The sequence below is a fragment of the Pantherophis guttatus genome, chromosome 2 (assembly GCF_059756535.1).
Source record: "Pantherophis guttatus breed Tessera chromosome 2, ASM5975653v1, whole genome shotgun sequence".
NCBI classification, from domain to species: domain Eukaryota; kingdom Metazoa; phylum Chordata; class Lepidosauria; order Squamata; family Colubridae; genus Pantherophis; species Pantherophis guttatus.
Window position 1 is genome coordinate 255,300,310 of NC_142064.1, and position 114,553 is coordinate 255,414,862.

A 114,553-nucleotide genomic window follows, 5' to 3' on the forward strand; every position below is an offset into this window, starting at 1 on the left:
GCAAAAAATTATGAAACTGTAAACATACCTACGTGCAGGATTGATCTAGAATAGTGTTTCTCAATTTTGGCACCTTCAAGATGTGTGAGTTTCAACTCCCAGAATTCCCCAGCCAACACGCTGGGTTGAAATCCATTCATCTTAAAAACTGCCAAGTGTTAAAAAATACTGATCTAGAAGCATTTGGATTCTAGAAACAATATTCCAAAATATGGAAAGGAAATACAGGCTGTAGGCCATGCTTCATAGTCCTCTTTTTTAAGCCATAAATATCTCTTGGTTTCATTTTCCTTAGCTACAGGAAAGTAATACTGTAGTCACTCACTCCGCCCCACTCCGGTATTAAATACAAAACTGAAGAACAGAACTATGGCTAGATATTGGCAAGTTATATCAAAGGAGAGATTGCAAAATGTGTAAACCAAGATCATCAACATATTTGGTCTCTGAATGAAAAGGCCTTTGATGAGTACTGTATGTGCTCTTTTTCTGGGTTGGAAAAAAATAATAATACAGCGGGAAGTTACTTCAGCACAGGTATCCTAGGGAAAAATGTACTGCCATGACGTGAATTCTGGGCTCCTGAACCTCTGATCCAGAGCTACAGAGTTCAAAGTCCTGAAGCTGTTGTAAGAGAAGGTTTTCAACCTCATAGCTGAAGTAAGAATCTGAAACATATCGGAACACAGGAGAGCAAGAAACCAAGCAGTTGTGAGCTTTGTCTTGGTTGCACCTTTAGTTCATCTCCTGATCCATTCCCTTCCACTGACTATTTTTCATGAACCTCAAGAGCCTCGTGTTTACCTTTCCCGTTCTAACAATCGCCAACCATCTCAAGATGTTTCTTCAACAAACCTGGTCCTCTGCAGATAGAGGACAAACAGGAACAAGAATGCTGTTGGTCTTTTTCCTAACAAAAGACTTGACATGATCCATTGTTTGGAGTCCCAAAAGAAAGTGATGTCCCAAGCACGGCCAACTGAAGCAGAAGCGTCATAGAGTTTATAGTCACCCATCCTTGAGTTTCTTGTCAGATGAAGGTGAACTCCTTGTGGCTGGGGAGTTTATAACCCCAGCTCTCCTTCAGCTGCTTGCAAAGGGATGCTTTTTCTTCTTCCAGTTGCGCAATGCGGTGGCATTTTTGGGACACTTCCTGTTAACCAAGTAGACATCAATGATTATGACACGAGTAGCATGATTTCTTCTTTCATCTGACATATTTAGATCCTTCCTGCTCTTGGAAGGAGCTTGTGGTTGCTTACTTCCCAATTCAAGAGGTCCCCTCGACTTTCTTTGGGGCCATGTTACTGAACAACAGTGGTGGGATTCAGTCAGTTCAGGAGAACCAGTAGTTAAATTTTGGTTCCCAGGTAAGTGCAGGGAGGCCTACTAGGCCCAAAACGGGGCATGGGAGGGTTAGGGTTAGGGTAGAGCTCCCCCTCCCCCGGTGGCCCGTTTTCACTCCCAGGAGGCTTCAGGGAGGCCGCCTAGGCCCAAAATGGGGCATGGGGGGAGCGGTGCACACACACATACGTGGCCCGTTTTCGCTCCCAGGAGGCTGCAGGGAGGCCTACTAGGCCCAAAATGGGGCACAGGGGGGCACGTCCCCTCTGTGGCCCATTTTTGCTCCCAGGGGGGTGCAGGAGGCCGAGTACTGTCTGTCACACATCCCTGGCCACGCCCACCATGGCCACGCCCACCCAGCTGGTCATTAGGGCAGAGAACTGGTTGTTAAATTATTTGAACCCCACCACAGCTGAGCAACCAAAGATGGAGAAACATTGGTCCTTCCAGAATTGATGTACTCCAACTCCCATCAATCTTACACAGCTGGTAAAATTGGAGGAGGAGGATGGGAACGACAGTTTAGGAGCATCTGGAGGGCCACAAATCTTCCCCCCTCTACTATGTTTTCATACCACGATGTGTGAGAGGGGAAAGAGAATGGAGTGCAATCTTTGTTGCATGTTGGTAGCATAGTGGTTAGAATGCAGCTCTGCAGGCTAATTCTGCCGACTGCCGGCTGACTGCAATTTGGCAGATCGATTCTCACCAGGCTCAAGCCTTCCATCCTTCCGAGGTGTGTAAAATGAGGACCCAGATTGTTGGGAGGCAATATGCTGACTCTATAAACTGCTTAGAGAGTGCTGTAAAGCCCTGTGAAGCAGTATATAAGTCTAAGTGCTATTGATATTGCTATTTATCTTTTCAACTACATCAGAAGGCCCCACTGAGGCTCATGCAATTATTTGTGTTTTTGTATAAAGATTATATTTTTTAAAAAATGAATCTTGCCAGAGGACCTCACAAAACAATCTCACATAATAGATGCAAGCTGAATTTTTAAATACTGCAAACAATCAGAATCTATTTGTTTATTATGGACTATAGGTAGTCCTTGACTTACAGCTATTAATTTTACAGCAAATTAATTGTTACCCATGAACTACCCATGTTCAAACACACACACACACCTACCTATCATGGATTCCAATACAAAATGCAGGATAGCCAGTTGAGTGGTTCAAACTTAATCAGTTTGAACCACTCAACTGTTTATCGTTTATAAACGGTTTATAAAAATTGATATAGAGTAGAATAGAATAACAGAGTTGGAAGGGACCTTGGAGGTCTTCTAGTCCAACCCCCTGCCCAGGCAGGAAACCCTACACCACTTCAGACAAATGGTTATCCAACATCTTCTTAAAAAATTCCAGTGTTGGGGCATTCACAATTTCTGCAGGCAAGTTGTTCCATTTATTAATTGTTCTAACTGTCAGGAAATTTCTACTTAGTTCTAAATTGCTTCTCTCCTTGATTAGTTTCCACACATTGCTTCTTGTTCTGCCCTCAGGTGCTTTGAAGAATAATTTGACTCCCTCTTCTTTGTGGCAACCCCTGAGATATTGGAACATTGCTATCATGTCTCCCCTAGTCCTTCTCTTCATTAAAGTAGACATACCCAGTTCCTGCAACCGTTCTTCATATGTTTTAGCCTCCAGTCCCCTAATCATCTTTGTTGCTCTTCTCTGCACTCTTTCTAGAGTCTCCACATCTTTTTTACATCGTGGTGACCAAAACTGCATGCAATATCCCAAGTGTGGCCTTACCAAGGCATTATAAAGTGGTATAAACACTTCACGTGATCTTGATTCTATCCCTCTGTTTATGCAGCCCAGAACTGTGTTGGCTTTTTTGGCAGCTGCTGCACACTGCTGGCTCATATCTAAATGGTTGTCCACTAAGATCCCTCTCACAGTTACTACTATTGAGCAAGGTACCATATTTCAAAGGCAAATCATATTACAGGGGAAGAATAGATTGTCTGAACTGAACCTATAAATGGTTTTCAAGGAACAGTTATGATAAGGGGAGATATTAAATTCTACCTGCTATTGACAGATTATTTAATATTACAGTCCATCAAAGATTTCTCAATAGGTTAAAATTTGCTTTCTCCTAACTGTTCCAGATGGTGGAAAAGTTCTATTTTCTCTTAGGGGAAAATAAGCAACAACCAAAAATTCAAATAAAAAATAAAATAAAATAAAATAAAAAATAAAATAAAATAATAATAAAATAAAATTAAAATAAAAATAATAATAAAATTAAAATAAAATAATAAAATTAAAATAAAATAATAAAATAAAATAAAATAATAATGATCCATAACAGTTCTTCCATTGTTAGATTTATTCACAGCATGCCAAAAAGTCCTTGTTCATTTACCAAAGAAGAACTATCCTTAATTCTCAAACCCTTAGAAGTGAATTACTGAGTCAGGTAATTAATACTGTACAATAATAATACCCTTTAATACTGGACGAAGTGTTTGTCCTAAAACCCACAAGCACACTTTCTTTGTGGGACAGTCCTGGATCCCTGGATACCACTTCTAGTAGATCAATCTGGCACCTTAGAAATGTCCCAAAGGAGCTTCTTCCAAAAGGCAATTGGACTTCCTTGGTTTTTTTTTTTCCTTGAAAACAGTTCACTTCTCATCCAAAAAGCTTCTTCAGTAACTGAGCTGAAGAAGCTTGTTGAAAGAGAAGTGAAACATTTTCAAAGAAAAAAAACCAAGGAAGTCCAGTAGCCTTTTGAAAAAAGCATCTTTGGGACAACCATGACGTGGATGATTGAGAATCTCCATAGACAAATACAATTTGTACAATTTAACTCAAAAGGAGATCAGTCAGCCTTGGTAGTTTACCTTCGTCAACAGGTGATTCTGCTCCTTTAGCACAACGATGGCTTGCTGGTGAAATGGATTTTCCGGAGAGGAACAGGGAACCTCCCAATTTTTGAGTGGCACTTCAGTCTGCAAAGAAGAGGGGTGCAAAAAAAATATTTATTTATTTATTTATTCAACTTATATACCGCTCTTCTCCCCAGGGGGACTCAGGGCGGTGGACAGCCAAACTTAAAACACATATAGTACAAAAGTTAAGAAAAAACTAAAATAAATTAAAATCATCGGCATTTCCAATTTAAAATCCCAGATCTGCAAAATCGAAAAGTTCCCAATTTAAAACCCAGAATCAATAAAATTGAAAATTTAAAAACCCCATTAAAACCATTTAAGCTAGGCCAGCTTGTTGGAATAAATAAGTCTTCAGGGCCTTTCAGAAAGTGCAGAGGTCTGGGATCAGTCGTATTCCAGGAGGTAGCTCATTCCACAGGTTGGGTGCCCCCACAGAGAAGGCTCTCCCCCTGGGGGCCGCCAGCCGACATTGCTTGGCCAACGGCACCCTGAGGAGTCCCTCTCTGTGCAAGCGTACTGGCCGGTGGGAGGTTATCGGTAGCAGCAGGTGGTCTCGCAGGTATCCCGGCCCTATGCCATGGAGCGCTTTAAAGGTGAGAACCAACAACTTGAAGCGCAAAAAATATCACAATTTATGTGTGACTCATCACCACACTTGTATCTAGCATGAGCAACTGCTGTTTTGCTGGCCAAATTCTTACTGCAAATATCTATTCAGGAGAAACCACGACCCTATTCATATGTTTGCAAAAAGTTCTAAGAACATGGTATAATTAAAATGTCATTGGGAGCCATCCAGAGTTGGCTGGAAAGATAGGCAGCTGGGGACATTGTGCAGGTCATAAATGAGAAGACCAGTCATAAAGTTACTTATTCAGCGCCATCGTAACTTCAAACGGTCACTAAAAAGATGCTTGGTAAGTGAGTATTTGACATCTGGCATATACTATAGGTCTGCCTTGACTACCAATCACTAAAATTCTGAACCGTATGATGAACAGTTGTGTAAACTAGATAAGTCTAGTCTAATGAAGAGAAGGACTTGGGATGACATGATATTATTCTCCCAATATTTGAGAGGCTGTCACAGAAAAGAGGGAATCAAGTTATTCTCCTCATCCCCTGAGGGCAGGACAAAAAGTAATGGATGAAAACTTACCAAGGAGAGAAGCAACCTAGAATTAAGGAGAAATTTCCTGATAGTGAGAACAATTAACCAGTGTAATGGTTTACCTCCAGAAGTTGTAAGTGCTCCATCACTGGAATTTTCCAAAGATAGATCAAACAACCATTTGGCCTGGATAGTATAAGGTCTCCTGCCTTGAGCAGTGGGTTGGACTAGAAGACCTCCAAGGTCCTTCAAAATCTGTAACAGGTATTCCTAGATTCCGAGACATTTGTCAAGTGAGTTTTGCCTCATTTTATGACCTTTCTTGCCACGGTTGTTAAGTGAATCACTAACATTCTTAAGTGTGTAACGTGGTTGTTAAATGAATCTGGCTCCTCCATTGACTTTGCTGGTCAGATGGTCGCAAAAGATGATTGATTGATTGATTGATTGATTGATTGATTGATTGATTGATTGATTGATTTATAAATTTGTATACCGCCTTTCTCCCTGAGGACTCAGGGCGGTGAACAGCTGAGTAAAAGCATAAACTACAAACATTAAAATAAAATTAAAAAGATATATATAAATTTGGCCCCATGATTAAAAACAATAACAAACAATTAAAAACATTTTAAAAAGTGTTAGGCCAGCCCGGCTTGCTGGAAAAAGAAGGTTTTAAGGGCACGGCGGAAGGCACCGAGATCACATGACCCCAGGACTCTGCAACTGTCATAAATATGAAGCCAAGCATCTGAATTTTGATCACATGACTGTAGAGATGCTGCAGTGGTAATAAGTGTGAAAAATGGTCGTAGGTCTCTTTTTTTAGTGCCGTTGTAACTTTGAATGATCGCTAAGCAAATGGTTGTAAATTGAGGACTACCTGTATTCTGTATTCGCTAATCCCACCCCCTTCAGGCCTACTGACCTTTCCAGAAGAAGTGAGTAAATTTTTCAAGCACAGGTTGACTTCCTGGATCTTGGCCAGCAGCAGGCAGCTCTGCTTAGAGTAAGAATCTCGACAATCATTCTGCAAAACAGAGCAATTAAGTCTCAAAACTGGAAATCCAATGTGTGTCCCAAACATTCCAGTTCAAGAAATAAGGAACAAGAGAATTTCTTGCATTTTAAGGCATCAACCACTACAGGTAGTCCTCGATTTACGATAGCAATTGAGCCCAAAATCTATGTTGTTGAGTGAGACATTTGTTCAGTGAGTTTTGCCCCATTATACGACCTTTCTTGCCATAGTTGTTAAGTGAATCGTTGCAGTTGATAAATTACTTGGTGCTGCTTTCTAAAACCCTAGTAAGACCACACCTGCAACCAATTTTGGTCACCATACTAGAAAAAAAGACGTTGAGACTTTGGAAAAAGTTCAGAGAAGAGCAGCTAAGATGATCAAAGGCCTGGAGATTAAAACATATGAAGATCAGTTGCAGGATTTGGGTTTGGCTAGTCTAGAGAAAAGAAGAAGAAATTAATCCCAGAGAGAAGCAACCTGGAATTAAGGAGAAACTTCCTAACAGTGAGAACAATTAACCAGTGGAACAGCTTTGCCTTCAAAAATCATGGGCACTTCATCACTGGAGGTTTTTAAGAAGAGACTGAACAATCACTTGTCTCAAATGGCATAGGTTCTCCTCCTTGAGCCGGGGGCTGGACTAGAAGATCTCCAAGGTCCCTTCCAGCTTTATTCCATTCCATTTTAGTGACACAGTTGTTACGTGAATCTGGCTTCCCTATTGACTTTGCTTGTCAGAAGGTTGCAAAAGGTGATCACATGACTTTGGGACACAGCAATGGTCATAAATTGCCAAGCATCTGAATTTTGATCACATGATCACGGGGATGCTACAAAGGTCATTCAGTGCGAAAAATGGTCATAAGTCACTTTTTGCAGTGACTTTGTAACTTTGAATGGACACTAAATGAACTGTTGTAAGTCAAGGACTCCCTGTACTCTCTCCATGAAAGTCTGAAGATTTAGTTACAGATAATTACTTTTAATTTAATTGCATATTCCCTTCCTGCTTTAATTTCTGATTCCCCTTTGGCACAGTTGCTTTCCACGCAATAATAAGCGCCAGTAAGATTAGGTATTCAGTAAAGGACTGTAGCATAAATAACACTGACAATACTTTAGTATAATAGTTTGCTTTAGGCAAATCTCATTAATGGTTTTCTACTTTTCTTAAAATTGCAAATATAGAGCAGAATTGTGAATGCACCTGCACTACAAGGTGATTTAGCTATTGCAGCCCTTTCCAACTACTTTTATTTTTTTATTTGGATTTATTAGCCACCCAATATTGTCCAGATGTCTTAAAACACTTCATTTATTCATTTATGTATTCATTTTATTCAACAGTATTCATAGATTGCCCCAAAATGAATGACTCTTACACAGTGCAAATTTAGAAAATGAGTGAAAACATAGTCATTTAAACAAGCCTTCAGGGTCTGAGCTATAGAGATATACTATAAAAATATAGAGAGAGAATATATATATGTAGAATATACATATGCATGTAGAATATATGTATGTAAAATGCAGGTAGTTTGCAACTTTACTCTTACTGTGATTTTGTTAGAAAGTTGATTTAGTAATATTAGATATATTTATAGGCATTTTTTTCACCATAGATTGTTTTCGTAAGATGATTAGAGTTATTGTTAACTGAAATAAAACTAAAAACATCTGTCAGTAAATAAATGAATAAATTTGAAGGAAAGAAAGGAACTCAACAAGGGCGACGAATCATGCTTAGGTCTGAGGTCTGTGGAACTCATATGAAGTCTTTTCAAATATTATTGTTGCTGTTTTGTGGGAGGGGGTCTGTTTTTAACTGCTGTACAATTATGTATTTGAAATATAGGTAGTCCTCGACTTATGACCATAAAAGGAACATGTCCATTACGGTCATTAGTCGTGACAGTAGTAAAACAGGTCAGTCACATGACCGACTGGATTTTAGCACCTTTTTTTGTGGCAGTCATTAAGTGAATCACCACAGTTGTTAAGCAAATGCCACGGTCGTTAAATGAACCCATTGTTCACCAAGGGTGCAGGTTTTGCTGAAAACCAGAAGTAAGTGCTGAGTTTTGGCAAAACCATTGTGGCCTTGTTGGAGAGCGCCCATTAAATCACATGACTGGGAGAGGGGCAGTGGACTGTCGGAACTTTGAATCCAGGTCATAAGTATCCGCCATAACTTTGAATAATCGGTCATAAATCGGTCGTAAATGATCGGTCGTAAATCAAGAACTACTTGTACTGTAATCTAATAAATAAATGAACTCCCTTAGACAAACGGAGTTGCCCAGAGTTGTTTGACTACAAAAAGATACAAAAGGAAGGAAGGAAATTAGTTTAATAATGTTGCCGCACCTTGAGTTATTTTACAAATACCCCCCATTTCCCTGAAAATAAGACCTATCCAAAAATAAGCCCTAGCATGTTTTTATGCGCGCATCTAATATAAGCCCTACCCTCCCCCAAATAAGCCCTACTTAAGAGCCTGCGCAGCTGGCCGCACTCCCATTTTGTCTGATTGTTCACAGTGCCATGGCCCCAAGGCAAGGCGGGAGTAGTGGAGCTGCCCCACGCGCCCTGCACCAGTTTACCTCAGGCCATCCACACCTCAACACTTGCCTCGTGGTGGCAGCCCGGCCTCCTGCCCTGCTGCAAGCAAGCAGCAGTGGGCCTCCCGTACATGGGGGGGAAAATAAGACACCCCCAAAAATAAACCCTAGTGCATATTTTGAGGCCCAAAACACGGGTAACTCAAAATGGCGAACACACCTACTATACTCTTTCCTCCTCCTATTTTCCTCATAACAATAACCCTCTGAATTGGGTTGGGTTGAGAGAGGGGGACTGGTCCAAGGTTATCCAGCTGGCTTTCATGGCTAAAGTGGAATTTGAACTCACTGCCTCCCGGTTTCTAGCTCTGTTTTGGCAAACGTATGGTATGCGTGTCACAGGTGGCATGCAGAGCCCTCTCTGCCGGTACGCGAGCCATCACCCCAGCTCAGCTCCACCGCGCATGGGTGCGCGCCTCCTGCTGGCCAGCTGATTTTTGGGTCTCTGCCGCGCATGTGTGGGTGGGTGGGGTGCGCAAGGGGGGGGTCGCTCGCATATTGCATTATGGGTTATAAGTGCAGGGAGGCCTACTACGCTCAAAAAGGGGCCCAGAGGAAGTGTGGGGGAAGTGCAGGGGGTTGCATATGCATGCGTGGGTTGAGCACGGGGGGGGGTTGTCATGCGCGCATTGCATTATGGGTACGGGTGCACTTTTGCACGCATTTTCAGCACGTGACAACAAAAAGGTTAGCCAGCACTGTTCTAACCTGTTGCCTTAACGACAGGCAAGTCCTCGACTTACAACAGTTTGTTTAGTTTGCGTAGTTTATTATTATTATGAAAAAAACCAAAAAGTTGTGATTTGATGTTAATGCCTTGCTTTACTGCAACAGAGAGGGTCAGAAGTCAATGTTCCTTTTTCTTTCTCTTAATCCTTCCTCACTTTTCTTTCCCTCCCCCCACTTCCTCCTCATTGTTTTTCTATTTTCTTTTGTATTTTGTATCTTATTTTATCTTATAACTCAATAAAAATGTTAACAGAAAACAAAAAAAAAGTGATTTAGGAGTGTTTTTTCACACTTACGATCATTGCGACATCCCAATGGTCACACAATCAAAATTCAGACGCTTGGCATCCAACTCAGACCAATGACGGTTGCAGGATCCCGGGGACATGTCACATGATCCTCTTTTAGCGACCTTCTGACAAGCAAAAGTCAACGGGGAACCCAGATTCACTTAACAACCAGGTCACTAACTTAACTGCAGCGATTCACTTAACAATTGTGGCAAGAAAGGCTGTAAAATGAGGCCAAACTCATTTAACAAGTGTCTCGCTTAGCAACAGAAATTTGAGGCTCGATTGTGGTCGTAAATCGAGGACTACCTGTACTAGACCGTATGAGATATTGCAGTCAGTCAGGAGTTTGCCGCCTCCACAAGTAAACAAACAGATATGCTTTTAGGAAGTGCAAAACCAGCAATGTTTAGGGTGTGTTTGTACAAAACCAATTTCTGTGTGTTTTTGTTATTACTCACAGGGGGGGGGGGTTGGTAATCATCCACCTTAGAGCTGCATCAGGCCACACTTGGCCCAGCAACCACGTCTTCTTTATTGGAGTCCTGCTTGCCATGCAACTCCCTCGGATTGTGCCTGAACACCCACCACAGTCGTGACAGACAAAAAGGCTGCCCCGCCCTGACTTACCGCCTGGGCTCCCATCTGCTTCTGGCGTTTTTGAGCTTCCAGCAGGTGGCACTGTAACCAGTCGCGTACCTGGTTAACCATTTCCAGGCCTTGCAACAAGGCATCGCGTTCTCGTTCCAGCTGCTGCATCTGCTTCAGCTACACAGAGAGAGAGGGAGGGAGGGAGGGAGGGAGGGAGGGAAGAAAGAAATAAAGGAAGGAAGGAAGGAAGGAAGGAAAAGAGAGAGAGAGAGAGGAAGGAAGGAAAAGGAAGGAAGAAAAATGAGAGAGAGAAAGGAAGGGAGAAAGGAAAGAAGGAAAAAGAGAGAGAGAAGAAGGAAGGAAGAAAGAAGAGAGAGAAAGGAGGGAAGGAAAAAGAAGAAAGAAAAATAAGAAAGGAAAGAAGGAAGGAAGGAAAGGAAAGAGAAAGAAAGAAAGGGAAAGAAAGAAGGAAGGAAGGAAAAGAGAGAGGGACAAAGGAAAGAAAAAGAGAAAAAGAGAGTAAGGAAGTATAGAGGGAGGGAGAAAGAAAGGAGGGAGGGACGGAGGGATGGAGGGAGGAAGGGAGGGAGGGAGGAAGGAAGGAAGGAAGGAAGGAAGGAAGGAAGGAAGGAAGGAAGGAAGGAAGGAAGGAAGGAAGGAAAAGAAAGAAAAACTGTAATTAGTACAGCTTGTTGCTTATTTGACTCCCAGGAGAATTTCTTTACAATGACCCCGAGCACTTTTAACTAGGCACAAGATACCCTGAAAAGAGATCTACAGTATGAAGTCATCTCCCCCAAGATCCATAATTTAGGAGCAGATGGATTTGTATTCAGAAGAGTTAATGCTCAGCCCTCTCTTCCACGGACTGAAAGCACCAAGGGGGTGGACATAATCTGAGACACGAAGGGTGCTGATAGCCACAACAACAGAATTGGAAAGGATCCTTGGAGGTCTTCTAGTCCAACCCCCAACTCAAGCAGGAGACCCTATATGACTCTGGGCAAACGCTGTTCAATCTCTTCTTGAAAACCTCCACAACTTCTGAAGGCAAGCCCTTCCGCTGATCAATTGTCCTCACTGACAGGAAATTTCTCCTTAATTCTAGATTGGATCTCTCTTTGATAAGCTTCCATCTGTTACCGAAGAGACTCAAACTCATAACCTCATTCTGTCTACCAATTACAACAAAAATGATGTTTTCTCCTCTTCATACCCAGAAGGAGATTCGCAGCATTTTGGCTCTTCAGAAGAAGCTCAGTTGTTGAACAGCTAATTTGAACCTCTGATATTTTTTTTATTTTAAAATAAAATTCTACAGCATGGTAAAAACTGCACGTGGAGTTCTATCCAAATCAGTTTTTAGGGCGGCTTGCAATGGCCTCAAAATTCACACCCAGTTATAACAAACAGCGGAGAACCATAATTATGAAACTAAACAATTGTTGGCGATGCTAGCAGTATTGAAGAAACTAATAATTAGGTCTACATGAGCATGTACACATACACACACACAGAGAGAGACACACACAAACACACATCCCTATATCAAAAGAGGAGTCAGCCCAGCCTATCTCCAGAAGATCGAGAAAACACAACTCTTGATGAGACTTCCAAGAAAGACTTTGGTGACTGGTGAGCATAAGCACAATATAAATTAAGATGCTTCCAGCACTTAAGGACTTCTATGGGGAAAAAGCAATGTCCTCATTTGCAGGATTTTACCTGCCATTCCAGAACTTCGGACCAAATAAATATTGTTTAAGGTGCGTGCAGGATGGATGAGTGCATCAATCCCTGGTCCTCACAAGGACTTACCCAGATAAAGAATCGCAAGGCGTGGAGATTGCTGAGAGCCGTTCCCAGCGGGATGATGAGGATGGTGTAGCCTCCTTGAACCGCCATGGTGGACCTGCGGTGGTGGGCAGCGGAAGCACTGAGGACCCTACTTTGCTCTCCCTCACCAAGTTTTGGACTTCAAACTAGACCTCAGAAGGAAGATCCTGACTGCACCAGCTGCCAGCCAAAGCAACTGGCTGACCTATGAAGTGGTTGAGCTTCAACCTTCGCTTGAAGGTCTTTCAACTGGCTGGCTGGGTGGGTCAGCTGTCATAGATATTCTGGTAGATCTTCTGCTGAGCTGGAATGTTGGGCTAAATCATTCCTGAGGTCCCTCCCAATTCTAGGATTCTGTAAACCACTTCTTTCGGCCTGCTTAGACTTCCAGACGTCAACGCTGCAACCACCGCACTACTTAGGGGTGTAAAACCCACATGGACAACTCCTCCTCCTGTTTCTCCTCATCAGCTCTCTTTGGACCACTCTACCGTCTCCCTTTTCCTTCTTAAATCCTGCTGGCCCTCCTTCCTTCAACACCTCCTTCCTGCCCACTTTTGAAATATCCTCCCTCCCAGCCTCCCCCTCGACTTTCTCCCTTCTAAACCCCCTTTTTCCTTCCATCTGTCTATCCCTTTCCTTCTTTAGCAGCCCCCGACTTCAACCCCTGCTGCCTCTTCATCTGTAGCCACACCTTCACGCCCTTCTCCTGGAGGCTTTCTCTCTAGCTTTCAGGCCCTTCTCCATCTGCGGTCTTCTTCTCCGTTGCTTTGTGCTGCCTGTTCTTTTTTTCCTTTTGTTTTTCATAGCCCTCTGCTTTATTCTGTGTTTCTTTCTCTCCCTCGTGACCCTTCCCCGGCCCCAGTAGAGGGTATATACTCAGTGTCTGGAAAATTCGGGTTTGCCCCACTCTGCTGAACTCAGCAGTTCTCAAAGCAGGCCGGCTTAGACTTCAGGCTTCAGTTGCCCGGGATAATGGGACCTCTAAGCCCAGTCTTTTCAGCTGCCCACGTGAGCTCGGAAATGGAAGAGGTGAGCAGCGGGGTGAGGATTAACTTCTTTGAATGTCTAAAAACTTTGCCACCAGACTTCTGATACTGAATCAGCAAGCGCTGATGGAGGATTTATTCAGAGCATTTTATCCCGTATTTTTTCCCCGACCCAAGTGGGACAGGGAAAATGGCTCACGAGAACAGGATGGAAAAAGTCAGGAGAAAGATGCAATAGAAGAAAACTGCACTTAAGACCAGCCCAAATGACACAATTCTTTCCTTTCCCTGTCCTTATGGCTTGTTTCAGTATTAACTTAGAAACCTTTAAGAGAGCAGAGCATACAGGGGTGTACGAGTGTGTATGATTTTGTTCCACAATGCATGAAACTGATCTGTATTTCTTAAGTGAGGAGAGGACAGGAGAGGAGGGGAGGGGAGGGGAGGAAGGGAGAGGAGAGGAGAGAAGAGGAAGAAAAGAAGGGAAGGGAAGGGGGAGGGGAAGGGAAAGGAAAGGAGAGGGGGAGAAGAGGGGAGGGAGAGGAGGGGAGGGGAGGAGAGGAGAGGAGGAAGGGAAAGGAGAGGAAGAAAAGAAGGGAAGGAGAAAGGGGGAAGGGAAGGAAAAGGAAAGGAGGACAGGAGGGGGGAGAGGAGGGAGGGAGGGGTGGGGAGGAGGAAGGGAAGGGAGAGGAGAGGAAGAAAAGAAGGGTAAGGGAAGGGGGAAAGGAAGGAAAAGGAAAGGAGGACAGGATGGGGAGAGAAGGGAGGGAGGGGAGGAGAAGAGGAAGGGAAGGGAGAGGAGAGGAAGAAAAGAAGGGGAGGGAAGGGGGAAGGGAAGGGAAAGGAAAGGAGAGGAGGACAGGAAGGGGAGGGGAGAGGAGGGAGGGAGGGAGGGGAGGAGGGAGAGAAGGGAGAGGAGAGGAAGAAAAGAAGGGAAGGGAAGGGGAAAGGGAAGGGAAGGAGAGGAGAGGAAGAAAAAGGGAAGGGGAAGGGAAGGGAAGGGAAGGGGAAAGAGAAGGAAAGGAGAGAAGAGGAGAGGAAGAAAAGAAGGGGAGGGAAGGGGAAGGGAAGGGAAAGGAAAGGAAAGGAAAGGAGAGGAGGACAGGAAGGGGAGGTGAAGAGGAGGAAGGAAGGGAGGGAGTGGAGGAGGGAGAGAAGGGAGAGGAGAGGAAGAAAAGAAGGGAAGGGAAGGGGAAAGGGAAGGGAAGGAGAGGAGAGGAAGAAAAGAAGGGAAGGGGGAAGGGAAGGGGGAAAGGGAAGAGAGAGGAGCGGAGAGTAAACTTTTAGTTAACCCCATGGAATCATTCTCTGGATCCCCCTACCATTTCATATTCCACGGCACCGGAAATGGTGTGTCTACGCGATTCCTTTGGAATCATCCTGCACCGCCCACTTTGGGACAAGAAGCTGTTTGTGCTCCTGGATCGAGTGACTCCTTTCCCATCAGATTCTCCTGGAGAAAGAGACAGAAAAGGTTACTGGAGGGTTTTTTTTGAGATTCCCTCCCCCTTTAACTATGAACTATTTGGTTATATTTTTGCCAGATGATTTTACAAAAATAAAGGTTCTTGTACAGGTTTGAAGGCATCAAAAACACAGATTCTAAGACGCCACAGACTTATTCTGAATCAATTTTCTTAATATGTTGTTTTGTTCTTGTTGACATGATCCTACGTATATCTGATACGTTTCATTCAATAAAACTAACACAGGGACTGTTTTCTTCCTGAAAGCTGCAACCTCCGATAACGGTCATTTCTGGAGATTCTAGGTGGCACCTTGAGATGGTTCATTTGGACCAAGCCAGCCTTCTTCACTCCTCTCATCTTTCTTGACAGGAAACCAAAATCTTGAGCAGACCTCAGCTGAGTCGATCCTTTCATTTTTCATCCTGCCCAAACACCCTTAAGTGGGATTTTTCCAAACCCAACCATCTTTCTTTTTCTCAATATCCAGTTGAGGAAACCTGGTGAGATGAATAGAATAGAATAACAGAGTTGGAAGGGACCTTGGAGGTCTTCTAGTCCAACCCCCTGCTTAGGCAGGAAACCCTATACAATTTGAGACAAATGATTGCCCAATCTCTTCTTAAAAACTTCCAGTGTTGGAGCTTTTACAACTTCTGGAGGCAAGTTGTTCCACTGATCAATCATTCTAACTGTTAGGAAATTTCTCCTTAGTTCTAGGTTGCTTCTCTCCTTGATTAATTTCCACCCATTGCCTCTTGTCCTGCCCTCAGGTGCTTTGGAGAATAGCTTGACTCCCTCTTCTTTGTGGCAGCCCCTGAGATATTGGAACACTGCTATCATGTCTCCCCTAGTCCTTCTTTTCATCAAACTAGACATTCCCAGTTCCTGCAACCGTTCTTCATATATTTTAGCCTCCAGTTCCCTAATAATCTTTGTTGCTCTTCTCTGCACTCTTTCTAGAGTCTCCACATCTTTTTTACATCATGGCAACCAAAACTGGATGCAGTGTTCCAAGTGTGGCCTTACCAAGGCATTATAAAGTGGTATTAACACTTATAAAGTGAATTAGCCCCATCACACAGAGATTACCTAATACTGCAGATATTGAGTATCTATAGAGATTCTCAATCATCCACGCAATGGTTGTCTCAAAGATGTTTTTTCCCCAAAAAAGTCAATTGGATGTTCTTGGGGTTTTTTGCCTTTAAAAATGTTTTTCTTCTCATCCAAGAAATTTCTTTAGAATCACATAACACTACATGTTCTCATAACAAAATAAGAAATATTTCACAAAATTAATTTTAAAAGCAAATATACTTTCATGAAATAGATGAGAATGGGTATGAAAAAAATAGAAGGGAATCCCCATTTCTCCCACCAACCTAAACTAGTATTAATGTGCCTTTAACAGCACAACCACAGAGATAGTAAAAAGGGTGATGAGGTCCTTTTTGATATCTAATTAGCTCTTTAATTAAAGCTGCTATTTACAAGGGCTAATAATTGATTAACTGAGCCAGAGGTGGCTTGGGCCTGATGAGATTCATTGCTGATTTCCTAAAGGCAGAATTAATGAATAAAAAGCTGTTCATCGCATACATGAAGATTCTTCATTCCTTCGTGATATCCTGTTTATTCTCTTATTTAAGATAGATAGATTGATTACTTGTCATCAAGCCAGTGCCATTTCCTAGCAACCACATCAATTTTCTCCATGATAATCTGTCCCTAACCTGGTCCTTCAAGACTTCCAACAGTCTCCCTACCGCTACTTGATAGTAGTCATCCTCTTCTCTTTCTATCCATCTTTCCCATCATTAGAGACTTAGAGGGGGTCAAGCTATTCTGCAAAGCACCCGAGGGTAGGACAAGAAGCGATGGGTGGAAACTAATCAAGGAGAGAAGTAATTTAGGACTAAGGAGAAATTTCCTGTCAGTTAGAACAATTAATCAGTGGAACAACTTGCCTCCAGAAGTTGTGAATGCTCCAACACTGGAAATTTTTAAGAAGATGTTAGATAACCATTTGTCTGAAGTGGTGTAGGGTTTCCTGCCTGGGCAGGGGGTTGGACTAGAAGACCTCCAAGGTCCCTTCTAACTCTGTTATTCTATTCTACTTCTCTAGAGAGCTGGGCCTTCACATAATGTATCCAAAGTGGGATAATTTGAGCTTGGCTGTTTATCATTTGTAATTTGAGCTTGGTCATTTTGTGCCTCTAATGAGAATTCTGGTTTGTTTTGTTTGATGATCCATTTGCTATGACCCAGTAGTAAAGGAAAGGAGAACCTACCCCTGGTGCTGAAGCTTCTGCAAGATCATAGTTTGTCCTAAATGGGCTGCCGTTGGTTTGTGCAGCCCTAAAGTTGGCACTATTGAATCTGGGAAGCTGATTTAATCCAATATAGGTACTCCTCAAGTTATGACGGTAACGGAACCTACCCTTCATGGTTATAACCTGTGACAGCCATAAATTGGGTCACCCATGTAACTGGGCCAATTTTATGACCTTTTTTTTTTTGGTGGCAGCCATAAAGCCACCATAGCGGTCATTAAATAAACCAAGTAAATCACCATGAACAAGTCCGGTTTTCAGCAAAAATCTTTGTTAAAAATACAATCACATGACTGCGAGGACACAGCAAAACAGCCATAAATGCAACCTGGCTGCAAAGCGCCAGAAGTTCAGTGACATGGGGATCCAGCTGTCAGAACGTCGAATCCAGATCACAAGCACTCCCGGGGGGCAGCCTGTCATAACTTCAAACCAGGGGTGAAATACAACAGGTTCTGACAGGTTCTGGAGAACCGGTAGCGGAAATTTTGAGCAGTTCGGAGAACTGGCAAATACCACCTCTGTCTCGCTCCAGACTGGGGAGGGAATGGAGATTTTGCTGTATCCTTCACTCAGGAGTATGGAGGGAATGGGGATTTTGCAATATCTTTCTCCCAGGAGTGTGGAGGGAATGGGGATTTTGCAGTATCGTTCCCCTGGATTGGGGTGGGAGTGGAGATCTTGCAGTATCGTTCCCCTGGAGTGGGGTGGGAATGGAGATTTTGCAGTATCATTCCCCTGGAGTGGGGTGGGAATGGAGATTTTGCAGTATCGTTCCGCTGGAGTGGGATGGGAATGGAGATTTTGCAGTATCCTACCCCTGGAGTTGGGTGGGAATGGAGATTTTGCAGTACCCTTCTCCTGCCACACCCACCAAGCCACACCATACCCACCAAGCCACGTCCACAGAACAAGTAGTAAAAAAATTTGGATTTCACCACTGCTTTAAACAGTCGCTGAGTCGAGGACCACCAATTTCACACAGCCCTTGTCTGCACCTATATCAGGAAATTCTGGAAGAAATGGTCCAAAATCCAAGTCGGTTAGTGACGTGATGGTGCAAAGGCCCATGACATGAAGGGGCACAGGTGCGCGAAACCGGGAAGGCTGCCCGGGTCACCCCCTCGATACATGAGGTCCCCTGGGCATGGGACGAGGGGTGCCAGACATCAGACACGGATCGTGGGGCAGCTGCTCAGCGAAACAGGTCTGGGTCAGCTCGACAGATGGAAGGACGTCTGAGGCTCGTTGCCAAATGCTTGAAGTCGCCGCCACTGTCTCCCCACGGCACAGACCGCAGCTGAGGGATCAGCTGTCGGCAGGAAGGCCTAGCGAAGCGCTTCCATCGCCAACGGGATATTCTCCACACGATGTTTAACTGGCCTCTTAAATCCCTCGCCCAATCAGAAGCGTGCTCTGTTTATTTTTGCTTCCCGCTCTTGACTTAATTCATTGTGGCAGGCGTTTGGGCAAATCTTCTTTTGGATCAAAGTCGTGCGGAGCAAAACGGCTCCTTTCCTCCACAAATTCAATTAAGGGAAAACTGTCGGTTGGCAAAGTAAATGCAAATCGGCTTTCTGGCTAGAAAAGGCCGGGGGCAATGAGACTGCTAGGAGGAAAGCATAGGTAGCCCTCGACTTACAATGGTTCGTTTAGCGACTGTTCGAAGTTGCAACTTGTGATCGTTTTTCACACTTACGACCATTGCACCCCCAAGGTTACATGATCAAAATTCGGATTTTTGGCAACTGGTTCCTATTTATGACAGTTGTAGTGTCCTGGGGTCACGTCATCCCCCTTTTGTGACCTTCTGACAAGCAAACTCAGGGAAGCTGGATTCACTTAACAACCATGTTACTAGCTTAACAACTGCAATGATTCATTTAACAACCGTGGCTAGAAAGATCGTAAAATGGGGCAAAACTCACGTAACAAATGTCTCACTGAACAACATAAATTTTGGGCTCAATTAAGTTTAGGACTACCTATGCTAACTTTGTCCATTTCTCTGTCCACTTTAATAATATTCTTTCCTGAATCTAGTGAACCCCAGAAAGGTAAGTAAAATTTTTTTACTACCAGTTCTGTGGGCATGGCTTGGTGGGCGTGGCTTGGTAGGCATGGCAGGCGAAGGATACTGCAAAATCCCCATTTCCTCCCAATCAGCTTGGGATTTGGGAGGCAGAGAATAGATGGGGGCGCAGTGAGTCAGAATTTTTACTATCGGTTCTCCAAACTACTCAAAATTTCCACTACCGGTTCTCCAGAACTGGTCAGAACCTGCTGAAACCCACCTCTGTTCTCAATCCACCCAAAATATCCTGGTAAACTCTTCTTATGAGCCCTCCAATCTAATGTCTTGCAGATGCATCAAAAGTACAAGCTCCATTACTCCCAAGCAAATAATTGGCATAGATCAAATTCCTTCTTGGATGTTTGAAAGCCCTACCCAGGGATCACATTCCCAAAAGTGAGTGAGGCAAGGACAAATCCAGCAATAGATATAATAATTTAAATTAAAATTCTAATCAGTTCAAAATAGGATGGCTCCCTATGCATTCAGTGATTTACCTCCTCTCATCTTAAAAGGATAAATCAGCAAAAATAGTTGATTTAACTGTGCCTTTCAATTATCCAAGGATTGCCCATAACACAAGGAAAAGCAGATTTAGATACAGCTCCTAAACCGCAAATGAGAAGTCCAAAGGAATGGAATTGGAGCTGAACTTCAAAACAATAATATTTATCAGACAGATAAATTAGACTTCCAGAAACAGTATAGGTCAATTTTTCATATCATCAGCTACTTTCAACCCACCCCCATGTGTTGCTGATATTGTCTCCATCCTGCTTAGCTAAAGGCTGGCTGGGAAGATAGGAATTGCATTTTAACCAATTGGAGAAATTAATGTGGTTTTTTTTTCCGCTTGCAAAAAAGCTCAGGCGCAGATAGTTCCGATCGGAATCTCTTTGACGGTTTTATGATGTCTGTTTCTTTTCTGTGTTCTTTTTATTTTATTTTTCTTTCTGTTTCCTCTGTAGCTACATTACTCACAAATCATTCTGGGATATACGAACACAACTAATAAAGAGAAAAGGAAGGAAGGAAGGAAGGAAGGAAGGAAGGAAGGAAGGAAGGAAGGAAGGAAGGAAGGAAGGAAGTAATGAATTACGGTGTTGATCTTTAACAAATCCAATTCCTGGATAAGGAAAGGAGTAATTGAGAAGGAAGGAAGGAAGGAAGGGAGGGAGGGAGGGAGGGAGGAAGGAAGGAAGGAAGGAAGGAAGGAAGGAAGGAATGAATGAATTATGGTGTTGATCTTTAACAAATCCAATTCCTGGATAAGGAAAGGAGTAATTGAGAAGGAAGGGAGGGAGGGAGGGAGGGAGGGAGGGAGGGAGGGAGGAAGGAAGGAAGGAAGGAAGGAAGGAAGGAAGGAAGGAATTATGGTGTTGATCTTTAACAAATCCAATTCCTGGATAAGGAAAGGAGTAATTGAGAAGGAAGGAAGGAAGGAAGGAAGGAAGGAAGGAAGGAAGGAAGGAAGGAAGGAAGGAAGGAAGGAAGGAAGGAATTATGGTGTTGATCTTTAACAAATCCAATTCCTGGATAAGGAAAGGAGTTATTGAGAAGGAAGGGAGGGAGGGAGGGAGGGAGGGAGGGAGAGAGGGAGGGAGGGAGGGAAGGAAGGAAGGAAGGAAGGAAGGAAGGAAGGAAGGAAGGAAGGAAGGAAGGAATGAATGAATGAATTACGGTGTTGATCTTTGACTACTCCATTCCTGGATAAGGAAAGGAGTAATTGGGAAGGAAGGAAGGGAGGGAGGGAGGGAGGTAGATTACAGTGTTGATCTTTAACTACTCCATTCCTGGATAAGGAAAGGATTAATTGGGAAGGAAGGAAGGGAGGGAGGGAGGGAGGTAGATTACAGTGTTGATCTTTAACTACTCCATTCCTGGATAAGGAAAGGATTAATTGGGAAGGAAGGAAGGAAGGGAGGGAGGGAGGTAGATTACAGTGTTGATCTTTAGCAAATCCATTCCTGGATAAGGAAAGGAGTAATTGGGAAGGAAGGAAGGGAGGGAGGGAGGGAGGTAGATTACAGTGTTGATCTTTAACTACTCCATTCCTGGATAAGGAAAGGAGTAATTGGGAAGGAAGGAAGGAAGGGAGGGAGGGAGGTAGATTACAGTGTTGATCTTTAGCAAATCCATTCCTGGATAAGGAAAGGATTAATTGGGAAGGAAGGAAGGGAGGGAGGGAGGGAGGTAGATTACAGTGTTGATCTTTAACTACTCCATTCCTGGATAAGGAAAGGAGTAATTGGGAAGGAAGGAAGGAAGGGAGGGAGGGAGGTAGATTACAGTGTTGATCTTTAGCAAATCCATTCCTGGATAAGGAAAGGAGTAATTGGGAAGGAAGGAAGGGAGGGAGGGAGGGAGGTAGATTACAGTGTTGATCTTTAACTACTCCATTCCTGGATAAGGAAAGGAGTAATTGGGAAGGAAGGAAGGAAGGGAGGGAGGGAGGTAGATTACAGTGTTGATCTTTAGCAAATCCATTCCTGGATAAGGAAAGGAGTAATTGGGAAGGAAGGAAGGGAGGGAGGGAGGGAGGTAGATTACAGTGTTGATCTTTAACTACTCCATTCCTGGATAAGGAAAGGATTAATTGGGAAGGAAGGAAGGAAGGGAGGGAGGGAGGTAGATTACAGTGTTGATCTTTAGCAAATCCATTCCTGGATAAGGAAAGGAGTAATTGGGAAGGAAGGAAGGGAGGGAGGGAGGGAGGTAGATTACAGTGTTGATCTTTAACTACTCCATTCCTGGATAAGGAAAGGAGTAATTGGGAAGGAAGGAAGGAAGGGAGGGAGGGAGGTAGATTACAGTGTTGATCTTTAGCAAATCCATTCCTGGATAAGGAAAGGATTAATTGGGAAGGAAGGAAGGGAGGGAGGGAGGGAGGTAGATTACAGTGTTGATCTTTAACTACTCCATTCCTGGATAAGGAAAGGAGTAATTGGGAAGGAAGGAAGGAAGGGAGGGAGGGAGGTAGATTACAGTGTTGATCTTTAGCAAATCCATTCCTGGATAAGGAAAGGAGTAATTGGGAAGGAAGGAAGGGAGGGAGGGAGGGAGGTAGATTACAGTGTTGATCTTTAACTACTCCATTCCTGGATAAGGAAAGGAGTAATTGGGAAGGAAGGAAGGAAGGGAGGGAGGGAGGTAGATTACAGTGTTGATCTTTAGCAAATCCATTCCTGGATAAGGAAAGGATTAATTGGGAAGGAAGGAAGGGAGGGAGGGAGGGAGGTAGATTACAGTGTTGATCTTTAGCAAATCCATTCCTGGATAAGGAAAGGAGTAATTGGGAAGGAAGGAAGGAAGGGAGGGAGGGAGGTAGATTACAGTGTTGATCTTTAGCAAATCCATTCCTGGATAAGGAAAGGAGTAATTGGGAAGGAAGGAAGGGAGGGAGGGAGGGAGGTAGATTACAGTGTTGATCTTTAGCAAATCCATTCCTGGATAAGGAAAGGAGTAATTGGGAAGGAAGGAAGGAAGGGAGGGAGGGAGGTAGATTACAGTGTTGATCTTTAACTACTCCATTCCTGGATAAGGAAAGGATTAATTGGGAAGGAAGGAAGGAAGGGAGGGAGGGAGGTAGATTACAGTGTTGATCTTTAACTACTCCATTCCTGGATAAGGAAAGGAGTAATTGGGAAGGAAGGAAGGAAGGGAGGGAGGGAGGTAGATTACAGTGTTGATCTTTAGCAAATCCATTCCTGGATAAGGAAAGGATTAATTGGGAAGGAAGGAAGGGAGGGAGGGAGGGAGGTAGATTACAGTGTTGATCTTTAGCAAATCCATTCCTGGATAAGGAAAGGAGTAATTGGGAAGGAAGGAAGGAAGGGAGGGAGGGAGGTAGATTACAGTGTTGATCTTTAGCAAATCCATTCCTGGATAAGGAAAGGAGTAATTGGGAAGGAAGGAAGGAAGGGAGGGAGGGAGGTAGATTACAGTGTTGATCTTTAACTACTCCATTCCTGGATAAGGAAAGGATTAATTGGGAAGGAAGGAAGGGAGGGAGGGAGGGAGGTAGATTACAGTGTTGATCTTTAACTACTCCATTCCTGGATAAGGAAAGGATTAATTGGGAAGGAAGGAAGGAAGGGAGGGAGGGAGGTAGATTACAGTGTTGATCTTTGACTACTCCATTCCTGGATAAGGAAAGGATTAATTGGGAAGGAAGGAAGGAAGGGAGGGAGGGAGGTAGATTACAGTGTTGATCTTTAACTACTCCATTCCTGGATAAGGAAAGGAGTAATTGGGAAGGAAGGAAGGGAGGGAGGGAGGGAGGTAGATTACAGTGTTGATCTTTAACTACTCCATTCCTGGATAAGGAAAGGAGTAATTGGGAAGGAAGGAAGGAAGGAAGGAAGGAAGGAAGGAAGGAAGGAAGGAAGGAAGGAAGGAAGGAAGGAAGGAAGGAAGGAAGATAGAGTACAGTGTTGATCTTTCTTTCACAAATCCAGTCCAGGATAAGGAAGTGGCAAAGAGGGTGCCCAATGGAGAAAGTGCAGAATAAAGGAAGCCCATCTGCTTACCAGAAGGAATGGAGAATTGGGAGAGAAAGGAGAGCCCCCCTCCCTATTGTTAATTCTGCAGTTTTCTAATCCCACTCCCACCCTGCCAGCCTCTGGTCTCTGCACGGCCCATTAAGGAAAGCTCCTTATCATTGGGGGGGGGAGTTGGATCAGAGCAGCTGGTAAGAGGATTGGTTATCTCTACAGCCTGGGGAGCCCGGCTTAGGTGCACTCAATCCCTGGCCGTATGTTGTCGGCTTGTTGGGGTCATGTTGATGCCGGGTGGGGGAGAGAAGGCTTTTGTAGCAAGAGAAGGAGTTAGTCTATCACATCCCTAGCTAGTATTTGTCTTAACAAAAGGAGAATATTTGTAGCTCAGAGTTAGAATGAGGGGTCCTTGGTGTTCTCTGAGCTTCCTTGTTTTCTTACAGACCTCTCATTACCAAACTAGGTAACATTATCAGGGCTAGTAAGGAGTGGGATTTGCTATCAGTTTATATTCTAATGGGTTCCCCTGTCAGGGTTGATGAGGATAGCCTTACAAATTCTTTGGTTGGACTGTTTACTGTTGGCTTGTTTGGCCAACAGTTCCTTGACTGGGGTATTTTTTTAGTTTTGGATTGTTGTCCTGATGTTTGTTTGTTTGTTTGTTTATTTATTTTATTTTATTTTATTTTATTTTATTTTATTTTATTATTTTATTTTATTATTTTATTTTATTTTATTTTATTTTATTTTATTTTATTTTATTTTATTTTATTTTATTATTTTATTTTATTTTATTTTATTTTATTTATTTTATTTTATTATATTTTATTTTATTTTATTTTATTTTATTTTATTTTATTTATTTTATTTTATTTTATTTTATTTTATTTTATTTTATTTTATTTTATTTTATTCAATTTGTATACCGCCCTTCTCCTAGTGGACTCAGGGCGGTGCACAGCCAAAACTAAAACACATACCAATACAAAATTTAAAATCTTTAAAAGAATTTCATGACTTTGGCCCCCAAATTTAAAACATTCAAACTAAAACCCATTGACAATTTAAAAAACTAAAAAAGGTAGAAAAGGAGGGGGGGGTTCACGCCAGCCCTGCTTGATGAAAAAGAAAAGTTTTTAGGGCACGGCGAAAGCCCCGGAGATCCAATATCCTTCGTATGTCCGGGGGCAAATCGTTCCAGAGGGCAGGAGCTGCCACAGAGAAGGCCCTCCCCCTGGGGGTCGCCAGCCGACATTGCCTGGCTGACGGCACCCTGAGGAGTCCCCCTCTGTGGGAGCGTACTGGTCGGTGGGAGGCTATCGGCGGCAGAAGGCGGTCCCGCAAATACCCAGTTAATCTTGGAGTTAATCTATGCTGATTGCTGGTGGTCTTTTTTGCTTGTTGATTTATTCTTTGTACTATTTATCTTTTCCTTCTTATCTCTCCAACTGCAAAGTCTTCCCTTCTCTTATCCTATCACGGGTCTTTTTCCCAATTTCCACCTCATCGTGGCCCAAGTAGGCCCTTCTTTCTGACATGTCCCCACGACACTGACTTCATCTGGTCCAGGGGCCTCCAGCCTTGGCAATTTTAAGACTTGTAGACTTCAACTCCCAGAATTCTTCAGCCAGTCTTCTCCCTCACTCTTCTGAACCTGGAGACAACCTGAAGGCATGTGAAATCTGCTAGTTCAGGGCAGTGTGGGATTCAACATTTTTTGCTACCGGTTCTGTGGGTGTGGCTTGGTGGGCATGGCACGGCTTGGTGGGTATAGCTTGGTGGGTGTGGCAGGGGAAGGATACTGTAAAATCTCCATTCCCACCCCACTCCAGGGGAAGGATACTATAAAATCTCTATTCTCTCCCCACTCCAGGGGAAGGTTACTGCAAAATTCCTCTTCACCTGGGACTCAGGAGGCAGAGAATAGATGGGGGCGGGGCCAGTCAGAGGTGGTATTTACTGGTTCTCCGAACTACTCAAAATTTCCACTACCGGTTCTCCAGAACTGGTCAGAACCTGCTGAATGCCACCTCTGGTTCAGGGGTGTCAAACTCAATCCCATTGTGGGCCACGTTGGGGTTTTGTTTGCCCTTGGGGGGCTGAGGTGGGCGTGGCCTAATCAATGCAGCTGACTGGGGGGCCGTGGCCAGGCCCAGGATGGCAGGGGCTGGTCCCTCGCCGTCTCTGGGACAACTCCGTGGCCTCTTCTGGGCCGGATTCAGCCCATGGGCCGCATGTTTGACACATCTGTACTAGTTTTATTCCTTTTAATTTGGAGGAAAGTCAAGGAAAATAATTTGAAGCAGAGGCCACAGAGGGAGGAGTTGTGACAGCAACTGTTTTGTGCCTGTGTTATGCCCTGCTAGCCCACTCAGAGATGTTGTTTTCCATGAAGATTTAAATATAAAAATGTCCTCAACATTCATTCAGTGACCATTCAAAGTGACAATGGCAGTGTCTTACGGCCAATTTTCACACTTGCGACCATTACAACATCCCCATGATCACAGGATCAAAACTGGGGCGCTTGGCAACTGATGTGTACTTATGACTGCTTGATTCACTTAACAACTGCAGTGATTTGCGTAACAAGCATAGCAAACAAAAAGTCGTAAAATGGGGCAAAACTCACTTAAAAACTGCATTGCTTAGCAAAGGAAATTTGGGGGTCAAGGGTGGTTGTAAGTCAAGGACTACCTGTAATGATGGTCACACTTTCTGACTTTTAAATCTTCTGATTTATTTAAAGAGTACTTTTATGGTTTAAAGAAAGATTAAAATCAGAGAAGTCATTGTACACTGATTGGCCTTATTGCATGAATGAATCTGGCTCATTTTAAATGGTTCCTTACTATGGTTTGGGTGCGAAGATAGGTGGTCCTTGACTTATGACCACAACTGAGCCCAAAATTTCTGTCACTAAGTGAGATTTGTTAAATGAGTTTTGCCCATTCTTTTGACCTTTCTTGCTACCATTTTTAAGTGAATCGCTGCAATTGCTAAGTTAGTAACCCGGTTGTTAAGTGAGTCTGGTTTCTCCATTGACTTTGCTTGTCAGAAGGATGCAAATTTATATGATTATATGACCCAGGACACTGCAACGGTCATAAGTATGAACTAGTTGCCAAGCGTCTGAATTTTGATCACATGAGAGCTGGGAAGCTGCAATGGTTGTAAGTGTGAAAAAGTCATTAAGTGAATTTTGCCCCATTTTTACAACCTTTCTTGCTGCTGTCGTTAAGTGAATCCCTGCAGTTGTTAAGTTGGCAAGATGGTTGTTAAGTGAATCTGGCTTCCCCATTGACTTTGCTTGTCGGAAAAGTGATTATATGACCCCGGGATACTCCAACCGTCATAAATATGAACCAACTGCCAAGCACCTGCATTTTAATCACATGACTACATGGGGAAACTGGAATGGTCATAAGTGTGAAACGCAGTCATAAGTCACTTTTTTCAGGGGCATTGTAACTTGGAACGGTCACTACATGCACTGTTGTAAATTGAGGACTACCTGTATTATATTTGTCCATTTTCAAGGGACCCCAGTAGGATATTATTTCCCTTGCCGTGAAAAAACCTCAGCTGCTGGATTTCCTGCAATCCAGATTTTCGCAAAACTGCTTTTTCAAAACACAACTGTTTTTCCTTGAAGACATTTTGCTTCTTATCCAAGAAGCTTCTTCAGATCAAGAAAATCCAGTTGCCTTTTGAAAAAGCACCTTTGGGACAACCATGACCTGGATGACTGAGAATCTCCATAGACAGGCAGTCCAAATTGCTATGTATTCTTTTTTTTTTTTTTTTTTGCCTGATTTGATGGCACTCCACAAAATAAACTCTTCCAGCTCAAGGCTTTTTGTTTTAATTAGCCATTTTTTTCTGGCCTACTTTCCTGTTATTTAAAGGCATGGCACTCATCCATTCTGCCAGTCCCTAATCTCAGATGTCAGCTTCCCAATTTTCAACTGCAGGCTTATTGATCCAGCAAGTTGGAAAGGAACAGAAGGCAATCTAAATTAATTTCCCGCAGAGAAAACAGGAACACTTTCCCTCTTAAACTCTTCCAGTAGAAATCCTTCTGTGCAATCTGGGTTAGAGCATTTTCCCAGGCTGGATGGCCAAAAAAAAACACAACCCAGCACAATTTTCGAAATGAGATTTGCAAAGATCCAAAGACAAAACAGGAGAGCCTGTAAATCAAATATTTAAGGAACAGTGTAAGAAACAGGGTGCATCTAGACTTCTTATCTCACTTTGTTTCTAGATTTAATCTAGAACTCAAGAGTTCTAAAGCTGCAGGATGACCTTAAACATTACATACTAATAGGCCTTGATGTATGACCATATTTCTGTTGCTAAGCAAGATCATTTTTAAGTGAGTTTTGCCCCATTTTATAACCTTTCTTGCCACAGTTGTTAAGGGAATCACTGCCATTGTTAAATTTAGAATTTAGACTAACAGAGTTGGAAGGGACCTTGGAGGTCTTCCAGTCCAACCCCCTGCCCAGGCAGGAAATCCTACACACGTCAGACAAATGGTTATCCAAAATCTTCTTAAAAACTTCCATTGTTGGAGCATTCACAACTTTTGGAGGCAAGTTGTTCCACTGATTAATTGTTCTAACTGTCAGGAAATTTATCCTTAGTGCTAGGTTGCTTCTCTCCTTGATTAGTTTCCACCCATTGCTTCTTGTTCTACCCTCAGGTGCTTTGGAGAATAGCTTGACTCCCTCTTCTTTGTGGCAACCCCTGAGATATCGGAACACGGCTATCATGTCTCCCCTAGTCCTTCTTTTCATTAAACTAGACATACCCAGTTCCTGCAACCGTTCTTCATATGTTTTAGCCTCCAGTCCCCTAATCATCTTTGTTGCTCTTCTCTGCACTCATTCTAGAGTCTCAACATCTTTTTTACATCGAGGTGACCTAAACTGAATGCAGTATTCCAAGTGTGGCCTTACCAAGGCATTATAAAGTGGTATTAACACTTCACGTGATCTCGATTCTATCCCTCTGTTTAACATGGTCAACATGGTTACTTAACCATGTTAATTAACATGGTAATTAACATGGTTGTTATGGTAAATCTGGCTTCCCATTGTCAGAAGGTCGCAAAAGATGATCCCGGAACACTGCAACCGTCATAAATATGAGTCAGTTGCCAAGCATCCTAATTTTGATCGCATGACCATGGGGGGGGGGTGTGCTTCAACAATCATAAGTATAAAAAATGATCTAAATAAAGTCACTTTTTCCAGTGCCTTTGTAACTTCATACGGTCACTAAAGGAAGGGTTGTAAGTCAAGAACTACCTGTAGTCCAGTCCTCCTTTGATCTCTTGCCACTCCATCTCTGGATGTTGGTGGCCACCTCGAAGATGTTCTCATTTCTCTTGCTTGTCCCAAAGGTGCTTTTTCTGGAGGCAACTGAACTTTCTTGTTTTTTCTTTGAAGATGTTTCACTTCTCATCCAAGAAGCTTCTTCAGCTCTCAATGGATGGAGGGGGAATGGAAGGATTTATATTCCTTGCAGGCAGCTGGTCATTTGCATCCTTTTAGTGGATCGTTGAAGCACTTGGAGGTTTATCTATGTCCTCAGGGTCACCTGAGTAGTACAAATAGTTCCTGTGTAGTCTGCAATTTTTTATTTATTTATTTATTTTGGAAATCCATTCCTACTCTCACGCCATTCATTCAAAGAGTGTTCATCCCAAACTGTATAGCTAAAAGTCCCGAGGACACAGATAATGTGCTTCAAGGACCCTCTAAAAGGAAGCAAATGACCAGCTGTCTGCAAGGAATATAAATCCTTCCATTCCCCACTATCCTGTCAGAGCTGAAGAAGCTTCTTGGATGAGAAGCGAAACGTCTTCAAAACAAAAAAAAAAACCAAGAAAGTCCAGTTGCCTCTTGAAAAAAAAAAAAAGCACCTTTGGTCACCTGGAATCTCTACAGAATTTCTTTTGCTTGGTTTTGCTTCTCCTCCAAAAAAAAACGAAGCCCCCCCCACCCACCCCGATTCTCAAACCCCATTATTCCAATCCTGGCCCCCTCCTCCTCCTCTCCTCCTCCTCCCGCCCCACTTACGTGTCCGACTCGTCTTCTTCACCTGGGCAGCTCCGCGTCCCTTTTCCGCCTCCTCCTCCTCCTCCGCTGCTCCGCCGTCTTCGGTTTGGAGGAGGGCAATTCTCAACCCGGCCACTAGGCGGGGGAAACTTAAAAAGCCCCCGCACGGCTCTGCCACTCGCTGAAGAGCTTGCAGGACCCCGGCTGGGATCTCTTGGTCCACTTGGGGGGCCACCCCAGAGCCGCCCCGACCCCAGCGGCTCTCGATTTCCGAGATGTGGACGATCCCCTTGCCTTGATCGTCCAAGATTTCGAAGAGGATCCGGAGACTGTGGAGGAAGGGGCGAGGCAGGCGGGGGCCACTAGGAGGAGGGTCTTCTGCGATGGGGGGAAGAGAAGGGGTCGCCAGCCCCCCAGAATTCATCGGAATGGCGGGGGGGGGCGAAAGTCGTGGGGGGGCTTAGATTTGGGGAGAGGGGGTTGTTCAGGGGCGAAGAAAGTTGGAAGTTCTTGGAATGGGGCTGAAAAGCTCTTTTTTTGGGGACAGATGCAATAATTCTGCCAGGGATCGGAGTTAAACGGGGCTCCGTGGGAAGAACGCCGGCGAACCGGTTGAATCAGGGCAAAAGAACCGGGCAACCAAAGCTTTCTCCCTCTCTTTTTTATCTCTGCTCGCCCCGGCAGTCAGACGTGAAGATCTCTGGTTTGACCCAGTCGAAAGATCCGATGGGATTGGGTCATGTGACCCTGTCGGATAATCACCCTGGATGCCAGACGATTAGCAGCTCTGCTAATGAGGTGGATTCCTCTCTCTGCCGAGTGACCGGGGAAGGGAGGGGAGGGAAGGGGAGAGGTGGGGGAGAGTTTTCACCTTCTGTGGTTGAAAGTTGTTAACCGAAGTGTCAGCTCAGTAGCCTCTTTCTTCTCATCCTCTTCTTCTCCCCTTCTCTGATTTACAGACTGCAGAATAATAGAGGTGGAAGGGACCTTGGAGGTCTTCTAGTCCAACCCCCTGCTCAATACAGGAGAGCCTGTATCATTTTAGACAACTAGCTGTCCAGTCTCTTCTTAAAAGCCTCCAGTGATGAAGCACCCACAACTTCTGAAGGCAAAGATGTTGATTGTTCTCACTGTTAGGAAATTTCTCCTTAGTTCTAGGTTGGTTCTTTCCTTGGTTAGTTTCCATCCATTGATTCTTGTCTTCCGATGCTTTGGAAAATAGGTTGGCCCCCTCTTCTTTGTGGCAGCCCCTTAGATATTGGAACATGGCTATCATGTCACCCCTTAGTCCAGGGGTCCCCAAACTTGCCAGCTTTAAGACTTGTGGACTTCAACTCCCAGAATTTTCCAGCCAGCATTCTGGGTGTTGAAGTCCACAAGTCTTAAAGCTGCCAAGTTTGAAGACTTCTTCCCTAGTCCTTCTTTTCATCAGATTGATCTAATCTAATCAGAATAGAGCTGGAAGGGACCTTGGAGGTCTTATCTAGTCTAAGCTCCTGCTCAAGCAGGAGACCCTAAATATATCATTTGAGACAAATGGCTGTCCAGTCTCTTCTTAAAAGTCTCCAGTGATGAAGCATCCACAACTTCTGAAGGCAAACCATCCCATTGGTTGATTGTCCTCACTGTTAGGAAATTTCTCCTTAGTTTTAGATTGCTTCTCTCTTTGATTAGTTTCCCTCCATTGTTTCTTGTCCTGCCTTCTGATGCTTTGGAAAATAGGCTGACACCCCTCTTTGTGGTAGCCCCTCAAATATTGGAACACTGCTGTCCCTTCCCAAACCTTCATCTCCATCTACATCAGGAAATTCCTTATCAGGCCCAGCCATGTTCACAAAATCATCTGCAGAGTTTCCTGTTTCCAGAATACTTCCTCAGCCTACTGTAGATAGTTTCAATTTTTTTTAAATGTAGAAGGCAAGGGAGAAGATGACTAGAAGTGCTGAGTTGTAGAGTCTGTGGTTGGTCCCTGGCATCTTTGTCACATTTGGGGGGCTTTGCCCAAAGCAATGCCTTCATTTGAACCACAATGACCAAGTTCACACAACATACCAAACCCAAACTGAGCAAGCTATAGTCCATAGGATGAAATGAGGGAGAAGGTTGAGAGAACCCAGTTTGTCTCTGCTGGATGCTACTATGGCTTCAAAGAAGGAAGAAGCCTTGAGTCACCAGGAGATAGGTTGCACGTAAATTTAAATGACGATAGTAATGATGATGATGATACAATGATGCAAACATGAATCACCCAGCTCTGAAAATGCAATATTCTGCTTTAACGTGAATCTCTCCTTCTTTAAATAAAACTGACAACTCCCTTGGGAGGTGGAGAGTGCATGCAGAAAGAAAGCAAATAGTTTTATACTGTATTAATATAAGAAGAGTGAGTTTTAATCTTCTCATCGTTCCCACCACCCATCTCCTTCCACTTATGACTGTAACTTTGTTGCTTGTATCCTTACAATTTATATTGATATTGTTTCCTGATTGCTTATTTGTACCCTATGACTATCATTAAGTGTTGTACCTTATAATTCTTGATGAACGTATCTTTTCTTTTATGTACACTGAGAGCGTATGCACCAAGACAAATTCCTTGTGTGTCCAATCACATTTGGCCAATAAAAAATTCTATTCTATTCTATTTTCAAGGTTAAAAAGAATCAAGAGAAGTCCAATTTTTACTCTCTTTGAAAGTCAATAAAATTAGCCAAGTTCTCTCAGAAGGTGGCAGTGTCCAGCCAAATTTGATGGGTTCCATCATCACCTTTCAGGAAAGTTCAACTCAGAGAAGCAGTTTGATCTAGTGGTTAAGATACCAGACTAGAATCCAGGAGACAGTGAGTTCTAGTCCCATTTTAGGAATGAGAGCCCGCCAGTCATTCTCCCTTAGCCTAACCCACATCACAGGATTGTAGTTGTGGGGAAAATAGGAGGAGGAAGGGATATTAGATATGCTCACTGCCACGAGTTATTTTTAAAAAGTAATAAAAGTGGGATTAATAAAAAATCTCTTAAAAAATTCAGAATTGCTTCATTCTTGGATAAGAGACCCCCCGCACCCCCATAAGATGGAAGATGGAAATAGCAAATCACATTTTGACACATTCTGTCTTTTGTCTATTTAACCATTTAGTATGGCTGTATTACTTTTATCCTTCTCATCTCTTCCACTACCTTCTCTATTGGTATCATTATTAGAATTATTATCCTTTATTATTCTAATTATTATTATTTTGTTGTTTTGCATGCACACTGAAAATTTATGCACCAGAGACAAATTCCTTGTGTGTCTAATCACACTTGGCCAATAAAGTATTCTATTTATATCTCTGCAGAAAAGTCTAAAGAGGCATCTCCAAAGATGCCTTTACTTATTTAAGCTGTAATTTAGCAGGATGTTGAAAGCCAGTGTAGAAAGTTAGCACCAGGAGTGAAATCCAGGAGGTTCTGACAGGTTATGGAGAACCAGTAGCAGAAATTTTGAATAGTTCAGAAAACTGGCAAATACCACTTCTGGCTGGCCGCAAAGTGGGGTGGGAATGGGGATTTTGCAGTATCCTTCCCCTGGAGTGGGGTGGGAATGGAGTTTTTGCAGTATTCTTCCCCTGCCACGCCCACCAAGCCACACCTACCAAGCCACTCCCACCAAGCCATGCCCACAGAACCAGTAGTAAAAAAATTTGGATTTCCCCACTGGTTAGCACCCATCCCTCTCCTAGAAGAATGAAATATTTTGAGAAATATTAAAGCAGGATAAAATATTTCCCCTAAAAGAGAAATAAAAATCTTAAGGGAGACAGAAACTCAGAGCCCCAGCTCCCTGCCCCCAAACAGATATTAAGCAGAGGCCAGTTCTTAGAAATGCAGATTTGGAAATCCATTACTCCCTGCAGCAAGGTCTGAACCTTGGTAGGATTAGCCCTCAGCCACAATAGGAATTGCCCATAAAGCCCCTTCGTTGCATCATCCAAACTTCAACCAAGCTTAGCTCAGACAACCTACAGAGCTGGCTATGACCCCTACAACAGCCAATAGAATACATGTTTTTGCACAGGAACAGGAAGCTCAAGTGCAAAGCCCAAGAGAAGATATAAAAACCCCTGACTCTCAACTCCATGTGGTCAGCTGCCCAGAATCACGTGTGCTTGGTGGTTCTGCTTCACCATTAAACCCTCTTTCCAATCAGCCTCTATGTGTTCCAGTGTCTCCCTTCTGGCTTGGAACTGAACGCAGATGGATATTTCTTCCAACACCAGCTAGTGTCTTTATCTAACTCAAGCTGGTGATCTAACTGTTCCTGTTTATTTCCGTATTTATTGACTTATCAAATTTATATAGCCATCCATCTCACATGATTCTGGGCAGGGAGCAACAAAATCAACAATTAGAACAGTCTCGAATAAACAGTTAAAACAAACAAATGTAAATACAGAGAAAATTGTGGGAGAATCCATCAGAATCTCAGACGTACAGGTAGTCCTCAGGTTATTTCACTCAAGGGAACTCAACATAGGATTCTACGTTTCTATAATACAACCATTCCACAGGGACTGCTCCTAGAGGTTTGGCCTCCATGCTAGAGAATTGCTCCCCGAGAACTATAGTGATTTGCTTTTGAAAGCAACATCTGGTCTGAAGCACGCTAAAGCTGTGAAAAGGAGCCAGTCACAGAGGAAGCACATGACTTCCTCCTCGAGAGACCTATGGAGTGCGTTTTGTGTTAAAAACGGCTTCTGATAATGGTTATGGCCTTTTATGGTTTGGAACCAGAAGGGCTGCTGGGGTTTTTTTGGTTTTTTGTTTTGATCTGCATCAGATCTCAGAATTTTTTTATCCCCTCTCCAGTACTCTGGCGTTCACAGGCTGAGCAAAAGGCAACGGGTGAAGGCTATTTCTGGTTTGTCAGTCCTCCTGGTAACAACCACATTATTTTGGGCACTGCCTGCTTAGGATGGGCTTGTTTTCTTGAGCTTTATATGGGCAAACTGCTTTGCCCATATAAAGATGACTTTATCTGCTGCCTAAGAACTGTGGAAATTACAGCCCAGCACATCTGCAGGGAACTAGGTTGCAGATGTTTCCTGCCAGGTATTACAAGGCTGGTGGCTGCAATTTCTGCCAATGTACATTTTTTAAAATGATACTGTAGATAGATAGATAGATTTTATTGATTAATTAATTTATTAATTTTATTTCTATACCGCCCTTCTCCCGAAGGACTCAGGGTGGTGTACAGCCTAATTAAAAACACAAAGACAGACAAAATTTTAAAATAATTAATAGATAGATAGATAGATAGATAGATAGATAGATAGATAGATAGATAGAGATAGAGATAGAGATAGAGATAGAGATAGAGATAGAGATAGAGATATATAGATATATGCATCCCTGAAAGGAAAGAGACAACTCACTCAACATGCTTTTTACGACAAACATTTATGAGTCTCCCCCAGTGGTGGGATTCAAATAATTTAACAACTGGTTCTCTGCCTTAATGACCGGCTGGGTGGGTGTGGCTATGGTGGGCGTGGCCAGGGGGTGTGACAGTCAGCACTCTGCCTCCTTCACCCCCCTGGGAGCAAAAACGGGTTGCGGGCGGGTGCAACCTGTTTTGGGCCTAGTAGGCCTCCCTGCAGCCTCCTGGGAGCAAAAACAGGCCGGGGTGGGCAGCGCCACATCCCCTCACGCCCCATTTTGGGCCTAGTAGGCCTCCCTGCACTTACCTGGGAGCCAAAACAGGGCACATGGGGACTTCTGGAAGGGACGGGATGGGGAGGGGCAGGGCCAGCCAGAAATTTAAGAACCGGTTCGGCCAAAGTGGTACGAACTGGTTGAATCCCACCACTGGTCTCGCCCACTCTATCAACTGTTTTTCAGACAGGTCACTCAAATTTAACTCCATTCAGGATGTGATTGGTCTCCCTCTGTTCGTACCATGTTGGTTCTTCTGTTTCTCCTGATTTTTTTTCATTTTTGCTTGATTGGGGAGTCAGGATGGGGTGGTGGCGTGGGTAACAGAAAGCACAGCAACTGTGGAATGGCATCATAAATACGTGAGGGGGAAAAACTTAATTTTTCCCAGAGCAGGAAGAGTTGAAGTCCACCAGTCTTAAAATTGCCAAGGTTGGACAATCCTGCTTTAAAGCATCTAGTTTATGGGTCCTCAGAGCAAGAGTGTTGCAACAACTTCTGTTTCCTCTTTTTTGTCTTGCTTGTCACCCTGATTAAGACTGATCAGATACAATGTAGTATATAAATGTAAGTGCTTTATAAGCGTAAATGTTTCAACCTTGAGACAATGGTTGTGCCCAGAAAAGAAATATGAGGGATTATTTGATAGGAGAAAATGCCAGAAAAGGTTTAATTCAAATGATATTATTCCTTCCACATCTGGCACCTGTCACTGGACTAGAATTCAAAATCCTTTATATGCACATCAAGCCGTGCACTATAACAATAGAAGCCTGAGACAACCTTTTAATGGAGTCGAACAAATAAAGACGGGAGCTGTGACTATGTGATCAAAAGCCCAATGCTTTTTAATGTGCATTGTGATGCACATATAGGTAAGCCCTCAATTTTAAGACCACAACAGAGCCCTGAATACTGATCGTAAGTCATTGCAGTCTTAAAACAAATCACCATGGTCATTGAGGAAATTGGCTGGCTGGGGAATTCTGGGAGTTGAAGTCCACACGCCTTAAAGTTGCCAAGTTTGGAGACCTGAGGACAATTAACCTGTGGAACAGCTTGCCTTCAGAAATTGTGGGTGCTTCATCACCGGAGGTTTTTAAGAAGAGACTGGACAGTCGCTTGTCTGAAATGGTATAGGGCAGTGATGGCTAACCTTTTTGCCATCACATGCCAAAAGAGGGGGGAGTGCAGGGGGGGCCACCCACACCCATAATTCTATGCGCCCCACCCCCCCATGCATGTGTATGCGACCCCCCTGCTTTTGACATGTGATGGCATGGTGGGCCCAGTAGGCCCGTTTTTTGCCCTTCCCAGGCTCCAGAGGCTTTCTAGGAAGTTGGCAGATGGGCCATTTCCGGCCTTTGGAAGGCCTCCAGGTGGGTGGGGAAGGCCATTTTTGCCCTCCCCAGGCTCCTAGAAAACCTCTGGAGCCTGGGGAGACAGAAAAATGGGCCTTCCCCCCACAAACCCAGGCCCTCTGGAGGCAGGAAACAGCCTGTTTCCCTACTTCCGGTGGGCCCAGAAGGCCCAAAAATCAGTTGGCCAGTGTGTGCATGCACGCTGGGTCTGAGCTCGCATGCCCACAGGTATGGCTCTGCGTGCCACCTGTGGCATGCGTGCCATAGGTTCGCCATCACGGGTGTAGGGTCTTCCTGCTTGAGCAGGCGGCTGGACTAGAAGACCTCCAAGGTCCTTTCCAGCTCTAATCTTATGACGATGAAAGAGTAGAGGATGAAGGAAACTGCACAGCATCCTGTTAAACAAAGCAACCCACACAGGTTTCAGAGAAGAAGAAGAGGGAGGACAAAACAGGACACCCCAAAATTGATACTTTAGTGTCACCCTCTAATCCCACCTCTCCCAACTTTCTCTTAGTTGAAACCATAGAGTAAACAGGGGAAATATAGGCGAAAACCTCTCAGCTCCTCAGAAAACCTGGCCTGGATTGTTTTTATGTTGCTCTTCCTTTCTGCTTGCTAGTGCCTCGTTGTCTGATACTGGGGTACTGTAGGTCCTCGACATACGACCAAAATTGAGCTCAATGTTTCTGTTGTTGAGTGAGACATTTGTTAAGTGAGTTTTGCCCCATTGTACGACTTTTCTTGCCACCGTTGTTAAGTGGTAAGTTGATAAGTTAGTAATCCGGTTGTTAAATGAACCTGGCTTCCCTCATTGACTTGGCTTGTGAGAAGGTCGCAAAAGGGGATCCTGTGACCTTGGGACACAGCAATGGTCATAAATGTGAACCAGTTGCCAAGCATTTGAATTTTGATCACAGGATCATGGGGATGCTGCAAAGGTCATAACTGTGAAAAATGGTCATAAGCAGTGGTGGGATTCAGCCGGTTTGGACCAGTTCAGGTGAACCAGTTATCAAATTGCTGGCTGGCCACGCCCCTCTCCACCCCTTCCCGGAGTCCCCCTCCCGTGCCCCGTTTTGACTCCCCGAGTCCCAGGTAAGTGCAGGGAGGCCTACTAGGCCCATTTTTGCTCCCAGGGGGTGCAGGAAGCCAAGTGCTGCCTGTCACACCCCTGGCCACACCCACCATGGCCACGCCCACCCAGCTGGTCATTAGGGCAGAGAACCGTTTGTTAAGTTATTTGAATCCCACCACTGGTCGTAAGTCACATTCTTCAGTGCCATTGTAACTTTTGAATGGTCACTAAATGATCTGTTGTAAGTCAAGGACTACCTGTAGCAGGACGTTTTGAGAGAGCTGCACCATGTTCAATACCTCTGGCCAGAATTGCTTGGCTATTTTTGTTGTTGTTCTTCCACTCTATGTTTTTCCTTTTCCCCTGCAAAAGCCTAGAAATGAATGATGGGTTGTTTTTAAAAGGCTGTGGCAGCTGGCCATGAGTCTTCCATTCATCGGATGGCATAGAGGGGTTTTTGTGTTCCCAGTCCAGACCTGGCTCCTACTGAGAGTTTCTGACTTTGATCAGGGCATCAAGAAGGTTATTTAACTGAGAACAGAATCTGCTGGAGTTTAGACTTTTTTTCTATGTGACCTTATATAATGCATGTATGTATTATATATATTAATGTAGATGGGACCATAATTAATTGACCCTACCTTTCCCCTGTGCTTCCTGCTCCCCTTCCACTCATGTTTTTAATTTTAAATTATAGTACTTCCATTTTTTATTGTTTTAAGATAAAGGTAAAGGTTCCTCTCGTGCATATGTGCTAGTCGTTCTCCACTCTAGGGGGCAGTGCTCATCTCTGTTTCAAAGCCGAAGAGCCAGCGCTGTCTGAAGACGTCTCCGTGGTCATGTGGCCGGCATGACTAAATGCCAAAGGCGCACGGAACGCTGTTACCTTCCCACCAAAGGTGGTCCCTATTTTTCTACTTCCATTTTTTTAATGTGCTTTCAAACTGCTAGGTTGGCAGAAGCTGGGACAAGTAACGGGAGCTCACCCCGTTACGCGGCACTAGGGATTCGAACCGCTGAACTGCCAACCTTCTGATTGACAAGCTCAGCATCTTAGCCACTGATCCACCGTGTCCTACCTTCCCCCTGTGCTTCCTGCTCCCCTTCCAGTCAGGTTTTTAATTTTACATGATTGTACTTCCATTTTTTTTTATTGTTTTATTCCTTTACTATTTTACATTTCTATCACCATTCATTCATTCATTTATTATTTAACTTTTTTTTTTTTTTGGTAAATCATTCAGAGTAGCCCCATGGCAAGATGGGGATAATAGGATATTTTCAAATAAATTTAACAAATAAATAAATAACATATATTTTACTACCCTAATGAATCTTTGAAGATTTGTTAACTTTTAAAAGATCATTCACATCTGTCTCCACATTAGTATGTGGAGAAAGGCTAACTCTACAAGGAGGAAAATACACTCAGTACATGTTCGTTGGCACTCTCAACTGTGCCTAGAGTTTTTGTGTGTGTGTGTGTGTGTTTGTTTGCATCAGTACTGACTCCCTACAATTACCTGGACTAGTCCCTGCACTTTTCTTGACAACTTTTGGGAAAGTGTTCTGCCCTTGCCTTCTTCTGGAGCTGAAAGAAAGAGACTGGCCCAAGATCACCCAGCTGCTTTTGTGCCTAAGGCAGAACTGGAACTCACTGTCACCCAGTTTCTAGCTTGGTGCCTCAGCCATAATCCCAAGTGGCTCCTAGAAGCTGCAAGAGACCCATTTCAGGAATGGTAAAGACATTAATTAGAACCTGTTCAGTGTAGTGGTTTAAATGCATCAGGTTAAAAAAAAAAAAAGAAGTGAATTCTGATCCCGCCTTAGGCACGAAGCTAGCTGGGTGACTTTGGACCTGTCACTCCTTAGCTCTAGCGAGAAATCAATAGCAAATCACTTCTGAAAAATGTTGCCAAAACAACTGCTTGGAGTTGCAGTCAGCAGGAATCAACATAGTAGAGATCAAGACTGGGCTAATTAACCTTTAATTACCATATTTTTCAGACTATAAGACGCGCCTAAATTTAAAAGAGGAAAACAACAAAAAAAAAGTTTTTGGCCTCTGCACACCCTATTTTCTGCCCTTTTCCAGCCCTTTTCCAGCCGTTTTTAGGGCTTTTTTGACCTGTTTTTGAGGCTTTTTTCAGTCTGTTTTCAAGGCTTTTTTCAGGCCAAAAAAAGCCTCAAAAACAGGCCCAAAAAGCCTCAAAAAACGGGCTGAAAAAAGCCTCAAAAACAGGCTGAAGGAGCCTCAAAAATGGGCCAAGAGTAGCCTTGAAAATGGGCTCAAAAAAGGCTCAAAACGGGCCAGAAAAAGGCCCGAAAAAGGCCAAAAAAAGGCCCGAAAACGGGGCATGCTGAAGCCAAAAAACAGCTGGTGGGTGGGTGGGGCTTCAGCAATATTTGGTCTATAATTCGCACGGACATTTTCACCCCCTTTTGGGAGACAAAAAAATGCATCTTATAGTCCGAAAAATATGGTAAAACTCTAATTCTCTCAGAGACATGTGGATCTCTGAGGAAGAGAGACATCCATATCAGGAGCAAGCATAAAGAGCTCTTTCTCTTGGTCCAAGACTTGGCTGGTCCAAGTCAAATGTACATGTTTTGTGTAGGAAAAGCATTAAAAGTTTATTTATACAAATGATTTATGGCGTAGTGTAGGGTTAGGTTATAGATGCCAATGTGCCTCCAGACAGGTCCCTGGTTCTACCCAGACTGGATGACCCATGTGAGTTTTAAAAGTTTTCTTTTAATAAAATACATTTAGGAAGCATAATTTCACGTTTTGGCAGCTTAATTTCAAAGTTTGTGTTCTACAAAGTAGCATTCAGGATGACTAAGTTAGATTTCTGACAAACGGCCATTCTAAACAATAACATCTTCCATGGCAACTATTCTGTCTGAAGCCACCAAGCTGTTCAAATTCTTGGTGGGCCCCTTGCCTGAAAACTGACCTCTTCCTGTCCTAACACACTCAGCTAATTCAGTAGCAAGAAAACCACATTTTTTTCCCCTAGAGGGCTAAGCTTTTGTGCAGTAAAGCAGCACAGAATCTTATCTTGTCTCTTAAAACCTAACAATCCTATAAGCTTTTGTTAAACCTCAGTCCATTTTATCAACTGCATTCAGTGTAGCCTTCTGAGGGGCACCTGTCATGGATTTTGTAATTTGTGAGCTAACACAAGTTATTTTGTATTTTAATTTGACTTATTTTCTCTCCTTTAAAATAATGTTCGGGTTTGTTACAGATTGGAATCAGTGGTGGGTTTCAATTTTTTTTACTACTGGTTCAGTGGGCGTGGCTTGGTGGGCGTGGTGTGTCTTGGTGGGCGTTGCAGGGAAAGGATACTGCAAAATCTCCATTTCCCCCGATCAGCCGGACTATAAAGTGCGCTTGGAGACAAGAACTCCCAGCGCTGACTTTGCACGGAACTATGTTTTATATTCAACGTGTACCAAGGCTCCGGCCTACAGTTGAGGATTAAAGCCTGGATTCCTGAATTGCTCGGTTTCCTGTGTGTTTGCTTTGATCCTCCCTGGTCTGGGCCTGGACCTTTGAGACATAAATCTAACAGCAACAGAGTTGGAAGGGACCTTGGAGGTCATCTAGTCCAACCCCCTGCTCACACAGACCTGTACTAGGGATTCGAACCGCCGAACTGCCGACCTTTCTGATCGACAAGCTCAGTGTCTTAGCCACTGAGCCACCTAGTCAGCTTTTCTGCTCTTCCTGCCTTCATAGTTGTATTCACCTTAATGAGTAGATTCCTTACCTTTTTTTAAAAAAACAGACAGGTAGAAACCCTAAAAAAAGACCCAATTAACTTGAATTAACAGCACAGGGAGGGCTACAATGAAGTGAGGTCCAGAACACCTCTTCCAAATAATTTCTGAAGTATGAACAGCCCAACTAAAGGGAGTTAACAGGTGTACGTAGTACAGAATAATCATAATTCAGCATTGAATAGAACATTTACTCAGTAGTTGGGACAAACCTAGTCTTTTTATTCCTTTGCTCCAGGTTCCCACCTTGAAAGCAACAAAATTTTGTAGAGAATTGGAATGTCCCCCATTGCATTCCAAGTGTTAGCTTTGCGGCATTGATCTATTTGTCTGTCATGTCCAGGTTATTGTGGGTCATTCTTGAGAAATGATGGCAGATTTCACCTTGGTGTGTAAACAGGTAGATCTTCAGATGCTGCGGGTTTAAAGCACAAGGCTAACACCTCATGGTTTAAACCAGGGGGTATCCAACCTTGGCAACTTTAAGACCTGTGGACTTCAGCTCTGTAAAGTTAAAGATCCACAACTCTTAAAGTTGTCAAGGTTGGACACCCCTGGTTTAAACTTTCCGGGATTGAAATGAAATTCAACAGGGGTGAAATCTACTTACCTCCCCTACCGGTTAAGAAGTGCAAGTGCCGTGCGCTGGCTCAGACCCTCTGCGCATGCACAAACCCTTCTGCACATATGCAGAGGGTAAAAAAACAGGTTACTTCCTGGTTAAAACCAGGAAGTAACGACAACCAGGCGGGTGGGCGGAGCCTCGTGCTGCCATCGCTACCGGTTCAGCCGAATCGGTCTGAACCGGTAGCATTTCACCCCTGAAGTTCAACCCACAAAATGCCTTGTCCCACAAATGACTGTATTGGAATTCAAATTTTTTTACTACCGGTTCTGTGGACGTGGCTTGGTGGGCATGGCAGGGGAAGGATACTGCAAAATCTCCATTCCCACCCCACTCCAGGGGAAGGATACTGCAAAATCTCCATTCCCACCACACTCCAGGGGAAGGATACTGCAAAATCCCCATTCCCACCCCACTCTGGAGCCAGCCAGAGGTGGTATTTGCCAGTTCTCCAAACTATTCAAAATGTCCGCTACCGGTTCTTCAGAACCTGTCAGAACCTGATGAATTTCACCCCTGCTGTATGTGTAATCCTTAGGCTGATCTAAGTTGGGTGATGTGTATCTGTGTTGTCACATTGTTACCATTCTGGAAATAACATTGTTGTCATTCTGGAAATAAACGGAAGTTTGCTTACCTTTCCTTATAGTGTTTGTCCATTACTGTATCTTGATAAAGGTCTTATCTCAGGTTATTTTCCTGGGAATTGTCCTATGGCAATTCCTAGCAGGCCTGATAAGAACTTTTAATAGTTGCCTCAGACAGAGGAGAAAACAATTAAACTAGTTTGCTAACACAGCAATGATAGCCTAAGACACCCAACATGATTGGCTGTTCTTGAAGAAACACAATTATTTATGTTTTATCAAAGAGCTTGGGGTGGCATATGCAGCATCATTCCTTCAGCCCTCATCACAACTTGTAAAATAGATTTCAGCTGGATGAAACAGACTTCATCCAAGCCCACGTAGGCCTATATCGACTGTAGAGGGTGAAAGTTGTATGAGTGTTAAAATAGTAAAAGCTGGATTAAAAAAAAGTTGATTTGGAATTACTTATAAAATAGAATAGAGCTGGAAGGGACCTTGGAGGCCTTCTAGTCCAGCCCCCTGCTCAAGCAGGAGAACCTATACAATCTCAGACAAGTAACTGTCCAGTCTTTTCTTAAAAATATCCAGCGATGGAGCTCCCATGATTTCTGAAGGCAAAGCTGTCCCACTGGTTAATTGTCCTCACTGTTAGGAAATTTCTCCTTAATTCCAGGTTGCTACTCTGTTTGATCAGTTTCCAACCATTGTTTCTTGTCCTGTCCTCTGGTGCTTTGGAGAATAAACTGAACCCCTCTTCTTTGTGGCAGCCCCTCAAATACCGAAATACTTATAGGAAGCTCATATGTCTGGATGAAGCTGGAATGTAAGTCTTCCTTAAGTCTAGAGTTGACTTCAACTTACTTCACACACTGTGCACATAGATGAGAGCAGGGGTGGGATTCAGACATTTTAGCAACCAGTTCTCTGCCCAGTTGATGGGTGGGTGTGACCACAGTGGGTGTGGCCTACTCGGCTTCCTGCACCACCAGGGGGGGGGGGGCGTTTTTGTCCTCCCTAGACTCCGGAGGCTTTCCTCGAGCCTCTGGGAAGGCGAAAATGGCCTCCCCTGGGCTCCAGCGGCCCTTAGGAGACCGAAACGGGCCTGTTTTCGGATTTCTGGTATGCCCATTTTTCACCCACCGAGAGCCTCCGCACGGGCCCTGCACTTACCTGGCATCCAAAACGGGCTGTGTGGAGACTCCTGGGAGGGGCGGGGCGGGATGGGTGGGGTCAGCCAGTCCTTGCAACAACCGGTTTGGTGAACCAGATTAAAATTAACATACAGTTCTCCCGAACTGGTCCGAACTGGCTGAATCCAACCCCTGGATGGGAGTAGAGGAAGCCACACGGTTATATAATTTGTGGTATTTGTGCAGTGATGTCATAATGCACATGTCCCACCATCGTAGCTTGTTTGCGTTTGGTTTAGACTGTTCTGACAACCCAGCTAATGGCAGTGGAGCCAGACAAAACAACTTTGTCTGTTTGCGGGAAGCTGCCTTTTAAGATTCAAGCACATTGTGAAGTAATATGACCAAAATAAGGATTTTTGGAGAGTCATGCTTGCTTCTGAATGATTCCTGCGGTAAGAAATGAGATTCCACACAAGCCCTCATTGGCTTAATGTTGAGCTGAATTTAAAATACTACCCTCCCTCACTGCACTATTTGACTGGGAGATGGGAGTTATAGTCCAACACATATTATAAGCCACAGTCTAGGGAAGGCTTTGCAAGGTGTTTTCCATTCAGATATACAGGCAGTCTTCAATTTACGACCGTTTGTTTAACAATGATTCAAACTTATGATGGATTCGGAAAAAGGACTTACAACTCGCCCTCACAGTTACAACTATTGCACCACTTTTGCAATCATGTGATCACAATTCAAGTGCATGGCGACCAGCTCATATTTACAATGGTGATTTGCAACCTTCTCAGATGGCTTCCAACAAGCAAAGTCAATTGGGAAGCCGGATTTGCTCATGGCCATACCATTCCCTTAACAATGATGGTGATTCACTTAATAGTGAATCACCACTATTAAGTGGTGATTTACTGAGCCGAGGTGGCGCAGTGGTTAGAGTGCAGTACTGCAGCTACTTCAGCTGACTGCTAGTTCAGCAGATCAGCGGATCAAATCTCACCGGCTCAAGGTTGACTCAGCCTTCCATCCTTCCGAGGTGGGTAAAATGAGGACCCAGATTGTTGGGGGCAATATGCTATTTAGTATACTGTCTTTGGTGTAAGCCGCCCAGAGTCCTCGGAGAGTGGGCAGCATAGAAATATGACTAATAAAATAATAAATAATAATAATAATAGCCATGGTAAAAATGGTTGTAAAATTTGGTAGTCATACAATTCACTTAATGACATCACTTGGCAATCAAAATTATGGTTGCAACTGTGTGTCATAATTGGAGAACTACCTATATGTTCCTGCAATAAATAATCTCTTCCTTCTTACAAATACATAATTATTAATGTTTTGGTAAGGTGGTTCCACAATGTAACCAACCAGGAGCTAATTTTCCAGAGACTAACTTCCTTTTTACGACCCTGTCATAATCCCTTAATTCAAGATAGGGTCGGGATGACTGGATGGAACTGAGCACTTACTGGCTGGATGCCCTTCCTGATGCCACGTGGAGTTCACAGCAGATATTTTTTCTTTGTGCCCTAGCAGAGAAATATTTGCCACTACCTAGGATTGAACTCTCAAACCTTCTGAGTAGGAGGCGTGCATCTTCACTATTACGGTACCTTAAATAAGCCCTTCTGGGAACTAAATCTTTATTGTACTGCTGGTACAGCATCATAACCAAGTGATGGTAGCCTCTGAGTAGGGTGGAAAGCGGGTACAGAATTTCTACCCAGCTTTAGTTCAAATCCTGCACATGTGTGAAGCCTTATTTCCTTTGAACTCAAGTCTTCTGTTTCCTTCCGTTTGCACTTCCTTATTCTGCTGAATGCAACTGCATGTTTACATTTTCTCCATTCTTGTCCTGCAGACAGACTGAAGTCATAATAACTTTGACAATAATGATGCAATGGAATAGAATAATAGAAGACATTCCTCCCCCCAAAGATGAGTGGGAGAAAAGGAAAATTGGTATAAAAGACCAATAGAAAACCTGGCTAGACAGCACAGAAAATTCATAAATAAATATGCTTGTTTTTTTATGGTCCATGGGATTTTTAAAAATAAAAAGTAGATGGCTTTTGAAGGTTAATGTTTCATTTAACGGAGACTAGTTAACTATTCAGAAATAGGCCCTCAATGACAATGCAATGTTTGGTCAAACTGGATTCTGTAAACTGGAGTATATGTTCAAGATACGATATTTTATTGTATTCTGAGTTTAGTATCATATCAAGCTCATTTGAGGGAGGGGGCATTTGGGAAAATACCACCTTGCCATCTGATACAGATCATTACAAAATCCTCTCATGTAGGTAAAGGTACCGTATTTTTCAGACTATAAAACGCACCGGAGTATAAGACGCATCTTAGTTTTTGGGGAGGAAAATAAGAAAAAAGCTGATTGCGGTAGATCGGCCTCCCGGAATACCCACAATCAGCTGTTCCCAGAAGTGAACTTTAGCACCAGGTTTGTTGGTTGTGAGCTCTGTGCTTTGCTTTTTTTTTTCAACCTCTGAAACCTCCGTTTCAGAGGCTTTTTTCCCAGCCTCTCAAATGGAGGTTTCAGATGCTTTTTTTCAGCCTCTCAAACCTCCGTTTCAGAGGCTTTTTCCAGCCGCTCAAACGGAGGTTTCAGAGGCTTTCTTCAGCCTCTCAAATCTCTGTTTCAGAGGCTTTTTTCCAGTCTCTCAAACCTCCGTTTCAGAGGCTTTTTTCAGCCTCTGAAATGGACTATAAGACGCACCCAGATTTTCATCCTCTTTTGGGGAAAAAATACAGTATATAAATCTGCTTTTTAAAGCATATTTCTAAAATGGTTAATGGACGTTATGGACGGATGATGATAACTACAAGGTTTTCTAAGGTAAGTACAACCTCAGCTGTATTGGAATTGGGACTGTGGCCCATGGCTGTACAGGTAGTCCTTGGCCTACGACCATACTGGAGGTTGCTCATTATGGTCATAAGCTGTGAGAGTTGTAAAGCAGTTCATCATGTGACTGATTCGATTTTATGACACTTTGCAGAATTCATTAAGCAAATGCTACTGTCGTTAAGTAAACAGGTTGTTTGCCACGGGGTGGTTTTTGCCAAAAAAAAAGGAAGTAAATGCTGGTTTTCAGCAATGTCATAAATCTTAGTCATGTGACCAGGGGATGCTGCAAATGCCCGTAAATGCAAACCAATTGGTGAGTTTCCTAAATGCAATGGGGGGGGGAGGGCTCTTTCAGAACAAGGTCATAAGTATCTTTAGGGGGAGGGCATTATAACTTTGAATGGTCACTTAATCAACCAGTTGTACGTTGAGAAGTATATGCGTGTGGATCAGGACCCCCCCAAAAATCAAGTTTCTAGTCCTGTGTGCTAGGTGAAATGGCCTACTAGCTTCGATTTACAATTAGCAAGGGATCCTTTGAGTTCAAGCTAGACAACCCTTCCAGAATTGGAAACAGGATTCTTGGCTCTCTGCTTTTAAAGGCATATCCATCATCACCAGTAGCCATACAGGTCTGGTAGGTTTGAGTCTTGTTGCCAGTGTTTAAGAAACCTGTTTGATGGGAAAGATTTGGCATTGCCTACCATGGAGCATTGGTTGGGGAAATTGACAGAACGTGCCAGGTGGACAAAATGATTTTCCTGGTTAGAAAAAGGATAATATCTATATATATATACATATACATTTTTGTTTTTAGTCACTAAAGCCCCTTACAGACTCTTGCACAAAAATGGGGAAAAAATGAATTTGTGGTTTCTGGTTTGGATGATTAGACAGGATAGATTATAGAAAAAAGAAAGCCAGAATGTAACTTTAAAGAGAGAGGGGAGGGGAGGTTAAAGTATAATTCTATTTATAATTACTGTGAAGTATATCGGAAGCCACTTCTTTATACTGTTCTCATTTTTACTCTCTTCTATTCTTTTTCTTATTGCACTTCCGAGCTTTTTCTTTTCCTTGTTCTACTGTAGATTGTATTAGTTCTTATTGTTGCTGCTAAAATACTTCATAAAAATAGATGCAAGAAAGGAGAAAGAGAGAGAAGAGTAAAAGAGAAAGAGGAAAAAGAGAGAGAAAAGAAAGAGTGAAGGAAAAAGAAAGAAAGAGAGGAAAGACAAAGAGAGAGAAAGATGAGAGAAAGAAAAAGAAAGAAAAACAGAGGGAGAAAGAAAGGAAAGAGGGAAAGAAAAAAAGGGAAAGAAAGAGGAAAGGGAGAAAGAGAAAAGGGGAGAAAGAGGAAAGAGAGGAGAGAGAGAAAAAGAAGCAGAAAGAAACAAACAAACAAAGAGAGAGAAATAGGAATGAGAAAGAGGGAAAAAAGAGAACACTAAAGAGAGAGAGAGGAAAAGGAGAAAGAGAGGGAGAAAGAAAGAAAGAAAAAAGAGAAAGAGGAATGAGAAAGAGGGAAAAAAGAGAACACTAAAGAGAGAGAGAGGAAAAGGAGAAAGAGAGGGAGAAAGAAAGAAAAAAGAAAGAGGAATGAGAAAGAGGGGAAAAGAGAGAACGCTAAAGAGGGAAAGAAAGGGGAAAGGGAGAAAGAGAGGGAAAAAGAGAGAGGGGAAAAAAGAGAACACTAAAGAGAGAGAGAGAGGAAAAGGAGAAAGAGAGGGAGAAAGAAAGAAAGAAAAAAGAGAAAGAGGAATGAGAAAGAGGGGAAAAAAGAGAACACTAAAGAGAGGAAAAGGAGAAAGAGTGGGAGAAAGAAAGAAAAAAAAGAGAGAAAAAGGAATGAGAAAGAGGAAAAAGAGAGAACGCTAAAGAGAGAAAGAAAGGGGAAAGGGAGAAAGGGGGAAAGAGAGAATAAGAAAAGAAAAAAGAGAGAAATAGAAAGAAAAAGGAAGGAAAGAAAGAAAGAAGGAAGGAAGGAAGGAAGGACAGAGAGAGAGAGAGAGAGAGAGAGAGAGAGAAACCTGATTGACCACAAGAACCATCATCCTGGGACAAAAGCCCAGGAGGTCCTCTGCGGCCCCTTACAAAGGCTCGCAAAGAATTGCTCGGCCACCTTCTCGCCTCGTCCAAGAAAACCCGAGAGAGAGAGAGAGAGAGAAAGAGAGTGGCGGCTCCGGAGCCGAGGGACTGCGGCTCAACCTCCAGCCCCGGCAACCCCGACCCGGAGCAGCGCGGCCGTCTTCTTCCTCGGAGAGGGGGGGCCGAGCCTGGGCCCGCTGGCTGGCTGGCTGGCTGGCTCGCTCGCTGGACTCAGTTCCTGGGCGGGGCCCGGAGCAGCGGAGGGAAGTTGAGGCGAAGTTGCGAGAGGCCCCCGCCCGCCCGCCTTGCCTTGCCTTTCCCTTCCCTCGCCGCCCCTTTGGGTCCCCGCGAGCCTCCCTCGCCGCAATCCCGCGCCGTCCGTCGAAGCCTCCTCCTCCTCCTCCATGGCTGAAGAGAAGCCGCAGGTCGAGCTGTTCGTCAAGGTAAGCCGGCGGAGAGGGAACCGGGGTGGGTGGGTGGATGGGGGGGGGGAGACGGGGGAAGGGGCTCCCTTGCGCTTTCTTGCGGGAGGCGAGCGGGCGTGCTCCCTTCCCACCAAGGGATCGGGGCCGCCGTAAGCGTAGAAAGTGGCAGTGGGGTCTCTCTAGCACCCCCAGCCCCTTTTCTTTAAATAAAACAAACCGCGATTAACTGGCTTCTTTTATCTTGAGATTGGGGGGGGGGGCTGTTGAGAAGCGGGAAACCTTGCCTCGCTCCCCCTCCCGCCCATTTCCTCCCCGCTTGAGCAAAGGGGGAGCCAAAAACCGAAAAAAGAGGAAAGTAGCGTTCGCCTGCCTATGTTTTTTTATTATTTTTATTATTTTTATTATTTTTATTATTTTTTTTATTATTATTATTATTATTATTATTATTATTATTATTATTATTATTATTATTATTATTAGTATTATTAGTATTATTAGTATTATTAGTATTAATATTAGTATTTATTAGTACTATTAGTAGTAGTAGTATTAGTATTATTATTAAAACTTTCTTTAGCAGACTTGGAGGAAGAGTGTTGGCTTTTATCTTGCTTGCGATGGTTCGGGGGTCGCGATTCGGGTTTAAGGGGCGGATGGCTGGGGGAATGGGAGTGGAGTGGGGTGAGGGGGGGGATCGATGGGAAGTCTCGAGGGAAGGCAAGGGGGAGACCCTTTCGACTGGCCTTGATCCCGGGGATCCCTGGCTAGGCGTGATCGGCTCGGAATTCGACCCGACGCTCCTTTGGACTCCACTTCCGATCTGTCAAGTCTTGGCACGGGCGATCGGCGTTGGAAGGGGGTGGAGTGGGTGGGGAATGTTGCGGAATCCCGGAAAGACAAAAGTGAAACAAAAGATTCGCGTGGGGCATCTTAAGAAACGGATCGCTTCAATTCAATTCGAAATAGAGCTGGAAGGGACCTTGGAGATCTTCTAGACCGACCCCCCGCTCAAGCAGGAGATCCGTCCTGCTGCCCTAGACCATTGCAGACAAGTGGCTGTCCGGTCTCTTCTTAAAAGCCTCCAGTGATGAAGCAGCCACAACTTCTGGAGGCAAAGCTGCTCCATTGGGGGATTGTCCTTCACTGTTAGGAAGTTTCTCCTTAATTCCAGGTTGCTTCTCTCCTTGGTTAGTTTCCATCCATTCTTTCTTGTCTTCTGGTGCTTTGGAAAATAAATGGACCCCCATCTTCTTTGTGGCAGCCCCTCAAATACTGGAATACTGCTATCATGTCCCCCTTAGTCCTTCTTTTCTCTAGATTGGCCATACCCATTTCCCGCAATCGCATGTTTTTGTCTCCAGACCCTTAATCATCTTAGTTGTTGTTCTCTGCATTTTTTCCAAAGTCTTAATATATATATATAGATAGAGATAGATAGATAGAGAGAGAGAGAGAGAGAGAGAGAGAGAGAGAGAGACTTTGGAAAAAATGCAGAGAACAACAACTAAGATGATTAAGGGTCTGGAGACAAAAACATGCGATATATATATATTAATGTGATGACCAAAACTGGATGCTGTATTTCCTCAGCCCCCTGCTTCTCAGTCCTTTGCTGGTGATAAAAATCCTTCTTTTAGCTCACGTGGGCTATTCCACAGTGGGTGTTTCAATGAGCTAGCTCAGTTGAGAGCATAACTTTGGGAAGTAAAGTGTGATCTTTTTTAAAAAATTCCTTTTCTAAATCCCTGGTTCACAGCTTGCTCCAGAAGGATGTCTCCCAGATGTTGCGGACTACAACTCCCATCATCTTAAGCCATTAATGGATGCTGATGAGATTTTTGTAATCTTAACACATCTTTCCTAAACCTGGGTAGGGCGTGATGGTGGGTGGGTGGGGTGGGGTAGGTACTTTTGACATTTACTTGCTGGATTTGGACTTGATTTGAGTTGAGGTTATCCCAAGTCTCTTTCTATTGAAATAAAAGGAGTTAAGTTTTAGGATTCAGCAAGACTCATTGTGGCTTGTTAAAACAACTTCTGGAGACTTGGGGAAGTAAACACCGCCCTCCAAAAAGTGGAAGGAGACAGGATGAAAATGGTGGAGACTAGACAAACGTTCCAACTTTATTTGAAACCTCACTAAACTTAAATAAATTAAGTACAGTTAAGACAGTTTTCCCTTTGTTTTTTAACAATTTCCTTCTGCCAAATAATTATTGGCAACTTGGCTTCTGGAGGCCGAATTGAAGGCTTGGCAGGCAGCCACCTATAACTTAGCCTTCTGCATTTCTGTTCTACCATACTGTCAATTTAGGAAAAAGTCTTAAGTTCGAATGAATCATCGGCTCTTAAGCCTTGACATTTTTTTCTCTCTCTCTCATACTTCATTTCCTTCCTCTTGAAGTGCATACCGATGAACTAAGAAAGGAGAATTTAAAATCTCTCGCATGGTTTCAATGTGACTGGGAGGGTGGGGTGCTCGGATTTGGCTGGTACCCTTTGAGACTACTGTATAGGCTGCTGGTGGTGTCTTTAAGAAAGGTTTTAAAGGTTTAAAAAAGTTGCTTTCAATGAACTGGGTGGCTATATAAATTCGATAAATCAATAAAATAAATAGATAACCCCTCTGTGTCTCTTTCTAAAATGTACTGTAGGTTCTCTTCAGTCTTTCAAATTACAGATTTTCTGAATGTGACTTTTAAAAGGTTTCTACCCTCCCTTTTCATCTGGCGAGGATGCTTCAAGTGCCTACTTATCTAAACAAATGCATGATTAACAAAAACACTTAAAACACCGTTAAAATAATAAATACCTGCACAATCAAACCCTTGGCAAAATAAAACACTGTGTCACCTCAAGCCATTCATCCATTCCTTCTATTCATTCATTTTCATTCATTCAAAACATATATAAACATATATTATGTAAAGCCATCAACATTAAAAACCTGGCATCAAAGTTATTTAAAAATATTTATATCGCAACTAATTGACTACTTTCTTTTCAATCTTAAAAAGGGTAAAATGGGTGGAGTAGAAAGTTGACACTGACATAATGCCCGGTCCTGCCATTGCTGCCAGGGTAAGTCACCGTACTTTGTGCAAAGGCTGATTTGGGCGTTTCCACCCTAGCATTTCCTTAATTGTTACCAATCATGATTGCTTTCTGAAGCGCGATCATAATTCAGCACTCCGATAATAGTTCTTTTTCCTTTGCAAACCGCATGGTGATTAAGAGCGGCAGTAGTTTCTCCTCCCTCCTTATCATAGATGTTTCAGGCCCTGAGTGACAATTTTGAATAATTGCTGAAGCCTTGAGTTTGTTTTGCTGGGGGAGACTACGGATAGTCCTTGATTTACGACCACAATTGAGCCCCAAATTTCTGTCACTAAGCAAGACACTATAGTGGGTTTTGCTCCATTTTAAAACCTTTCTTGCCACAGTTGTTAAGTGAATCACTGTGGTTGTTAAGTTAGTAACACGGTTGTTAAGTGAATCTGGCTTCCCCCATTGACTTTGTTTCTCAGACGATCGCAAAAGGGGATCACATGATCCCGGGGTCACCTTTTGGGATCTTCTGACAAGCAAAGTCAATGGGGAAACCAGACCCACTCAACGATCGTGTTACTAACTTAACAACTGCAATGATTCACTTAACAACGGTGGCAAGAAAGATCGTAAAATGGGGCAAAACTCATTTAACAAATGTCTCGCTTTAGCAACATAAATTTTGGGCTCAATTGTGGTTGTAAGTTAAGGCTGAGCAACCTCCAGTATGGTCGTAGGCCAAGGACTACCTGTACAGAGTACCTGTAGTCTGCTGAGGTTTTTCTACTCTTCTTTGGAACATCTTGGTATTATTTTTAGGCCTCCTGCCAGAGGCTGAATATTAATTCTGTTTACTTTCGATGTTAAAGATTAATTTAGAACCAGATTTTTTAAATGGGTGTGAACCTGCCTACTTTTCCCTTGTCACATTCATTTTTTTCAGCATGGATCTTATTCAGGGTTGAATGTTGCCCATGGTGTAAATTTAAACTTCAGCTGGTCTTCCAACTTCTACATAGAAACCATTCTCTAGTGTGGGGTTTCCCAAGCTTTGGCAGCATGACTGGCTAGGGAATTCTGGAAGTTGAAGTCCAATTGTCTTAAAATTGCCAAGTTTTGGGAACCACTCTCTAGTGCCAGTGTCAGCAATCTGTGGCTCCGGAGCCGCATGCAGCTCTTTGGGCCCTCTGCTGAGGCTCCCTGTCCCATCACTGGCTGGCCCCGCCCCTTGCCCTTCTCTCCCAGTCACTCCTCATCTGTCGTTGGAAATCTGAGAGATACAGAGAGGGGGGAGAGAGGGGGGAGATAGAGAGGGAGAGGGGGGGAGAGAGAGAGAGATACTGAGAGAGGGGAAGAGAAGGTAAGATAGAGAGGGGGAGAGGGATACAGAGTGGGTGGGGAGAGAGAGAGATACAGAGAGAGGGGAGGGAAAGAGGGAGAGATACAGAGAGAGAGAAAGAAAGAAAAAGAAAGAAAGAAAGAAAGAAAGAAAGAAAGAAAGAAAGAAAGAAAGAAAGAAAGAAAGAAAGAAAGAAAGAGAAAAAAGGGTTTTGTGGTTCCCGATGTTTTTTAACAACCAGCTCTCTGCCCTAATGAATGGGTAGGCGTGGCTAGGGGGGTCATGTTACTGGGTGGGTGAACAGAGTTGGCCATGCCCACCCAGGTTTTGTGGCTTCTGGTGGGTTTTTTTCTGTGGGAAACAGGTCCAAATGGTTCTTTGAGTGTTTAAGGTTGCAGACCCCTGCTCTAGTGGAAGAGAGCCTGCTCAAGTCCATTAGCTCCAGTGTAGCCCAGAAAGCTTCCATAACGATGTTATTTCTGGTGTAGGTTCCTTGTTGCATGAACATCTCTAACCCTCTGATCAAACTAGATAGAAGACCGATCCTCTGTTATTAATAAATTTGTAGTGAGGCATTTATCATTCAAACCTTGTGCTTTCAACATTGCTCTCTGGAAAACCCCCATCCATCCTCTTTTCCTCAGGAACCATATTGTAGTTCTCATCCAAATGGACACTCTTTATATTAGAAAAAAAGATGAACAAGGACATGAGCAAATTGTATAAAATTGTGCACGGTATGAAGATTTTTTTCCTCTCTTCCCCTAAGCACTAGGACAGATGAAGCTGATTAGAAAGCACTTCTCCACCCAGTACACAATTAGTCCTTGGAATTCATTGCCACAAGACATGGTGATGATCATTAACCTGAAAGCTCTTAAAGGGGGTTGGATGAATTCATGGAAGGCAGATCTATCAAAGGCTGTTGGTCTTGAAGACTAGATGGTATCTCTTGTTAGGGGATTGTGTGTCTTCAAATTCCTGTTCTTGGAGAATAGTGGTGAAAGAGGGCTTATGACTTAGTCTTGAGTCTGTAATGGCATCTAGTTGGCCATGAATTGAGGTTGGCCACTCTAGGTCCTTCAAAGGCTTCTAGTTGGCCATGAATGGAGGTTGGCCGCTCTAGGTCCTCCAAAGGCATCTAGTTGGCCATTCGTGGTCTTCCAACTTGTTGGCCATGAATGGAACTCACTTCTCAAAGCACAGCTCTGGACTTATTCTTATGTTATCTGGTTAAGGCCAAATTTGCATTTTACATACAATTTGGTATCTGTAGTAGCTCACCAGGAGCTTATGGAAACAGTTCCATTCACCCTAGGAGACTTGGGTTTTTTCCATATTACAGTAGTTTCTGTCCTATGGGCAGATAAACGAAATGTTAATCACAAGACAAAATAACTAAAGAATGGCCCTTCTTCCTTGACCATTACTGAAAATGAACTAGTTGACAGAGGGGAGATTAATTGTCCATCTGGCCTCCAATTCAGCAAAAGAGGCCACTTTTTTCTTCGCTGTCTTTGAAGGAAAGATGCTTCTTTTGTAGAGTGGAAAACATATGCTGCTTCTTAGCAGATAAATAAGATCTTTTCTCGGCTTCAGCAGTTGGCGTACTTTATTTATAGGGTTGCCCAAGGCTGTTTTATGAATTATCTTTCTGATAAACTCTTATTCACCTTTTGCTAATTTGCCTTCGGACTTCCCAGGGGAGAGTGCTATGGCGATTAAGGTAGTGAATCCTTTTCCACTTAAATTCCCAAAGCGCATGTAAATTTTGCTGCTTTCATTTAGTTCTGGAAGCAGAAAAGTGACTTAGGAACTAGAAGAGTTCCTTAAATCAGAATCTGTCACCCTCCAGGAATCATAGCTAATGACAAGGGCAGTCTTAACAAGTTTCTCATCTCTGCTCACTACATTGGGATGAGTTTTGCTTGTGAACATACAGCATTAAGCTGTAATAATGGTTCATTTTAATAAAAGCCGTTTATTTGAACCTAGCCAAATTGTGGCTGTTTTAATACCAGGTTATATATATAAATAAAGTGTTCTGATGCTCTTTCTTAGTTAAAACCAGTGGTGAAATGTAAATTTTTTCACTACCAGTTCTGTGGGCGTGGCTTGGTGGGTGGTGGTGGTAATGTGACTGGGTGGGCGTGGCCAACTTTTTTTTTACTTTTAAAAGCATTTTTTCTACAACCTCTTCGGCCGAAGAGGTTGTAGAAAAAATGCTTTTAAAAGGCTCTGATGATCCCAGTTGAGCTGCATGATCATCAGAGGCTTTTTTTTTTTTTACTTTTAAAAGCATTTATAGAAAAAATGCTTTTAAAAAAAAAAAAAAAAACCCTCTGATGATCGTGCAGCTCAGCTGGGCATGGAGGGGTGTGTGTGCAGGGATTTCTGCTACCGGTTCTCCGAATCACCCACTGCCATCGCTACCAGTTCAGGCGATCCGGTCTGAACCGGGAGCATTTCACCCCTGGTTAAATCTAAGCAGGCGTCCAACATGGCTTGCCTTGGGAAGGTCGCTTAAAACCCCCTTTTAAATGTTATAGCATGGCAGTATATATTTTAGAATGGACCCAACAATAAAATAAAATACTAATTTAGTGTTCTAGAAAGAATGTTGCTCTTGCTTCCTTCCTGCTTTTGGCTTATAGTCTAGGCCAGGGGTTTCCAATCTTGGCAACTTTAAGACTTGTGGACTTCAACTCCCAGAATTCTGGCTAGCTGGCTAGGGAATTCTGAGAATTGAAGTCCACATGTCTTAAAGTTGCCAAGATTGGGAACCCCTGATCTAGGCCAGGGTTTCTCAACACTCAGTACCCAGAACATTCCAGCCTTCCTACCTACCTTCCTTCTTTCCTTCCTTCCTTCCTTCCTTCCTTCCTTCCTTCCTTCCTTCCTTCCTTCCTTCCTTCCTTTCATCCATCCTTCTTATCTTCCTTCCTCCCTCCCTCCCTCCCTTCCGTAGTGGCACAGTGGTTAGAGTGCAGTATTGCAGGATGATTCTGCCCACTGTTAGGAGTTCGATCCTGACTTATTTCAAGGTTGACTTTCATCCATCTGAGGTCGTTAAAATGAGGACCCACATTGTTGGGGGCAATATGCTGGCTCTGTAAACTGATTAGAGAGGGCTTTAAAAGCACTGTGAAGCAGTATATAAGTCTAAGTGCTAAGTGCTAAATCACCACAGTGACTTTGCATGTTGGAAACTGCTGGGAATATTGTAAATTGTAATCAAATAACCATAGGACACTCTATACAAGCTAGTTGCCAAGTGCCCAAATTACAAACGTATGACCACTGTAGTGGCATTATAGTTGATAGTCATCATAACTTTGAAGGTGGCTTGTAAGTTACCTTTTTTTTTTAGCATTGTTGGAGCTCCAAATTATCATTAATCAAACGGTCGCAAGTCAACGACTACCTGAGGACTACTTGTAATTTAACAGACTTTAATGGGAGAGATTAATTTTCAGCCAGATCTTTGATTCATTCCAGGTCTATTAGAGCCTGGTGGCGTAGTGGTTAGAATGCAGCATTGCAGGCTGACTCTGCCAACTGCCAGGAGTTCGATCCCGAAAAGGCTCAAGGTTGTGTCAGCCTTCCATCCTTCCGAGATTGGTAAAATGAGGATCCAGATTGTTGGGGGGCAATATGCTGACTCTGTAAAACGCTTAGAGAGGTCTGCAAAGCACTGTGAAGCGGTATATACCGTATTTTCCGGCGTATAAGACGACTTTTTAACACATGAAAATCTTCTCAAAAGTCGGGGGTCGTCTTATACGCCGGGTGTCGTTCTCCTGTAACCAGGCAGACCAGCCCGAAAGGCTCTGACGAGCCTTAAATGGCTCTGGCGATCCCAGCTCTGACGATCCCAGCTCTGACGATCCCAGCTGAGTTCCCTGCAACTCAGCTGGGATCGCCAGTAACCACGTAAAAGGAAAAAAGTTTTTTCCCTTTTACTCTGAGGATCCCAGCTCTGACGATCCCAGCTGAGTTCCCTGCAACTCAGCTGGGATCGCTAGAAACCACGTAAAAGAAAAAAAGTTTTTTACCTTTTACTCTGAGGATCCCAGCTCTGACGATCCCAGCTGAGTTCCCTGCAACTCAGCTGGGATCGCCAGAACCATGGCTCTGACGGTCCCAGTTCTGACGGTCGATCCCATCCCAGCTGAGTTCCCTGCAACTCAGCTGGGATGGCCAGAGCCATGTAAAAGGGAAAAAGTTTCCCCCCTCCAGCTTGCTTACCTCAGCTGCTAGTCGCAACGCTTGCCTTGCTTTGCTTGCCTGAATCTATTCAGGCAAGCAAGCAACTCCCTGCCTGCAATCAAGCAAGGAGTTAGTTGTGGACTTCAACTCCCAGAATTCCTCAGCCAGCAAAGCAAAGCTGGCTGAGGAATTCTGGGAGTTGAAGTCTACAAGTCTTAAAGTTGCCAAGGTTGGAGACCCCTGTTCTATTGGGTAAGTTTTTTTCCCCTTTGGGAGCTTTAAAAAAAATAGTCAATTGGGGTTTTTTTAGTTGTTCTTTTTTAGACCTAGCCATTTAAAGTTTAGGAAGTTTTAAATTTAGCTTTCATATAAAAATAAAAATAAAATAAAATAAAACAATATTTGGGCAGCTTTCTGAGATTTAGTGTGTTTCTGTAGTGTTTCACTCCAACTACACAAACACACAAAATCTCACAAAGCTGTATGTGGAATTTTGTGTGTGTAAAGTGTGAAAGTTGGTTTTTTGGACTTTTTATGGCTGTGTGAGGTTCCTGCTTGTTTCAGGGGCCATTTTGGGTCTAGCACAGCTGCTTTTACATTGTGGGTGAGCCAGTTGTGTTGTGTTGTGTGTGTTTAGAGTGTGAAAGTTTTTTGGGGGGGCTTTTTGTGGCTGTGTGAGGTTCCTGCTTGTTACAGGGACCATTTTGGGTCTAGCACAGCTGCTTTTACATTGTAGGTGAGCCAGTTGATGTTTTTTAATTTTTATTTGGTGTGCGTTGGAAGAGGGGCAGTCTTATATGGCGAGTATAGCCCAAACCCTATATTTTAACAGGAAAAGTTGGGGGTCGTCTTAAACGCCCAGTCGTCTTATACGCCGGAAAATACGGTAAGTCTATTGCTTATTGCTACATTCTATACAAATTTATATACAAAATAATATACAAATAATAAAATAAAATAATAATAATAAAATAATATGCAAAGGGACATGGTGGCTCAGTGGCTAAGACGCTGAGCTTGTTGATCGGCAGTTCAGCGGTTTGAATCCCTAGTACTGCGTAACGGGCTGAGGTCCCGTTACTTGTCCCAGCTTCTGCCAACCTAGCAGTTCGAAAGCACGTTAAAAAAATGCAAGTAGAAAAATAGGGACTACCTTTGGTGGGAAGGTAACAGCGTTCCGTGCGCCTTTTGTGTTGAGTCATGCCGGCCACATGACCACGGAGACGTCTTCGGACAGCGCTGGCTCTTCGGCTTTGAAATGGAGATGAGCACCGCCCCCTAGAGTCGGGAACGACTAGCACATATGTGCGAGGGGAACCTTTACCTTTTATACAAATTTATCTTCCAGATGAGATATGTCTTATTGACAGCTGACCTGGTGTTAAACAGTAAGCCAGAAGGGCTGATTTTTATTCCACTTTGACGTAAAGTTTTGTGGTTTGTTCCACTCCAGTGATGAAATGGCAAGCTTAAATTTGCGTTCAAAATTGGGAGCTTTAAAACTCACCCAGTAATTAGCTTGAAGTGCTGCAGCCCACAGTGTTTGTAAACATTCAAATTGCTCTGTGGAAAGTTTCTTTTCAAGTAATATCGAGAAATGATGACATTTCTGAGAAATTAACTGTTGGGTTAAGCAATAAAATCATCACAAGATTAAGAAACAGATTCTTGGTGACATGCTGTTGACAGAAAGATGGCAGGTAGTGAAAGTGGAATACCTTCAAAAGGTATCTATCATATGTAGGCCAGACTAAAATTTGCCTGTCTTTTTCTTGTTCAGATCTGAAAGCTGAGAAGCAAGTAAAAGACCTCTGCACCAACTTAAAACTGTTAAATGCAAATGGGTAATAGTATTAATTATTTGCATTCCTCAGAGGGTGTGAAGAGGAGCTGAAAAGGAGTGGTGTGATGAGCTGGAGGGCATCTCTGGGTTGTGTTACATACTGCAGTTTTAACAAATTGTTACTGCCAGTGACTCTCCTTAAAGAGGAAATTGTGTTTTTCCTGTGACGTTTTTGGAAATGTATGTCCTTACAGTACTTAAGGGCTTCATTAAGTACCGGGAAGGGGGGGGCATTCAGTATGGCAGGATGTGTGGGATTTGGCTATTTGTTAAAGCTAATTAGGCATGTTTGCTCAATGAAATTAGTATATATGTATAAATATATGGGGTTCACATATTTGGAAACGTGCATAAATTTGGTGAGTCCCAGCAAGCAGGCGTTCTCTGCTGAGGTGTCTGGAATATTCTCTCCATTATTTTATTTATTTAATTAAATTTATATGACGCCCCTCTCTTTGGGTCTTAATGGGCCTTAAGAGCCATGGTGGCGCAGTGGTTAGAATGCAGCATTGTAGGCTGACTGCCGACTGCCAGGAGTTCGATCCCTAAAGGGCTTAAGGTTGTGTCTGCCGTCCATCCTTCTGAGATTGGTAAAATGAGGATCCAGATTGTTTGAGGGCAAATATGCTGACTCTGTAAACCGCTTAGCGAGGGCTGTAAAGTATTGTGAAGCGATATACAAGTCTAAGTGCTATTGCTATTGATATATTCACTCTCTCTATACCTCTATATTTTACTTTTTAATATATTTTAATTTTAATCATGATTGCATTGATTGTTTTTATTTGATTGTTGTATACGTCTCGTGAAATTTGATAAATAATAAATAAATCATACTGCCTAGGAGCAGAAAATCTTTCAACCTCAGGTTTTGGAGGGTCTCCATCTGTCCTGTTCTTCACTCATATCGCTTGTCTGGTCTGATCAGCATTTTACCCCTGAGGTAAAATTCTTTGTTATGAGGATGCAGATTAATTTGCATTATATCTTTGTACTTGAGAGATCTGCAGCTGAGCGGGGAAAAATCTTCCGTGGTGCTTGATAGAAGTTTGTAGTTAATAGTGTCTCCATTTTCATATACACAGTGCTAGGGGAGCCCTTCTAATCTATGATAGTTTAAAAAAAATCAAATGCAAGAGGGTTTTATAATAATAATAACTTTATTGTCATTGTACGTGTATACACAGTATACCCATACAACGAAATTCACTTAACACCCAAAGACCAGGTCCAACACACATAACAATCCCCAAACACACTCCCACCCACCACAAATTCCCCACCCCTAAACCACCCAAACATCCACACAACAGACCAAGTAATGCTGTCCAAGAGCTTACTGATGGTGGCTCTTTAAACATTATAGTTGTGAATTGATAACATGCAGGTAGATCTCGACTCACAATAGCTCATTTAGTGACCATTTAAAGTCACTGAAAAAAGTGACTTATGACTGTTTTTCACACGTCCATTGAGGCATCCCCGTGATCATGTGATCAAAATTCAGACGCTCGGCAACTGACTCATATTTATGATGGCTGCAATATCCTGCGGTCATGTGATCACCTTTTGCCATCTTCTGACAAAGTCAGTGGGGAAGCCAGATTCGCTTAACAACCGTATTACTACGTTAAGCTCTGCATGTGATTCACCTAAGAAATGTCTCAAGAAAAGTCGTGAAATGAGGTGAAACTCACTTAAATTCTTTCACTGAAGAGATTCACATAACAACTGTGGCAAGAAAGGACGTAAAGTGGGGCAAAACTCATTTAACAACGTCTCACTTAGCAACAGAAATTTTGGGTTCAGTGGTGGCTGTAAGTGGAGGACTACCTGTACCTGTACTCTGTCTCACAGGTAAATTGCACCTGTATAGCTAGCCCGCCTTCCTCTTTTTTTTCTTCCATCACCACCCTAATGACAGTTGTAACTTGATATATTTGAGGGCACCAGGTTGAGGAATGTATACAGTTGAGGACTAGGTGTATGGCCGTTAAAAAAAAAAAATCTGCCTTGCGTGTGTAGAAAGATGTTATCATTTTCATAAGTCAGCCCTGACCCATCCTGACAAAAGCTATGGACCTTCTCAGTGTTTTTTTCAAGAGGCAACTGGACTTTCTGGTTTTTCTTTGAAGACGTTTCGCTTCTCATCCAAGAAGCTTCTTCAGCTCTGACTGGATGGTGGGGAACACAGTGAGCCACAGTGTGCAGTTCTGGGGGAAACAAAACAACCACTTCATAAATGCATGGCACAACATAGGAGAACAAACCCATTCAGGACAAGTTTCAACAGTCCATCTGCATTTAAAAGACAAAGGCCGCTCTTTTGAAGACCACAAAGTCCATATTTTGGACAGAGAAGACTGCTGGTTTGAAAGAGGGGTCAAAGAGGCCATCTATGTGGAAATTGAATAGCCCTCTCTCAACAGAGAGGGAGGGATACAACATCCAGTCTGTAACACAGTTTATTTATTTATTTATTTATTTATTTATTTATTTATTTATTTATTTATTTATTTATTTATTTATTTATTTATTTATTTATTTATTTATTTATTTATTTATTTATTGGTTCGATTTATATGCCGCCCTTCTCTGGATAGTCAGGGCAGCTTACAATGCGTTAAGCAATAGCCTTCATACTTTTGTATATACCTGCTTAGTAGGGCTTTTGGCCCCCCCAAGCGGTGTTCTTTTTTATACAAAGTCAGCTTATTGCCCCCACAATCCGGGTCCTCATTTTACCTACCTCGGAAGGATGGAAGGCTGAGTCAGCCTTGAGCCTGGTGAGATTTGAACTTGCAGTAATTGCAGGCAGATAGCAGCTAAGTGCTACTTAACAGCACTTTAGTCCGCTGCACCACCAAGGCTCTTTTAGCAGTTCCAAGAAGGCTCCACATCCATTTGCACCACCCAGGTGACCCTGAGGACACAGATAAACCTCCAACGACTCTCTAAAAAGAATGCAAATGACCAGCTGTATAAATCCTTCCATTCCCCACCATCCAGTCAGAGCTGAAGAAGCTTCTTGGATGAGAAGCGAAACGTCTTCAAAGAAAAAACAAGTAAGTCCAGTCGCCTCTTGAAAAAGCACCTTTGGGGACATCCCGACAAAGGTATTCAAGGGTGAAAAAAAAAAAGGGATGTGATTTCCCCTGATCATGTTTACTGAAATAACATGTGTTTCCTGTGAGTCTGTGAGTATTTGTTGGGAATATCCTCATGACCCCAGAAGGACATTGTGCCATCTACCATTACACACACACACACACACACACACACACACACACACACACACACACACACACACACACACACAAAAACTGAAAATAGAATCAAGGATCTCCTTGCTTTGCCTGCCCCGTGCCATATGTTTCTTTGTTTTCAACGAAATCCTCCCATCCTCCACTGAACACAGCTTCCTGTATGGGGTGGGATAATGTAAAAGAAGGCAAATATTTACAGGTGTTAAGTAGTTTAATGCTATGAGGGTTTCAGCAAAGGACCCTGATCAGTGGTCCATGTTATGTGCAAATGTTTACCAGGCCAATCCAGTGTCATCAATAGCACGCAAGGATTCAGGTTCTCCAGAGCTGCTCGGCCAACCAGGTGACCTTCTAGCTCAGTGTTTCCCAAAGTGTGGTACGCATACCCCCAGGGGTACGGGAAGAGTTTGGTGGGGGTACGCATTGCACTGGAGTTTGGTGGGGATCATGTGGGAATATCCACTGCACCGTGCTTAGCTGCGCCCACAGAACAAGGAAAGAAATAGGCGCGTATCGCAGTTTTTACACGGGAACTGGGGCCATCGTACATCGTATTGCAACTCATTATGGCGGGAACTTCTGCGCATCCTTCGCGCAGCTCGGGTTCGGCCATTTTTAAACTGTGGGAACATTAACAGTTGACGTGAGCCGCGGAGCTGTTTAAACGCCGGAGAATTGCAGTGTTATCTAAGTGTTTCCCAAAGTGTGGTACGCGTACCCCCAGGGGTACCATATGTTTTTTATGAGGGGTACTCAGCATTACGAAAATTATAGAAGGGGTACATATATGTCAAAAGTTTGGGAAACACTGTTCTAGCTGATGGTGTTGGGATCTGGAAACCAAAACATGTGGAAGGCACCAAGGCGCCTGAAGGATGGCTGAGATCTCAGGGTGGGACCTCGCACCTGGCACGAGAAGCTTCTATAAGTCATTAGTCATTGGCATCTTCAGCGACCACTCAATGGAGACGGCCTTCAATCCCAAAGATCTCCAGTTTTAAAGAATAATACGGATGGGTATGCTTTGGTAATGAAGAGTTGTTGCCATTAGAAAGTTCAGGTTGTCCTCGATTTACGACAGTTCACTGAGTGACCGTTCAAAGTTACAGTGGCATTGGAAAAAGTGACTTATGACCATTTTTCACAGTTACAACCTTTGCAGCATTCCCATGATCATGTAATCAAAAATTCAGATGCTTGGTAGCTGGTTCATACTTATGACCATTGCAGCATCCCAAGGTCACGTGATCGCCTTTTGCGACCTTCTGACAAGCAAAGTCAATGGGGAAGCCAGGTTCGCTTAACAACCGTGTTACTCACTGCAGTGATCCATTTAACCAATGTGACAAGCAAAGTCATAAAATGGGACAAAAACTCACCTAACAAATTTCTCAGCAATATAAATTTTGGGCTCAGCTCTGGTCATAAGTTTGAAGACAACCTGTACAGAACTGCACTAAATGCACTTAACAGTTGTCTTGTTTAGCAATAGAAATTTTGAGCTGGATTGTGGTCACAACTCGAGGACTATCTGTATTTCATTTGGAGACACCATGCACTGATACCACCTTTTTATGGAGCCTCTGTCTGTTACTCTCATCCATTCACTGCCATTCTGAACCACCTTCTCTGCTGATTGCTAAAACTCTAGTGGAAACATTGTAAGATTAATAGTGTTATTAATAATCACTTCCGCTTTTTAAAGCAGATGGACAGTTACCTACTAAGCAGGTAAAGGTAGATCATAAAGTGCTCCTGCATAATTTCAGTGTTGGGGCCCTTTTATCACAGTGTGCATATTTCTTTTTCAATCAGGCTGAAGTCACTTGTATCATTGCATTAATTAATTTTAAAGCAGTCTTTTAATTACCACTGAATTACCTCCGCCAATAGTTTTGCGAAATGTGTATTAGAATAAATGCCACCTAAATTGAAACGTCGCAGTGATAAAACAGTTATTTTATAACGTCACAGTCGTAGTGGAATATTTACAGTATTTCAGTGGTATTTCATTAATATTCCTATTTTTAAAAGAAATCATAGCTGGAAAAAATATACTTACAGGTATTGAGCCCAAAATTTATGTTGTTACGTGAGAAATTGGTTAAGTGAGTTTGCCCCATTTTACAATTTTTCTCACCACATTTGTTAAGTGAATCACTGCAGTTCTTAAATTAGCAACATGGTTGTTAAGTGAATCTGGTTTCCCCATTGACTTTGCTTGTCGAACGGTCGCAAAAGTGGATCACTTGACTCCAGGACACTGCAACCGTCATAAGTGTGAATCAGTTATCAAAAGCATCCGAATGTCAATCACGTGACCCTGGGGAAGCTGAAAAGTTCGTTAAGTGTGAAAAAGAGTCCTAAGTCACTTTTTTCATTGCCGTTGTAACTTTGAATGGTCACTAAATGAATTGTTGTAAGTCGAGGATGACCTGTAATTACATCAATAACAAACTGATCCTACCTCAAAAGATAAGAGTCCATCTGTTTTATAACATCAAATTTCTTTTAGCCATCTATACAGTAGCAACTAAATCCTTCCCGCTGACATGGTTAGAAGTTAAAAAGATGACTATATGGGGAAAAATGCAGTTTTTCCTCCTCGGCATAGTAAATCAATTGTAATTCTATTTGTCAAACAGCAAAGGAAGAAGCATCAGTGGTAGGAACAACCGGGTGTGGTCCTAGTCAAAGGAAAACACGCATGCGATTCTTAAGATTTAGCCTGTCATTTTCTTATAGACGTGAATTCCAGAGTGATGTACCACTGTAAAAACAAACCGACACTGTCACAAAATCACACACACACACACAAAAGAAGAAGCATAAAATCAAAAGGAGTTGAGACCAATGAAGTACATTTCCAACCAGCTGGAAACCTAATATACAGGTAGTCCTTGACTTAACAACAGTTCACTGTTCACTGTTAGCAGGGTGGATAAAAATCAATGATTTTTTTAAAAAAATCAGATTTTTTTAATTTAAATCGGATTTTTTTGATTTTTTTCGAATTTATTTTAATAAAAAACTTTTGGGGTAAAAATCTATCGTAAGATAGTTTTCTATTTAAGATACATAAATAATTTAGTTTATTCAGCATGAAATGGAGCTTAGTTATGTAGCATGAGGCTGTATATTCTGCAACACTGGGACTATTGGTGAGTCAACAATGGGTCAAAGGAGTAGCAGAGATGACAGTTGCTCTTTAAAAATTATGATTTAAATCGAGTTGATTTAAATCAAGCCTTTTTACTAGTGATTTAAATCATGATTTAAATTGTGATTTAAATCAACTCGATTTAAAACAAATCCACCCTGACTGTTAGTGTAGAGTAGAGTAGAGTAGAGTAGAGTAGAGTAGAATAGAATAGAATAGAATAGAATAGAATAGAATAGAATAGAATAGAATAGAATAGAATAGAATAGAATAGAATAGAATAGAATAGAATAACAGAGTTGGAAAGGACCTTGGAGGTCTTCTAGTCCAACCTCCTGCCCAGGCAGGAAACCCTACACCACTTCAGACAAATGGTTATCCAACATCTTCTTTAAAACCTCCAGTGTTGGAGCATTCACAACTTCTGCAGGCAGGTTGTTCCACTGATTCATTGTTCTAACTGTCAGGAAATTTCTCCTTAGTTCTAAGATGCTTCTCTCCATTCAAAGTTCCGTGTTTGTTCAAAGTTACAAGGGCACTGAAAAAAGCAACTTATGATCCTTTTCACACTTACGACTGTTGCAGCATCCCCATGGTCATGTGATTTGCATTCGGATACTTGACAAGCGGTTCATATTTATGACAGCTGCAGTGTCCTGAGAGCATGCGATTCCACTTTTGCGACCTTCTGACAAACAAAGTCAATGGGGAAGCCAGATTCCCTTAACAACCGAGTTACTACTTTAACCACGGCACTTAACAAACGTGGCAAGAAAAGTCGTAAAAATGGGGGCGAAACTCACTTAACAAATGACTCACTTAGCAACATAAATTTTGGGCTCATTTGTGGTCGTAAGTCAAGGGCTATCTGTACCGTCTGTATTCCCCAACCTGGTGCCCTCAAATATATCAAATTACAACTATCATCAGGGTGGTGATGGAAGACGAAAAGAGGACGGAGTTGTAGGCCGACATGGCTTGGGAGACCTCACAGTTGGGAAGAGTTGAGAGAAAGCGCTCCAGTAAATGTCTCATAGTACCTTAAGTGTCTGAACTTCACTCAAATTCCTTCAGTCTATCAGCAAAATCTGCTTTGAGACCCAAAGGTGCTTTTTCAAGAGGCAACTAGACTTTCTAGTTTGTCTTTGAAGACATTTCGCTTCTGATCCAAGAAGTTTCTTCAGCTCTTCCGTTGATTAATTGTTCTCACTGTCAAGAAATTTTCCTGATTTCTAGGTTGGATCTCTCTTTAACAAGCTTCCACCCATTACCCAAAGGTGCTTTTTCAAGAGGCAAGTGAACTTTCTGCTTTTTCTTTGAAGACGTTTCACTTCTCATCCAAGAAGTTTCAGAGCTGACTGAAGAAATGTCTTGGATGAAAAGCGAAACGTCTTCAAAGAAAAAGCAGAAAGTTCAGTTGCCTCTTGAAAAAACACTTTTGGGACAACCATAACCTGGATGACTGAGAATCTCCATAGACATCTGCTTTGAGAGAGAGGTTTTGAGCTTTTCTATAAGGGTCCTCCTAGATAACTTTCCATCCTCTTTCACAGAAGTCTACCTCTTTAAATTAGAGATGATCTTCTCTACAATAGAAGAAGATCTTTGATGAGCATCTAGGACACAAAAGAGATTTTGAGGACTAGAGATACCAGCTTGTTACAAATGGGTTTATTTGTCTCTGGAAATGAAGTGTAGAGACTTGTTTCTTGAGAGAGAGGACTAGAAATCGGTAGTCCGTCTCCTCCTTAAGAGGGTCTCCCTGAATCCAGAGTGTTGGATAATTATTGTTCAATCTCCCATCTTTCCACCTGAACAAAGATTGGTCAGACAGTAGCAGAGACCAAGCACAGAGTTCCCTACATCAGGTTCTCAATTCCTGGTTCTGTGGCCCTGGAAGAAATAAATAATTTGGAGCTTTATCAGGTTCCAATGTGGGCATGGGATGGAATGTAACGTCCCAGGAACCATGAATCACAGGTGGAGTTACTCCCAAGTAGTTTCTTTATTGTTCCCCTGTTGACAGAAATCTTGCCAGACTGAAGCAAGAATCTGCATTATCTACTAGATATGCTGGATATGCTCTTGTAAATTGCTAGGGAGGGTCTGCCTTTGCCCTTTTCCTGCATACCAAAGACTCTAAAGTTCATTATCTCTTTGCTCTCTGGGAAAGGGCCCCTCCCTCCTGGGACTTCAGATTGCATTCCACCACAGTTAGTCATCTTTTGTCATGCTAGTTGATGTCCTTTGTCAGGATTTAGATCGGGGCAGTGCACCTATCCCTCCCTGTCTTGCTAAATCTCTTGGAAGCTTTTGACTCCGTTGACCATGGTGTCCTCCTGGACCAGCTTTGGAATCGGGGACATTATTTTACAGTGATTCTTCCCCTTCCTTAATGGACAATGCCAGTTGGTGTTGACAGGAGAGAATTTGACTTGGTGGATGCCGCCTTCTGGGATGTCACAGGAGGTGATTCCCCTCTGTTTTGATATCTCCATAAACTTAACTGGTTGAGATCATCTATCAGTTTGGGGTACAGCATCATCAGTATGCTAAATCATACTCAGTTCTAAATTTCTACAATAATTGTATTAGTGAGGCGATTGAGGTCCTGTTCTACTGTCCGAAGACTGTGAGCGTCTCTAAATGGGAGAGAACAGGCTTAAACGGAAACCTAGCAAGGCAGAATTACAACTTGTCCATTGGGATACTCACATGGTTTCTGTGGTGAATCTTGGTGGGGAAAAAAAACTATCCCCGAAGGAAGAAGTCTCTGATTTGAGGGTGTTCCTGGACTTGCAGCTCTTGCTTGATCAGCAGATGTGAACAAAGATAGCTTCTGGCCAAGCTTTTCTCGGGTGCCCCTTGCAGCACTATCTGGAGTGAGAGGAGTAGACTACAGTGGTTCATGTTCTTTTTTCTACCTTGTTTTAGACTATTGCAATGTGCTCTGCCTCTAAAGACAATTCAGAAGCTTCAAATCATTCAACATAACCTGGCCTATGTGTTAAAACATTTATGTTCCAAATTACAATATTTTTTTGGACTATAAGGCCAGTGGGGAAATCCAAATTTTTTTACTACCAGTTCTGTGGGCATGGCTTGGTGGGCGTGGCAGGGGAAGGATACTGCAAAATCTCCATTCCCACCCGACTCCAGGGGAAGGATACTGCAAAATCCCCATTTCTTCCCCACTCCTGGGGGTAGGATATTGCAAAATCTCCATTCCCACACCACTCTGGGGCCAGCCAGAGGTGGTATTTGCCGGTTCTCCAAACTACTCAAAATTTCCGCTACCGGTTCTCCAGAACTTGTCAGAACCTGCTGGATTTCACCTTTGTATAAGACGCTCCAGACTATAAGACGCACATTAGTTTAGAGGAGGAAAATCAATGGCAAACAGATGGCGGCAAACGGGCGGCGGCGGCAGTGATAGGCAGCAGCGCCGGCAATCCCCGCCACCTAGAACAGTTGATTGGTGCCCCACCAACCCCCTCGCCCCCGCCACAAAATTCGCTCTATAAGACACACAGACATTTCCACCCACTTATAGTCTGAAAAATACGGTATCTTAAGCTGAGGAAAAAAAACTCCTGTATTTTGTGATGTAGTCATGCTTTATTTTATTTATTTATTTATATTTTTATTTATTATTTTATTATTTTATTATTTTATTATTTTATTATTTTATTATTTTATTATTTTATTATTTTATTTTATTTTATTTTATTTTATTTTAGTTTAGTTTAGTTTAGTTTAGTTTAGTTTAGTTTAGTTTAGTTTATTTTATTTTATTTTATTTTATTTTATTTTATTTTATTTTATTTTATTTTATTTTATTTTATTTTATTTTATTTTATTTTATTTTATTTTATTTTTGCTTTCTGTTGTCTCTTAATGTTATTTTTCCGCTCAGATAAGCCTTAATGGGTTGCGTATCCTCTTGAATAATAGTTTTTCAACAGGGAAGCGATTAGCATATTTTTTAAATAAATGGAGAGATACGTTGGCAAACATGGACTTTTTTTAAAAAAAAATTTTTAACTGCGCATTGCTTGTCGTCTTGGATTTCTCTTGCCACAGAGCATCTGCTGTTTGTCTGTTATCTCTGTTAGACGCCACAATACAGGCTGTTGTTTCAGCTGCTCTTCCCATTATGGGATTCAAGGGGGGGAAGGGCTGGACGGGGAACCAGAGAAGAAGAAAAAAGGGCAGCAAAACAATATGCTTGCTGAAATCTAGATCAGATGACAAGCTAAAACCTGCATATTTTTTGTGGGATATGCCACCCTGCAGAAAGGAATCCTGGGCGGGTGCATTTTGGCCTTACCTGTTAACACCTGAGAATCAGAAAACGTGTAATGATCGGGGAGCTGGGTCTTTTAAGAATCATGCATGTGGTGATGATGATGATGATGTATGTGACCCAGTTTCTGCCAACCTATACCAGGAAGGGAGGGACGCAGTGGCTCAGTGGCTAAGACACTGAGTTTGTCGATCGTTCAGCGGTTCGAATCCCTAGTGCCGCGTAACGGGGTGAGCTCCCGTTACTTGTCCCAGCTTCTGTCAACCTAGCAGTTCGAAAGCACATAAAAAATGCAAGTAGAAAAATAGGGACCACCTTTGGTGGGAAGGTTACAGTGTTCCGTGCGCCTTTGGCGTTGAGTCATACTGGCCACATGACCACATGTCTTCGGACAGTACTGGCTCTTCGGCTTTGAAACGGAGATGAGCACCGCCCCCTAGAGTCGGGAACGACTAGCATATATGTGCAAGGGGAACCTTTACCTTATTTAAATAGACTACAGGTAGTCCTTGACTTACAGCCACAATAGAGACCCCAAATTTCTGTTGCTAAGCGAGACAGTCAATTGAGTTTTGCCCCATTTTTTTATGCCCTTCCTTGCCACTGTTGTTAAAATGGATCGCTGGAGCTGTCAGGTTAGTAACCCGGTTGTTAAGTGAATCTGGCTTTCTCATTGAGTTTGCTTGTCAGAAGGTCGCAAAAGGGGACCACGTGGTTACTGGATACTCGCTGCAATCGTCGTAAAAACGAGTTGGTTGCCAAACATCTGGATTTGGATCAATGACCATGGGGATGCTGCAATGGTCATAAGTGTGAAAAGCTGTCATAAGTCACTTTTTTCAGTGCAATTGTAATTTTGAGTGGTCACTGAATGAATGGTTGTAAGTCAAGGACTATTTGTATTTCCTGAAGCTTGGGGAACTCTCTGTAGCTTAGCTGGATGGCGAGATGAAGCAGGGACCTTCTGATTACAGGTAGTCCTTGACTTGCGTCTAACAACTGGAACCAGAATTTCCATTGCTAAGCAATACGGCCATTGACCAAATCATGCCCGATTTTATGACTTTTCTTGTGGTTGTTAAGCAACGCGTGGAGTTGTTAAACGAACCCAGCTTGCCCCCTTGACTTTGCTTGTTGGAAGCTGGCTGGGAAAGTCATAACTGGCGACTTGACCCCAGGACTCTGTGACCACTGTAAATGTCTGTAGAGATTCTCAGTCGTCCAGGACATGGTTGTCCCAAAGGTGCTTTTTCAGGAGGCAACTGGACTTCCTTGTTTTTTCTTTTGAAGACGTTTCGCTTCTCATCCAAGAAGCTTCTTCAGTTCTGACAGCTCTTCTATTCCCCACTATCCTGTCAGAGCTGAAGAAGCTTCTTGGATGCTGTTATAATTGCAAGTGCGAGGATCAGTCTAAGTCACTTTTTTCAGTGACATCATAACTTCAAGCGGTCGTAAATTAAGGACTACCTGTCTTAGCTTCCCCTCTTGGTATGTTTGGATCTGCCTTTTTAAAAATATAGCTCAGTAACAAACCACACGCTTTGCATAAAGAGTTTCAACTTTGGTATCTCCAGTTAAAAGGCGATTATAAATGTGGCCTTTTCCTTACCATGATCATCTTGCTTCATGTAATTAGTCCTGTCGCGTGTTTGTAGATGTTCTTTGTCTTTTTAGAAGTTTAGATTTTAGTTTACAAATCAAGAACTTGGCCCGCAGCTAATGAGTTGTGTGGTACTGCAGGGTGTCAGTTAAAACACAGATTTCCAACTTTGGTTGATTATCTGTTTGGGCTTCATGTGATTTCACAATCATCTTTCTTATCTGATTATTATTTTTTTTTTTTATTTGATTTATATGCCGCCCTTCTCCGGAGACTCAGGGCGGCTTACAATGTGCTCAGCAATAGCCTTCATCCTTTTTGTATATTTATACAAAGTCAGCTTATTGCCCCCACAACTGGATCCTCAATTTACCTACCTTAGAAAGGATGGAAGGCTGAGTCAACCTTGAGCCTTGGCGAGATTCTAACCTGCAGTAATTGCAGGCAGCTGGTCTTAATAACCAGCTTAATAACAGGGTGCCTTAGACCACTATACTACCAAGGCTCTTGAGGCAGGCTTTAAAAATTCTCCTGAAATAAGAACCATTTCTCCTGAAATTCAGATGGGTGTGTCAGGAATAATCCATCATTCAAGTTTTTCTTGCATCAAAGTTGGCCTATGGAGCTGTTTGCTATCTGGAAAATAAATTCAATTTGTCCTCCAAGCAGAAGGGAAAAATTGTCAATCCATATTAGGGACAGTGTTTATTCCTTCCTAAGGTCTGAAGATGTGTCCTTAAGAGTTTGAACAGCGGATCTTAGTTAGGTTTTGCCTTCCTTCCTTCCTTCCTTCCTTCCTTCCTTCCTTCCTTCCTTCCTTCCTTCCTTCCTTCCTTCCTTCCTTCCTTCCTTCCTTCCTTCCTTTCCTGGCTTTCTTCTCAAGGTGGCTAAGAATATTTAAAAATAAAATGATAAAGTTTAAGCATAAGAGTAACATACATTCACTGGAGAAAGCAATTATGTTTGGAAGAATTAGCGGAAAAAGGAAACCAGGCTGACAAAGAAAACGGTGACTGGACACTATCAAAGCTGACCCCAGCCAGAGCACAGAAAAACTCAAAGAAATAGTTCAAGATTAAAAGATGTAGACAGACCTGGCCCATAGAATCGCCAAGAATCAGACACAGCTGAATGGATATCATCATCATCATCATCAACATCATACGAATTAAAAGCTCAGTGAAAGAGAGGTGTCTTTTATTTTCCTGAATAGTGGGAAAGTGAAGGTCAAAGCCATCTCCTAGATTGAACAGGCAAGAAGCAGATGCAGACAGAGATAAAGGTCCAAGAGAGGAATATGGGGAGGCAAGCTAAAAAAAAAGCATATCAATTAAAGTATTGAAGCGGGCAAGAGACGATGGATAGATGATTTCTCTTTTTTTGTTGTTATGATTTGCTTTTCCTTTTCTCTCTCTTTTCTTTTTTTTAGATAGGTGACATGACTAGAAGTTAGGCAGGATAGAAAGAAAACGTCTTTTAATAAAGGGTGACATGATTAAAAGTTAGAATAAGAAATAGAAATAAGAGAAGGGGGAATATTAGTGTATACACTTTTATATAATAAAATAAAAGCAATAACAAGAGAAAGCATGGAATAATTGAATAATGACAGACTGCAACTTAATATAAATGTGTATCATTATTAGAAATATGTAAGTTGATTGAATGTAATAACTGTGATTAATTCTACTAGTTTTATTTGTATTAGAATGTATGACACCCGGGTGCCACACTATTCATGCACTGATATATTTGTTAAAAAAATAAAATAAAAAAATAAAAAACTTTTTAAAAAAGCCATCCAGGGAAGCACATCCCATAGCTGGAGAAGACCCTGAAAATAACTGAGCTTCTGGCAATGGAGTCATCTTCAGAAGGGCTTTTCCTGATCATGGAAGTGTCCCTGCTGCTTCACTGTGGGAGAGGTGCATATGTTCAGTCCTTAAGCTATTTAAGTTATTAAAAGTCAACACAACAGCTTAAACTGTTGTATAGACTTGTTACGAGCCTAGATCTTTTAGTAATCCTGCTTAAAAGCACATTGCAACAGCCAAGAAGGGATACAGCTAGTGTCGATAAAGAGCCTGACCCATTCAGGAGGGGTTGCAATGGACGCACTAGTCATACATCTGCAGTTGTTCCTTGGCCTGCAAAGAGGTGACAATTTGAGGAGCATTTGATGGCATCCCACTTATTTTGATCATGTCATGCAGGGGAATTCACTGGAAAAATCAAATATGCTTGGAACAGTTAGCGATAAAAGGAAACCAGGTTGTTAAAGAACACAGTGGCCGGACACCATCCATAAATGCTGACACCAGCCAGAACATAGAACAACTCAAAAGAAGTTTGCAAGACGTGGAGAGACCTGACCTATAGAATTGCCAATGGTAAGACACAACTTTTTGGGTTGAAGATGGACTCAAATTCAGCTCCCAAGCCTACTGCCAGTTTTTAGAAGACACTTTCTTCAAGCAGTGGTACAGGAAAAAAGTCTGCATCTTTCAAGAAGACCATGATTTTTATGCAGGACAATGCTCCATCGCATTCATCGAAGTAGTCCACTGCGTGGCTAGCCAGTAAAGGCCTTAAAGATGAAAGAAGAATGATCTGACCTGATCTGACCTAAACCCTATTGAGAACTTGTGGGCCCTTCTTAAATGGGAGATTTACACTGAAAGAAAACAGTACATCTCTCTGAACAGTGTCTGGGAGGCTGTGGTTGCTTCTGCACAAAAAGTTGATCATCAACAGATCAAGAAACTGACTGACTCCCTGAATGGAAGGCGTATGACTGTTATTGAAAAGCAGGGCGGCTATATTGGTCACTGATTTTTTTCTGCTGAACCGTCAGAAATGTTTATTTGTAAATTTTGAGTTGTTTGTTTATTATTCTCACTTTAGCAGACGAAAATAAACGAGTGAGATGGGAAAATTTTCATTTTTCATTTAGTTGCATAATAATTCTGCACACTGAGAGTTGCCCAGCAATTGTGCACACATAGATGTTCTCCTAAGAAAGCCATAACCTCGCTTTTACTTTTTTAAATATTCAGGTTTGAGGTTTATTAACATTTTGGATTGACCGAGAGCACTGTAGTTGTTCAATAATAAAATTAATCCTCCAAAATACAGCTTGCCTAATAATTGTGCGCGCAGTGTGTGTCCAAAGGAACATTGATTACCTTCTTAACGGATCAGTCTCGTCTTGACCAATTCAATCAACCAGGAGAAGGCAAGTACAGTATCTGGGGGTAAAGATAATACGGGTAGACCACAATTGAGCCCAACGTTTCTGTTGTGAAGTGAGTCGCTTTTAATTGAATTTTGCCCCATTTTATGACCTTTCTTGCCACGGTTGTTAAGTGAATCACCACAGTTGATAAGTTAGCAACCCAGTTGTTAAGTGAATCGGGCTTCCCCACTGATTTTGCTTGCGAAAGGTGATCACATGACCTTAGGAGACAGCAGTGGTCTCATAAATATGAGCCAGTTGACAATCTTCTGGATTTGGATCACGTGACCATGGGGGTGCTACCAAGGTCGTAAGTGTGAAAAACGTTCACAAGTCACTCTTTTCCAGTGCAGTTGTGACTTTGGACGGTCACTAAATGAACTGTTTTAAGTCTGTAATTGGTAGGCCTCATCCTTCCGCTGGGTGAAGGTGGGGTGTCCATTACTTAGATAACTATGTGTTGAAAATAATTCATAAGAACAGAATAAATGGTTGCCAGATTGCCTCCTGGTGACATGCCAAACACTAAATAAAAGCCAAAATGAATCCGATCCACTTTGTCTATAAAGAACAATGAGAATTGCTCACTGTGAACCATCTGCTTCAGCTATCCATCTCCCAATTCTTAACGGTCACACTAAATGAACAAACATTTGGATGCAGTGGCGCAGAGAAGCCAACAGCCTCTACCTTTCCCACCCAATAGGATGTTATTAAGTAAATAAGGAAAACACTGGAAGGTGTATATTTAAGTGTTGGGAATTCAACTCTTTAACAGAGCTGTTTGAGGACCTGCCAGCCATATGTTAAGGCAGGGGTGTCAAACTCAAGGCCCGTGGGCCGGGTATGGCCCACCAGGTGCTTAGATCTGGCCAGGGGGGCCAGGGATGGGCTTCAAAAATTTTAGCAAGTGGTTCTCTGCCTGGTTGCTGGGTGGGTGTGGCCATCAACCTCCTGCACCATGGCCGGGGGGGGGGCGTTTTTGCCCTCCCCGGGCTCCAGAGGGTTTTTTTAAGCCTCCGGGAGGGTGAAAATGGCCTCTCCAGGCTCCGGAGGCCAGAAACAGGATGGAAACTTCCCAAAATTTCAGTAGGCTCGTTTTTCACCCTCCCTTAGCCTCCATGCGCACCCTGCATTTACCTGCATCCAAAACGGGCCGCGTGGGGACTCCGGGGAGGGGAGGGGAGGGGAAGGGTGGGCAGGGCCAGCCAGGAATGGGATTTGTGGGTTCTCCGAACTGCACAGAATCTTAGCTAGAGGTTCTCCCGAACCCCTGCGAACTCCCAGCAGCCCATCCCTGTGCGGGGCTGTCCTGGAAACAGAGAAAGGACTGGCCTGCGGTGCCTCTGCCAGCAAAAACGGAGCTTGACTCAGCTGGAAACAGAGCTCGGGAGCCCGTTTTTGCTGGCAGAACGCTCAGGCCACCACAGGCGCCCCTGACACGAGTGACATCAAGCTGGCCACGCCCCCCTGAGGTCAAACATAACCCTGATTCAGCCCTCAGTGAAATTGAGTTTGACCAAGGCCTCTTTCTTAGGAATTCACTGGTATCTGTGATTCGCAGAAATTTACAGATAGTCCTCGATTTAACAACTATAATTGGGACAAGAATTTTGATCGCTAAGTGAAACGGTCAATAAACGAGTCATCACAAGACCAGACCTGATTTTACGACCTTTTTTACTGTGGTCATTAAGTGAATCTTGCACCAGTTAAATGAATCGTGGTCATTAAACAAATCCAGTTTCCTCTTGTTAACTTTGCTTGTCAGAAACCGGCTGGGGATATCTCAAACTGCAATCAGGTAACGGCAGGAGGCTGCAACCGGTCATAAGTATGATCCGGTTGCCAAGCATCCAAATCACAGCCACTGGGGTGGGTGACAGTTGTATCTTTTAAAGGACAGGTTGAGTACCATTTTTAGTGCCACTGTAACTCCAAAGTTGTAATTCCAAACCATCTTTAAAACGAATGACCAGATGGTTTGAAATTACCTGCATTACAGAAGTTGGTTTTTGTTGGTTTTATAGATTTATTGCATACTATAAAACAACTTTATCTCTCTTTTTTTCGCCCACAGTTCAAACTGTTTATTAGAATCATTCTCACACTTATACTTGGATCCCATCAATCACATTCCTGGTTAAATGTCCCAAGCATGTTTGATCCAAGCCCTGATTATTTTGTAGGTGTGGCCCTGAATGAGGAACTAGTAGTATGAACTGGGCCTTTTATGGAATAGGCCAAAGGCTAAAACATACATGGGGTGTAGTCAGCCAGATGAATTCTTATTCCTGTGTAGCAGACATAGAGCTATTATACCAACTATGGAACAATAATAGGGAATCTTCCCTCAATCCCAATTAACCAGGATGGTGTTACGAAGCTTTAACAGAGACAGAATTTACTCAAAAGCAAGTGTTTAGAGTAGACCGACAGTACATTGGTTGGGGATAAGCATGTTGCAGATATAAATTTAAAAGAAATTATTCTTTTTCTCCAAAGTACCAGAGGGCAGGACAAGAAGCAATGGGTGGAAGTTCGTTAAAGAGAGATCCAACCTGGAAGTAAAGAGAAATTTTCTCACAGTGAGAATAATTAATAACGGAATAGCTTGCCTCCAGGAGTTGCGTGTGCCCCAACATGGGAGATTTTCAAAAATGGACTGGACAACTGGGATGGTATAAGGCAGGGGTATCAAACTCAAGGCCCGCGGGTCGGACTCAAACAGATAATAAACGTCATTATTTAAAAAATTAAATTCACAAGGCCTAGGGGAAAGTACCGTAGATGTCAACAGCACCAATGGACCCACATCACAATCTCACTGATTCCCTAAAACAGGGGTGTCAAACTGAAGGCCCTGGATCCAGATTTAGCCTGAGGGATGCTTAGATCTGTCCCATGAGGCTGCCCTAGAAACAGTGAAGGACTGGCCCGCGGTGCCTCTGCCAGTGAAAACGGAGCTCCATTTTTGTTGGCAGAGGGTTGCAAGAGGCCGTCGCAGCCGAAAATGGAGCTCGGGACCCCGTTTTCATTGGCATAGTGCTTGGGCCCCCCAAATGAGTGACATCGAGCTGGTCATGCCCACCCTGGCCAGCCCCCCCCCCGGCGCCTGAGGTCAAACACAACCCTGATGCGGCCCTCAACGAAATCGAGTTTGGCATCTCTGGTATAAGGCCTCAGAAGTCCCTTTCAGCCCTGTGACACTTATGTTTTACGAAATACAAAATATTCACTGGTTCTATATAAAGAAGACAGCTGTATAGCTGGAGCTATTCCAGTAGAAACTTCTTTGTTAACATAATGAAAAAAATGTAGCCCGCATGTGAATAAAACAGTATTCCAATAAGGATTATCTTTGTTTTTTTATACTTGTTCTTCATCTGGTGCTATTTTTCAACCACATTAAGTTGCTAATTCTTAAGTCAGAGTGCAAGAGGAATTATTCAGGCATAATACTAATCTCGATGCAAGATCAGTGGCGTTTTAAATCATTTAAAGCCATTGGAGCAAAACCGATCCAGATAGAATGACTCACTGTTTGTATTTGTGCAAATAAATAAATAGTTACTTGTTCCATGTCCTAATTTTGAATTCCTTTTTATTATTTTTGTACTGTATGCTGCCAAGGGTGGAACTTCTACTGGTGACAAATAAAAGGAGTATGTAATGAAAGAAAAACAAAGGCCTCATATTTGCTAAGACGCGATTAACTTCGGAAGTACGAAAATACAGAGTCAACTGAAGCTTAATAGGATAGAATTAAATTGCTGGGCTTGTATGTCAGACTTCCTGAATCTGACCTCGGATCCTATTAAAACGCATCTAAGAACAATTCTACATTTTTGGCAACGTATCCGTCAGTAGTCCCGTTCCTATATAATCATTTCTTTAGTTACACTAATCTGGGAGTGCCCATTTCCACAATGTCTGGGAGGATTGCAGGAAATTAAAATCATATCCGGCTGCTAAGCCTAGTTCAAGGCCAGACAAAGAAATTGGTTGAGGCTCTCACAAGCACATGAAGGCCAGAAAGACTGATGTTTGATGTCTGGCGCACCCTTTTCATTGCAGCTGTCACAGCCAGCAAAGTTTCACTTGGTCATGTCCAGTCCCCTGCCCACATTTTTACCTTTGACGTCAAGGATTCACCCTTTTCCTTCTGACAACCCTCTGAGGTGGGTTAGTTTAAGGACACGCATCTGTCTGATGCAAAAATCCAGACAACCACTAGGTGGCAGGAGAGGATCAGCTTCTCCTGTTCCTCTTTGCTGCCACCTAGAGGTCGTGATCCAGATTTTTGCAGCTTAAAAATGGTAGAAACTTTTTTTTTTATAAGTACCCTGAAGCGGTTGGGGGGAGGGGAGATTCAAAAATTTTAGCAACCGGTTCTCTGCCTGATTGCTGGGTGGACATGGCCATGGTGGTCGTGGCCTACTCGGCCTCCTGCACCACGGTGCTCTGGACACTTTTGCTTGAGCCACCAGGAGGATGAAAACGCCCTCCTCTGGGCTCTGGAGGCCCTTTGGAGGCCAGAAACAGGCCTGTTTTCGGACTTCTGGAACTTCCAGGAAGCCTGTTTTTTGGCCTCCCAGAGCCTTAGCGCAGGTGCTGCACTTACCAGGCATCCAAAACAGGCCGCATGGAGACTCCTGGGAAGGGAGGGGAGGGGTGGGCGGGGCCAGCCAGTCCTTGCAACTACTGATTCAGCAAACCAGATGTAAAATTAGCATCCGATTCGCATGAACCGGTCCAAACCGGCTGAATCCCATCCTTGCCCTGAAAGTAGTAGCAGCTTAGCTTCAGGATAGAGATGGATGATAAGAGAATAATTCTAGATTAAGAGGAATTTGATTGCAGTCAGATACTGTGCAGAGAGAGGATCTTAAGTGATTGAGGAATAAGCTGTAGGGGTTTGATTCATACACAATAGGAAGTCACAGTGGTAGGTTTCACCCATTGTAGTATCACCCATTGTAGTAAGCTGAAAAGAAACAAACCATGGTCTGACATTTGCACCCAGACAACAAGAATTCCCATTGCCTTCTCCCTCCCATTTGGGGCATCCATCTTGAGGGTGGATATTGCATTCAGGATAAGGGATACAAAAACTAAAGGCAAGCAGAGTGTGAGATCAGGTTAATAAGATCTACATATAGCAGAGGTGTCAAACTCAATTTCATTGAGGGCCGCATCAGGGTTGTGTTTGACCTCGGGGGGGGGGATGGGTGGGTGTGGCCAGAGTAGGCGTGGCCAGCTCGATGTTACTTATGTCAGGGGCACCTGTGACAGCCCGAGTGCTCTGCCAGCAAAAACAGAGCTCGGGAGGGCTGTGCATGACTCCCCCCCCAAGCTCCGTTTTCCCTGGCAAAGGGTTGCAGGAGGCCGTCACAGCCGAAAATGGAACTGGCAGAGATACCACGGGACAGTCCTTTGCTGTTTCCAGGGCAGCCCCGCGGGCCAGATTTAAGCACCTCATGGGTCAGATCCGGCTCGCAGGCCTTGAGTTTGACACTCCTGACAAATAGACTTCAGGTTCTGCTGTTCCAAGATTTCATCCTAGTTTGAAATGTAAATACATAAATATTAGATTAGAGACAAGCAATGGGCCAATCCCCTTCAGCTTGCAAAAGAGACCCAGGCGAGTTTCAAGGGGATGGAGGCTGAGAATAAAACCTCCGTACATTTTTCTTCTCAGTTTGCACAGATGTAAATGCACGCACGCATACATGCACATGCAGAGAATTGGAAAAAAAAAATGGGGCTCCTGGTTCCTTGTTTATGTTCTATTTAGCAACGTTGAAGTGACACACCTCCAGAATTGGCTTTGTCTTCGAGGCTTTTGTCATGCCACATTCTTGGAACAGGCTCCTTCTTTTAAGCATAGGTTAAGCCTAGTAGGGCTGCGATCCAAGTATTTGTGTACAAGTCCTGCCAGTTGGGGCTCTCTTGGTTGCCAAACAGAGATTAGCTCTGCTTGCAGTGTCTCCTGAGCAAATAAGAAACCTGCTGAAGATCTGCCACTTTCAATTATGGACCTTCTCCACCCACTGTAGCTTAAGCAAAGTCTTTGGCAGTCAGATTGACTAGGCTTCCCTTATGAGAGAGAAGCAGGATTAAGAAGTTCAAAGTTTAGAAGGAATCCGCAAAAGGTTATAAGGGTATAAGGCAGTGTTTCTCAACCTTGGTAGCAGCGCTGGCTGGGGGATTCTGGGAGTTGAAGTCCACCCATCTTCAAGCTACCAAGGTTGAGAAACACCTGGTATAAGGCAAAAAGAAGTAACCTGGAGGCCTAGAATTGTAGGGTCTGTGGCCAAACATTCAGCGTGATTTCTAAAGTCCAGTCTGAACATTGAGTTCAAAAGATACCCATTGTGGGTGAACGGGCTGTTTCTTCTTGCTGCTTGCTGCAAGGAGGAAAACTGCTGGGAGGCAGAGGCCAAAGGGTGGGGGCCAGTGGGTGGGCGGGGCTACATTCGGTGTATAAGACGCACCTAAATTTTCACCCCCTTTTAGGGGGGAAAAGGTACGTCTTATACTCCGAAAAATACGGTAGTTGTCCAGTTTCTTTTTAAAAACTTCCATTGTTGGAGCATTCACAACTTCTGGAGGCAAGTTGTTCCACTGATTAATTGTTCTCACTGTCAGGAAATTTCTCCTTAATTCTAAGTTGCTTCTCTCCTTGATTAGTTTCCACCCATTGCTTCTTGTCCTGCCTTCAGGTGCTTTGAAGAATAGCTTGAGTCCCTCTTCTTTGTGGCAGCCCATGAGATATTGGAACACTGCTATCACGTCACCCCTAGTCCTTCTTTTCATTAAACTAGACATATCCAAGGAAGGTATTTATGAAAGAATAAATTTTGTTTCTCTCTGGTGTAAGGCAGAGGGGTTGAGATAAAGAAAATATCTGCCGGATTCCAGAAAGAACTCTTGACGTCTAAGTCTTTCACAATCTGAATGGACGTTGCTTTTTAGTCTATGGAATACTATTGAACTCCTGTAGGTAGAGCACTGTTTTTTCAAAAATGGCAACTTTAAAATCTGTGGATTTCAACTCCCCAAATTCCCCAGTTTTGGGAGTTGAAATCCATACATTTTTAAAATAGCCATGTTTGAAAAACACTGTTGGACAGGTAGTTCTTGACTTATAACCACATTTCTGGGACCAGAATTTCCTTTGTTAAGTAAAGAGATCGATAAGTGAGCCTCATCCAATTTTATGACCTTTTTTGTTAAACGAATCACTGCAGTTGTTAAGTGATCACCTGGTCGCTAAGCCAATGCAGCTTCCCCCATGACTTTGCTTGTCCAAAGCCAGTTGCGAAGGTCACAAACGGTAACCACATGTTGCAACCATTGTAAATACGCGCTGGTTACCAAGCGCCTGGATTTTGATCATGCGACTGTGGGGATGCTGCCGCGGTTGTAAGTGCGAAGACTGGTTGTAAGTGACTTTTTTCAATGCCGTTGTAACGTTGAGCGGTTCCTAAATGAACGGTTGTAAGTAAAAGGCTACCTGTCAAACTCAATTTCTTTGAGGGCCGCATCGGGGTTGTGTTTGACCTCAGGGGTTCAGGGTAGGCGTGGCCAGCTCGATGTCACTCGTGCTGGGGGCACTTGTAGCCCAAGCGCTCTGTTAGTGAGAAGGGGCTCCCGAGCTCCGTTTTCGGCTGTGACAGCCTCCTGTTACCCTCTTCCAATGAAAACGGAGCTTGGGAGTGCCACATGTGGCCCTCACGAGCTCTGTTTTTGGCTGCGACGGCCTCCTACAACCCTCTGCCAACAAAAATGGAGCTCTGTTTTCATTGGCAGAGGCACCTCGGGCCAGTTCTTTGCTCTTTCCAGGGCAGCCCCGCGGGCCAGATCTAAGCTTCCCGTGTTCTGGCTCCAGCTTCTGGGCCTTGAGTTTGACACCCCTGCTCAGTGGTGAACAGGGTGGGTAAAAATCAATGATTTTTAAAAAAAAATCAAAAAAATCAGATTTTTTTGTTTAAATTGGATTTTTTTTTATTTTTATCGAATTTATTTTAATAAAAAACTTTTGGGGTAAAAATCTATCGTAAGATAGTTTTCTATTTAAGATACATAAATAATTTAGTTTATTCAGCTTGAAATGGAGCTTAGTTATGTAGCATGAGGCTGTATATTCTGCAACACTGGGACTATCGGTGAGTCAACAGTGGGTCAAAGGAGTAGCAGAGATGACAGTTGCTCTTTAAAAATTATGATTTAAATCGAGTTGATTTAAATCAAGCCTTTTTACTAGTGATTTAAATCATGATTTAAATTGTAATTTAAATCAACTCGATTTAAATCAAATCCACCCTGATGGTGAAATCTAAATTTTTTTTACTACCGGTTCTGTGGGCATGGCTTGGTCGGCGTGGTGTGGCTTGGTGGCCGTGGTTTGGTGGGTGTGGCAGGAGAAGGATATTGCAAAATCTCCATTCCCTCCCCACTCCAGGGGAAGGATACTGCAAAATCCCCATTCCCTCTCCACTCCTGGGCGAAGGATATTGCAAAATCCCCATTCCCACCCTACTCTGGGGCCAGCCAGAGATGGTATTTGCCAGTTCTCCGAACTGCTCAAAATTTCCGCTACCGGTTCTTCAGAACCTGTCAGAACCTGCTGGATTTCACCCCTGCCCCTCTGTAGAGTGTTAGATAATTCTGGTACACCAATTTGGATGGCATCCTTCATCTTCCAGCCTTTCTTTAGCAAAACCAAGGGCAGTTTCAGGGAATGTGGTTTGATGATAAGATAAATTAAAGGCTAGGACTTTTTGGTGAGGTTGGGAGGAACCTGATAAATTAGAGGGCAGGATTGAGCCTTTTTAACTGTTTTTAACTGGTTTAAATAGTGGAAGGTTTTGATTCTTGGTATAACAGGGCCAGAGTCACATGCAAGGGAGATGGATAGCCATATACACTAATCAAATAAACAAATATCATAGAATGAGGAAGTTGTTAAATACAAAACAGAGAGCAATACTGTTACTTGTTTTAGATTATACCATGAATTTTTGTCTTGGCTCTGTCCAGTTTCCGCTGCAGGACCTGCTTATTTTCTTGGGCTGTAGCCTCTGATTTGTCACTTTTTTGTGATTTGCACCCCTAATTTCAGCCAGGGCAGTGGAATGGTTACAGGCTGATGGAGTTGTCTTGCTTGTGAAAATGGAGTGAAATGGAGCGAAATGAATAAAGATAAGTCTAGGGTTGGGCACATAAGGAGCTTCTGGCGGCTTAAGTGTAGAATTTCCTGTCTATAAGGCTGAATAGAAATTCTCCTTTTTGGCAATCCTTCTCAAGTCTGGGGATGAGATCAGCTAGGGAAGCCCCCGTCTTACCCCTGATGAGATGAGACAGGCAATGAATACAGTAATTCAGTTTTAGTTCAAACATCTCCCCTGCCTTTCGTGAAATATTCACGCAGCCCTTTACCCCAGTAGTTGATTGAAATCGTATTTTTATGGCTCATTCTTGCTTGATCAAGTTCCTAGGGAAGGCATATTTTCTCCATATAAAGATTTGCAGTTTGGAGTTGGGTTCCCCACCCTGCCCCTCTTCCTGAGCCACTGGAAGAGTCAGTTTTAAATTAAAAATGAGTCGTTCCTGACAAAGACAGATGATGATTTATAACTGGTGAACCATAAGGGAGAAGAATGCCCATTTAAAGTTCCTTGCAGTGGTTTTTGGCAGAAAAGGCTGTAGAGAAGGGATCTGGGGGAACATTGGTTCCCCCTCCCTTACTGGTAAATTCATTCTTCTAAGAAATCCCAAATTAAAAAATAATCATCCTAAACTGTGTCCAGTCATTCTGATACATAATCCTCCAGGGAGGGGCATTCTGTAAGCGTCTGCTTCTTCCTTCCTTCCTTCCTTCCTTCCTTCCTTCCTTCCTTCCTTCCTTCCTTCCTTCCTTCCTTCCTTCCTTCCTTCCTTCCTTCCTTTCTTTCTTTCTTTCTTTCTTTCTTTCTTTTTCTCTCTCTTTCCTCCCTCCCTCCCTCCTTCCCTTCCATCCATCCATCCATCCATCAATTTATTCATGTTATACCACATTTATTACTTTAGAAAGAACTCAAGGCAATGAACATATCTAATACTCCTCCTATTTTCTGCACCACAACAACCCTGTGAAGTGGGCAGAGAAGAGAGACTGGGCAAAGATCACCTAGCAGGCTTTCATGCCTTAGGCAGGACTAGAACTCACCATCTCCTGGTGCCTTAGCCACTAGACCAGACTGGGTCTCTATATAGTTCCCAAAACCCCTTAAGGTGGGCAGGATCTGAAATTTTGATTGTGGGATTTTCTTTTCTTTTCTTTTCTTTTCTTTTCTTTTCTTTTCTTTTCTTTTCTTTTCTTTTCTTTTCTTTTCCTTTCCTCTTTCTTTCCTTTCTTTCTTTCTTTCTTTCTTTCTTTCTTTCTTTCTTTCTTTCTTTCTTTCTTTCTTTCTTTCTTTCTTTCTTTCTTTCTTTCTTTCTTTCTTTCTTTCATTTTGGAGAGGGTGGGGCCTTTAAGGAGTGAAATGGGTTTAAAGGATTTAAAGACAGCACTTCATCCCTTAACATCCATCCTCCCTGAAGTCATTTTGGAAGAGGCATTCTGAGTGTTTTAATTCTCTGGGCTCATCCAAACTGCTGAGCTGCAGATGCCGGGAGCGGACAGCTGCTTAAAGTTACAAATAAGCCATCTGCTCCTGCAGCATCTTAATCCAGCCAGTAGCATCTCAGAGATTTTCATGTTCGCATTTACTTTCTTCATCCCCACAGTATCAGTGTGGGAAGGGCTAAAATAACCACGACTCTTCTAAATCTCGCCTGGAGCACCTCTTCCTCCTCCACAATTCTGCCATTTGTTAAAGAAACGGCCAACTCCCTTATTCTTTGCACAGGCTGGAGGGCCCATTCATCCAAATGGCATGGGTGGCAGCTGTAAGGCGGCCATTTTGCCTCCCAGATTTGTTCCTTGTTTCGCTCTGTTTGGGTGTCTCCGTGGCAACCCTGCAAGCCCACAGATGCAAATGCTGTCCAGATGCAAATGTTCGCTGGGCGCAAACGCTCTCTGTGGGCTCCAGATTAGCTAATGGATTTGAGGGGAACCAGTCTGTTCCCATAGCAGCGGATTGACGGCTGTAGACCTTTGGGGGGAGTGTCATTTGCGTGGCCGATTGCCTCCAGTCCTTGGCAACTGTTGCTAAGAGAGTTCCCCATGGTCTTGGCATCCTCCGACTGTTCCCATGAGGGCTGTCTTGTGGATCAAGCAGTAGGAGGATCTGGAAGCAACGCCTTTTTCTTTGCTCCTGTTGTTGTTCTGAGTTATCAGTTGTTGCCAGCCCGGCTATAAATCAAGTCTTAAGTAGCACATTTCATGCACATTAGCACAAAGTGCCCAACTCAATCCGAGAAGGATTTATTTATTCTAGCCAGCACAAAGCAGCTGAAAGAGACGGGATGCAAATCTTGACGTGCCTAAAAAACTTGAATTCTTCTCCCTGAACCTCCCCTTCTTCATGAATCTCCTCAAATGTTATTCCCAAATTGTCATTTTTTTAATGTGAGTTAAACATTAATTATTTTATTGAATGATTGATTCGATTTATATGGCCTCCACCCACATCACATAATGACCCCTGGTGGCGCACAACATTAAATAAAAAATGTACATAATTAACAAACTTTTAAAAATGCCATAAATAAAAACACACAGCAGCCGGAGAATCATAAAATGGCCTTCAACATAGTTAGGAAGTGGGCTCCACAAACACCTGTCTCTCTCTCACACATACATACTTCTTTTGTTTGTCACATTAAAAAAAAATCCAAATAATTCACTAATAAATAATCCAGTAGAAATTGAGCAAATGTGGAAAAAGGAAATAGCAGTGGAATCAATAATAATTGCTGCACTTGATACAAGAATAGAGTAACAGAGTTGGAAGGGACCTTGGAGGTCTTCTAGTCCAACCTTCTGCCCAGGCAGGAACCCCTACACCACTTCAGACAAATGGTTATCCAACTTCTTCTTAAAAATTTCCAGTGTTGGAGCATTCACAACTTCTGCAGGAAAGTTGTTCCACTTATTAATTGTTCTAACTGTCAGGAAATTTCTCCTTAGTTCTAAGTTGCTTCTCTCCTTGATTAGTTTCCACCCATTGCTTCTTGTTACTTGGTGCTGTGCCAAAGATTTGGAAAAGCTCTTGGATACAGTCAGAACGGAAGGAATCTCAATTTGTCAGTTACAAAAAGTCACAGTATTTGGAACAGTGCATATATTATGACAATGTTCTCTAGCTAACCTAGATCCGATTGTCCAAAAATACCAAATCCAATCAGAACTATCATAGAAAATTAAGAAGTTAAAGTGCTCTGGGATTTTAGAATTCAAACAGACAGACACCTGCCATATAACATGCCAGACTTAATTGTCGGGTAGAAAAAAAAAAAGTCTGAATAGTGGACGTGGCAGTACCTGGAGACTGCAGAATAGAAGAGAAAGAACTGGAGAAGATAACAAAATACAAAACCTGCAAATAGAAATAGAATGACTGTGGCAAAAGAAAGCAAAGGTACTACCGATAGTAATAGGTGCCTTGGGTGCAATCCCAAAACAACTGGAGCACCACTTGAACACCATCGCCATTGACAAATTCACCACCAGTCAATTGCAAAAGGCAACTTTACTAGGAACAGTTTACATCCTGTGACGATACCTCTAACACCATCAAACATCAACATCTGTCTATCCCCTGGTCCTTAGGAGGAACTCGATAGGTGGATAAAAAAATGCCAAATCCAGTCTGAACATCTGGCTGACTGTGCAATGAGCAACAATAATAATTTTTTGTTCTGGTCCCTCTAGGTCAGGAGTGTCAAACTGGATTGCTTGGGGGGCCAGATCAGCATTGTAGTTGTCCTCTGTGGGCCAGCTGGGGAGAGGAGACAAGATAAACGGCCTCCTGCAGCACCCTGCCGGCCAAAACAAGGCACAGGGAATCCACCCGGAGCCCCCCGTGCCCCGTTTTGGCAGGCAGGGTGCTGCAGGAGGCCATCCAGGCTGAAAATGGGGTATGTGGGTGCCACCTGCAGCCCCCCCCCCCCCCCCCGCCATGCCCTATTTTCACTAGCAGAGGCATTGCAGGCCAGTCCTTTGCTATTTCCAGACTGGCCCAAAGCATCAAACCAAGTTAGAGAATTACATGCATCTGAAACACAAGCATATTCAGCTACAGTAGATGAACAAGAAACAAAATTCTGTTTACACACTTGCCAATAAACAGGACATCCATTTAAGAACATCATATAACCTGAAGTACTTTTACGTGATTTCTTATCACTTGCCCAATCAGAATCTGCATAACAACATAATTCTGCATAATCAGTATGTGTTGGTTCTAACAATAACTTCATGTGTTTAGTGTGTTTTAGGTATCTCAATAATTTCTTAATACATGTCCAATGAAACTGTTTTGCCTTACCTACGTGTCGAGATAAGAGATTAACACTAAGTGCAATGTCGGGTCTGGTCCAACTACTAATGTACAACAGTGACCCAATAACTGAACGATAAAGTGTTTGATCCTCGAACTCAGGACTTGCTTCATGTGTCAAGTTGTGAAAATCTGTTTGCATGGGTGTCTTTGTTGTGTTAGCACCCTTCATGTTGCAATGATGCAAAATTTGTTCAATTTTATCCTCTTGTGAAAGACTAAACCCCTTCTGTGTTTTGTCAATCTGAACACCTAAATAAGTACAGTGGTACTTATTAATAAGAGCCTTGATAGTACAGTGGTTTAGTGCACCCTGTTATTAACACAGCTGCCTGCAATTTCTGCTGGTTCGAATCTCTCCAAGGCTCAAGGTTGACTCAGCCTTCCATCCTTTCTAAGGTAGGTGAAATGAGGACCCAGTTTGTGGGGGCAATAAGCTGACTTTGTATAAAATATACAAAAGAATGAAGGCTATTGCTTAACGCATTGTAAGCCGCCCTGAGTCTCCGGAGAAGGGCGGCATATAAATCAAATTAAAAAAAAAAAAAGTGCTAATATGACCCAATGATTTCAATGTGAAGTATCTCTGCAAAGCTTTGGCAAAAATTTCACTCATTTGCTTATTTGGGCCAATATAAACAATATCATCAACATAAACAAGAACTATCTCGTATGCATTGTTAGATCTTTTTGTGAACACGCACTCTGCGGGCCGGATCTAAGCACCCCCCAGGCCGCATCCAGCCCATGGGCCTTGTGTTTGATACCCCTGCTCTAGGTTTTCAAAATAAAACTCCTGGGATTCCAAATGCCATGGCTGGAAACATTTTTTGTAAGCTCCTAGTAAAAGAAACTAAAACAGCTGCAGGTCTGTCGTTAAAAGTTTATGCTAGCAAGCTTGGGGTTAATAAGGCTACTTGTCAGAAAAGTGAAACTTCAGTGGTGGTTACACTGTGTTTTACTGGAAGGGACTGTGCTACCATGAAAATCATATCACCTGGTGACTAATGCTGAATTTGTATTATAAGAAAGAGCTCAGTATATTTATGGGGAGGTGTTTGTAACCTTTGTGACTGCAAAGATGCAATTTTTCATGGTCACAGAAAAAAAAGTACCTAGCAGTTCCATTTTCGGGAAGTGCAATAGTTGTAGTGAAACTATGTTTTGGTAGACTTTTCTTTTTAAAGGCTGAGTGACATTTGTTAAACATTGCCAGTAATTCAGACTCGTGGAAAATGCTGCCTTCTTTAACTCACAGGAGGGTTAACTTCAGTTTCCTCTTGCATCTTGAGGGTTAGCTGATACACAAAGTACGGTAGCTGCATCTCAAACCCGTTGGGATATTTTAGGCTCTGAAAAGGGTTTTAGATTCTACACTTTTAGAAGGATAATTCATGGATGAGAAGAAGCTGGTATATTTGGTCTTCCGCTCCCTTTGCTGTACCTGTTCTCATCTCCTAAATTTGAGCATCTTTCTTTCTTTATTGGCCTGGTTGGTGTTGGCCCTCATGGAGAAGCGTAGGTAGAACCTGTTCTTTTCTGTGACATGTTTGTGGTTGTGTACATTGCCTGGGGCTATAGTTCTCCATCTCCAGTATGATCAAAGAATAGAATTGCACACATATAAATCGCATTATGCTTTGGTTTACTTTTAAGGGACCCCTTTTTTTGCTCTCTAAGTTGAACAATCACCTCAGTTCAGGTAGCCCTCGACTTATGGTCGTAATGGAGCCTGGCATTACAGTCACAAGTCATTTAGCAGGTCACTTGACCTGATTTTTTGTCTTTTTTTTTTTTTTGCAGCAATTGTTAAGTGAATATGGAGGTTGTTAAATGAATCCATTTTACTCAGTGGGTTGTTTGTTTGTTTTTTAATCACAAACCAGAAGTGCCAGAAACTGGCAAAAACCAATTGTGGGCATGTGATTGTTGGATGCTAAAGATGAGCTGATTGTGATTGTGGCCATAAAGATGTGTTGGTTGCCATCTCTCTCTCTCTCTCTCTCTATTTCTCTCTCTCTCTCTCTCCCTCCCTCTCTCCCTCTCTCTCTCTCTCCCTCTTTCTCCCGCTCTCTCCATTGTATCTTCAAAATCAGATCATAAATAGTTTTTTTTCGGGTGTGTATGTCTCCTGTAACTTTGAACAGTTGCTAAGTCCAACACACCTCTTTCTATGTTCTCCACAACAGAAACTTGGTGAGGTGAGTTTGGCTAGGAGACACTCACCCAGATGGCTTTCGTGGCTAAAGAGGGACTAGAACTCACAATCTCTTGGTTTCTAGCCTGGTGTCTTAACCACTAGACCAAACTAGCTCTCATGTAGTGCTTTATGGTACTGCATATGCAGAGAACAAGAAAACTTGTTTTGTCCAAGGCATTTATAGTATATTTGGAAATGGATAGGCCCCCACTGTCTCCCCAAGTTGTGGCCCCAATTTGAGTTCCAGTTGATCAAAGGAGTTAAGAAGGATTTCACCCAATAGGTGGGTTTGAGGCAAGATTTTAAAATGGCCGACCAAGTTTTCTGTATGGTCGGAGGATGCATTAAAGTGGTATGTGGGGATAAATGGCAGTAATGTAAAAAATGGGTAGTGCCACGTCTATGGAGATTCTCAGTTATCCAGGTCATGGTTGTTCCAGAGGTGCTTTTTCAAAAGGCAACTAGACTTTCTTGGTTTTTCCTTGAAGACGTTTCGCTTCTCATCCAAGAAGCTTCTTCAGTTCATGGTAGAACTGAAGAAGCTTCTTGAATGAGAAGTGAAACGTCTTCAAGGAAAAACAAAAGAAGTCCAGTTGCCTTTTGAAAAAGCACCTTTGGGACTGGGTAGTGCCATGTTATGTCTTTGAGCCAATAGATGACTTCTATTCTTCTGAGGTTCCGTGGAGGAATTTTGGAAAGTCTTAGGTCAGAAATAACATTAACATTGGGGCTTAAACTCTAATTTTGATGAATTTCCTGCCTCTGAAAGATGGGAGACTTTGCTGCTGTTTTTCTGCACTTGTGGTTGGAAACCTCAATGGTCTGGAGGAAGAAAAAAAGTAGAAGAAGTGATGTCAGCCTTTCCTGGTAAACCAGATAGGAACCACGACCAGATGAGCTAATTCCGCTTTATTCTAGCGCTACATTGACAGAATCTTGAAAATCTGAAATAATTCTCTCATCTCCTTTATAATCTGAGAAATTAAGGGGATGTGTGCGTCTCTTCTCATTCTCGTGCCACATCCACGATCCACTTATGGGCTAGGCCAGTGATGGCTAACCTATTTGCCATCGCGTGCCAAAAGCGGGGGTCGCGCGGGGGGGGGTCGCATGCATGCCCATATCCATAATCCATTGCGCACCACCCCCTGTGCTCCTCCCGCTTTTGGCACACAGTGGGCCTGGTAGGCCTGTTTTTCGCCCTCCCCAGGCTCCAGAGGCTTTCTTGGAGCCTGGGGAGGGCAAACACAGCCTTCTATATCCCCATGGAGGCCCTCTGGAGGCCGGAAACGGCCCGTTTACCGACTTCCAGTGGGACTGGAAGTCCCGTTTTTCGTTCTCCGCAGGCTCCAGAGCCTTTCTAGGAGCTTGGGGAGGGCGAAAACAGCCTTCCCCCTCCCCCCGGAGGCCCTCCAGAGGCTGGAAAAGGCCCATTTGCTGACTTCCGGTGGGCCCGGAAGGCCCGAAAATCAAGTGGCCGGTGCGCACATGCACGCCGGAGCTGAGCTAAGGCAATGCTCACGTGACCACCAATATGGCTCCGCGTGCATAGGTTTGCCATCACGGGGCTAGGCTGTCTCTTTATCTGACTGATCCTTCGGCAGACTCTCTTCGCCATGTCTTTCCCATATGCCTTTATAAATTAGGCCTGCATGAATATAGATTACCCACCCCTGATGAGAAGGGAAAAGGACCTTAGGAGGAGCAATTTGGTATCTAATGAGAAAGCCAGTGACAAGCAGCCAAGATATTTTTTTTAGAAGGAAAAAGGTGATGGTGGAGATAGGTATTTTGGGAGAAGCAAGAGGGGGTGGGATAAAAGAAAGAAAAGAAAAGAAAGAAAGAAAGAAGGAAGGAAGGAAGGAAGGAAGGAAGGAAGGAAGGAAGGAAGGAAGGAAGGAAGGAAGGAAGGAAGGAAGGAAGGAGAAAGACAGACAAGCTATTTGGCTGTTCCTGTTATAAAGCAATTCTAGGAAGATTGTCTCCATATTTCTGTGAAATGGCAGCACCTAGTGGTATTCACAGGGATTGCTGACTTTTTCCAGCCATCAAGTGAGGCACTGCCGTTCTCGTACCCGGATAAATGAAACTCTTGTTACTCCTTTTGCTACCAATTCCAGGCCAATGTGAGCTATAGACCCAGTGTGATTTCTGCTGAACTGTGAGTTACATTTTGATGCTTGTATCTAACCCTCGCTTTTTGGATTGGGCTTTTGCAGGCTGGCAGCGATGGAGCCAAAATTGGGAATTGTCCCTTCTCCCAAAGACTTTTTATGGTTCTCTGGCTCAAGGGAGTGACCTTCAATGTCACCACGGTGGACACCAAAAGGTAGGTGAGACAACACTAATCCTGTCCTACTCCCCTGATGCTACTGGTCAGTGGAGACTAAAACATATGAAGAACGGTTACAGGAACTGGGCATGGCTAGTCTAGTGAAGAAAAGGACCAGGGGAGACATGATAGCAGTGTTCCAATATTTGAGGGGCTGGCATAGAGAGGAGGAAGGGGTCAAGCTGTTTTCCAAAGCATCTAAAGGCCAGACAAGGAATAATGGATGGAAACTGACCAAGGAGAGATTCAACCTAGAAATAAGGAGAAATTTTCTGACAGTGAGAACAATCAACCAATGGAACAGCTTTGCCTTCAGATATAGTGGGAGCTTCATCACTGGAGGCTTTCAAGAAGAGATAGGTCTACCATTTGTCAGAAATAGGGTCTCCTGCTTGGGCAGGGGATTGGACTAGATGACCTACAAGGTCCCTTCCAACTGTAATGTAATCTAATCTCTCAACATTCCCACTTAGATCCCATTCAGTTCTGGGAACTGAAGTCCCAAACATATGGAAAGAAGTTGGTTGGGAGTTCTGGTCAAATTTATGACATATCCAATTTAGGTTACAGGTAGTCCTCAACTTACAACCATTTGTTTAGTGATCTTTTAAAGTTATAATAGCCCTGAAAAAAAGTGATCTATAACCCAGTATTGACAGGTAAACAACCATTGCAGCACCTCCAGGTAGTTGGCAGGTATTTAGGAAACCATTGCGCTATTCCTGCTGATCACCAATTGTAACCTTTCCCAGTTGGCTTCTGACAAGCAAAGGCAATGGGGGAAGTCATATTGGCTTAATGACTGCATGATCCACTTAACAGCTGCAGTGATTCACTGAACAACATGGCAAAAAAAGATCACAAAACAGGGCAAAATTCATTGCCTTGTTTAGCAATTGAAATTTTGGGCTCAATTGTTGTCGTAAGTCGAGGACTATCTGTAAACTAGCTGTCTCAAAGGTGCTTTTTCAAAAAGGCAACTGGACTGCTTTTTTTCCTTCAGGAAGAAGATGAAGACGTTTCACTTCTTATCCAAGAAGCTTCATCTGTTCTGATGGCGGGGGGGGGGAGGGGATGGAAGGATAGGTTCTGATAGGATGTGTGTGTGTGTGTGTGTGTAAGGATTGTATTTCTTTGCAGTCATCTGGATATTAGCCCCTCTCTCTGAGAGCTGTTGAGGCCACTTGGGGCTCCATATCCATTTTTCATTCCTTGCTTACATTTCCCTCTTGTTTTGTAGGCGAACCGAGGCTGTGCAGAAGCTCTGTCCTGGAGGCCAGCTCCCATTCCTGATGTACGGGACCGAGGTCCATACGGACACTAACAAGATTGAAGAATTCCTGGAAGAAGTTCTGTGCCCTCCTAAGTATGAACTAAACAAAGTATCAACTTTGAACCAAACCTGTCAGCAGCCATTTTTTTCTGTCCTTCAGTTGCCACACAGAGGGGGAAGGGGGGAAGGAGCCATAGAGCTGATTGCAGGGGTGTGATTCGACCGGTTCGGGCAAACCGGTACCTCCGATGATCAGCTGGGAGTGAACTGGTTTTCCTCGACGATCAGATGGGCCCACCTGCCCTATTTTCCTACCTTTATCTTCTCAGCTGATTCACACGGCAGAGCAGATTGCCATGCCTCAGCTTTGTTTCTCCTCCGAAAAAACGCAGAAGTGAAGATTTCTTCAAACTGTGCACACACACGCAGCAAAGCACACGATCTCAGAACCGGTTGTTAAACTGGGAGGATCCTATCACCGGCTGATCGCCAAAGTGGATTTGGGGATATAGAAAGAATTACTATACTAAAGACTAAATGTGATAAAAAACAGGATATTTAATCATACACATATTCACAGCAGCGAGAATAACATATGCACAATATTGGACAGGAAACAATATACCACCAGAGGAATCTATTATTCAGAAAATATTTGAGTGTGCCAAAATGAATAAATTAACATTAGAACTAAATGAAAAAGAGGATTCAGAATACTATATGGTGTGGGATAATTGGTACAGGTGGATTGATAACTGAATTAAAAATGAATGAAAATTAGTATAAAGTTTAAGATATATATATATATATATATATATATATATATATATATATATATATATATATATATATATATTAAATATATATATACTTGGAATATATATATATATATATATACTTGGAGTTATAGAATATATAGGAAAAATTAATCTAACCCGTGGGAAAAGTAACACTGTCTGATCGATTATGTATTGGAATTATGGAAAATGGAAAAAACTACAATAAAAATATTTTTAAAAAATAAATTTAAAAAAAAAGCCCAAATCTGAGATTTGGAAATGTCGTGAAAGAATTTCATATGATTATTATCAAATTCCATGGATTTTTTAACATTTTTTTGCTTCTTTCCTAGGTATCCAAAGCTGGCTGCTAATAACCCTGAATCTAACACAGCTGGCCTTGATGTCTTTGCCAAATTCTCTGCCTATATCAAGAACTCAAACCCATCCCTCAACGCCAGTGAGTATCTTGGACCACAAGTCCTGATTGCTGTTCTTACCTGATGACTTAACTCTTGGAATTCATTTTCCTTGCTTCGTGGTTGGGTTGTGTTCCTCAACCTTGCTTTTTCACTTTCTTCTTTCTCTTTCCGTTTCTCTTCTCCAATCCAAAATTCTTCGGCTCATTTCCCACAAAGTGTCACTTGTACAATATATGGATAACCAACAGGAGAAAGTAAGTACGTTTGTGGGAAACCTTAACATTTGTGAAAGAGTCCGCGTGGCTGTATAAGGTTAAGAAAACACTCTCATTGGGGGAAAGAAAGCGTCAGGAGCCAATAAGGAACTGCCTATTTAAAAAAAGGGGAGGGGGAAAAGGAATGAATAGAAGGCATAATGGAATAGATTGATGTGAAAATGGGGGTGACTGGCCAGCTGAAGTCTAAGAAAACAGCAGTCAACCATACAATTTTTGGTATTGGCTCCCAAGTGGAGCTTCTCATTGGTTGTTTATTTATTTTTATTTATATGAATTTATAAGCCACCCAGCTCCCAAGTGGAACTTCTCATTGGGTGTTTGCTTATTTATTTTTATTGATATGAAATTATAAGCCACCCAACTCTCAACATTTCTAACTTTCAACTCCATTCTCATTGGTGTGTAACGTAACATCCTTTGTGCTTGCAAATCGCTTCGACCTGTGAATTCACCTGTCAATTACTTCCATTACCTGTTGTCTTTAATCTTTACTAGCTAAATCTTTTTCTTTGACATTCTTTGTTTTTTTTTTTTTTTACATGTATAAATTAAGAGGCTACCCGACTCCAAATGACTCTGGGCAGCTTCCATTAAAAACAATAAGAACAATTTTAAAAATGAAACAAAAAAAATCATTATTGTCCACCATTTAGTTGTCCCTCATTTCCCACCGGTTGCTATGATGCCTCATTTTGTATTCATCCCAAAAATCCTAGAGGTGGAATCGATCCTGTTCCTGCCCTCTCACTAATGTTCTTCTTTTTTTCTAGTTCCATATCTTGAATCTCACTGGCCCTATTTACTTTCTTCTTGGATACTGTCAAGCTTGCAAAGTAATCCAGACCAGAAGTAGATCCAGGATTACTAGCTCCATCTTTATTGTAAGGTTACATTAACAGAATCTTTCGAGTCTGAAAGTACCCCTCCCTTCACTCCCTTTTTCCCTTCTTTTTATGACCCTGTAGTCCCTTAATTCGGGGTAGAGTCGGGGCGACTGGATGGAGCTGAGCATTTACTGGCCAGATGCCCTTCCTGATACCTACAGGGTGTTCACAGCAGATATTTTTTTCTTTGCGCTGTAGGAGAAAAACATCTGCTGTTACCTAGGATTGAACTCTCAACCTTCTGAGTGGGAGGCGAGTGTCTTTATCCCAAGGCCACCACGCTGCTCACTCTCTTCCCTCACTTATTTCCCCCAAAACTAGGGAGGGTCCCTTCTGAGCTGCTTTTGCCACCCCTCCTGTTTTGAACTCAAATTTTGTTTGTCAGGCTATTATCTAGGCTGCGGCTCTACCTTCTGTCACCTATTACTGTTGGTTTCCTCTCTGTATCTCCCTTGTTCGTCTTGTTCTAAACCTCCTGAGCTTTTTCCTAATTTGGTAACCAATTGAATCCTTCCAGCTGTGTTGACTTTTCCTTTGGATTTTTCATTAGTACCTCTTATCCCTCTTCCTTCCCACCCCGCTCTTCAATTCCTAGACCTTGAGAAAGGTTTAATGAAAGCACTGAAAGTGCTGGACGTTTATTTGATGACGCCTCAACCCGAAGAGGTGGACGAGAACAGCGCGGAAGATGAGGGCCAGTCCAACCGCAAATTTCTTGACGGAAATGAACTCACGTTGGCAGACTGCAATTTGCTGCCCAAACTCCATATTGTCAAGGTGAAAAATTTTTCAGAGACAGGGTGTCTGTAAATTATTTATGGGGAACAGGAGATAAGGGAGTGATTTCCTTTACACCAGGGGTGAAATGTAAAATTCGTTACTACTGGTTCTGTGGGCGTGGCTTGGTGGGGGGGGTGGTATAATGTGACTGGGTGGGCGTGGCCAACTTTTTTTTTTTTTAACTTTTCAGAGCATTTTTTCTAATGCTTTGAAAAGCCTCTGCCGATCAGGCAACTCAGCTGGGATCGTCAGAGAGGCTTTTTTAAAAATGCTTTGAAAAACCTCTCTGCCGATCAGGCAAGTCAGCTGGGATCGTCAGAGACATTTCAAAGCATTTTTTTTACCACCACTTCAGCCAAGAGGTTGCAGGAAAAAAATGCTTTGAAAAGCCTCTGACGATCCCACCTGAGCTGCACGATCATCAGAGGCTTTTTTTTTTTTAACTTTTAAAAGCATTTTTTTGTCGGAAGAGGTTGTAGAAAAAATGCTTTTAAAAGTAAAAAAAAAAAAGCCTCTGATGATTGTGCGGCTCAGCTGGGCATGGTGTGGGGGGCACAGGGATTTTTGCTACCGGTTCTCCGAACCACCCGCCACCATCACTACTGGATCGGGCGATCCGGTCTGAACCGGGAGCATTTCACCCCTGCTTTACACCCTATTTGTAACCTTCCCAGAAGCCTACAGTTGGGGGGAAGATGCTTGGAAGAATGACAGTTTCGTCTCCTGGTTTTATACAGGTAGTCCTTGACTTACAACAATGCACTTAGTGACCATTGAAAGTTACAGTGGCACTGAAAAAAGTGACTTACAACCATTTTTCACCCTTATGACCATTACAGCATCCCCAGGGGGCGACAACTTCCATGCGTCGCCCCTGACCTCCGTTTCACTCTCAGACGCCTTCAGGAAAAGCCTCTGCAGCTGAGAAACAAGATCCAGATTGACGCACGCAGCATCTCCTGGCCTCCATTTCGCCATTCAGAGGCGCCGTCAGAGCTCGTTTCTCGGCTGCAGAGGCCTTTCCTCAAGGCTTCTGATGGTGAAACAGAGGCCAGGGGCACCGTGCGTGAGTGGTGGCAAGCAGCCACAGAAAAAGTGGGCTGGCAGCAGCTACACGGACTCCTGCTGGGTGGGACTGTAGATGCCGCCGCCGTGAGGTGAGACAATGGGAGATATCTTCCGAAAATAAGACCTAATGCTTCTTTTGGAGTTTAAAAAAAAGACTGGGTCTTATTTTCGGGGAAACACGGTAGTATTAGCTATAGTTCTTAGACTTTGCAGCACTCTCTGGGTGGTTTCCAATGTTAGCATATTGCCCCCGACTATCCAGGTCCTTACTTTACTGACCTCGGAAAGATGGAAGGCTGAGTCAATTGTGAGTCCCGTCAGGATCGAACTCCAGGCTGTGGGCAGAGTTTGCCTGCAATACTGCATTCCAACCACTGAGCGACCAGGGCTCCTTCCTTACAGAATTCTTCCTTAAAGAATGTCCCGATTGATCAGAAGGTTGAAAACGGCAAAATAATTTGTGGTTGTACACCTCCCAACAGGTTGTTTGCAAGAAATACCGTGACTTTACCATTCCTGAAGAATTCCGCGGCATCCATCGCTATCTCAAGAATGCCTACGCTCGTGAGGAGTTTTCCAGCACCTGCCCAGACGATGAAGAAATTGAATTAGCTTATGAGCTGGTTGCCAAAGCTTTGAAGTAGTAAACTTCTAAAATGTGGAGAAGGGACACAGGGCTTCGCTGGCAGGGATTCTTGGATTTGGGCACCTCTGAGGGTATTTTAACATATGTATTTCTGTCTGGCCACCAGAGGGGGAAATGTCTGTTTTCTGTGGGGACAAAATGATTCAAATTTAAATATGAGCAAATATGAAATAAAAAAATTACATGTTTTTAAAAATAGGAAGTTTCTTGTTGTACTTGTTCCCTGCCCAAAGGAGGGGCAGATAATTACAAGGTGTTGCATCATACAATGATGGCTAGAGGAATATTGGCTTACTTCGATAGTTATGAGACACAACACTGGATAATTCTGCAAACCAGATGGAGCGAGCTATGTATGAATCCTGACTTTTAGGTTATTCAACATTTCATGTTGGTTGGTCAGAAAAAAGGGCAATGTTGCTTTGACAGTTAAGTTAAGCAAGGTTGGGCCTGTTGAGTATGCAGAACAACAGAGTTGGAAGAGACTTGAAAGTCCTCTAGTCCAACCCCCTGTTCAGGCAGGAAACAGTATATCATTTCAGGTAAATGGTTGTCCAATCTCTTCTTAAAAACCTCCAGTGATGGAACATCCACAACTTCTGGAAGCAAGTCGTTCCACTAATTAATTGTTCCTTAGTTTCTCCTTAGTTCTAGGTTGCTTCTCTCCTTGATTAGTTTCCATTCATTGCTTCTTGTCCTACCCTCAGGTGCTTTGGAGAATAGTTTGACTCCCTGTTCTTTGTGGCAACCCCTTTGATATTGGAACACTGCTATCATGTCTCCCCTAGTCCTTCTTTTCATTAAACTTGACGGACCCAATTTCTGCAATGGTTCTTCATATTTTTTAGTCTCACTAATCATCTTTGCAGATGTGAGACTACCAGCCAACACCAAATCTGTAGGATAAGCCAGGAAGACAAAATACAAATCTCTTGGAAGAAAGCAAGACCAAGCCACTTTCAAGCTGTTGCAGAAAACACATGCAAATGTAGCCATGAAGTCACAAGCTGATCCTGATTCTCCTCAACCCAAACTTTACAGTTGAAGAGAACATTAAACATGTGTGACCCAGGTCAGAACTGATCTGTTGTTGTTAGTTGCAAAATTGTGTCTGACCCATCGTGACCCCATGGACAACATTCCTCCAGGCCTTCCTCTCCTCTACCATCTTCCAGAGTCCATTTAAGCTCACGTCTACTGCTTCAGTGACTCCATCCAGCCACCTCGTTCTCTGCTGTCCCCCTTCTACTTTTGCCCTCAATCTTTCCCAGCATTAGGCTCTTCTCCAGTGAGTCCTTCCTTCTCATTAGGTGGCCAAAGTATTTGAGTTTCATCTTCAGGATCTGGCCTTTTAAAGAGCAGTCAGGGTTGATCTCCTCTAGGACTGACCGATTGATCGCCTTGCAGTCCAAGGGACTTGCAGGAGTCTTCTCCAGCACCATAGTTCAAAGGCCCCAATTCTTTGGCCCTCAGCCTTCCTTATGGTCTAACTTTCACAGCCATACATTGCAACTGGGGAACTGATCTGTAGTGCTTCCCAATGAATCCTTTGGCTATATGGGGGAAAAAAACCCAATTACAGGCTTTAATATATATTCTAGTTAAAGTTTAAAGAATATGGATTCCTTAAAATGGCCCCTAGGAACTATTCTTGTTGTCAGTTTAGGAGATGATGTTCATTACCCATCAAACAAGTTTTCTCTGCCTTACAAAGACTATTGTGGTCATTAATACTATTAAATTATCGCATTTTAGCTTGAGGGTAACCAATAACTCTCAGAGATTGCAATATCATTTGTAAGCAGATTCCACAGCTGTAATCTATGGATTCTTGAATAATAGTAAGAATACTTCCTAGCTGATGTTGACTTTAGCTCCAAGATCTTGAGAATGTTGAGAATTGCCTAAAAAAAAAAAAAAGAGGCTGAGAAAGTTTGATTTTGGGCAGTTATTTTTGCAAAGTCAAGTATATCTTTTGAGAGATTGCCCTGTGCGTAAAATAAGATAACACCCATGCTTGTTAATCTAAAAGAATATTTCTTTTGAGTTCTGTTTTCCACCAGTCAAGGGATCTGTGTATCTTTCAAAGGGTGGGACACATTTTCTTAAAATTTATGTTTCCTGAACTTGTTTTCTCTTCTTGGCAAGCTTGGGAAAGCCTTAGTATGAACTAATTTTATTTTTCTTGATGTGCATGTCTGAAGATTCTTGACCAGTCTCATCCCTTTTGGTTTTTTCTAACCCTTTTGTCTAATGAAACATTCCTGAAACATGACGCCTTGCAGTGATTTTTTTTTTAATCTAATAAAGGTGTTGCATGCTGTGGATTTTGGATTCCCTTCCTACACAGTTCTATCGCCTCTCTATGGGATGCTAGATCACTGACTTGATCACTGTTCTCAGATGTCATAATTTCTCTAACTACTTCTCAATTGGTATTACTTAGCAATAGCAACAGGGATGGGCTGCTGGGGGTTCACAGGGGTTCAGGAGAACCTCTAGCTAAGATTCTGTGCAGTTCGGAGGACCCCCAAATCCCACTCCTGGCTGGCCCCGCCCACCCCTCCCCTCCCCTCCCAGGAGTCCCCACACAGCCCATTTTGGATGCAAGTAAGTGCTTGGGGATGGTGAAAAACAAGCCTACCAGAAGTTAGTGAACTTCGTTTTCGCCCTCCTGGAGGCTCAAGAAAAGCCTTCGGAGCCCGGGGAGGGCAAAAACGCTCCCCCACCATGGTGCAGGAGGCCAACTAGGCCACGCCCACCATGGCCACACCCACCCAGCAACAGGAAAGAGAACCCTTTGCTAAAAATTTTGAAGCCCACCCCTGAATAGCAATAGCACTTAAAATTATATACTGCTTTACAGTGCTTTACAGCCCTCTCTAAGCGGTTTACAGAGTCAGCATATGGCCCCCAACAATTTGGGTCCTCATTTTACCCACCTCAGAAGGATGGAAGGCTGAGTCAAACTTGAGCCTGGTGAGATTCGAACTGCCAAATTGCAGGCAGCCGGCAGTCAGCAGAAGTAGCCTGCAGTACTGCACTCTAACCACTGCACCACCGAGGCTCATGGTTTTACTTAGCAGTTAAATCATCAATCCATTATGTTGAAATGTGTTACCCTGTAAATAAAGACTTAAACACACACAGGAAAGAGGCCTTGCCCCTCCCAGAATTGTTGAGAGTTGGGTGGCATGCAAATTTGATGAGCAAATAAATACATTTACGTTTCAGATTTAGGCAGTTAAATGACGATAAGGATAATGAAATAAACAAAAGGCAGAGTGAAGTCTTTCGATTCCTTTATTGTCTTAGAAAGCTTTTCTCTCTCCTTTTTAATGAAATGTTGATAGAATCAAGCAGATTATAAATTCTTTATTTTCTTTCAGCAAAATTGAGACATTATCCCAAGGCAGGGAAGGAAGAGGACAGGATGTGTCTGAGTTCCTCCTATGTAGCATTTTGGGGCTGCGAGGTCTATTGGGTTAAATAGGTGATAATTATAGATAACAATGATAACTGTAGTGCCATCCTTTAACATTATACAATGACTCAACAGAGATAGACCAGCATGAACAAAAATGGGGTGAAAACCAGCAGCCTCCAGAAGGTACTGAACTCTCCAGCAGCCCCATTGCACAGGTCAGTGGAGCAGCAGAAAGTGCTGTAGGTGAAATTGATCCCCAATATATTTCGAATGCCCCGAACTCCACACATGGAAGGATCCCCACAGGTCTTCTCATGGATCACCAGTTCAAGGGCACCTGGGAGAGAAACGAGAGTCAAGGCCAGATGGAAGGTCAATCACAAATACCACACTTTTTTTTTTTTTTAAATTTGATTTATATGCCGCCCTTCTCCGAAGACTCAGGGCGGCTTACAGTGCGTTAAGCAATAGCCTTCATACTTTTGTATATTTATACAAAGTCAGCTTATTGCCCCCACAATCTGGGTCCTCATTTCACCTACCTTTGAAAGGATGGAAGGCTGAGTCAACCTTGACCCTGGCGAGATTCGAACTTACTTTAATTGCAGACAGCTGATGTTAAATTACAGAGCTCTGTCTGTTGTATTTGTCCAATCATCGACTTTCCATTTCATTGGCTATTGAGTTTAACCCAGTGGTGGGTTGCTCCTGGTTTGGCCCCGGTTCGGCCGAGCCGGTAGCGGTGACAATGACGTCACCGAACCGGTTCTCTGTGATTGGTAGCTGGGCCCTCCCGCCCGCCCCCGCTTTATTCCTACCTTTATTTCTTGGTTTTTAGCCCAGCTGATAGGCGCGGCAGAGTGGATAGCCGCACCTCAGCTGGGCAGAAACCCAATGCGCTTGCGCATAGCATAAATTTGCCGCATGTGCGAGCGAAGCAAGTTTGCACACAGTGATCATGCGCAAAGCGCATGCACGAAGAGAACCGGTTGGAACCCACCACTGGTTTAACCCAATTTTTCTGGTAGGACCACATGGGAGATTTCCCTCAAGCATTTGATGATGTGCCTCACATTTCTCGGGTATCTTTCTGGTGCCCATTTGCATTGACCCAATCGAGATGCTCAAGCAGAAGAACCAAAGGGGCAGCGGTGGGTTTCACATATTCTTACCACTGGATCGCCGTGCGTGCCTTCCATGCATGCACCCAGCCTTCTGCACCCTCGCTTTGGGCGTGCACTTGTGCATGCTCCCAGGCTTCCACGCATGTGCTTTGTTCGTGCATGCGCCTTCCTTAAACGTTTCCTTGAAAACGTGGCTAATAGGACTGCATTACGTCCAGGCGAGTGGGTGGCAGTCATTGCTACCGATTCGCCCGAACCGTTCCCAACCAGCTGAATACCACCTCTGCAAAGCGGTGAGGTTAGTATTGGGGTTCCTATCTAAGCTGCCCCACATTTTCTTTCCTGGCTTTTGAAGGAATAGGATCCCAACGTGAAACGTTTCGCATAAGCAACGAGAAACATGGCAGCCTCACCTTTATGACCTTTCGCCACGGAAGTGAGACACTTCTGCGATGGGCCACACGGTGTGGAAAATTTCAAGCAATCCAGCGGGGAGATGGTGGGGAAGAGGCAAGTGTAGCATCGCAGAGGGGATCCTGCAAACACAGCAATAGAGTTTTGTCTTGACCAAAGTTTGTAACATCACGAGATAGAATGAAAATAGTTTCATCTGAAGCATCAGATTTTGTCAGGAGAGAAATAAAATCACATGAAGCACTCTAGAGCAGAGGTCTCCAACCTTGGCAACTTTACGACTTGTGGACTTCAACTCCCAGCATGCACTGGCTGAGGAATTCTGGGAGTTGAAGTCCACAAGTCATAAAGTTGCCAAGGTTGGAGACCTCTGCTCGAGAGCACACTGGCATCAATCCTTTTTCTGGAAACCTGACCTGTTTAAAAAAAAAAAAATCCGAGTTTAAAATGTTCATCGTTCATCTCAAAGAAAAGGACAGAAGTTTGTTCTTCATTACTTTAAAGTCTGTCTTTGTAGCTCAAACTTGGGTACTTACTTAATAATACGTAAAGATGGTGACCGACCCAAGTTTATCCAATAAATGGAAAGTAGAGCTGACCCTTCTCTGATCACTTTCACCATTACACTAAATGCCTGCTCAACAAATTATGAGCAGAATCGAGAATGGAGAAATGCTTCCAGAGAAGTACCAAAGAATTTGTGCCGGTAATCCTCGACTTACGACCGGTTAATGACCCCAGCAGTTGCTTAATGACTGCGCCATTCACTTAACAATCAGGACATAAAATTGGGCATGGTCATGTGGTGACCTGCTTAACGACCATATGACTTGTCGTGGTTGTAAGTTAAGGACTACTTCTGAAGAATTAAGAACCTGGTCCAATGAGACATTAAAGCAGACATGGGTCCTAGACCTGCCACCACAGCATTAGTGAGGTACCCCCAGAAACTAGCCCTACCTGGCTCAAATGCCTGACTCCCCAACATTTCACTGGCAAAACAAGAGACAATTTTTAAAAATCTTAAGTGCTCAGGCCATACCCCAGTCTGTTTGAGCTATACCTCTGTTTGAGGTATTTTTCTTTTTCTTATGCAAGTGTTGGAAGAAATATCCTTCTGGGTTCAGTTCCAAGTGGGGAAAAAGACACTGGATTCATGGAAGTTGCTTGGAAAGAAGGTTTATTGATGAACAGGATCACATGGCTTGAGATCCTGGGCAAAAAGGGCAGAGATGCTGAGAGTGCCTGGGTTTTATGCCCTCTGTTGGGCTTGTGTTTTGATTGGTTGTCAGAACTCCTATGGGGCCATGCAGGGGTAACTTTGTAGGTTGTCTTTTGAGTCCCAAGCTTGGTTGACTCCTGCTGGGTGATGACGTAATGAAAGGGCTTCGGGCAATTCCTACTATGGCTCTGCCTGAAAGAGGTAAATATTTGTTATGTAGAATAGACTGGCTCAGGCCTTAATGGCCCATTAACAAAGGTGGGGGTGGGGGTGGTGCTGAGTCTCTGCCTCCCTTTTAGGGGAAATATTCTGCCCTTTTAATATCTCCTAAAATATCTCATTTTCCTAGGAGAGGGGTGGGTGCTAACTTCCTATACAAGTTTGTTTTTCAAAAGTGAAGATATTCTTTAGGTAAAAGAGATTTAAATGTTATACGATATCTTATCACCCAGTTGACATGAAGAAGAGCTTCTGAACACTTCGCAAACCCTCTGGTTTAATCTGCTTGTTTGACGCAAAGAGCTGCCATCTCCTTGAGATGGCTATCTAATTCCTGCTTGAAGACTTTCTTGAAAGAGCCTTTTCTTTCTAGTTCTCTTCCCACGTTTTCTCACTTTCAAAGAAGTTGCTTCTACAAACAACGAAGTTTCTTCAAAGAGATTTCTGGCACTGATCTTGTTATCGAATTGGGTAATGAAATGTCTATAAGCAAACAACTGAGATCAGAAAGCCCCAATAACTCCACTTTCTTCTAATCTTCACCTCTTGAATTTAAAATGAATAAGGTTTCATCTACTCCTACCCGAGAGTTTTGCACAAATGCCACCAAATCACCAATTTTTTGTCTCCAATATTTTATTTGTTACTAGCTGATAACCCGGCGTTGCCAGTGTATTTATGTATCCCAATCCTCACAGGCTTTTAAAAGTATACGTACAGTATACACATTATAACATAAAATCATACACAAAAATCACTATAAGTCTTTGGGCCCCACCCATCCGGCTGCCCATGTCCACCAGTAACCACCATCTGGCAGCGTTGGGGCTGTGCATGGCCGGCTGCTGCAGTAACCGCCTGGGCCAACACCCATCTGCCAGCAATGGTCCTCCTCGCTGTCCGGTATGGCAGGTGGTGCGTGGCCACTGCAGAAGGCCACCGGGACCAATCAGCTGGTCAGCATGGCCACTATATTTACCTGAGGAGTGTTAAGGGTGTCTTACCCCCATAGTATTTGTTTCCAGAAAGTAAGTCATCTGTGTACCAAGTTTGGTTGAAATTGCTCGATGCGTTCCAGAGTTATGCTGGAACATACACACATACTCACATACACACAGCCATTTATATATAGAGATAGATAGATAGTCACATATAGCAATCAGCATGAAACAGAACAGACTTCTTTTTTGCAAACAATTTTGGGGATGTTCAAGGAAGGGAAAAGTGGAGCCCGAGGGCTCCACCCCAGTTCTGTTTCAAAAATGTCTTCGTGTCCCATCTTTATTCTTCTTGGCCTTTTCTGGTCAAATTTAAACCTATCTTAAGTTTTCCCACTGCAACTGTTTTTCCATTTTCCATTCCCTATCTCAACTCTTAAGTCCAAATGAATCCAAGGCCCATTAAGAGATTGAGGTTTTAGTAACTACAAGGGAAAAATCTGAACCCTGTGTTATGAAATCCTACATTTAGGGCCAGGGGTGTCAAACTCGATTTCATTGAGGGCCACATCAGGGTTGTGTTTGGCCTTGAGGGGGGATGGGCGTGGCCAGGGTGGGCGTGGCCATCTTGACATCACTCATGTCGGGGGTGCCTGTGGTGGCCCGAGTACTCTGCCAGCGAAAATGGGCTCCCGAGCTGCATTTTTGGCTGCGACGGCCTCCTGCAACCCTCTGCCAGCAAAAATGGAGTTTGCAAGGGCCACATGCAATCCTCCCAAGCTCTGTTTTCGCTGGCAGAGGCACTGTGAGCCCACCTCGGCCCTTCCAAGGTCAAACACAACCCTGATGTGGCCCTCAATGAAATCAAGTTTGACGCCCCTGATTCTAAAGAACAAAAAGCAGGGAAGAGGCACAGAGTAAAACGTGAGGAGCTGTCACAGAGAAGAGGGTGGGTTGCCCCCGGTTCGGACCGGTTCGCATGAACCGGTAGTAAAACCAGTGGGAGGAGCTGCCCACCGCCCCAGATGTCATCATCGGCGATCTGCACATGCGCAGAAGCAAGGCACGTGTGTGATTCCATTGCAAACCGGTAGTAAAGGTAAGTAGAACCCAGCCCTGGCAAGGATCTATTTCCCTAACTCTCAAAGAGAAAAGATTCAACAACTATTTGTCTGCAATGGTATAGGGTTTCTTGCCTGAGCAGGGGGTTGGACTAGAAGACTTCCAGGGTCCTTTCCAATAATCTGTTATTCTGTTCTGCCAGTCTACATTTTGAACTGCTTCTACTTTAATAGTTTGTTAGCCACTTTGAAAATAGTCTGGATTATAAATCAAATAGATCAGTAGGCACACCAAGAAATCAAACTCTCTTTTTTTCCTGAAATCTACATCACCCTGGATATTTCCACTTACCTGGGGGAAGAAAGAGGAGCAGTATCGCATAGCCGGCTAAGAAGTCGATTTTCATGTTTCTCCTTCCTTGCGGGTCTGGGCTAGGCAAACGATCCTCCCTTTTAAACTTTCTGCTCCGGTGATTAGCAGCAGCCTTCTTTCAATTACCTTTAATTTCATAATCGTTTTCTTTCTTTCTTTTTTTTTTTTAAGGAAGAAAATAAACTGATTTGGACATGTTTTTCTTGCAAAAATATGTACTAAAGAACCTCAGATTCTGAAAAAAGAGGGCAATAAATTCAGTAGCACTACTAAACACCAGGCCTCTGCTTGTTTACTCAGAACACACCTCACTGGATACTACACTACTTAGCATGGATTTGATGCAGTGGTGGGTTGCTACCGGTTCTATCTGGATCGGCGAACTGGTAGCGGCAGCAGCAGGATGCTCTGCCCACCCATGCCGGACGCTTCTGTGCATGCATGCGGGCACGAGCGAAACGGTAGCGACAGGTTTTGCACCCCACTACTGATTTGATGTTTTTATTTATTAAATAAATTAAATTTATATGCTGCCCCTCTCACTATTGATTGATTCCTGGCGGCTGATGCTTAAGATCATAACCTTGTGCATGTTTATAATTTCAGTTTTATAAATCTCTGCAGGTTTTCTTGGTAAGATCTACGAAATGATTTCCCATTGCTAGGGCTGAGAGAGAGTGACTGGCTCAAGGTTATCCAGTTGACTTTGTGTTAAAGGTGGGACTAGAACTCACAGCCTCCCAGTTTCTTGCCTGGTGCAAATATGTGAGAGAAAAATTCCCTCATAGTTGCTGTGCCTATTAATGGCCTTTGGCTTAGACAATTAAATAAGCCAATTAGAGAACAGCTCCTGGCTTTGAATCTCCCGGGCTTTTCTATGCCCTCCCCTAACTGCCACTGTGACGGTATAAAAGGAGATGCTTGCCAGCAGGCATTTTGGCTTTGGGATCAGAGGCAGAGCTGAAGTCACTAAAGCCTCTTCCTTCTGAGGAAGAAAAGCCCGAAATCCAATCGCATAGAGCGATTGCACCAGAGAGCTGACAGGACACTTAAGAAAGAGAATGACATCTAATATTCTTTTTGAATAGACCTTGTTTTATTTTATGTAAATAAAAAACAGTTTAGTGTAAACTGCTTGTGAGGCTCATTTGTTCTAGTACATTGTAAAAGAGATAAGGTTACGGTCCATTGAGGCCCCCTCCATCACAGAATAGAAGTGAATTCTATTGAGCACTTAATGCTGGGGTGTTCAAGGGCAACAAATAGGCTCGTGATGGCGAACCTATGGCACATGTGCCACAGGTGGCACACGGAGCCATATCTGTGGGCATGCAAGTGTTGCCCTAGCTCAGCTCCAGTGTGCATGCACATGCCAGCCTGATTTTCGGGCCTTCTGGGTCCACCGGAAGTCGGGAAATGGGCTGTTTCCGGCCTCTAGAGGGCCTCCGGTGGGGGGAGGCCATTTTCGCCCTCCCCAGGATCCTAGAAAGCCTCTGAAGCCTGGGGAGAGCGAAAAATGGGCCTACCGGGCCCACCGTGCCATCACGTGTCAAAAGCGGTGGGAGTGTTACACGCACATGTGTGGGGTACGGAGTGCATTGAATTATGTTGTGGGCATACACACGCGCGATCCCCCTCATGCTCCTCCCACTTTTGGCACGCAATAGCAAAAAGGTTAGTCAACACTGGAATAGGCTCAAAAAATGGGAAGATTATAGTCACAACAAGGCAACAGAAGCTCTACCCCTTTTTATGTCTGTTGATGCATGTAAAAAAATATAGGAAATATTTGATTTCAAATCTGTTGCCATCATCTTGCCTTTTTTGACAGTTTTCCACTAGATTGTTGTTGTTGTTAGTCGCAAAGTCATGTCCGACCCATCTCAACCCCATGGACAACGTTCCCCCAGTCTTTCCTGTCCTCTACCATCCCGCGGAAATGTGGTCGTAAATCAAGGACTACCTGTAATCTGATTTCAAGTTTTATTCAAACCAAATCGAGTCTTTTTTCTTATTGTTTCCTGCATTTTATGCTTCTCACAGGGTCTAACTATGAATTTTCAATAATTACTACACCTTCTTTTGTTTTCTGATTTTAATTTGCTTTAGATTAGAGGAACTGGCATTCTCAATATGAAATCTACAAATCTCTCCTATCAGTGGAAAAAGACATTGGCTTGCAGAACTATTCATTCAGGTGGATTTTAATTAAGGGGAAGATAACAGATGTATAAATAAAAGAAATGCATATACCGGAACAGTGGAGAAATCCCTTTCCAATTCTATAAGTACATTGTGCACAGTATTAAATTATTCTGACTATTTCTAATGGAGGAAAGGATGAGTTGCCAGTGACATAACGGTATTAAATATTCTGATATTAAAGTTGTGAATTAGACATGGCCAAAAGTAATTGCATTTGTGAACAATAGAGGTGTACTGTATTCAAAATGTATTCTAAATCATAGAGTTTGTCCTTCCAGCCTAGAACTGTCTCTTTGGGTGTGTAGTAGCAATTCAGCTTTCCGGCCGGATGTTTTTCCCAAACTCTGGAATTTGTTTCACAACAGAGGCTGGAAATGTGAACTCAAGATGTCCTTCCCAGATATCCTTCACCCAAGTCTCAAGCAAATGGCTCAAAGAACATGCAGTCTATAAATCTTGTCCCACCTCATGTTTATGTTGTTATTAAAACCTGTAAAATGGAAGTTATTGACTGGGGTCACAAATGATGTGTGTGTAGAGAGTTAGGAAGACAAAAATATGCAGGAAACACGATCTAGGAAAAACCGAAACTCTGAAGTTGTGTGTTAGATCGGCGCAGGGAAGCAAGACGGATGTGACCCCTTCTGTTGCAACGTCTGCAGGTTGCATCTCTCCACTTGCAGTTCGCCCTGGCATGGTCCCCTCTGCAGCTGGCACAGCGCTCCCCCTTGAAGTTTCTTTGTGCGGTTTCCCGCCTTGGGGGTCTGGATACCTTGTGAACGGCGGATTCTTCCTCCGACTCCGAGCCAGCTGTGGAATCCTCAGTCGATGACTGTGTGGCACTGCGAATCTTGTGGATTCCCTTCGCCCGGATCACTGTGGCTGCTGCCTACTCGGAGATTTCGGATGCGGTAGCTTCCTCCACCACGTCCTTGAGCACGAGCTTTTTCCTGCTCAGGAACTTCTTCTGCAGGCCTCTGTCCCTCATGCCGAAAACCACGCGGTCAGCTATGGCATTGTCCACGTGGTCTAATTCGCAGCTGGCTGCGATTTGGCACAGGGCGGCCACGAACTCCTTGATGGTCTCCCCTTTCTTCTGGTCTCTCTGATGGAAGGTGAACCGGTTTGCCACTGGTGTTCCTGTTGGGGCATAATGGTCCTGTAAGATCTGCAGCAGGTCCATCCATGGCACTTCCTCGATGTCCCGTGGTGCCACCAGATCGATGGCTATGTCAAGGACTTCTGAGCCGCAGTTGGCCAGGAAAATGCCCTTCTTGCGGTCGTCGTCGGCATCTCTGATATTGTTGCCTCTCAGGTATTGCCGGAATTTGACCATGTAGGATTTCCACTTGTCCTTCCCTGGGCGGAAAGGAGCAAGGGCTGGCAATGTGACTTCAGCTGCTGCCATGCCTTTGGAAATGCCTACCAGTGACTTCAGCTGCTAAGTGACTTGCTCTTGAGGTTGGCTTCGCGCCACGAGGTTTGTCGCTTGGTTCTAGTCCTTCGTCGCCAGTGTTAGATCGGTGCAGGGAAGCAAGACGCGACCTGCTCTGGTCCAATTCAGTACTTTATTTAAGCACAAGAATAAGATGAGTAGTTGTGCTGCCGGGGCTCTTTAAATACGCTCCGGCAGGCTCAGCCGCCCAATGACAGTTCTTTAAAGTTCCCGCTGGAGGATTAGCCAATCCCCAGCGGATGCCCAAATAAGGACATAACATTGTGATACATAATTTGGAATATAACTCAGGCGGACACCTCTCTAACTCACTGAAGTATAAGGAGAAGGAGGTACAGCCTAACCGGAAATGCAAAATTCTGTTGTTATAGACCAGAGGTGGAGAATGATGGCCCTTTTATGATTTGTGGATTTGGCTGGTTCAGGAATTCTGGGAGTTGAAGTCCACAAGTCATAAAAGGGCCATCATTCCTCACCTCTGTTATACACAATCTCAATAAGAAGGAGTGGAAGTAGACTTCTTGTGGAAGTCATTTCCAAATCTGGTTGAGGGTAGACAATGTCATTTGTTTGGTTTCATTTAGCACAGAATAAACAATACCCACCCTACAGAGCAGTGGTGGGTTTCAAATTTTTTTACTACTGGTTCTGTGGGTGTGGCTTGGTGGGCATGGCAGGGGAAGGATACTGTAAAATCTCCATTCCCTCCCCATTCCAGGGGAAGGTTACTACAAAATCCCCATTCCCTCCCGAACAGCTGGGACTCAGGAGGCAGAGAATAGATGGAGGCGGGGCCAGTCAGAGGTGGTATTTCCTGGTTCTCTGAAGCACTCAAAATTTCTTTCTACTGGTTCTCCAGAACTGGTCAGAACCTGCTGAAACCCACCTCTGCTACAGATTCTGCATGGCCTTTTCGTGATTCAACAGTATTACAGATAGTTCTCGACTTACAACCATTCTTATAGTAACCGTTCAAAGTTACAACGGCACTGAAAAAAGTGACTTATGACCGTTTTTCACACTTACAACCTTTGCAGCACTCTTATGATAAAAAAAAAAATCAGACACTTGGTAACTGGCACATATTTACGATAGTTGTCCCAAGATCATGTGATCTCCCTTTGCAAACTTCTGAGAAGCAAAGTAAATGTGGAAGCCATAGTGACTCAACAACAGTGTTGCTAACTTAACAACTGCAGTGATTCACTTAACATCTGGGACAAGAAAAGTTGCAAAATGAGGCAAAACTCACGGAACAACTGCCTCACTTAGCCACGGAAATTTTGGGTTCTGTTGCGGTGGTAGGTTGAGAACTGCTTGTACCAAAATAAAAATATATGCGGCTGAAATGTTCCTGTTTTATGGATGGTGATGGTGGCGGGAAAATTGAGAAACAAAATGGATGCGACAAACTGTTAAATCGGGTGAAGAATGGAGTTGAAGCCAGTAAAAGTAACTATTTGCCTTTATTGATCCGTTACAGCAACATACTAGCAAAAAGCAGAAACCTTCAGGCTCAGGGGTGAAATGCTCCCGGTTCGGACTGGATCGCCCGATCTGGTAGCGATGGCGGCAGGTGGTTCGGAGAACTGATAGCAAAAATCCCTGCCCCCTCCCCATGCCCAGCTGAGCTGCGCCATCATCAGAGGCTTTTTTTTTTACTTTTAAAAGCATTTTTTCTTCGGCCCCTGGGAGTCGCCAGCCGACATTGTCTGGCGGACAGCACCCTAAGGAGGCCCACTCTGTGTGAGCGTACTGGCCAGTGGGAGGCTAGTTAGGACAGGGACGGTAGGCACGCTGGTGCACTTAAGCAAGACCTCTTAGGAATGGGGTGAGGTCAACAGTAGACAGTCTAAGATTAAAGTTTTGGGGGTTTGGGGAAGAAACCACAGAGTCGGGCAGTGGTGGGTTCCTCCTGGTTTGGCCCGGTTCTCCCAAGCCGGTAGCGGTGACGATATGACATCACCGAACCGGTTCTGCAGTCTAGTTTGGATCGGTTTACCATGAGTTGTATCTATTGTGTGCTCTTGTATTGTTTTGGTTGAAGCTGAAGTATACATTGGCTGGTAGGACATTGTAGCAGATGATTTTATGTACTACGCTTAGGTCAGACCGAAGACGGCAAAATTCTAAATTGTCTAAGCCCAAAATTTCAAGTCTGGTGGCATAAGGTATTTTGTTGCGAGCAGAAGAGTGGAGGACTCTTCTTGTGAAATATCTCTGGACTCGTTCGATTGTATTAATGTCCGATATGCAGTGCAGATTCCAGACAGATGAGCTATATGCATGAAGCTTCTGACAGGGAAATTATATTGAACCCAAGTGGCAGGAATCAATCTTGAGTCACAAGACAATGATCCCAAATCGCCCCTATGGTCCTACGCTGTTACGAAC

General features: G+C 43.2%; 3 protein-coding genes and 1 long non-coding RNA gene across 5 annotated transcripts; 2 read left to right on the plus strand and 2 right to left on the minus strand.

Annotated features, from left to right (window-relative positions):
• Positions 1-709: 709 nt before the first annotated feature.
• Positions 710-30,380, minus strand: SAPCD1 (suppressor APC domain containing 1). Of its 2 annotated transcripts, XM_034421550.3 has the most exons (6): positions 29,914-30,380; positions 14,775-14,905; positions 10,667-10,804; positions 6,301-6,402; positions 4,211-4,318; positions 710-1,153 (listed from the first exon to the last, which is right to left on the minus strand). In XM_034421550.3, exons 1-6 carry the CDS (start codon positions 30,314-30,316, stop codon positions 1,031-1,033), a joined length of 1,005 nt encoding a protein of 334 aa, XP_034277441.2. In that variant the 5' UTR covers positions 30,317-30,380; the 3' UTR covers positions 710-1,030. The 2 variants fall into 2 exon arrangements, with proteins under 2 accessions (XP_034277441.2, XP_034277442.2); XM_034421551.3 differs by lacking the exon at positions 6,301-6,402 and having other exon boundaries at positions 893-1,153.
• Positions 30,381-49,033: 18,653 nt separating this feature from the next.
• On the plus strand, positions 49,034-99,918 carry CLIC1 (CLIC family member 1). The gene is made up of 6 exons (XM_060690826.2): positions 49,034-49,580; positions 93,478-93,587; positions 94,831-94,956; positions 95,996-96,102; positions 97,822-98,003; positions 99,557-99,918. Exons 1-6 carry the CDS (start codon positions 49,542-49,544, stop codon positions 99,716-99,718), a joined length of 726 nt encoding a protein of 241 aa, XP_060546809.1. The 5' UTR covers positions 49,034-49,541; the 3' UTR covers positions 99,719-99,918.
• LOC148115609 (uncharacterized) lies at positions 58,376-60,868 on the plus strand. Its single transcript, XR_015732707.1, has 2 exons — positions 58,376-59,044; positions 59,939-60,868. It is a non-coding gene; the product is annotated as an uncharacterized LOC148115609 (long non-coding RNA).
• A 3,087-nt stretch (positions 99,919-103,005) lies between the features above and the next one.
• LOC148115610 (uncharacterized) lies at positions 103,006-108,611 on the minus strand. Its single transcript, XM_087885083.1, has 3 exons — positions 108,478-108,611; positions 104,685-104,807; positions 103,006-103,484 (listed from the first exon to the last, which is right to left on the minus strand). Exons 1-3 carry the CDS (start codon positions 108,530-108,532, stop codon positions 103,273-103,275), a joined length of 390 nt encoding a protein of 129 aa, XP_087741209.1. The 5' UTR covers positions 108,533-108,611; the 3' UTR covers positions 103,006-103,272.
• Positions 108,612-114,553: the final 5,942 nt, after the last annotated feature.

Bases quoted from the DNA above. Each gene is read 5' to 3' on its own strand.
- SAPCD1 (XM_034421550.3), bottom strand. From the start codon at position 30,316: ATGAATTCTGGGGGGCTGGCGACCCCTTCTCTTCCCCCCATCGCAGAA. The intron at 6,403-10,666 runs GTAAGTCAGGGC...TCTGTTTTGCAG, and splicing joins AGCAGATGGGAGCCCAGGCG to AATGATTGTCGAGATTCTTA. The intron at 1,154-4,210 runs GTAAACTACCAA...CTTGGTTAACAG, and splicing joins AGAATCACCTGTTGACGAAG to GAAGTGTCCCAAAAATGCCA.
- CLIC1 (XM_060690826.2), top strand. From the start codon at position 49,542: ATGGCTGAAGAGAAGCCGCAGGTCGAGCTGTTCGTCAAG. The intron at 49,581-93,477 runs GTAAGCCGGCGG...GGGCTTTTGCAG, and splicing joins AGGTCGAGCTGTTCGTCAAG to GCTGGCAGCGATGGAGCCAA. The intron at 94,957-95,995 runs GTATGAACTAAA...CTTCTTTCCTAG, and splicing joins GAAGTTCTGTGCCCTCCTAA to GTATCCAAAGCTGGCTGCTA.
- LOC148115610 (XM_087885083.1), bottom strand. From the start codon at position 108,532: ATGAAAATCGACTTCTTAGCCGGCTATGCGATACTGCTCCTCTTTCTT. The intron at 104,808-108,477 runs GTAAGTGGAAAT...CTGTGTTTGCAG, and splicing joins GCTCCTCTTTCTTCCCCCAG to GATCCCCTCTGCGATGCTAC. The intron at 103,485-104,684 runs GTGAGGCTGCCA...TTTCTCTCCCAG, and splicing joins CGTGGCGAAAGGTCATAAAG to GTGCCCTTGAACTGGTGATC.